The sequence below is a fragment of the Hyperolius riggenbachi genome, chromosome 11 (assembly GCF_040937935.1).
Source record: "Hyperolius riggenbachi isolate aHypRig1 chromosome 11, aHypRig1.pri, whole genome shotgun sequence".
NCBI lineage: Eukaryota > Metazoa > Chordata > Amphibia > Anura > Hyperoliidae > Hyperolius > Hyperolius riggenbachi.
The window spans coordinates 191909017-192053195 of record NC_090656.1 but is presented as its reverse complement, the minus strand read 5'-3'; the positions used below and the strand labels follow the sequence as shown (position 1 = coordinate 192053195).

The window sequence follows — 144179 nt, the reverse complement described above, 5'->3', positions numbered from 1 at the left end:
TGGACTGTATTGCATCTGTCCCCCCAGAAGAGGCCATCTAAAGTGCATTGATGTTACATCTATTGCTTTAAGGACTTTGAAAGCTAAAGTATGGTGAAAGAAGACTGAATTGTTCAGCTAGCTGTCCCCAGGAAAAAGTGCACTATATAATTTGCATGTGGAGGCCTCATGGTGTGCGCCGGGTGGAGGGCCCACAATTGTCCGACGTGATTGTGTAACCCATCGATTTGCATAGGCTGCGGCTGGGTGATCGATGTGGCAGACAATATCACAGTGACAGTGGGAATTAAGTAAGAAGCAGCACTAATGCCAGTTATTGGTTTTAGGATGTTTTAATGTTTGTGAGCCACTGTTGTTGTAATGATTTTGCAGGTAACTAAATAAAAGTACATTTAAGCACGCGATGATTCCTGGGTTTGATAAAAGATGCAATATTCAGTTAGGGTACCCTGGAGTCTCCTCAATTGAGTAGTGTTATACTTCAAGTTGTGGCCGCCTAGATTATGTGGTGTGATAGATACTGTATAGTACACTGACTTACCTGTCCCCTACTCTCACACTAACCTTTTGTTGTCTAACACCACCATCCTCCTAGTGCCTAACACTAACCCCCCTCCTAATGCCTAGTATGAACCCACCTCTTAGTGCCTATTACTAACCCTCCTCCTAGTGCCTAAGACTAACCTACTGCTTCTAGTGCCTAACACTAACCCTTCCTCCTAATCCCTAACATTAACCCTTCCTCCTAATGCCTAACAATAAGCCCCCTCCTAGTGCCTAACACTAACCTACCATTTCTAGTGCCTAACACTAACCCTTCCTACTAATGCCTAGCAATAACCCCCCTCCTAGTGCCTCACATTAACCCTTCCTCCTAATGCCTAACAATAACCCCCCTCCTAGTGCCTAACACTAACTTACCATTTCTAGTACCTAACACTAACCCTTCCTACTAATGCCTAACAATAACCCCCCTCCTAGTGCCTAACATTAACCCTTCCTACTAATGCCTAGCAATAATCCTCTCCTAATGCCTAACACTAGCCTACCATTTCTAGTGCCTAACACTAACCCTTCCTACTAATGCCTAACAATAACCCCCCTCCTAGTGCCTAACAATAACCCCCCTCCTAGTGCCTAACACTAACCTACCATTTCTAGTGCCTAACACTAACCCTTCCTACTAATGCCTAACAATAATCCCCCTCCTAGTGCCTAACAATAACCCCCCTCCTAGTGCCTAACACTAACCTACCATTTCTAGTGCCTAACACTATTCCTTCCTACTAATGCCTAGCAATAACCCCCCTCCTAGTGACTAACATTAACCCTTCCTACTAATGCCTAGCAATAATCCTCTCCTTATGCCTAACAATAATCCCCTCCTAGTGCCTAACACTAACCTACCACTTCTAGTGCCTAAAACTAACCCTTCCTACTAATGCCTAACAATAATCCCCTCCTAATGTATAACAATATAAACCCCTCCTAATGCCTAACAGTCAATAACCCCCTCCTAGTGCCTAAAACTAATCCTTCCTCCTAATGCCTAACAATAATCCCCCTCCTAATGCCTAACAATAACCCCCCTTTTAATGCCTAACACTAACCTACCCACTTCTAGTGCCTAACACTCTAGTGCCTAACACTAACCCTCCCTACTAATGCCTAACAATAACCCCCTCCTAGTGCCTAACATTAGCCCTTCCTCCTAATGCCTAACAATAACCCCTCTCCTAGTGCCTAACACTAACCTACCATTTCTAGTGCCTAACACTAACCCTTCCTACTAATGCCTAGCAATAACCCCCCTCCTAGTGCCTCACATTAACCCTTCCTCCTAATGCCTAACAATAACCCCCCTCCTAGTGCCTAACACTAACTTACCATTTCTAGTACCTAACACTAACCCTTCCTACTAATGCCTAACAATAACCCCCCTCCTAGTGCCTAACATTAACCCTTCCTACTAATGCCTAGCAATAATCCTCTCCTAATGCCTAACACTAGCCTACCATTTCTAGTGCCTAACACTAACCCTTCCTACTAATGCCTAACAATAATCCCCCTCCTAGTGCCTAACAATAACCCCCCTCCTAGTGCCTAACACTAACCCTTCCTACTAATGCCTAACACTAACCCTTCCTACTAATGCCTAACAATAACCCCCCTCCTAGTGCCTAACAATAACCCCCCTCCTAGTGCCTAACACTAACCTACCATTTCTAGTGCCTAACACTAACCCTTCCTACTAATGCCTAACAATAATCCCCCTCCTAGTGCCTAACAATAACCCCCCTCCTAGTGCCTAACACTAACCTACCATTTCTAGTGCCTAACACTATTCCTTCCTACTAATGCCTAACAATAACCCCCCTCCTAGTGACTAACATTAACCCTTCCTACTAATGCCTAGCAATAATCCTCTCCTTATGCCTAACAATAATCCCCTCCTAGTGCCTAACACTAACCTACCACTTCTAGTGCCTAAAACTAACCCTTCCTACTAATGCCTAACAATAATCCCCTCCTAATGTATAACAATATAAACCCCTCCTAATGCCTAACAGTCAATAACCCCCTCCTAGTGCCTAAAACTAATCCTTCCTCCTAATGCCTAACAATAATCCCCCTCCTAATGCCTTACAATAACCCCCCTTTTAATGCCTAACACTAACCTACCCACTTCTAGTGCCTAACACTCTAGTGCCTAACACTAACCCTCCCTACTAATGCCTAACAATAACCCCCTCCTAGTGCCTAACATTAGCCCTTCCTCCTAATGCCTAACAATAACCCCTCTCCTAGTGCCTAACACTAACCTACCACTTCTAGTGCCTAACACTAACCCTTCCTACTAATGCCTAACAATAACCCCCATCTTAGTACCTAACAATAACGCCTCTCCTAATGCCTAACACTAACCCTCCCTACTAATGCCTAACAATAACCCCCTCCTAGTGCCTAACATTAGCCCTTCCTCCTAATGCCTAACAATAACCCCTCTCCTAGTGCCTAACACTAACCTACCACTTCTAGTGCCTAACACTAACCCTTCCTACTAATGCCTAACAATAACCCCCCTCCTAGTACCTAACAATAGCCCCCTCCTAATGCCTAACATTATCCTAACCTCTTTTACCTATGCCCGCAGGCTGGTTCAACCCGTATGCTAGCACGTTGGGGCACCAGTTCTAACACACAGTGGATGATTAAAGCCCTTCAATACAATAACAGTTCTTTTGGTGATACATGGAGAGCCTTTCCATAATGGAGAAAATGGTCATAAATATACAGAACAGTGCAATACCCCCTTTCGGGTGACGCAGCATCCTTCATCAAGAAATGTGCGCCCAACTGACTGAAAAGCTCTTGACGTATTAATACAATTAGTTTTGGACTTGGTGCAGGCTAATTATTTTCCATCCAAAAGAGACCAATGAGCTGTGACCATCAGACATATTTATATAATGATGATTATTATTATTATTATTATTTATTTACAAAGCACCAACATATTCCGTGGCGCTGTACAATGTAAGAAAACAAACATGGGGTACATAATGATACAGACAATGATATACATCAAATATAAACACTGATACAAGATACAGCACTGCTGATTACAATTTGATTTAACATGATGACTAAAATGTATAAATGTCTAACAGTGTGCAAGCAATTAAATTAATAACAGTCCATGACACAAAAGGGTGAGAGCCCTGCCCTTGTGAGCTTACAATCTAAAGGAATGGGGTGGAAACAAGAGGTGGGGATGTATACAGTATATGTACAGGCAGTGCGTAATTAGGTTATTTAGTGGGTGCATGGCCTAAGCTAGAGAATATGCTTGTCGGAAAAGGTGGGTTTTGAGGGAGCGTTTAAAGATTTCAAAGGTGGGAGAGTGGCGAATGTGTTGTGGAAGGGCATTCCAGAGGAGGGGTGAGTAATGATGAATTATTTCAAGGACTACTATCGCCAAAAAATTCAATAACATGTGTAGACGAAGTACATTTCTCTCAGATTAAAATGCACTATAAATTTCATTTCACTTATGTTACTGTCACTTATAGTATGCAGTAAAAATCTGACAGGTCTGACAGGTTTTGGATTAATCCATCTCCTAATGTGGGATTTTCAGGGTTTCCTTTATTTTCAAAAGCACTTATTGAACAACAGTTGCTCAGTCCACCTGCCAAAATAGTGTGCAAATGAGTAGGGAGGCTGGCCAACATCTCTGTATATAGATCCTTTCTGGGGATTGCTTTTGTAAAGAAAAACAAAAGTTTGCTTTCCTAAAACAGAAAGAATTTGCGATAATTCAGGTTGGAGTGAGCTCGAGATGTCTCCCAGGGCAACACTGCTGAATATATGCAAATTAACCATTGTACCCTTAGAAGCTAAACACACCTCCGGAACCGCTGGAATGCAATGATGTGTCAGCTTGTTAATTTGTACAGAGCCATAATAATCCAACATGCATACAGACTGTTTCGGATTGTTTGATCCTCATCAGTGCATGACATGGATTAATTTGGCACTATGGAGTAGGGCTTGTAAATCCGAGAGGCACAGACTAACCAGCAAGCTCATGGTGACCCAGGACAATAAAGGCAATACTGAAAATGCCCCACAAGGAAATGGTCTAAACCAAAACCTGGCAGATCTGTCAGACTTCTGCTGCTAACTGTGAGCGACAGCATCATAGGAGAAAAGCAATTTATGGTGCATTTTACTCTATTAGGAACGTGTCCTATCCTATTAATAACATGCAGTCAGGTCCATAAATATTGGGACATCGACACAATTCTAACATTTTTAGCTCTGTTTAAAACCACAATGGATTTGAAATGAAATGAACATGATCTGCTTTAACTGCAGACTGTCAGCTTTAAAGAGACACTGAAGCGAAAAAAAATTATGATATAATGATTTGTATGGGTAGTACAGCGAAGAAATAAAAACATTAGGAGCAGAGACATAAGTCTAATATTGTTTCCAGTACAGGAAGCGTTAAGAAACTCCAGTTGTTATCTATGCAAAAGAGCCATTAAGCTCCATGACTTTCAAAGTCGCAGAAAGCTCTGTCTTCTGAAGCTTTTTATCTCAACTGTCAGTCACTGTATTTTCTTTTTCTCTGTCTGAGGACAGTTCAAAAGTTCATGCCTGCTCTGTAAAATCATTTAGAATGCTGAGTAGTGTGTAAACTGCAAATATTAGAGAATGATGTAATGTTACAAAAAACACTATACAAATGAAAATATAAATATGAGAATATTTTCTTTGCTACTAATGTTCTAGTAATTACTGTATATACTCGCATATAAGCCTACGTTTTCAGCATAAAAATGTGCTGAAAAGTTACCCCCTCGGCTTATATGAGAGTCAGTGCAGCAAAACAGATAGTGGAGCAGGTTTTGTTAATGGCAGAGGAGCATAAGGATTGTGCACTAGTGATCCTGCTCTTACCAGCTTGCGCCCTGCTGTGTCCGTGCCCCGCGTTCCCTGCAACATGGTGTGCAGAGTGTGCTGCTCAGGACTACCTTGTGGAGTGGAGCATGCAAGCAGTTTGTCAGTGGTGCAATGATCGGGGATTCTTCCTGTGTGGCATTGGCTGTGTTTCATATATCTAGTGGCTTCTTGAGACACAGCTGTATGATCCCGGGACACATCTGGCTATGGGGGGGGGGGGGGGGCTGACTTGTACTGGGGGCACATCTGGCTACTGTGGAGTGGAGGGGGCTATATTGGGGAGAGGGCTTAAATGCGAGACAATCACTTTTTCCTGGTTTCTGAGGGAAAAGTGGGCTTATACATGGCATGGATTATATGCGAGTGTATATGTATCCATACTACACAACCAATTCATTATATCATAAAACATTTTTTGCTTCAGTGTCTCTTTAATTTGAGGATATTTACATCCAAATCAGTTGAATGGCGTAGGAATTACATCAGTTTGCATATGTGCCTCCCACTTGTTGAGGGAGCAAAAGTAATGGGACTGAATAATAATCGTAAATCATACTTTCACTTTTTAATACTTGGTTGCAAATCCTTTGTAGTCAATTACAGCCTGAAGTCTGGAACGCATAGAGGTCACCATCGCTGGGTTTCATCCCTGGTGATGCTCTGCCAGGCCTCTACTGCAACTGTCTTCAGTTTCAGCTTGTTCTTGGGGCATTTTCCCTACAGTTTTGTCTTCAGCAAGTGAAATGCATGTTCAAAATTCCGCATAGGGGCCCCGAGGTCGGTAGCAATGTCACTGAGTTCAACCCAGACCGCTAGTATGGGCAGTATGCACCATGCAAAGAAGAAAGGAGCTCTGCACCAGCAGTGCAACTGAGCCACGTGAGACTATGGATCAGGTATGTATCTATGCGGTCTTGCTTGTGGTCTGTCTCTAGGGCAGAGCAGACAGTTGGGGTCTGGGCAGCATGACAGAGATTTGGGCACAATTGCCGGGGGGGTTTGTGCTGCACCCTCATGTCTCTGCACCGAGCTCACGCCTCTTGACCCTCTGCCTCGGACTGGCCCTATTTTGACCCCTTTTATTATATAGATATGTATACCTTGTTTAATGCTTAAGCATTGCTAAAGCAGGTAGAGGAAAAAACCCAAAGAAAAAGAAGTATTATTCCTCAGAGTACTGGAAACTCTGATCTTGGGTGTTATTTTCCACCTTGTGTGGTTATAGTAATACAGGGCATTGGATTATGTGCATCTGTATAGCTGATAGAAAGCCATGTGGAGACACAACCTGTAAACTTTCACCTCTGTAAAATGTTCCAGGATTGCAGCATCAATCAGGCCACTAATGACTTGTACACCACAGACTTGGGCAATAAATATTACATTCTTAAGATTTACTATATTTGCATCCAATAAATTTACAGCTACGCTAGCCAAAAAGCTTGCTGCTTTCTTTTATTATGTTTACATAATAATGAAATAACAATCAATGCCTAAGACAATCGGAATTTTTAGATAAAACAGCTCAAGTAAGTCTGGACATGTACAGTACGTAAAGTACTCCCCCTGCTGGCTGAGAGTTCTTGTTCAGCCGACAAAACAACTCGGAAGAAAAGATGTGGGCCTATTTATAAAGTCACTGTAACTTTACACTGCATCACTGCACAATGCACTGTAAAAAGGCACTGGCTCATAGGCAATTCACTTCTTCACCTGAGTTTTCTCCTTGGTGATAATTTTTCATCTTCTCTTTAAAGAGAATCTGTATTGTTAAAATCGCTCAAAAGTAAACATACCAGTGCGTTAGGGGACATCTCCTATTACCCTCTGTCACAATTTCGCCGCTCCTCGCCGCATTAAAAGTGGTTAAAAACAGTTTTAAAAAGTTTGTTTGTAAACAAACAAAATGGCCACCAAAACAGGAAGTAGGTTGATGTACAGTATGTCCACACATAGAAAAATACATCCATACACAAGCAGGCTGTATACAGCATTTCTTTTGAATCTCAGGAGATCATTTGTGTGTTTCTTTCCCCCATGCACTGAAGTTTCAGGCTGCTCTTTTCTTCTTGCAAACAGCTTTGCCCTTGTTTGTAATTCCTCAGTATGTGAAAGCCCAGCCAGCTCAGAGGACGATTTATCCAGCTTGTAAAAGATAAGAGAGAAGAGAGAAGCTGCTCTAATCTAAATAACACACAGGCAGTGTGCAGAGAGGGGCCTGGAAGGGTGAGTTCATAGCAGAACCACAACACTGAAGAACTTGGCAGCCTTCCAGACACAGGCCGACAAGTCTGACAGGGGAAAGATACATTGATTTATTACAGAGACAGTGATAGTACAAAGTGCTGCAGTTAGCCAGAACACATTAGAATAGCTTTTGGAATTTGTAGGATGATAAAAAACAGGATGCAATTTTTGTTACGGAGTCTCTTTAAAGAGAATAAAAAAATGGGCCACTGGGAAGTACTTACCTCGTCGGGAGGGGCAAGCCTCTGGATCTGATTGAGGTTTCCCACGTCCTCCCCCGTCCTACGGTGGTCTTGCTGGGTTGCACTCCTAGATGATTTCTTGAAGATCTTCACCAAAAAGATTTTTTGGGGTGGCCAATGGCCACCCTCAATAAATCAACTTCTAAATTCAGAGTTCTGGCTCACATACTATGTGAAATGGTTTGCCAGACTGGAAGAAATGCAGTGGGTCCATTAGCAGTAAATTTGAGTGGAAGAAAAAGCAGTTTTAACTAATTTATTTAAAAACTTCCATTATAATTTTTATAATGCAGAATTAGGAACAGATAGGCATTCCATTTAACTTCCTAGATGTCTGCTACTTAATCTAAAGACAACTGAAGTGAGAGGGATATGGAGGCTGCTATATTTATTTCCTTTTAAACCATGCAGATTGCCTGGCTGTCCTGCTGATCATCTGCCTCTAATACTTTTGGATCAAGGAACTCTACAATTGACTACCAAGCCCTGCATTCTCTAGCAATGTGTCCAGAAGCGGGATGTCTTTGAAATGGGTGTAGGGTTTTCTGTTATGGATTGGGCTGTCTGCTCTGTACTGTCTGCAATGTACTATCGATGCTGTGCAGAAAGGCTAGCTTCGTGTATTGGGAAACAGGACAGACCCCTTGTGACAGACAGTGTAAAAAGGAAGGGGAGTGTCCACTCCACCCAGTGGTGGCCATTGTGGAAATCTGTTTTGGATCTGAGTGGGTGCCCACGTGACATTACATCTACAGGGATCAATTCTTATCTTTGAACTGGATGAGCCTCAGCTACTATACTTGATTGCAAATTGCTTTGCTTCAGCTCTGTTGATACATGAGTTAGTATTTGGTAGCTACGTGTGGATGTGTGTATATGCCAGTATTCGCTTTTTAAAAGGGACTCCGAGGAGTAATTAAAAACAAAATTGGAACGTACCTGGGGCTTTCTTCAGCCACCGTAGGTCGGGAGGTCTCCCGGCGTCCTCCTGACTCCGCTCCCGGTCCCTTCGCAGAAATCATGACCGCTGACACCTTCGGGCTGAAACTTCCTCAATGGCCACACTCATCATCATCATGCCAGCCACTACGCGGCATGACAGTACTGCGCATGCGCGATTTTCTGACTCTAAACCACGCATGCACAGTATTGTCATGCCGGCCGCCGGGATAACACGTAGCGGCCGGCGTGATGTCGACGAGCGCGGCCATTCAGGAAGTGTCAGCCCGACACACGGCCCCGGTGTCGCCGGTCGTGATTTCTGCGGAGGGACCAGGAGAGGAGCCAGGATAACGCCGGGGGACCTCCCGACCTACGGTGGGCTGGAGAAAGCCCCAGGTAAGTTCCAATTTTGTTTTTAATTACTTTTCGGAGTCCCTTTAACTACTTACAGACCACGGTAATTGAAATCTACTCCCTGCTTTGATGCTGATCTGGTTGCTAGGCATAGCCCTGCCTCACACGGAAGCGCTCCCCATAGTGTGCCCCGGGGAGATTGGGGGTATTTAGATAGTTTACAGCCGCGGGGATGCGGCGGTTTAGTTAGGGCTAAGCTATTGAACAGATTACTGAGATAAAAAAACTTTTTTTTAGAAACTTCGGAGTCTCTTTAAGGCCCCATCTCAGATACACTTTAAAAGGAAATAAATATGGAAGCCTCCATATCCCTCTCACTTCTAGGTATTAAAGGAAGAGAAAATGTTCTAGGTTTTAGAAGAGAATTCCATTGCATGGGGACAAAGTCTAGTAGCCATATGTGGGAGAAAGTTATTAGTGAGGAGGACACCAGAGGTCTTCTGGGTGTGATATGAATGTCGTTGTGTATGAGGTCAGAGATATGTCTGCAGGAAATGAGTCATGGAGGTGGTTTGATGATACAACATAGTAGTTTCAATGTTATTTTCAGGTGAATTGGAAACCAGTGATGAGATTGTTAGAGCAGAGCAACGAAAGTTCTGGGAACAGGAAAAGGTGGGGGGAGAAGGGATTAAGCCTACAGCCTGGAACACACATGCATTTTTGATTGGCCAACCATCTGCCAATTTTATCACCTCCATGTGGAATGAGGGCCAACAGATTTTGAATACTAAGAAAAGATTGTTGTAGGTAAGCTCTTATACTATATGAATGTGGTAAAATTGGCAAATCAATGGCAAGTCAAATTAATCAATGTGAGCCAATCTCATTGGCTCACACTGATCACAGGGTCAGGAGCCAATGAAATTAGCTCCTGACCGGTTCACAGAGCTCTACTGTCATAAAGACGGCAGAGTGGGTGGGTTGAGAGGTGACGGGTGTGTGGCATGAATAGTGGTAACAGCAATTTAGTGCAACTGCAATTTGTTGGTATGCGCCGGTTTCTGGTACCAGTGGTCTCTGGTCCTCAAGGGCCCAGAGTCCGCTGGTACTGAAGACTTAAATCATCAGTTAGGAAAGTGCTACAAAGTAATGTATAAAAGCCAGAGACTCAAAAGAAACCACTGTGAGAGAGTCAATATCTTCAGTGGTAAATATGACCAGACGTGGCCATCCCAACAAACTTACTATTAAAGTGCATGGAAACCTAATTTGGGAAGTCACAGATGAACCCAGATGAACATTAAAAGACCTGCATACTGCTTACTGTCCAGTTAATTCCATCATCCATAATTCCACCATTAGACTGCCACTCCGCTCAAAATTTGCATCCATATAAAATTGCAAAACCTCAGCTACACATGGGGAACATAAAAGCTTGTCTTGCATACCCCCCCCCCCCCCCCCCTAAAAAAAAAAACCCAAAAAACAACAACAACAACAAAAACACCTTGAGTATCCCCAAGACTTTTTGGGATAATGTTCTCTGGTCTTACCAGTCAAAAGTGGATGCCATCTCATCTGGGTGTCCCTATGCAAGCAGTGTATGCTAACACATCCTACACAACACAACCAATGTGCAGTCAGAAACACACATATCTAGATGGACAAACTTTAGGTAGGTTAATTCTCTAGCTTCTGGTCCATCCTGATATTTTCCCATCCCATATGTGATCATTGTTTCTATAGTATGTGTACACACCCGCTTCTAGTGTAGAGACCCTAGAATGAGATTGGCCTTGCCCCGGCTCAGAGACGTAAACATGTGGTGCCAATGTTCTCTGTTCTTTTAGAGCTGTTATAAATATACAATGGCTTTGTGTGAGCTTAGTTGGGATTTTTTTTTAATTTGTGTGTGTGGTGCCTCCAGAAATGGATGATATAGGTGAGTGGTAGTGAATCTATACCAGAGGGGACACTTGGAGCCCTCTCTGTGGGCACGCATGCCATTTCCTAGCAGAGAGGAGTTGTGCCGGACCATTTTAAAAAGTGGGTGGATGAAAATGGCAACATTTTAGAGAAGTGAGAAACAGGCACCTGCACAGTGCGCAGCGGTGAAGTAACTCACATCTACACAATTCACTAGGGACATATGCAACCCATCTTAGTTCTCCCAGGTGGACATCTGGCTGTCTATAACAGGAGGTTATCAGGCTACCTATACTGGGGGTCATATGGCAGTCTATACTGGGGGGGATCATCTGGCTATCTATACTAGCGGGGTTTCTGACTGCCGGTGCTGGGTGGGGGGCATCAGACTATCTGTAATAGGTATAATATGCAGGTGAACTTGCCTTGTCGGTACTTTGTAATAAATAACTGGGTTTTGGGTTGCAGTTTAAGCACTTGGTCAATGAAAGAAAGGTTTGTCATCACTGATATAGGTTGTTATACAGACTGTTGTGCTAAGGAGGAATAAGCCTTTCATTTTATAAATAAGTAGAAATACAGTAATAAGGAAGGCGGCAAAAGCTATTTCAAAGCACTATACTTTGATATCATGGGATCTCTGATTCCAAAAGTCCCATAGCAGCATTTCTGGTTCAGATGCTTGCCAAGTCTGCCAGAACTGATGAGTCAACTCATGGAGTTCTTACGGACTCAGCAAACTTTCACTGCTAGAAAACCCAGCTGTCATTGACTCAGAATTACAGCACCAGCACATGTGCTGAGGTTTCCAGAATCACAAATCCAACGCACAAAGCAGAAGGAGTTGTTCATTATAGTCTTATTATACATTCACCCTCCACCGGACTATCAATCACAGCATACCCGAGTTTCTTGTCAAAGACCAATGTCACACTATTCTTTAAAGAAAACCTAAAGTGAATTAAAACATTAAAACAAATAATTTGTGGGATAAAGAAATTCGTACTAAACCTTTTACTGCTGCTCGTTGCCTTCAGCGTCCCTCACTATTTTAGTATTCGTATATGCCATTTGTATATCAGCCCCGTGTGCAGCTTATAAAATGGCATCCTTAGGTAGAGAGTCTCAGCAGCCACATATATGTGACACAAGCCAGGCAATGCAGAAGCAATTGCCATTTCTGAGCGTCATCTTTCTGCACTAATCTCATTCTACTTGACCTTTTCTCTTCCTTTGACACTGTTGACAATTTTCTGCTTCTCCAGATTCTCTTTTCGCTAGCAACCTTAGGTCTTGTACATTCTTGAATTTTGTCTAATCTGTCTGAATGTTTTTTTTTTTTAACTCCTTTTCCAATAGTAACTCCTTCCTATGCTTGCTCTTTGTTGCTGTACCACAAGGTTATGTTCTTGAAACCCTTCTCTTCTCCATCTCTACTCAGGGCCTTAGACAATTATTACACTTATTAGACCTCCACGCTCAAATCTCTCTCTGAACTCCTAATGTCTCCACATTTTTATCTCAAGTCCATGACTATCTATCTGCTGTGTCAAGCCTTTTTCTCAAACTTAAAGCGGACCCAAACCAAACATTTTTTTAATTCAAAATATTTAGTTGCACCACTCTGACACATACAAAGATAAATAAACACTCCTTCAAGCCTATGAGCATTTCAGTGCATGTTTCTCACCCTTTTCTTTCCATAACTAGGGTTATAGCGGGATGTACAGGAATATTTACTGGAACACACACTGACTCCCTAACTTTATTCTCACTGTACCCAGAATTCTGTGTGGCAGTCAAACCAGCGTGTAACTCCAAAACTGCAGAAAAACAGGTGAGTATAGTGGCAATACCTAGACGAGCCTCTAGGGACACTGCAGGGGATTCTAAGCAAGGCCACATTGACTCATCCAGAGTACAGGGTGCAGAATCAGCACTTCCCTCAGAGCAAGAAAGGGGCTCACAAACGTCAGTGTGAAAGGAAAACATGTTTTCATACATGGTACAGGGCAGGTTCAGAGAAAGCGTCTCTGAACAAGGCAAAGAAGGTTCAGCATCAGATTCACAAAACCGAAGCGCTGTCTCACACTTAAATTCGGCTAACAATGTCGAATCCGAGGAATCAGAACGCAAAACCTGTGAATCAAGAATCACTTTAGGCTGTGAAACTGACGCTTCCATAGCGCAAACCTCCGCGATCTGCGGAGCAGACTGCAAGGCATCTAGGACCGAAACACTGGAGCAACTGTCATCAGGCAACGGGCCCCTACAGATGTGAACAGGGTGAGACAGAGACTCATTTGCAGAAGAAATAGCGACATCAACAGGATAAACTTTATTAAGCATATTAATTTTACTTTTGATGCTGCATAGTCGAGAAATTTTCTTCATAGCAGGGTCACAGATGGAAGATCTCAAAGATCTATTTCTAAATGAAAAAGTATCCCACACATCCTTGAGGAAACCGGCAGACTCATGCCGATCACAATCTGCAGGAACATCCGAGAAACAGGCATCACATCGCACAGATTCAAACTGCACACTGTCAGGAGAGAATCCTTCAGGATTCGCACAAGAATCAACCACAGCGGCACACTCGTTCATTTCAGATTGCACAAAGTCAAGACTCTCATGCTTTACCCCAGAAAGGCAGGAACAATCATCGGACAACGATGTCTCTTTATTGGAATCAATTCGTTGGTGTGTGTGCAACTCATCCAAAATCGTCTGCCACACATAAATCACCAGATCCACATCACCCTCGTCACATTCATCGGAATCAATCAAAAGGTACATAGAATCGAGACAATCATTCAAGACATCCTCGCTTTTTGCGATGTAAAAATCGCAAAAGGCTTTCCAATCAAAATCGAATTCCTCCAGCAAGGCCCCAACATCCCAGGAAGCAAATGGGGGTTCAAACAGGCCAGTATCCAAATAATCTCCATATGGGTGGAGTTCAGGAACAAGAACAGATTTTTTAACTGCTTTAATATAGTGTGCGATCCTACCTATAGTAGGATCCACATAAGCTTTGGATTGGGGCAAAAAACCTGGAAACTGATCAGCAGATACATACTCAACAAAATCGTACAAATCGGAAATTCCGTCTACACTGGGGTTTTGGGCTTGGCTGGTCATACTCTAACGATTGTGGAACTTCCTCCGTGATCAGCGCACAACGCGTGCGCTGATACGGCGGAAATCCTCCACAAGCGTATAATTGCAGGAACCCAGCAAAAGGTGCTACGCACCCGTAGAGGGAAATTCCTGTCGGCAGATGGCGTTGGGGAGTGCAGAGGAACCAATCCTCTGTACCTCCACAAATGCCAGACAGGAATTGTACGAAGCGCAGAACGCAATCGCAAGAGAAGCGATTGCGAATGAGAACAAGCAAAGGGACAGGTTTTATGTGTGTGCACCAAACTAGTCGCCAACCCGCCACGGTGCACACACCACAGCAGATATGAAGTAGGAACGCGATCGCGAGAGGTGCGATCGCCAGACGTGACACAAGGTTACAGCAAGGCAGAGCACGAGAGTAGCAAAGGCACAGTAAATCATACAATGAGGAGATACGGAAAATAACAAACGCTAGCTAAACGCGAACACCGCACTCATTCGCAACAGTGCACGCGTTTATGCGCGGTCTCCACGTGATAAGCACAATAGAGACAAACACGCCTAACTAACCACCGACAGACAAACATGAAACAGAGGACGCGAGCGCTTGCTTAACGGTTACCTCACCGAGCCTCCAGCAAGCGTTCGTAGCAGACAAGACAGACACGCGAAAACAGGGACAAGCGAGAGACAGGATCCACAGCACTAGCGAAAAGAGGCCAGTGCAATCCAGGGAGACAGAACAGAAGGATCCACAGCACTAGCGCAGGATGCTAGTGCGATCCAGGTACAGAGTAGCAGAACAGAAAGATCCACAGCACTAGCGCAGGATGCTAGTGCGATCCAGGGAGGCGGAACAGAAGGATCCACAGCACTAGCGAAAAGAGGCTAGCGCGATCCAAGGGGACATAACAGAAGGATCCACAGCGCTAGCGCAAGATGCTAGTGCGATCCAAGTGAGACAGATCAGAAGAGATAGCTGGTAGCAACCGCTGCACCAGCTATACTCCAAGAACAGAGATCAGAACGATTTCCTGTCGACCGCTGGGACAGGACAATCGCAACAGAACAAACAAAACAGATAAGCAATCCTAACTGCACTAGGGAAACCTGCCTAGCGCAGTTTCAGAAATTACTCTAAGCTGATCTTCAAACAAAGAGTAAGGCTGACACTCCTCCAGGAGTGTTTCACAGGAAGGAATGCTTATGACCAGCACAGCATTGTGGGAAACACATAGTACTTATAGTACACGCCTCCAATGAATGTGGCCAGGCAATTTGCATGACAACGTATGCAAATTCCTCAGCAAGCACAAGCTGCAAAACTGACAGAAGCTCTCCTTTCCAGAGTCCTGCAGCATGCAAACCTAAACAATGGTCAAAAAGCTGCCTGCCTGCACAGGCAGCTGAGCAGATCATTACATACACATTTTTTTTGCTTAGCTGCTCCCAAGGTTTTAAATGTAGGTTAGGTCACTTGCCCGGAGGTCTGCCTCACAGTGGCGCAAGTGTCTAGTATAATATACTTTGCATGCAAACCATATTGGAAGCTAAAGTTCCTCCTAGTTCAATAAATGTTAGCACTTGTCTTGGATGCAGGGCATGCTTTTTTCAGTCTGGCAGAGGCGGTGTATGCCTGTGCGATTAACCATTCAATTGCAGCATGTGTTTAGGGATGTGCAGACTTTCCCCCCACCTTTCCTTAACTTTGTAACTATGTAACTGTCAGGTTAGCTGCTCCCAGCCCCTCCTTCTGAGTTTCCTGTTTGCATGATAAGTAGTAGCAGATTTGCATATGATTTGCATCTGAATTGAATGCGAAGTGTGCAGAAAATCTATTTAGGTGCTACACACTGAGCTGGTGGTCATTTCAGATGCAGCCTTAGTGGTATGCGCTGGCGTTCTCCTCGCTGTAAAATATTTTATATTTGTCATCATGCAGCTGAAAAAGGCTGCTCTTTATTATTATAATTTAAAAAATAGATTTTATTTCTGAAATCTTGTATTTTTAATTTGGGTCTACTTTAAGAAGTGGAACCGAACTTGTGATCTCTTCACCATCTTTGTACACTCCCCCATCAGAAACAGATCTTTCAATGCTCTCTCGGCCCCACCATGATAGCTACGTCACTATCGTGTATCATTTAGAAGGACTAGAGAGCGCATGCTACGCTGCCAGGCTAATTTTATCCCCCTCTGCTTGTGCACTGATGTTATCCCCTGCTGCTTGAGCGTGGTAGGTTTACCATACTTTGATGAATCTATCCTTTTGTAACTTACATATGGAGTGGGCTTAAAGCAAACCAGAGCTGTTAGAATACAAAAAATCGATAACTACCCGGGGCTTCCTCCAGCCCCATAAGCACGATTGATTCCCTCGTTGTGGGACTCAGTGTTGCGATTCAGATGAAAAGCTGTTCACCCTGTCACCAGTGGTTGGCGTGAGCTCTTCTGAGGTGTGTAGTCTAAGTGGCTACAGGTCTTCACCAGAGCACCCTGCAAGGGATGCTGGGCCGCTACCCATAGTGGGCAACGGACTGCTTTGCTGCCTGGTAGTCCCCAGGTCATGACCCCCAGGATTGCCCCACCGGTGATGAGAGAGAACAGCTGATACTGTGATGGGGAGTTTGTAGTCAGGATGAAGTAGCAAAATGATAATCAGAAGTGTAGTCAGACAGTCCGAGATCGGGGCAGGCAGAGTTCAATCGTAAACGTTAGACAGGCGAGAGGTCGAAGTGGAGGTCAATCGTGAATGATAAACAAGCCAAGGGAAAGACGGGCAGAGATCAAACGTAATCCAGGAAACTAGCCGAGGTCAATAAACAGGAGACCAACCAGGTACAGGCTGGAAGAGAATCAGGTACAACTGCTGACAAGCTGCAAGAACAGACAGCAATGACACTCAGGGCAGGTGGGTTTATGTAGCCAGCTTGGCGCCAATGAATGAATGCGGAGCATACGCACAAATGGACGCATCAACACACTGTGCATGCAAATATGCATGCACACAACCGTCCGCAAGCAAACGGCTGCAGGCGTCCGCCCATTGCATGAGGAAAATCACGATGATGTCACGCGCGAGCACGAACAGAACCCTGAGGCAGATGACCATGAGGAGGGAGCCGGTGAGTATGACGCTCAGATGTGCTTATGAGGTTGGAAGAAGCCCCAGATAAGTATCGATTCTTGTATTCTAACAGCTCTGATACATTTTAATTTTTATTTATTCTAGTAATTATATAGCATGGATGGACATCTTCCGCAGAGCTTTACACAATGTGAAATCTTGTCACAAAGGATCCCTCAGGGCTCGTTCACACTAGGGGCGTTTTTGACATTTTTTAAGCGCTGGTGATTTTTAAAATTGCCCTGAAAGCGCTTGTGTAATGATTCCCTATGAGAAAGTTCACATCTAAGCGGTTCGTGATGCCGCCTTAATGGAAGGTAAAGAAAAACGCAAAACGTATTTATTCTATTCTGGATCAAAGAGTTCAGACTGACGCCAGGAAGTGAAAAAACGCAAAAGTGCTTAACAAAAACATCCAATGCACAGAGATCGATAAAAAATCGTGTCAAAAAATGCCCAACGCGGACGGGCACGCGAGCGGAACGCAATGTGACCAAAGCCTCAGAGAGAAGACTTTCCAAAACAGACAAAGTTCAAACTGCAGCCTTGACAATGGTACGTACTTCCTTGGGGGTTGGTTCACTAAATGTATTACGCTGCAGCACTGCAAGTTAAATGAACTTACGTGCTCTAATGTTAGCAGCGCGACGCACAGAGCGGCCACATTGAATGCGCTACAGGCAGCATAGTGTGCACAGCGTTCCTTAGCAACAGCCGCTCCTTTGTAACTTCACACTTCCAGCCACCTGTGGAAGCTTCGAGCAATTGTCTGAAATCGGTATCACGGATTAAGTAACAGGTATCAAGGGATACTGGTGCTCCCGGCTAGAACAGTTCCCTCCCTTATGACAGGATGGGCGGATTACGTCACTAAACACCAGCACTATAGAGAGAATCCAGGACGTTCACTATAACAGACTACAGCTAGTGTGCGCTGGACGTCACCCAGTTTAAACTGCTTCTACGAGACATCTGTGAACTAATACGTCTCATGACGTAGCCTCAGCTGTCATAGGCACGTGATACGACCCATCCATGCTCCACCTACTGCTATTGCTCGTCCCCGATTAATACACTGCACTTCTTGCAGAACCTGTCCTGTGAGCGCGCACAGTGGCAGAGTGAGGAGAGTAATGTGTGCTGAGACAGCTATTATCCTCCTGAAATGACAGTGCATTTTTGCAGGCTGTGGCTATGTACTGTAAAGGTAGCCATACATCTAGCAATAATAATAATAATAATCTGAACATTTGTATAGCGCTTTTCTCCTGTCAGACTCAAAGCGCTCAAGAGCTGCAGCCACTGGGACGCGCTCAAGAGGCCACCCTGCAGTGTTAGGGAGTCTTGCCTTGAACTTCCTACTGAATAGATACTTGACCTAGCCAGGATTTGAACCGTGGTCACCCATGTCAAAGGCAGAGCCCTTAACCAGTACACTATCCAGCCACTACCAGCAATGATGGGCAGATTCAACCAAGAGACAAATCTCTCTAATTGAATCTGATAAGAGAGAGATCAATCTGCTGCCAATACACCACAGGCCGAATCCCAATCAATTTCATGCTGAAATTAATATGGAATCGGCCTTGTGCGCCGCATCAATCCGCCTCACTGCCCTGACGCTGTCCCCTAATGAAAAATGTCCCCCGGTGCCCAGTGTTAAGTGTACATTATCTGTCCGTGGCCTGCGCTTTTCCCCCGCTGGCTTCCGGGATTCCTCTCTGCATACACACACGCCCCACGTGGTTTCCTAGTAAGGGACGCGTGTGTGATGTCATAAGCGTGCCCTTACTAGGAAACCACATGGGATGCGCATGTATGGACAACGGAGTGTGCCCGGAGCAGCGTAGGGACAAGTGGAGGCCGCGGACAGGTAATGTACACTTTACACTGGGCACCGGGGGACATTTTTCATTAGGGAGGATGGCGCCGGGGGTTTCGTCTCATTCGTCGATTGTTGCGAAATTGCACACCGCTCCCGCTGTGCACCCAATCAAGCAAGCCGGCCCAACATCTTGCAGCATGCACAAACGACAATGTAACTGTTATGATCATGTCTGCAGCATGTATTGTTGGCTGCAGTTTGATTGAAGACAAGCAGTTTTTGATGTCATTACATGCATTTGCTTGCATAGTTTGGTTTGCACTCAAACTAGTTGCTGACTCTATCTGCAGTCGCTCTGAAGTTAATGACAGTTTAATATGCTTTTGTGTAAACAAACATTGTCTGCTGCAATGGGGTGGCAATCCCTTTCATGCAGGCTGCATATCATTGTCTGCCTTTTCCTGCTGTCAGCCTGTGATTAATTACCATTCACTTGTGTGGGAATCTGCAGGTCTGCTCCCATTGGATGACCTCAGTATAAAGAACTGCTTCCTGCAATGCTTCATGGGCTACCATAGTCTCAGATTCTGTCTGTTACTCTGCTCGTGCCCCACCTCGTTCCTAGTCCGTGTGGACTGCGCTGACTCCTGTGAAGGGGTCAGCGAGTCCTCCTAGTTCTGCTCTTGTTTCTAGAAGTTGTTACTTTGCTTGTCTTGTGTCATATATTGGTTCATCGCCAATATATACGCATACTTGCACGTTTTGTTATTTTCCTTGTATTCGTGTTACGTTGATACATCAGTGTCGCTGATATATACGTACACGAACTGTTATATCCTGTGTTCAGTTAGTCAGTTTTCCAGCACGTTTTGGTAGTTTGCGCGTATCGTGATCACCCGTGCTGAGTTAGTATCCTGCTCCTGGTTCTGTTTGTGGATTGCGTTCATCTCTGCGAAAAGATAGCGAATCCTTCTGAGTCCTGTTCCCTGTATTGCTCCAGTTCTAGTCAGTGTTCCTGCTTATGACATATATCGGTTCATTGCCGATATATACATATGTTAGTCAGACGTTACAAATAGTTTCATTGATAGCTGTAATTGTAATACGCTAGGAAAACATACTTATTGTATATTTGTCTGTGTTACATTCATCTATCTTGATCTCCCTATTTCCTGACTACCCTGTCCTGTCTTTGTGAGGCACGTCTTCGCTGCAACGCATTGGCTGCCTCATTCCAGTCTGTCTTGTTGTGGACGCTTGCTGTCACTAAGTAGTGGCTAGTTAAGCAAGCGTTCATTCTGTCAACCTGTCCTGATCTCCTCAGTCCTGGTTTATGCGCTCAGCGCTACTTTGCGCTGAGACGTTATCACAAAAGTATTGTTTGTGGCTGTTCGGATCTGCACCGGCTCTGTGCACCACAATCTCCTATTGGAGTCAGTCCTCTCCTCCACTAAACTGGGGATATCCTGATTCCTTGTGTTGGTGTGTGTACCTCCTTCACGTCAGCTTATGTGTTGCATGCTGACTGTGGAGAATACACCTCCAAGCTTAACAGTAACCCATTTTTGTTCCAAAATTGGTCACATTGTCGGTCGGGCATGTTCTTGGCGGCAAAGATTTTCATCCAATTTGATTCTAATAATCGAATCGGATTGTCAACCAGCCGCCAAGTCGCCTGATGTATGGCCATCTTAACTGTCCACATTAAGAAAACTATGCCTTCATTTTTTGTTTAGTTAACATCCTATACAATTAAATCCCTGTGTCCCTGCGTCCTCCTCCTGTGTGTCCCTGTGTCCGTGCTTTTATCATTTCAGAGCTCAGACAAGCAGCTAAGGCAACAAGTGGTGTAACATTCCAGCAATCAAATCACGTTTGAGAGGAGCCTCTGCAAACAGGCACCTGCTCTGATGATGTATTTCCTGTTTGGCGGCCATCTTCATTGTTTACAAACACGATGAATAAGCCAGTGATTTTATCACCAAGAAAGCAGCGGGGAGCAGTGAAAATGTCAGAGAGGGGGCTAGGAGAAGACAACAAACAGGCTGGTACGTTTATTTATGTAAGATTTTAACAGTACAGATTCTCTTTAAGTCTACTAGATTTGAATATTAAGTGTGGTTATGGGCAGGTTCAGACGGTTGTCTGGACAGCGGCAGTGTGTCATTTGGACACTGTCAGATGCTTTTCTGCTAGTAAGCAGAAGAGCACTTGGCAAACTTTGGCAGCACTTCCCAGCGAACGGTGCGTTGCGTTTTGACCCCCACATGCGGTTATGGAAACGCCGGGCATCATCCTGGACAAAATGAGATGAAAGGATTGAGCGCAGCGTTTGCGAGAATGATGGGAAACAACTATACCTACGTTAAACAGCGCATGACCGATGAACTCTGCAACTGTCATTTAAAGTGTACCTGAAACAGGGGGGATTATACATACCTGGTGCCTTCTCCAGCTTCCTCCAGCCCCCTCCAGGCTTATCGCTCCCTCGCCATCCTCCACCCCCTCCTGGATCTTCTGCAATTGGCCCTGAAAAGTCCTCCAGTCAGGGCCGGTCAGTTGCCTACATTGCCTAGCACAGGGAGAGCCGTCTTTCTGCCTTTCCCTGCACCTAAATCACCACCGATGGGACCATAAGTGTGCCAATATATAGATATAGGAAGTGTTTCTGATGCTGAAAACAGGATAATTACTATAAAAGTGGGCATCCTCAGAGATGGATTAAGATTAAATGGAGCCCTAGGCAAGGTAGTACCTTTGCTTCCCCCTTATGGTCCTTTTGGTAATCTGAGATGGGAGAGAGGTCAGAGAAAGTGTTACTTGGGCCCCCTGAAACCCATTAGGCCCCAGGCACCTGCCTAGGTTGCCATGTGGATGATCCTGCTATGGGCATCCTGAATAACTATATGTCACTGCAAAGCCTCTCCAAGGTATCCATTAATGGTACAATATTTTCCTCAGATGCCATCATTACAGCAGTTTTTTATGATCGAATTGTACAGAAAACTACGCAAGAAGAAAAAAAAAGCGATAAGAAACAATTCTATGCCTAATTGGAATAAAGAATGTTGTCGAGTGGAATGTTGGTTTTTTACAATCGAATCTAAAGAAAGAAAGTGCCCTAATCGACCCCTTTATGGTAACAATCAATAATCACCTTCCGATTATTTATGATGCCACAAATCTGATTGAATGGTTGCAGCTGAGAAAAATATTGTACCATATATGGGCACCTTTATACACGGCCTCACCATATACAACCATCAGATAGATCCTTGTGAGATTACATCTGCCACGGATCTATCTGATCTGTGCCACACACTAGGAACAGATTTTTAATAGATTTCATCTTTCAAACCGCAGTGTTGCAATATTTGATCCAGTGCAATGCTATAGGCCGTCAATCTGCCGCTGCTTTTGACCTGCCGTCGAGCGATAGATTCCATCTGGGGCAATCAAGTAATTTTGACCGAAGATTGATAAAAACGATCTACCAGGCTGTGCACTACATCAGTTTCTAGCAGATTCATCAGCCACAATAGGATCATACAATGCACCTATGTATGTGGATGCCGCATGTACGTACCTTTGTAATTAGCTTTGCCTTGAGTCAGGTATACTTTAAAGATCACTGGGCCAGATTTGTCAAAAGGGAGACAAAATATTGGTAGGTTTTTAGAAATCCGTGCAGAACTGTCTCAGGCAGCTTAAGAAATCATTACATAGTGCAGATTCCTTCTAAAACTGTTGTATAATAGGAGGAGCTAGGAAGGTCTCTCAGACAGTGCAGTGTGGGAGGGGAATTGCTGTTGCTGAGGTAACCAACACACCTGCTGTATTGATAGCAGCAGGCTCTGAGGAGGAATTCAGCAGGGGGGGGGGGGGGGGGGGGGGGGAACATCACAAATCATGTCTAGCCTGCACTCTGCAATCATGTCTAGCCTGCTGTTCTACTTCTGTAGAACTGCTTTCAAGCACTTCTTAAAAAGAAACTCCGACCAAGAATTGAACTTTATCCCAATCAGTAGCTGATACCCCCTTTTACATGAGAAATCTATTCCTTTTCACAAACAGACCATCAGGGGCAGGGTCGGACTGGGACACTGGGGGCCCACCAAAGAAGTTTCAACCTGGGGCCCACACATCTCATGATTGCGGTGAAAAAAGGCCGTGACCATGCACCTGAAGGTGGGCGTGGTAATGATGTATTATGGACAGGGCCAAATGTACATGATCTTAGCAGCATTGTAATTCAGAGACACTGCTGCCCAGCAAAATTTTGCATAGACTCCCCTCCTTCAATATAAAGTAATGTCCTAGTTACCATACATATGACATTGATTAGACTGTGAGCTACTCTGGGGACAGTCAGTGACTATGTACTCTGTACAGTGCTGCAGAAGATGTCAGTGCTATATAAATACATAATAATAATAATATGGTAGGATAGCTATGCCACTGCTCTCAGCATGAGTGATTACAGCACTGAGAAGAGAATTTTTGTGCTGCAGGCAGCAATTGGAGCTCTGTCAGACAAGGAGGGGGGCCCACCAGAGACCTGGAGGTGGCGCCCACCGAGGGAAAAAACTGTACTACTGTGGCCCAGTCCGACCCTGATCAGGGGGCGCTGTATGACTGATATTGTGGTGAAACCCCTCCCACAAAAAGCTCTGAGTACCGAGGTACTTCTGGCAGTTTCCTGTCTGTGAACCTTGTTGCCTTGTGGGAAAGAGCTGTTTACAGCTGTTTCCAACTGCCAAAACAGCAAGCAGCAGCTACATCACTTGCCAGCAATAAAAATGTCACCATGTAATAAATGTCAGAATATAAATCAGGGATTTAAAATATTTTACACTGTGCAAACACTGACTAAATTATCTATACATAATTATTGTAAAAATGAAGCACTTTTTTTTATTACATTATTTTCACTGGAGTTCCTCTTTAATCTGCACCAGTTTAGGGATGGATTTGCACTTCTCTTAAAGAGACACTGAAGCGAAAAAAAAATTATGATATTATGATTTGTATGTGTAGTACAGCTAAGAAATAAAACATTAAGATCAGATACATCAGTCTAATTGTTTCCAGTACAGGAAGAGTTGAGAAACTCCAGTTGTTATCTTTATGCAAACAAGCCATTAAGCTCTCCGACTAAGTTAGTCATGGAGAGGGCTGTTATCTGACTTTTATTATCTCAACTGTAAGTGAACTGTTTACTTTTTATCTGCTAGAGGAGAGGTCATTACTTCACAGACTGCTCTGAAAGACTCATTTTGAATGCTGAGTGTTGTGTAATCTGCACATATTATAGGATAATGCAATGTTAGAAAAAAAACACTATATACCTGAAAATAAAAGTATGAGAATATTTTCTTTGCTGCTAATCTTCTAGTAATTATTCATAGTACACAACCAATTAATTATATCATATTTTTTTTTCCGCTTCAGTGTCCCTTTAACTGTAGTGCAGCTCTAGAAATCCACGCTAAACTGCCACTATTCCTAGGATTTAAGAACGTTCTTATTATCATGTAGAACTGTTCTCCCTGCTGGTTAGAGCAGATTAAGAAGATAAAACTGTCGGTAAGGCCCGGTTCACATTAGCGTTCGCTATCCGGATTTTCCGGATCTGATCCGGACCGCATACTGTACAAACGGAACGTACGTTCCGCATAGCAATGTAAAGTCTATGCGGACGTTCACACGCTTCCGTTCCGTACGTACCGGAGCCGGATCGGATCCGGACTCTGGACTCTTTTCCAACATGCGCTATTTTTTGGGTCCGGATCTCCGGCCCTCGCACCCGGACCGGAGCCGGACCTGAGCCTGACAACACCATTCGAAACACAGAAACCAATGGGAAACGGAAGGCACAGAACACACTGCCTACAGAAACCTGACGTTCTACCCCACTTCCTATGCGTATCCAAGCGGCCATTTCGGATGGGGACACATGGGCCAAGCATGTCTTGAGTGGAGCAGCAGTGACAGACGTGCTGGAGCTGTTTGGCAGAATGTCGGAGGTGGAGGTGAGGCCTACAGCGGAGAAACCTGATTCTACAGGTGCACCAGGTGCACCTTCTGCTGACCCCAACATTTTTTTCTTAAATTTCGCTATTTTTTGCCCACGGATCCGGATGGCAGCCTGATGCATGCCTGATGCAAACGGACCGGATCCGGATCAGATCCGGATCGGAACCGTACGGTTCTGATCAGGATCAGGTCAGGATACGATCAGGATCCGGTCCGTTTACTTGCCAAAACGCAAGTGTGAATGGGGCCTAATGCGTTGATAAATCTCCCCCCACTATATTTGCAGCTCTGTACCAAACACTACCCCAGATATCTCCAACCATGTGCAAATACTCAAGGCTGGATTTATACATTTTGTTCCTCTAGGCCAAGTATGTTGTGACTCCCCTTTCTTCTGCAGCATCGCTCCTCCCATTCCATGTGCAGCCCCCTCTTCCATGTGCGATATCCATGTACAGCAGGCCCTCTCTTTCATGAACAGCTCCCTTGCGCATTAGTTTCCCTTTTTCACGTCTTTCTCCCCATTTTTAGCCTCCTCTTTCATATGTAGCAACCCCTCTTTCATGCCCAGGTTCCACCTTAGGCTGAAGCCGCCCCAAGGCTCAGGCCTCTGTGGCCTTTCCAGAAATCCGGCCCTGCAAATACTTCTCAGTTAATAGGTTCAATTGCCTTTCAGCATATTTGTGTGAATTATGCTTGAGCAGGGTCAGACAATTACAAAGGTCTGTTTGAGGCCCACTTCAGTAGGTACATAGTGTTCTGCTCCGGAACCTCCCACGCACATCTTTCAAATTGACTGCCATAGTCACAGTTCTCTGAATGAGTTGATTAAAAGCCTGGTGAAATCTTGTGCAATACAAACTGACAATATTACGAAAAATTACAAAATTGCATGTCCTTATCTAGGTAAGCACTTCAATAATCTGTTACCGTAAATGATCTTTAAAGATCAGGCAGCAGTTTTGCAACGGTTTTCGTATAGACACGCTGTTTGGCTCTTCGGCAACCAGTGGAGGACGACTGCACACACTTCAGATTTCTGGCCGAAACAATCACGACCAATTTTTAGCCTGGAAAAATCTATAAGAATCCGAGATTGGAGCAAAAGAAAGCAGAAATGACATTAAAATGAGCCAGTTCTGCCCCATGGAGAGAGGAGGGGGGAAATGGGTGATCAATCAAGACAACTGGAAGAATCATGCACTCTTGCATTCTTGTTTCGTTTAGAGATCCATCATGACAGCTCACTAAATAATAATTATACCAGTCACTGCTTATCTTTCACTGCATCTGTGTGACTGCACGCTGTTTTATACCAGTCACTGCATACCTTTCACTGCATCTGTGTGACTGCATGCTGTATTATACCAGTCACTGCATACCTTTCATTGCATCTGTGTGACTGCACGCTGTTTTATACCAGTCACTGCATACCTTTCACAGCATCTGTGTGACTGCACACTGTATTATACCAGTCACTGCATACCTTTCACTGCATCTGTGTGACTGCACACTGTATTATACCAGTCACTGCATACCTTTCACGGCATCTGTGTGACTGCACACTGTATTATACCAGCCACTGCATACCTTTCATGGCATCTGTGTGACTGCACATTGTATTATACCAGTCACTGCTTACCTTTCACGGCATCTGTGTGACAGCACACTGTATTATACCAGTCACTGCATACCTTTCACTGCATCTGTGTGGCTGAACACTGTATTATACTAGTCACTGCATACCTTTCACTGCATCTGTGTGAGTCAATGCACATTGTATTAGAGCAGTGAATACCTTTCACTGCATCTGTGCGACTCACTGCACACTGTATTAGTCCAGTGCATATCTTTCACTGTATCTGCTGCTGTGTATTTGATACTGATTGTGTGCCTCTTTGTGATTACACACACTGTCTACCACTATTGAATACTGTTAGTAGTACTGCATACCCCCCCCCCCCCCCCCCCAATATGGACAAAATAACAGGCAGAGGCAGGCCACCCGGCAGGTCTTGTCGAGGTCGTGATGGCGTGATTTCGTGCGGCCCTTGACCAAAGTACAGTGTTCAGAAGGCACGTACCCTCAACCCCCAAGATTCTGAGGATGTGGTTGACTAGCTTAAACAGAGCACCATATCTCCTACAGCTTCTGTACAGAACCTCCTTGATGCACCATCCTCCTCCTGCTCTGCTTCTGGTTTCACACAAAAACGTAACACTACTAACCCTAGCAACCCAGCTGCTCCACTTGAGCGTCAGAGGAGTTATTCACACATGATGCAGCTAGTGATACACTTGGGGTCATCCAGCCAACAAGGCCTGCTGTTGCCACCACCCGAATGTTGACATTCCAAAGCTCACCAGTGTGGCATTTTTTTGTTTGTGTGCCTCTGATACCAGCAATGCCATCTAGCAAGATCTAGCAAGATCTTTTCAAGCACTTTATGCCTCCAATTTAGGAATGCAATGTGATTTTTGCCCTTCAGGGATTATAACCCTGCTTTGCGTCAAATCCGTAATTTTCCCCGAGACTTTTGGCGTGTATCCCACTCCGCCATGCCCACCTTCAGGTGTTAGACTCCTTGAAACATATTTTCCAGCACATTGTGGCCAGAAACAGTGTTCGTAGTTTTTCAAGTTCGCCTGCCCATTGAAGTCTATTGCGGTTTGCCGAGTTCGCCGGTTTGCGAACTTTTGCAGATCTGACGTTCGAGCCATCTCTATTTTAGAGCAGGTGCAGAAACGAGCAACAAAATTGATACGATGGATGGAAGGTCTCACTTACCAAGAGAGGTTAGATAAACTGGGTTTATTTCGTCTGGAGAAAAGATGCCTTAGAGGGGATCTAATTAACATGTATAAATACATCAGAGGGCAATATACAAGCTTGGCGGATGAGCTTTTTGTCCCTAGGCCTTCTCAAAGGACTAGAGGACATGATCTGCGCATGGAGGGAAAATGTTTTAGCCATTTATTTAGGAAAGGGTTCTTTACAGTAAAAGTGATTAAAATGTGGAATGCATTGCTACAGGAAGTAGTTACTAGTTATGGCAAATTCCATACCTGCATTCAAAGGGGGCTTAGATGCTTTCATTGCATTGAAAGACATCCATGGCTACAATTACTAGGTAATGTCCAGAGATGTTGATCCAGCGATTTTATTTGCCATCTGGAGTCGGGAATTCCCTTTTGGAGCTAATTGGGCCATGCCTTGTAAGGGTTTTTCGCCTTCTTCTGGATCAACAGGGATATGTGGGGGACGGGCTGGTGTTGTACTTTGTTCTCTGGTTGAACTCGATGGACGTGTGTCTTTTTTCAACCCAAATAACTATGTAACTATGTGACCACCAAACAACCTGGCGGAAGACTGTAAGCTGAGTGTGTGAGGCTGTATGGATGTGAGGAGTGCTCCATGTTCTCAAGCCGGCAGAGGTTTTAATAGGGAGGGAGTTGTGATGGGGAAGCTGATTTTATGTATATTTTTATATAAATAAAATTGTTATGCGTTGTGAGAGCTTGGAATGTTGAATTATTGTGCTAAAGTGGTTATACAATTTACAAGCACTCCCCTAACTTTGGGGTAAATGCATGAAGTAATTAACCTGTTCACCAGTGACATAATAAGAAGTAAATCATAATGACCTTTACAGAAGAAAAAGGTCTGACAGAACTCCTGCAATAAATCTGCAGTGTGTCTACTTCCTGCATTCATGGAAGCAGACAAAGGGTTAACATCCTGTGTTTACATATGAGCTGAGGCTCCCAATGACTGACAAATTTCTATGCAGACACAGTTGAGAGATCAAATTACACTTGTGATGAAAATGAGCTGGAAATAGACAGGCTCTTCTCTCTAAAAACACACAGGGTGTACTTCTCTCTGTTTCCCTAGTGTCCTGTGCAGGCGTTCAGGTTCATTTTTAAGACTCGTGTTTAGAAAAAATACCTGCCTCTTCAGGTCAAAGCATGTGACTGTGGAACAGGTACCCTGCTTACTATTGTTAAAGCTAGGATATAACGAACATAATATCAAACCATCAGACATATTATAGTCATAATTATTATATAAGTGTTATATCTATTTCTGTATCTATAAACCCAAATATAAGAGACATAAAAACTCACAGAGTTAACATATGAGAATGCACACATATGCATATAAAAGTAAGAACATTGTATCATAGTAGCCATGCTACCCATCTTATTCATAAAAATATATGTACTGTATCATATAAAACACTTATTTCTTTGAAAAAAAGCATAAGATGACATCAAGCAGTAAGATTCAGGTACAGTATTTGGAGTTTTCAGTGATCTTGTGTTTGTGCGCCCTCTGGTGGGCATTAAGCAATAAGATTCAGGTACAGTATTTGGAGTTTGCTGTGATCTTGTGTTTATGCGCCCTCTGGTGGGCATCAAGCAATACGATTTACGTACAGTATTTGGAGCTTGCTGTGATCTTGTGTTTATGCGCCCTCTGGTGGGCATCAAGCAGTAAGATTCAGGTACAGTATTTGGAGTTTGCTGTGATCTTGTGTTTGTGCGCCCTCTGGTGGGCATTAAGCAATAAGATTCAGGTACAGTATTTGGAGTTTGCTGTGATCTTGTGTTTATGCGCCCTCTGGTGGGCATCAAGCAATACGATTCAGGTACAGTATTTGGCGTTTGCTGTGATTTGCTAATTGTGATTTGCTGTGTTTGAGTGCCCTCTGGTGGGCTAAGGTTATATCGATATTGAAAACCTTATCCAAGTCATACAGTTCAATTTATAAATAGGAATCCTGGGGAAATTTGGCTATAATGAGATGTGTGAGTCTCTGGGATAGTAGCTAAGATGAAAAGCTAAATACACAGATACAGGCCCTTGGATAGCTCTCCTAGTTCTGTGCACTGCAGTCACAGTCACTGTATTGACTTGAATGGAGAGAGATATAAGATTTTTACTCTTGCGAAACGCATTGTCTGTCTACATTATTGAAAAAAGCCAATACTTGTCTCTTTTGGGAGCAATCATCGTATATCAGAATCAGAATCATTTTATTTCGCCAAGCATGACTGGATCATGCCCGGAATTGTTTATGGCACAAAAACATATGGCTCAGAAGGAAGGCATAGATAAAATATGGTCCTGAAAGTAATCTGGTGTCACAACATAAACGATGAAAAAGTGTAGCTAATTCTCCAGTTCTTTCATACATCAGCTTTGAATTGCTGCTAGGAATTATTGCTCTATACTAGTATGGGGTCCTGAAACATAGTCACACTTGATAGTAATCCGGTGTCAATTTATGCAATGAAAGGGTGGGAATAATTCTCCATTTTGTTCATAAATTAGAAATGAATTGCTGCTATGAATTATTGCTCTTAACAACTTTGTCAGACTGACAGTAGAGTAGGGCTACCCACATAGATGAGATTTGGATTAGATTAGGGCTACCCTTGTACAACCACCCAACTACAGGGCATATTGATGAACAGTACCACATCAATTAGAGCAGGAGATGTAGTAATAATGCTATTAGGGTGTCTAGCACCAGAGTAGGCCAGCATAGTGTAGGGGAGGATCAAGCCTAAAAGAGTCTACCGTGAAATGGAGGCTGGGCTTACGATCTTATTAGCCAAATGGTTTTACTTTTTGCCAGCTGGGTTAACAAAAGGACTCTTAATACTTGGATCACCAATCCCCTATAGTGCCAATTCACAGCCCCATTTACTTGAATAGAAGCTGGGAAGCACATTAGGCCATCAGGAGTGATCTGTAGCCATGCAGCCAGGGCCAGAAAAATGGTCACACTTGATTTATACGATAAAAGGGTGGGGATAATTCTCCAGTACTTTCTTAAATCAGCAATGAATTGCTGCTATGAATTATTGAAAAGCAATAATCGTATATGGTCCTGAAAAATGGTCACACCTGACAGTTCCCACAGATCATCAGCTGTTTGCCTGCAGGCAAACACATAGCGCGTTCAATCCGTCCCCCATACATCATCATGGATCCATAAATTGGCCCCTCAACCCAAAGTCAGCAGACCGAGGGCAGCCAATCAGCAATCCCTCCCTCTTGGAACCCCCTGCCCCATAAATACGCCAGTATGGCAGCCATTTTACAGTTTGCCTGCGTGGTGTGCTGTGTGAAGCAGTGTAGGGAGAGAGCTGTGCTGTGCTGACAGGGATAGTTAGTCTGTGTGTACTGTGTGAAGTGCAGTTTCTTGCTGCTACCACTGTCCTGATCTCCCAATAGCCCTTGTAAGGCATACCTATGAAATAGCTGTTGGGAGATTTGGGCGCAGGATAGAGCCAATATATGGCTTACCCTGCTCTTGCACAAGGCCCGGTGGCGCTAATTACTGTTCCCCCTCCAGGTCGCCATGGATGGTGGGGAATGACGTAATTAGGCTTCCAGCTATTGCTGGGGCCGAATTACAGTGTTTTACAAGTAATTTGAACTCCGTCTTTTGATGGCGCCCAAATTACTCACTGTGCGGTGCTATAGCGGTAATTCCTATTACGGCCTATGGTGGTGCCCGCCGCAGAAAAATCTCCTGCACTGTTTGAACAGCGCTCGCTTGTAAGGGCTGTTTTTTTGTTTTTCTTGCTACTGTTTATTGCTGTTCTGGGTGTCCACAGCACTTGAGCTGTTGTAGGAGACAGGTGTACAGCGCTGCTAGAGCGACATTACCTCCAGTGATGAGCAAATCCGATCCGGATGCTACTCGGATAGTAGCTATCCGGATTTCTCCCAGTAATGCATTGCGGCCTGGGCGGGGGGTTTAATCCTTACCCATCATGACGTCTTTTTCGTCCGTCCTTCGGCGCCTCCCACGATGCGTTCCACTCCGGCGTCACGTGACTACACACTTTCTCCTTCAACCCGGAAGGAGGAAGTGTTTTTTAGTCACGTGACGCCGGAGTGGAGCGCATCGTGGGAGGCGCCGAGGGACGGACGAAGAAGACGTCATGATGGGTAAGGATTAAATCCCCCGCCCAGGCCGCAATGCATAACTGGGAGAAATCCGGATAGCTACTATCCGAGTAGCATCCGGATCGGATTTGCTCATCACTGATTACCTCATCCAATAGCCTAACCCTTACACTATCTGATGGATGTGTACACACCACGGATGTATTAAAGCACTGTACTCCACAAATTTAGGTATGTAATGTGATTTCTGCCCTTTAGAGCTTGAAACAGGACTCTGCCTAAACTACGTAATTTTTCATCGAAATTTTGCCATGGATCCCCCTCTGGCATGCCCCCAGCCAGGAGTTAGGCCCCTTGAAAAGCCAGAAACAGTCCCTATAGATCTTAGAGTTTGCCCAGCCATTGAAGTCTATAGCGGTTCACCCATTCGCAAATGTTTATGGAACCAAAAATTTGATGTTTGCTACATCACTATTGTCCATTCCTTTCATACTTCAGCCACGAATTGCTGCTATAAATTCTTGCGCTATACTAGTATATGGGGAGTGGGACCAAGGGATGTCTATGGGTTCAAAGGCTTCCCTCTACTGATGTAAGCACCCATTTAGAGCATATGTTTAAATTGTTTGCATGCCTGGATCCAGTGGAGTTAAAAAGTTATTGAGATGTTTGAATCCAGGTGTTTTTATACACTAAACACTCTAAAGGCAACTCTGCAGTAACTTTTAGAACAACCGATAACACAAGAGGAGAGCTGAAGCTCATACAATGTGCGCTGGGTTAGCTACACCACAGAGCAGGGGAGTTTTAAGTATTTTGGTAAAACAGGGGAGTTTAAAACAGGGGGAGTTTTAGGTATTTTGGTGAGGTCGGTCCACACTTCCCGTTCCAGATTTGATCCGTGTCAAACGGATTAGTTTTTCTGAAAAATTGATCCGTTTGACACGGATCTGATCTAGATGGTAGGGCATGTTCCGGTCCGCGTGCGCGTCGATGGCGTCAGTATTTACACGTCGCTGCTCACCTCTCGCCGCCACCGCTGGTCCCGCCGCTCGGTCACTTCCACGCCAGCAGAAGCGTGGCTCTTCATAGGCTGCAACAGGCCAATTCTGCCTATCAACAGAGAGAATTTTCATTGGTTCAACATGAACCAATGAGAATTCTCTCTGTTGCTGAGGATTCCCATTGGTCTATTGCAGTCCAATGGAAAATCCCCGAGCTTCTGACGTCCTCCGGGCTCTTCAGAACGGACTGAGCGGCGGTGATGGACGGCGGGACACGTGAGTGTGACGTCACGACGGGATGCGGTCGAAACGGGCAACACAGATGCGGCGACTAGCTTAGTGAGAGCGGACAGTGTCCATTCTCATAGGCTTGCATTGGACATGTTTTCGTGTCCAGTTCGGGAAAAAGTGTCAAATCCGGACTCTCCGCGACGTTTTCTTTCTGTGCAACACGGATCCATGTGCGATACGTGTTTCTGCGTGAGTGGGAACCAATCGTATTTTTAACATAGGATCCGCTTCCAGCATTTCTGCAGAGCTTTAAAAACGTATCCCATAGATACGTTTTTAGAGCAAGTGCGATTACCGCCGGCGTTTTGCGAGAGTGATTTTTCTGCGATTTCATGCAGAAAAATCACTGGACACTGCAGCGATTTTCCTGCTATCGCGTTTAGCACTTCTATAGCACTGAAACGCAATTGCCAGGAAATCGTCTGAAAATAGTGCAGGCTACGCGTTTGTGTTTGGCGATTATGAGGTTTTAAATTCCACCAATAAACCGCCTGCGGCCTAAATTCATCCAAGAGAAAAGGTGTGTCGGTGTCATTTATTTATAAATATATTTTGGTTTTATGTGTCTTCCCAAATGTATGCACTTGCCCTCCCATGAATCCTCTCTGTGCAGAAATGAGACTAAAGGCCTGTACACACCAGCACTAATGTTCATGTGAAACACGTTCTTGATTGTTTTGGACGGTCCTTCCCAGTACAAACACAGTGATCAGCAGAGTGTTTTTCCTATGGAAAAGAAGGGGGGAGGATAAGCGGGAGCAAGTTACCAGATACCTAAACAGTACATGAGAACGGTCAGACGTGGTTTTCTAGCATGCCTGATTGCTCATTGGCTGTCATCGGACATCACTGCACACAACAACACTTGAAAAAGGTGCCCAAACAGTCATTTCAGACGACCTAATATGCAAGTGTGTGTTGAGCTTATTATCTTAGGGAGAACTCTAACCTGCAGCTGTGTGTATATGTGTAGCTATAAGTCAAGTGAAACTAGGGCTGCAATTTGCAATAGTGCATGTGTATATTTCATTACACTGTCTTTCAGCCATTTCATCACAGGTGTCTGACAGGTAGGTGTCTGGATAAGGTTGAGCTCATACTGTACCGTATGAAAAACTGTCATCTGTTTAAAAGGATCAGTTTGTTACGTTAAGCATCAGTGTTTCCATTCCACTGCCACGTGCTCGATATACTTGTTGCCATCATTCGCCTTCCTCTGCTGCTGCTGGCATTGCCAATTGGGTCCACCGCATGGGGGAAGCACAGGTATACCAGGCACGAGCTGAGCCCCATCAGAAGCATCAGGCTCCCCATTGGGTTGCAACAGACCAATGGGAATCCTCCCTTTAACCAGGGAGCATTCCCATTAATTTTGCTGCAAGCCAATGGGAGCCTGATGCAGAAGAACTGCGTCTGCACAGAACACTCCCAGCAATGGGAGCACCAACCTGGCCTCTTCGGAGGCTGCTGTGTAAGGGACCCCAGGAGACTGTAACAATGCAGAACTCCAAGGATGCAGCTGCTCAGGTATACTGTGTCCTGGGATTTGCCTGTGCCAAGCCTCAACCAGATTTCTCATGTGGTCCTTCATCAAATGCACCTGATGAAGGACATGCGTGTCCGTAACATGTAGTGCTTCTGTTTCACAATATATGCATCTTTGCAGCCAGTGATGTGCCACCTCTTTTTTCACTTTTGGTTGACCCTAGGAGACTGGCTGAAAGCGGAGCTGCGGCGAGGGACACATGGCTTCTAGGGGCCGATGGAGGAAGCACCAGGTTAAGTAAATCTGATTTTATTTGCCTCATGTATACTTTAAAGTGAACCCGAGCTGAGGCTCGTGTCAAAAAGGAACTACTTAAGACGAGGGAAGCTTGTGAATCCTGTAGAGGTGTCCGGGGTTCTTCTCGCTGCAGCCGTTGCTAGCCAAGAACCCATCAGGGCCACTCTCTTTGTTTTGCACGAGTGCTAGCGTGCTGCACCCGCCCAAGCACACCTACCCAGTAGGTTCTGGCTTACTGTGCAGGCATGGTGTACTTGTGACCTTCTCCTTTCATGGATCCCAGCTCAGATACGAGCTGCTTTGTTGGTTCCCTCCCATCCTCTTATTCAACCAACGGTATCAATTTTAGCTAAAATAATCGAGAAATGGCGGCGTCTGGACGGAATATCTCCACTGATATCAATCACAAATAATCCAGATTTTGGTCCAACTAAAGATAGGGCTTGGTGCAAGGCTAATAATCTTCCCACGGATATGAGACTTATAGACTTAGTGGCTAACAGCGAACTAGCTATTCCTCCCTTACTTGATTCCCATAAAATCAACTATTTTGTTGCTGTAAAACTAAAGAGTTATTGGAAGAATGTGGAGAGAAAGGAGGGTATTGTCAGGAATCGGCCCCGCGGCAAGCCTGCAGATACGGTTCCCGACTGCGGGTTTGACCAGATCGAGAGGGGAAGCAGCCTTAGTCAAGCTAACACAAGGCTGTGACCCCTCAAACACTTCTCACTGCCACCACTAGCTGCCGCTAGACACTTCCACTCTGCTGTCGAGTGATCTGCATGCAATCCGCGTTTTCGTATTCAGGTCAGCTTTGCGCTTTAGGCTGAATACGGGAACGCCACGCGCACACACACACAGTACAATCGTACAGTAGCAAGGCACAATCAGGCACTGACTTTGTAATGCAAGTTACACTGCAGTCTCTTCTAGGCTATGAGCGTTAGCTTAGTACTGCAGAAGTCAAACTTATTAAATAATGATTTAATATTCCAGAAAAAAGAGGAACAATGCAGAAAATAATATATACAAAAGATTTACAAAAACAAAGTAAAAATTACAAAATAAAAGTAACAAATGTACACAAGACAAGTTGCATAAAATAAAAGGGAAATAAACGTACCAGCATATAGATCTGAGCGTCGTTTCGAGGGGGACGTGGTTCTGGTCAGACCAGGTTAGTTCTAGCATTTTGCTACCCCCAGAGAACTACAAGTTGTGACTGTCCTAGGCCACTTATATAGTCCGTTGTGTGGCCTGGGGCCACTCCAATGTCCAGATCCAGGAATAATCCAATTTCCTACATAATGCGCGTCATATCCTTTCTGTGATATGCAACTTCAAAGCTTTCCTGTCTCAGCTTTTGAAGTTTGCAGAGATTTCAAAAATACTTACAGCAGGTTGTCATATGTAAACTTCAAACGTTCCTGTGTCACCTTCCAACTGTATAGTCTGGATTGTATTTTGGGCTTGTTTACATGTACACAAAGTTCGAAGCAATGCAACCCCCCTGCAGGATGCAGGACAAAAGGCGGAAGCTCATTATCTAATTACCTTTTCCTTGCTGGGAGCACAGGTTACCGGTGACAAAGCAAAGTATACATATGAGACAGTATTCAGACCAAAGGGTAGCTATTCAGACCAAAGGGTAGCCGATCACCTGTATATGCTTCAAAGCAACTGTCTGATAAAGTGTTTCCTAACTAGAAGCAGACAATGGTAGCTTCTCCTGCTGGACAATGAATGCAGAGTTAATTTACATTTACATACAGGAACTCACTTGAAGCCCGCTGGCAGACTGGCATACATACACATCTGACAGAATACACAGCGAACATAAAAATGGGAAAATATGGCTTCGGTATTATCCCAACATCATAACTAGCTGCGATATCATGACAGGTATCATTAGAAATAATGTGAATAATTTTGAAAGATGGTTCCTACTAAAACAAAGGCCACCGGGGACTCTCTCAAATATCTATAAAGTGTTGGATGACACCCTCCACAGAGACCTTCCACGATTCTGTGATAGCTGGAAAAAAAACTGAAGGAATTAAAATGAATGGAGAATTATGAGCTAGAGTCTTAAAAAAAAACTGGAGTATACCGGACACTAATATATTTAGCTTGCCCAATATAAATTAATAGCCAGATCTATCACCAGTTCATATGTCCAGATATGGTTTAACTGTTAATGACACCTAGCAAGGAAATGAGCAGCGCTACTTAAAAACAGACTAGTGCCTACCTGCAAAAGAGTGCAAGCCCCACTTGTGGGGTCGAATACACACCGAGCATACACTTGACCTGTCTACCACTAGAGGAGGTTGTTGGTTTCCATTAACAGCTTGCATGCAACCTATTAAGTACTCGTCCCTCCCACTACGAAGAAGTCAATCCTTCATGGGAGGGGCCTAACACTAACTAAATCCTAACCTATGTATATGCATAGCCTGGGTGCGGCTAATCAAATAAAATTGAAAATTGCGCACAAGGTGGATCAGCGCAACACCAGGCCGCCTCCGAATGGCCTCCATCAGAGATGCGCTGAGCCCCACCAGGAACTACAAACGCACCTTGAACCCAAACAGAAGCTCTGCATATACACCAAAAGCATGGCTGTTAAGTGGGAGCAGCTGACCAAAAACGAATTACATTAGAACATAGCAAGTAAATGAGCAGCGCTACTTAAAAACAGACTAGTGCCTACCTGCAAAAGAGTGCAAGCCCCACTTGTGGGGTCGAATACACACCGAGCATACACTTGACCTGTCTACCACTAGAGGAGGATGTTGGTTTCCATTAACAGCTTGCATGCAACCTATTAAGTACTCGTCCCTCCCACTACGAAGAAGTCAATCCTCCATGGGAGGGGCCTAACGCTAACTAAATCCTAACCTATGTATATGCATAGCCTGGGTGCGGCTAATCAAATAAAATCGAAAATTGAAAATTGCGCACAAGGTGGATCAGCGCAACACCAGGCCGCCTCCGAATGGCCTCTATCAGAGATGCGCTGAGCCCCCCCAGGAACTACAAACGCACCTTGAACCCAAACAGAAGCTCTGCATATACACCAAAAGCATGGCTGTTAAGTGGGAGCAGCTGACCAAAAACGAATTACATTAGTACATAGCAAGGAAATGAGCAGCGCTACTTAAAAACAGACTAGTGCCTACCTGCAAAAGAGTGCAAGCCCCACTTGTGGGGTCGAATACACACCGAGCATACACTTGACCTGTCTACCACTAGAGGAGGATGTTGGTTTCCATTAACAGCTTGCATGCAACCTATTAAGTACTCGTCCCTCCCACTACGAAGAAGTCAATCCTCCATGGGAGGGGCCTAACACTAACTAAATCCTAACCTATGTATATGCATAGCCTGGGTGCGGCTAATCAAATAAAATCGAAAATTGAAAATTGCGCACAAGGTGGATCAGCGCAACGCCAGGCCACCTCCGAATGGCCTCCATCAGAGATGCGCTGAGCCCCCCCAGGAACTACAAACGCACCTTGAACCCAAACAGAAGCTCTGCATATACACCAAAAGCATGGCTGTTAAGTGGGAGCAGCTGACCAAAAACAAATTACATTAGTACATAGCAAGGAAATGAGCAGAGCTACTTAAAAACAGACTAGTGCCTACCTGCAAAAGAGTGCAAGCCCCACTTGTGGGGTCGAATACACACCGAGCATACACTTGACCTGTCTACCACTAGAGGAGGATGTTGGTTTCCATTAACAGCTTGCATGCAACCTATTAAGTACTCGTCCCTCCCACTACGAAGAAGTCAATCCTCCATGGGAGGGGCCTAACGCTAACTAAATCCTAACCTATGTATATGCATAGCCTGGGTGCGGCTAATCAAATAAAATCGAAAATTGAAAATTGCGCACAAGGTGGATCAGCGTAACACCAGGCCGCCTCCGAATGGCCTCCATCAGAGATGCGCTGAGCCCCCCCAGGAACTACAAACGCACCTTGAACCCAAACAGAAGCTCTGCATATACACCAAAAGCATGGCTGTTAAGTGGGAGCAGCTGACCAAAAACGAATTACATTAGTACATAGCAAGGAAATGAGCAGCGCTACTTAAAAACAGACTAGTGCCTACCTGCAAAAGAGTGCAAGCCCCACTTGTGGGGTCGAATACACACCGAGCATACACTTGACCTGTCTACCACTAGAGGAGGATGTTGGTTTCCATTAACAGCTTGCATGCAATCTATTAAGTACTCGTCCCTCCCACTACGAAGAAGTCAATCCTCCATGGGAGGGGCCTAACGCTAACTAAATCCTAACCTATGTATATGCATAGCCTGGGTGCGGCTAATCAAATAAAATCGAAAATTGAAAATTGCGCACAAGGTGGATCAGCGCAACGCCAGGCCGCCTCCGAATGGCCTCCATCAGAGATGCGCTGAGCCCCCCCAGGAACTACAAACGCACCTTGAACCCAAACAGAATCTCTGCATATACACCAAAAGCATGGCTGTTAAGTGGGAGCAGCTGACCAAAAACGAATTACATTAGTACATAGCAAGGAAATGAGCAGCGCTACTTAAAAACAGACTAGTGCCTACCTGCAAAAGAGTGCAAGCCCCACTTGTGGGGTCGAATACACACCGAGCATACACTTGACCTGTCTACCACTAGAGGAGGATGTTGGTTTCCATTAACAGCTTGCATGCAACCTATTAAGTACTCGTCCCTCCCACTACGAAGAACGTAGAGATAGGCCGAACCTCCGATTTTAGGTTCGCGAACCGGGTTCGCGAACTTTCGCGTAACGTTCGGTTCGCGTTAAAGTTCGCGAACCGCAATAGACTTCAATGGGGATGCGAACTTTAAAAAAAAAAAAAAATTATGCTGGCCACAAAACTGATGGAAAAGATGTTTCAAGGGGTCTAACACCTGGAGCGGAGTGGGATACATGCCAAAAGTCCCGGGGAAAAATCTGGATTTGACGCAAAGCAGCGTTTTAAGGGCAGAAATCACATTGTATGCTAAATGACAGGCCTAAAGTGCTTTAAAACATCTTGCATGTGTATACATCAATCAGGTAGTGTAATTAAGGTACTGCTTCACACTGACACACCAAACTCACCGTGTAACGCACCGCAAACAGCTGTTTGTGTAGTGATGGCCGTGCTGGACTGGTGCGCACCATGGCGAGAGTGCAGGTTTTGGTGGCTTTACAGCCCATATGGTCGCCTGGCTGATGTAGCTGAATGACAGAACAGTGACTGTCCAGCTGATCAAATTTGGTCTGACCACAATGAAGCAACAACCTTATTATCTTTTGTGTGCCCCCCGAGACACTCATCTAGGCGCCGGTCATTGCTTCATTGTGATACGCATGCCCCTTCACCACAGCAAGGTAATGATCACGAAGGGGAATGGGCGCATGTACATGCCTTTTCTTTTGTTGTTGCAGCTGCCCGCAGTGCAGCCAGAAAAATTAGGCAGTCATGTACACGCACCAGAAAAATTATTACAGCGGCCGCTGCTAGCAGCGGCCTAAAAAATTCAGCAATCCGCCTGGAGTCCCGGACCCTGTTGGTGGTGGCGGAGAAGGTAGTCAAGCGGCCTGCAGGCAGACATGCTGTGTGGAGGGACTGGGAGCAACTTAGTCTTCTTGGGGCAGCCCAGGCAGCCAGTCACACGGCGTGCAGGCAGAGATGCTGTGTGGGCGGGGACTGACTTAGTCTTGGGGCGGGCAGCAGCCCTCCGGGATCGATGCCTCATTCATTTTGATAAAGGTAAGGTACTTAACACTTTTGTGATTTAGGCGACTTCTCTTCTCTGTGACAATGCCTCCAGCTGCGCTGAAGGTCCTTTCTGACAGGACGCTTGCGGCAGGGCAGGAGAGAAGTTGGATGGCAAATTGGGACAGATCTGGCCACAGGTCAAGCCTGCGCACCCAGTAGTTCAAGGGTTCCTCATCGCTGTTCACAGCAGTGTCTACATCCACACTTAAGGCCAGGTAGTCGGCTACCTGCCGTTCCAGGCGTTGGTGGAGGGTGGATCCGGAAGGGCTACGGCGAGGCGTTGGACTAAAGAACATCCGCATGTCCGACATCACCATGAGATCACTGGAGCGTCCTGTCTTTGACTGACTGGGACACGGGAGGAGGATTGGTGGCAGTGGTACCTTGCTGGTGTTGTGCTGTCACATCACCCTTAAAGGCATTGTAAAGCATAGTTGACAGCTGGTTCTGCATGTGCTGCATCCTTTCCACCTTCCGGTGAGTTGGTAACAGGTCCGCCACTTTGTGCCTGTACCGAGGGTCTAGTAGTGTGGCCACCCAGTACAGCTCATTCCCCTTGAGGTTTTTTATACGGGGGTCCCTCAACAGGCAGGACAGCATAAAAGACGACATCTGCACAAAGTCGGATCCAGTACCCTCCATCTCCTCTTGCTCTTCCTCAGTGACGTCACGTAAGTCAACCTCCTCCCCCCAGCCGCGAACAATACCACGGGAAGGTTGAGCAGCACAAGCCCCCTGCGACGCCTGCTGCGGGTGTTCTCCTGCCGCCGTCCCCTCCTCCTCCTCCTCCTCCTCCCCAAAGAAACACCTTGCTCATCATCCTCTGAGTCTGACTCGTCTTCTGCACACGACTTCTCTTCTTCCTCCTCCTCCCCCCTCTGTGCTGCCGCAGGTGTTGAGGAAACAGCTGGGTCTGATGAAAATTGGTCCCATGCCTGTTCCTGCCGTAACGGTTCCTGGTCACGCTCATTCGCAGCTTCATCCGCCACTCTACGCACAGCACGCTCCAAGAAGTAAGCGTAGGGAATTAAGTTGCTGATGGTGCCCTCACTGCGGCTCACCAGGTTGGTCACCTCCTCAAACGGCCGCATGAGCCTGCATGCATTTTTCATCAGTGTCCAGTTGTCGGGCCAGAACATCCCCATCTTCCCAGACTGTTTAATTCTACTGTAGTTGTAGAGGTAGTGGGTGACGGCTTTCTTCTGTTCTAGCAGGCGGGAGAACATGAGCAGGGTCGAATTCCAGCGAGTCGGGCTATCGCAAATGAGGCGTCTCACCGGCATGTTGTTTTTCCGCTGAATTTCTGCAAATCGTGCCATGGCTTTGTAAGACCGCCTCAAATGCCCACAGAACTTCCTGGCCTGCTTCAGGACATCCGCTAAGCCAGGGTACTTTGCCACAAATCTTTGAACAACTAGATTCATGACATGTGCCATGCAGGGTATGTGTGTCAGCTTCCCCATATGCAAAGCGGCAAGCAGATTGCTGCCGTTGTCGCACACCACGTTGCCTATCTCCAGGTGGTGAGGGGTCAGCCACTCATCCACCTGTTTCTTAAGAGCAGCCAGGAGAGCTGCTCCAGTGTGACTCTCCGCTTTGAGACAAGACATGTCTAAGATGGCGTGACAGCGTCGTACCTGGCATGCAGCATAGGCCCTGCGGAGCTGGGGCTGTGTAGCTGGAGAGGAGAACTGCCACTCAGCCAAGGAGGAGGAGGACAGCGAAGAGCATGTAGCAGGAGGAGAGGAGGTGGCAGGAGGCCTGCCTGCAAGCCGTGGAGGTGTCACAATTTGGTCCGCTGCGCCCTGCTTGCCATCGTTCACCACCAGGTTCACCCAATGGGCTGTGTACGTAATGTAGCGGCCCTGCCCGTGCTTGGCAGACCAGGCATCTGTGGTCAGGTGTACCCTTGACCCAACGCTCTTCGCAAGAGATGACACCACTTGCCTCTCAACTTCACGGTGCAGTTGGGGTATGGCCTTTCTCGAAAAATAAGTGCGGCCTGGCATCTTCCACTGCGGTGTTCCGATGGCCACAAATTTACGGAAGGCCTCAGAGTCCACCAGCTGGTATGGTAACAGCTGCCGAGCTAACAGTTCCGCCACGCCAGCTGTCAGACGCCGGGCAAGGGGGTGACTGGCCGAAATTGGGTTCTTCCGCTCAAACATTTCCTTCACGGACACCTGACTGCTGCTGTGGGCAGAGGAGCAGGAACCGCTCAAGGGCAGAGGCGGAGTGGAGGAGGGTGCCTGTGAAGGTGCAAGGGAGAAAGCAGCAGAAGCAGATGATGCACCTGAAGGAGGAAGAGGAGAAGGAGGGTGACTTTTCTTTTGTGTGCTGCTGCTGCTTTTGCTCAGGTGGCCATCCCATTGCTGTTTGTGCCTTTTCTCCAGGTGCCTTCGTAAGGCACTTGTCCCTACGTGAGTGTTGGCCTTTCCACGGCTCAATTTTTGTTGGCAGAGCGAACAGATGGCTTTGGTCCGATCTGAGGCACACACATTAAAAAATTTCCACACAGCTGAGCCACCCTGGGATGTGGGCACTATGGGGACCTCAGCAGCTGATGCTGAAGGGCAAGTTGGCTGGCTGTACATAGGTGGCGATACATGGTGCCGGACTCTGCCACCAGCTGTTTCTGACGAAGAGCTGCCCCAGCTTCTTTCAGCAACTTCTCTCCTCCTACTACTCTCTGACTCCCCCTCTGAACTGTCCCCCTCTTCATCTCCTCTATTGGGAACATACAGAGGATCCCTATCATCGACAGCATCGTAATCATCCTGCCCAGCTTCGCTTGCCTCAGAAAAATCCAAACATGCACCATCAGTAGGTCCTTCATCCTCCTTACACGTTACATCCATAGTGTTGCCGCGTAACGCAGACATATGAGCTGGTGAAAAATCATCTGGCTGTAACAACAATGGATGTGCATCAGTGATTTCACCACTAAATAATTCTTGCGAAGTGTCAAATGCAGCGGAAGTGGTTCTAGTAGTAGCGCTGGTGGCTGAGCAAGATGAGGTGTTCTGTGTCGCTAAATACTCAACCACGTCCTGACAATCTTGGGAGGTGATGGGACGTGCCTTCTTCCGAGCACTGTACTGTGTGCAGGTCCACACGAAATTACATTTACACGACCTCGCGCAGACCTGCCGGGTGGCCTTCCTCTGGCTCTGGCACTACCTCTTCCTCTACCTGTTTTGTCCATATCGGGTATGCACGGAGTGGTATATCACACTGCGTGCACTCACGTAGGTAGGTGGGTTCACTTAACTGCACAGGTATGCGCACTGATGCGGTGGGTTCACTGAACACAACAGGTATGCAGTGGCGGGTTCACTGAACACAACAGGTATGCAGTGGCGGGTTCACTGAACACAACAGGTATGCAGTGGCGGGTTCACTGAACACAACAGGTATGCAGTGGCGGGTTCACTGAACAGGTATGCAGTGGCGGGTTCACTGAACAGTACAGGTATACAGTGGCGGGTTCACTGAACACAACAGGTATGCAGTGGCGGGTTCACTGAACACAACAGGTATGCAGTGGTGGGTTCACTGCACAGGTATACAGTGGCGGGTCCACTGAACAGAACAGGTATGCAGTAGCGGGTTCACTGAACACAACAGGTATGCAGTGGCGGGTTCACTGAACACAACAGGTATGCAGTGGCGGGTTCACTGAACAGTACAGGTATACAGTGGCGGGTTCACTGAACACAACAGGTATGCAGTGGCGGGTTCACTGAACAGGTATACAGTGGCGGGTTCACTGAACAGAACAGGTATACAGTGGCGGGTTCACAGAACAGGTATGCAGTGGCAGGTTCACTGAACACAACAGGTATGCAGTGGTGGGTTCACTGAACAGGTATAAAGTGGCGGGTCCACTGAACAGAACAGGTATGCAGTGGCGGGTTCACTGAACACAACAGGTATGCAGTGGTGGGTTCACTGAACAGGTATGCAGTGGTGGGTTCACTGAACACAACAGGTATGCAGTGGCGGGTTCACTGAACAGTACAGGTATACAGTGGCAGGTTCACTGAACAGAACAGGTATGCAGTGGCGGGTTCACTGAACAGTACAGGTATACAGTGGCAGGTTCACTGAACACAACAGGTATGCAGTGGCGGGTTCACTGAACACAACAGGTATGCAGTGGCGGGTTCACTGAACACAACAGGTATGCAGTGGCGGGTTCACTGAACAGGTATGCAGTGGCGGGTTCACTGAACAGTACAGGTATACAGTGGCAGGTTCACTGAACACAACAGGTATGCAGTGGTGGGTTCACTGAACACAACAGGTATGCAGTGGCGGGTTCACTGAACACAACAGGTATGCAGTGGCGGGTTCACTGAACAGGTATGCAGTGGCGGGTTCACTGAACAGTACAGGTATACAGTGGCGGGTTCACTGAACACAACAGGTATGCAGTGGCGGGTTCACTGAACAGGTATACAGTGGCGGGTTCACTGAACAGAACAGGTATACAGTGGCGGGTTCACAGAACAGGTATGCAGTGGCAGGTTCACTGAACACAACAGGTATGCAGTGGCGGGTTCACTAAACAGGTATACAGTGGCGGGTCCACTGAACAGAACAGGTATGCAGTGGCGGGTTCACTGAACACAACAGGTATGCAGTGGTGGGTTCACTGAACAGGTATGCAGTGGTGGGTTCACAGAACAGGTATGCAGTGGTGGGTTCACAGAACAGGTATGCAGTGGTGGGTTCACAGCACAGGTATGCAGTGGTGGGTTCACAGAACAGGTATGCAGTGGTGGGTTCACAGCACAGGTATGCAGTGGCAGGTTCACTGAACAGGTATGCAGTGATGGGTTCACAGAACAGGTATGCAGTGGCAGGTTCACTGAACAGGTATGCAGTGGTGGGTTCACAGTACAGGTATGCAGTGGTGGGTTCACAGAACAGTTATGCAGCCAGCCAGGAACAAGTTAAGCCTAACTAATCTTTCCCTGAGAGACAGTCTGCAGCAGCTCGCCCTACTCTCACTAACGCAGGCAGCACACGAGTGACCTTAATGGCCGCCGCTGCCTGCCTTATATAAGGGGGGGTGGGGCTCCAGGGGCTAGTGTAGCCTAATTGGCTACACTGGGCCTGCTGACTGTGATGTAGAGGGTCAAAGTTGACCCTCAAGGTGCATTATGGGGCGAACCGAACTTCTGCAAAGGTACGCCAGCGGGACGCGAACGTGAACCACGGAAGTTCGCGTGGAACCGTTCGCCGGCGAACCGTTCGGCCCATCTCTACGAAGAAGTCAATCCTCTATGGGAGGGGCCTAACACTAACTAAATCCTAACCTATGTATATGCATAGCCTGGGTGCGGCTAATCAAATAAAATCGAAAATTTTATTTGATTAGCCGCACCCAGGCTATGCATATACATAGGTTAGGATTTAGTTAGTGTTAGGCCCCTCCCATGGAGGATTGACTTCTTCGTAGTGGGAGGGACGAGTACTTAATAGGTTGCATGCAAGCTGTTAATGGAAACCAACATCCTCCTCTAGTGGTAGACAGGTCAAGTGTATGCTCGGTGTGTATTCGACCCCACAAGTGCGGCTTGCACTCTTCTGCAGGTAGGCACTAGTCTGTTTTTAAGTAGCGCTGCTCATTTCCTTGCTATGTACTAATGTAATTAGTTTTTGGTCAGCTGCTCCCACTTAACAGCCATGCTTTTGGTGTATATGCAGAGCTTCTGTTTGGGTTCAAGGTGCGTTTGTAGTTCCTGGGGGGGCTCAGCGCATCTCTGATGGAGGCCATTCGGAGGCGGCCTGGTATTGCGCTGATCCACCTTGTGCGCAATTTTAAATTTTCGATTTTATTTGATTAGCCGCACCCAGGCTATGCATATACATAGGTTAGGATTTAGTTAGTGTTAGGCCCCTCCCATGGAGGATTGACTTCTTCGTAGTGGGAGGGACGAGTACTTAATAGGTTGCATGCAAGCTGTTAATGGAAACCAACATCCTCCTCTAGTGGTAGACAGGTCATGTGTATGCTCGGTGTGTATTCGACCCCACAAGTGGGGCTTGCACTCTTTTGCAGGTAGGCACTAGTCTGTTTTTAAGTAGCGCTGCTCATTTCCTTGCTATGTACTAATGTAATTCGTTTTTGGTCAGCTGCTCCCACTTAACAGCCATGCTTTTGGTGTATATGCAGAGCTTCTGTTTGGGTTCAAGGTGCGTTTGTAGTTCCTGGGGGGGCTCAGCGCATCTCTGATGGAGGCCATTCGGAGGCGGCCTGGTGTTGCGCTGATCCACCTTGTGCGCAATTTTCAATTTTCGATTTTATTTGATTAGCCGCTCCCAGGCTATGCATATACATAGGTTAGGATTTAGTTAGTGTTAGGCCCCTCCCATGGAGGATTGACTTCTTCGTAGTGGGAGGGACGAGTACTTAATAGGTTGCATGCAAGCTGTTAATGGAAACCAACATCCTCCTCTAGTGGTAGACAGGTCAAGTGTATGCTCGGTGTGTATTCGACCCCACAAGTGGGGCTTGCACTCTTCTGCAGGTAGGCACTAGTCTGTTTTTAAGTAGCGCTGCTCATTTCCTTGCTATGTACTAATGTAATTCGTTTTTGGTCAGCTGCTCCCACTTAACAGCCATGCTTTTGGTGTATATGCAGAGCTTCTGTTTGGATTCAAGGTGCGTTTGTAGTTCCTGGGGGGGCTCAGCACATCTCTGATGGAGGCCATTCGGAGGCGGCCTGGTGTTGCGCTGATCCACCTTGTGCGCAATTTTCAATTTTCGATTTTATTTGATTAGCCGCACCCAGGTTATGCATATACATAGGTTAGGATTTAGTTAGTGTTAGGCCCCTCCCATGGAGGATTGACTTCTTCGTAGTGGGAGGGACGAGTACTTAAAGGAAAGGTTCAGGGAGGGTGGGTAAAAAATAAAAATCAATTTCCACTTACCTGGGGCTTCCTCCAGCCCGTGGCAGGCAGGAGGTGCCCTCGCCGCTGCTCCGCAGGCTCCCGGTGGTCTCCGGTGGCCGACCCGACCTGGCCAGGCCGGCTGCCAGGTCGGGCTCTTCTGCGCTCCAAGGCCCGGAACTTCTGCGTCCCACGCCGGCGCTCTGACGTCATCGGACGTCCTCCGGGCTCAGGCGCAGTAGAGCCCGGAGGACGTCCGATGACGTCAGAGCGCCGGCGTGGGACGCAGAAGTTCCGGGCCTTGGAGCGCAGAAGAGCCCGACCTGGCAGCCGGCCTGGCCAGGTCGGGTCGGCCACCGGAGACCACCGGGAGCCTGCGGAGCGGCGGCGAGGGCACCTCCTGCCTGCCACGGGCTGGAGGAAGCCCCAGGTAAGTGGAAATTGATTTTTATTTTTTACCCACCCTCCCTGAACCTTTCCTTTAATAGGTTGCATGCAAGCTGTTAATGGAAACCAACATCCTCCTCTAGTGGTAGACAGGTCAAGTGTATGCTCGGTGTGTATTCGACCCCACAAGTGGGGCTTGCACTCTTTTGCAGGTAGGCACTAGTCTGTTTTTAAGTAGCGCTGCTCATTTCCTTGCTATGTACTAATGTAATTCGTTTTTGGTCAGCTGCTCCCACTTAACAGCCATGCTTTTGGTGTATATGCAGAGCTTCTGTTTGGGTTCAAGGTGCGTTTGTAGTTCCTGGGGGGGCTCAGCGCATCTCTGATGGAGGCCATTCGGAGGCGGCCTGGTGTTACGCTGATCCACCTTGTGCGCAATTTTCAATTTTCGATTTTATTTGATTAGCCGCACCCAGGCTATGCATATACATAGGTTAGGATTTAGTTAGTGTTAGGCCCCTCCCATGGAGGATTGACTTCTTCGTAGTGGGAGGGACGAGTACTTAATAGGTTGCATGCAAGCTGTTAATGGAAACCAATATCCTACTCTAGTGGTAGACAGGTCAAGTGTATGCTCGGTGTGTATTCGACCCCACAAGTGGGGCTTGCACTCTTTTGCAGGTAGGCACTAGTCCGTTTTTAAGTAGCGCTGCTCATTTCCTTGCTATGTACTAATGTAATTCATTTTTGGTCAGCTGCTCCCACTTAACAGCCATGCTTTTGGTGTATATGCAGAGCTTCTGTTTGGGTTCAAGGTGCGTTTGTAGTTCCTGGGGGGGCTCAGCGCATCTCTGATGGAGGTAATTCGGAGGCGGCCTGGTGTTGCGCTGATCCACCTTGTGCGCAATTGTTAATGACACCTGCTGGAAGTGCAGACGGGATTCAGGTACCTTCTTGCATATGATGTGGAGTTGCCCTGTAGTGGAGGGTTTCTGGAAAGGGGTGGAGGAATTTTGCTCCGGTTACTTAATCCCTGGGGTGGCATTAGATGTAAGCTGGGCAATGTTTGGGATTCAAGATACAAAAGGAATAGAAGGTGGCCCTGAGCAAATATTATTGGTAGATTTTGGGGTTAGCCTAGCTAGGAAACTTATTATTAAAAAATGGAAAATTCTGGAACCACTTTCCCTCGGAGAATGGAAAAAGGATATTACAGCTCTTCTGTGAGAAAACGCGGAAAAGCCGTCGCATGTACTGATAGCAAGGCGGCTGGCTCCGCGTCCAGCGCGGCGGTTGTACGCAGCAGCATGCGTCTGATAATATGATAGATCGCGGAAAAACTGCCGCATGTACTGGCAGCAAGGCGGCTGTTTCCGCGTCCAACGCGGCGTTTTGCACGCAGCAGCGTGCGTCTGGTGTGGCTGGGTCTGTTAGTGCACCTGGATGGAGAACTATGCGCGCGAGCCAGAAGTCAGGACCTTTATGCCAGCAGGAGATGGATCAGCTGATCAGGACGATCTGCTGATTCCTGCTGGACTCCTGATTGGCTGAGTGGCTCGGGCGGGGCGGCAGAGTCCTGCAACTATATATATAGCTTGCTTGCCAGTTGCTGGTTGTCTGCCATTGCGAACACTTACGTGGAAGCATTCAGACCATAGTCAGATCCTACAGTGTGTTTGAACCAGGAGGACCTGGGAATTCACACTGAGCCAGATTACTTTTGTTCATCATTGTATTGTTATTCCGACTAGTTCCAGGGTGTAGAGACCAAGGACCTCACACCCAGACTAGGGAATTTGTATGATCATTTGTGTTATGCTCCAGACTAGTTCCAGGGTGCTGAGACCACGGACCTCGCACCCAAGACTAGGGAACTGTATTATCTTTGTGTTATACTCCAGACTAGTTCCAGGGTGCTGAGACCACGGACCTCGCACCCAAGACTAGGGAACTGTATTGTCTTTGTGTTATACTCCAGACTAGTTCCAGGGTGCTGAGACCACGGACCTCACACCCAAGACTAGGGAACTGTATTATCATTTGTGTTATTCTCCAGACCTGCTTGTGACGCCCATCTTCCAGGGGTCACTAGCCACTGGGTCTTCTTGCTTTTCAGCCTGGGACTCCGCCCCCTTGGATGTCTCAGGCTGCTGCAAGATCTCTGCACTTCCAAAGGGAAGTATTTCTCATACTGCCAAGGACCACCTGCTCCTCGGGTGGTCCTCACTCAAAGTTATTACTGTTGCACCAAACACTCACACTATATAGGTGTCCAGAGGTTAGCAATATATCTGTATTATCGGTGATTCTGCAGATCATCAATAATCAGGTATATATCTGTATTCTTGGTGATACTGCAGATCACCAATAATCAGATTCTCTCTGCGTGCTGACACCGATCGTTACATCTTCTAAATAATAGAGTTTGGGTAGGAGAAGATGATGCGACTGAAAGGTCTGATGCTACTTGTTGGATTGTTATGAAGCGTATTTGGGAGGAGACTACTGATTGATTTTTGTACACCTCCTTTTTTCTGTAAGGGGAAGGAGTGGACCTAAAAGTGCCAGAGTTATTAGGGGGAAGTATATGGAGGATGTATGTAGGTATGTATGGTGTATGGTAGGTGGGACGTTTGAGTGAAAAGTAATCTGTTATTATTTTGGTTTATTATATTTCCAACATTTTTTAATTTTAATAAGATTATTAAATAAAAGATATGGCAAACCATGATGCAATTATTTACCCAACAAGGGGAAGGTGCTGATGAAGCCAATTTCTGGTTGGGATATGGCATATCATCGCTGCTGAGGGTTTGCGGAAAAAAAAAAGGCATGGTGTACTTGTGTAGGAGCAGTGCAGTAACTTTCATGCTTGAAGAGGATCGAGGCCACGATCAGAGTCCCTGTCAGAAATCCTTGAGGGTCAGCGAGTGGCAAGGGGGGACAGGACTACAGGATCTAGAGGCTTTCCTAGGTATTTATTTTTTTACCTAATCTTTACAGTTCAGGTACATTGAGGACCACGGTGTTAAAGAGACTCTGAAGCCTAGAAATAAACAGGTTTTTACTTTAAAAACCTGTTTAACATAATTGCCCTGCCTGATTTATGGAGTTTTCAGCTGTGGGGATGTGGGTTTTAGGTTGGGCATTATGTTAAACAGGTTTTTAAAGTAAAAACCTGTTTTTTTCTAGGCGTCAGAATCTCTTTAAAGAGGAACTCCAGTGAAAATAATGTAATAAAAAAAGTGCTTCATTTTTACAATAATTATGTATAAATGATTTAGTCAGTGCTTGCTCATTGTAAAATCTTTCCTCTCCCAGATTCACGTTCTGACATGTATTACATGGTGACATTGTTACTGTGGGCAGGTTATGTAGCTGTTTCTAGCTGTTCTGGCTGTTACAGACAGCTGTAAACAGCCATTTCCTGTCTGTGAACATTGTTACATTGTGGCAGTTTGCCCAGAGGACCGTGGTACTCAGAGCTTCTTCTGGGAGGGTTTTCACCACAATATCAGTCATACAGCGCCCCCTGATGGTCTGTTTGTGAAATGCAATAGATTTGTCATGTAAAAGGGGGTATCAGCTACCGATTGGGATTTCTCTTTAAACCCCCCTAGTGACCAGGCCATTTTTTACTAATTGGGCCACTGCAGCTTTAAGTCCTAAAAGCAGAGCCGCACAACTCAGCAAACAAATGATTCCCCCACCCCCCTTTTCTCCCCACCAACAGAGCTCTCTGTTGGTGGAGTCTGATCGCTGCCCAGTTGTTGTTTTTTTTATAAATATTTATTTTATTAATTTTTGAATAAATTTGACCTTTTTTTTTTAATTTATTTTATATCCCCCCCCCCCCCCCAGCCAATCAGCGTGATTGGCTGTCGTAGGTTTCAGCCTATGACAGACGATCACTTTTGTGCCTGCCAGGGGACAGTGTCGACAGTACAGCGCTGCTGTAGATCGCAGCGCTGTACAATGTTTATATACATAGAAAAAAGATGTCCGCACACAGACTTGTTGGAACGTAGCTTGAAATGTATTGTTCCACCACACACACATGCAATCTGTGATCTGACTTTAATGGCCGACGATTGTGTCGGGGCCTACAAGGGGTCCCCTTTGTCAAGGCATCGGCAGAAGAAAAACATGTATGTATTCTAAGCAGCCTTGGAGCCCAGCACCAACATACAATCACACCCTGGAGTGCGGTTATCTTGTTTATGTACAGTGTTTATACAAGGCGGTTTCGCCGTCTAATAGCCTCCGATCGGCGATTGCCTTCCAAGCGGAGATGCACGCGCATAGGCGCGCGCGATCTTTCCTGCTAGCCCCATTGAAAGCCATTCACGACAATCGGAGTGTAGTGGTCATGGGGCTGCCGCCGCCGCGTGGAGTGGTCGGCAAGTAGTTAAGTAAAATCCCCATATGTTTAGCCCCTGGTTTATGATTCACAATTATTATTATTTTTTTTGCTTTCAAAAATTAAAATAATCAATAGAAGAAAAAACAACTATTAATTTATTTCAGTTGAGAACTATTGGAGTTCAAGTTGTGAATGTGGAAAAATCAAGGGAGATGATCTAGTAATAGATCTATTTATTTCCATGGTGAGCTGGAATTTCCGTTATTTGCTAGCTTGGATTACATCCAGCCTGGCAGGACGTTAGGGGAGGATACAGGAGAATGCCACAATTACAACGGGCAGCCAGCACTCTCTGCAGCACCACAACGCGGAAGTCCGCGTGACACGCAGAACCGGCCAATAGCAGAGCATGGGGAAGCGTCTGGAACGCAGATGTTACACGACATCGGAAGTGCAGTCTGAACCTCTGTCTCCCGGCAACAGCTCTGTTCAGAACCATGATGCGACTCGTGCTGCTTCTCCTCACCCCCTGCATCCTCCTGCCCGGCAGCGGGGCCATCTCCTTCTACCTGCCGGCTGAGGGCAAGAAGTGCCTGAAGGAGGAGGTCCACAAGAACGTGCTGGTGACCGGGGACTACGAGGTGGCCGAGCAGCCGGGAGTCATCACACACCTCAAGGTACGACAGGCGGATCGATGGGGTGACGTGTGCCTTCTTGCTCTGAAGTGTACACATAGCCACAGTGCAACTCCTCACTCTGCACTGACTTACACACCTGGCTATAGGTCTGCACCCACTGCTCCAAAGAAATACTTATTTTCAGTAATATAATTTGACAGAAGCTATTAAAGTGAAGGGGCAGAGTAAAAAATGTATACGTACCTGGGACCTCCTCCAGCCTCCTCTGGCCTGATCGCTCCCTCACCATCGTCCTCCGCTGCCTTGGCAAATTGCCCAGGAAAGTCCAACGCTACGGGGCATACTGCGCACGCCCGGCTGTGCGCTCCCATAGCCGGGAGCATTCTGCACCTGCACAGTAGTACTGCGCAGGTGCAGAGCGTGACGGGGGAGCACGCACAGCTGGGCTGCGCCTGTGCGACAGGACAACTTACCGGGGCCAGTTGCAGAGGCTGCAGGTAGCGGAGGACAGTGGCGAGGGAATGATCAGGGTGATGGGGGCCGGAGGAAGCCCCAGGTATGTATACATTTTTTTTATATCCCGCCATCTCTGGAACACTTTAACCATTTCAGCCCGCAGGGTTTTTTTCACCTTATGCATCAGAGCAATTTTCACCTCCCATTCATTCGCTAATAACTTTATCACTACTTAACACAATTTATTGATATATATTTTATTATTATTATTATTCATTTATAAAGCGCCAACATATTCCCTGGCGCTGTACAATGTAAGAAAACAAACAAGGGATACATAATGATACAGACAATGATATACATCAAATATAAACACTGATACAAGATACAGCACTGCTAATTACAATTTGATTTAACATGATGACTAAAATGTATAAATGTCTAACAGTGTGCAAGCAATTAAATTAATAACAGTCCATGACACAAAAGGGTGAGAGCCCTGCCCTTGCGAGCTTACAATCTAAAGGAATGGGGTGGAAACAAGAGGTGGGGATGTATACAGTATATGTACAGGCAGTGCGTAATTAGGTTATTTAGTGGGTGCATGGCCTAAGATAGAGAATATGCTTGTGGGTTTTGAGGGAGCGTTTAAAGATTTCAAAGGTGGGAGAGTGGCGGATGAGTTGTGGAAGGGCATTCCAGAGGAGGGGTGAGGCACGTGAGAAGTCTTGTACATGTGAATGTGAGGAGGTAATTGTAGAAGAGGATAGAAGAAGCTCATGTGCAGATCTGAGATTGCGGTTGGGTTGGTATCTGGAGACTAGTGAGGAGATGTACAGGGGAGAGAGATTGTGGAGAGCTTTGTAGGTTAGGGTTAAGAGTTTGAACTGAATCCTTTCATTAATTGGTAGCCAGTGAAGAGCTTGACAGAGAGGGTCAGCAGAGGAAGAGCGAGAGGAGAGATGAATGAGTCGAGCAGCAGAGTTCAGTACAGAATTGAGCGGTGTTAGTCGGTTAGTTGGAAGTCCACCAAGCAATATATTGCAATAGTCCAATCGAGATATAATAAGAGCATGTACTAACATTTTGGTTGTGTCATGGGAGAGAAAAGGTCGGATACGTGCTATGTTTTTCAGTTGGAAATGGCAGGAGCTGGTTAGGGAGTTAATGTGAGGAGTAAATGAGAGAGAAGAATCAAATATTACCCCCAAGCACCGTGCTTTGGGAACTGATGTTATAGACGTGTTGTTAACATTTATTGTAATATCAGGCAAAGGGGTGGACAGGGATGGTGGAAAGACTATTAGTTCAGTTTTATTCATATTAAGTTTTTTAAGAAGCAAGAGGACATGAAAGAGGAAATAGCGGACAGGCAGTCGGGAACCCGTGTGAGGAGGAGTTAAGGTGTGGGGCCGAGAGGTACAGTTGTGTATCGTCTGCATATAGGTGGTATTGGAAACCAAATGAGCTGATTAAGTTACTAAGACCGTGCATGTAGATGGAGAAGAGGAGGGGACCGAGGACAGAGCCTTGAGGTACCCCTACAGACAGAGGATGTGAAGAGGAGGCCTGATCTGAATAAGAAACAGTGAAAGACCTTCCAGAGAGGTAGGAAGATATCCAGGAGAGAGAGGGGTCCTTTATTCCTATAGATGAAAGGATCTGTAGGAGTAGAGTGTGGTCGACAGTGTCGAATGCTGATGGCAGATCTAGAAGGATGAGTATGGAATAATAGCTTTATTATTATATATCTTATAATAATAATAATATATCTTATTTTTTCCGCCACTAATTAGACTTTGTTTGGGTGGTACATTTTGCTAAGAATTATTTTTTTATAAATGCATTTTAACAGGATTAATAAGAAAAAAATAGAAACAATTAATTATTTCTCAGCTTTCATCCATTATAGCTTTAAGGCTGCTTACACACTAAGACGTTACAGGCGCACGTTAGTGCAGCCTGTAACGCTCCCCCAACGCACAGCAATGTAACACAAGTGGGCTGTTCACACTGCCCACGTTGCGTTACACGTTCTTCCGAAAGTGCAGCATACTATAGCGTTACAGCAGCTTAAGCCGCGTTAGACTGTTTACACATGCTCAGTCATGTTGGGGAGGAGCGGAGAGTGGCCAGGCACATGGCTAATTAATATTCACTGTTGTGACGTGCAGTGTTTACTTCCTGGTGCGGCCGCTCTGTGCGGCGATTGGCCGGCGGGACCACGTGATGCCGCATGCGTACAAGAGTACGCATCACGGACGCCAGAGTGAGATGCACAACGCGGCTCACTCTGACGTCCACATCGAAGAGCACCAGGCCTTGCGTTAGGTGCACGTTATGCGACCTTAACGTAGCACCTAACGCAACGTCTTGGTGTGCAAGTAGCCTTAAAATAATACACGCTACCATAATGAAAAGCTATGTATTTTATTTGCCTGTTTGTCTCAGTTATGACACCATTTAAATTTTGTCCCTATCAACAATGTATGACGCCAATATTTTATTTGGAAATAAAGGTGCATTTTTTTCCGTTTTGCGTCCATTACTATTTACAAGCTTATAATTTAAAAAAATGTTCGTAGTATACCCACTGTGTGTGCCAAAATTCCTCCAGAGCGCTGTAAAAGACTCGTTGCAAGTTATCGCAAATGCTTGATTGCAGTTATTGCTGCTAAGGGTGGCCCAACCAGTTATTAGGTTCAGGGGCAATTTCTTTTTCACACAGGGCCATGTAGGTTTTGATTTTTTTTCTCACTAAATAATAAAAACCATCATTTAAAACTGCATTTTGTGTTCAATTATGTTATCTTTGACTAATAGTTAACGGTTTTTGATGAGCAGAAACATTTAAGTGTGACAAACATGCAAAAGAACAAGAAATCAGGAAGGGGGCAAATAGTTTTTCACACCACTGTATATAGTCCGCTGGGTGACCTGGGGCATTTAATGTTCCGTCCCCAAAACTGACGCAATTTCCCAGATTGTGACATCACGGTCTGCCGAACCCCTTGTCACATCTGGGCTAGCTGTGACATGCGAATTTCAAGGCGAATTTCAAGGCTTTTCCTGTCACACTGCAAAGCCTTGAAATTCGCATGTCACAGCTAGCCCAGATGTGACAAGGGGCTCGGCAGACCGTGATGTCACAATCTGCGAAATTGCGTCAGTTTTGGGGACCATAGACTTCAAAGCAATTCAAACATTTTATCTTTCCAGACTGAGTCTGATTGTAGATTTGGTCATATCCTTTCTGTGATATGCAGCTTCAAAGGTTTTTCCTGTCCCAATATTCAGATCATCAAAAAGGACTTCCCCACTCCAGGTGACAATTGATTAAGGCTTCCTCAACATTCCAGCAGGCTGTCATATGTAAATTCCAGAGTTTTTTGTTAGCCTTTGAAGTTCCCTGACTCTGGCCTGATTTGTATATTGGGACAATGGGGCTTCTAATTAGCTCCCTGCTCCCAGAGGAACTGAGGGTAAATGTATTCCACACTGTCATACAGACAAGTACAGCTTCCCCCAAAGCCAGATGACCACACATACATACACATCTGAAGTACACAGCAGACAGGAAAATGAAAATATACTACTGTATTATCCCAACATCATAACTAGCTGCTATATTCCTGACACCTCCTCCTTTAACTTGGTGCAAGGCAGATGATCTTCCCAGATCATCCTGCCAGCGCCTACACCGCTGGTCTGGCCCGGTGGGGTAACTCCTTAGCATTCTCATGAGGATTCCCCACTTGGCAGTTAGCTCCAAGCTACATGGCTGGAATTCTAGGCACGGTGGCTGCAATGCGTCTTTGCCCCTGGCAACATGATGTAACCAACTATGGGGATGATGGTCCGTAACGACCGTGAATTCGCGACCATAGAGACGGTGCTGCAGCTGGGGAAGGGTTCCGACCGTCACTGCACGCACTTTCTCTATAGTGGCAGGAGCTATCTCTTGGTCCCTTTGGGGGACGATTATCTGCCGGTCTTCCTTCTCCATTTCGGACAGCTCTGAGGGAATAACTTCCCAGAACCCTCTCAGCCTGCCCCCTCCAGTCGGTGACCCGCTGGCCAGACCCCTGAGCTCTTACAGGCTGCTGTTAAATCGAACAGCCCCAAAGCGCTCAGTGCTGCCTGTCACACACGCCAGTAAGGCTGCAGACGGAGAGGCTTCTGGGCCCTCAGGGCCAGGTTCCAAAGTGGATGTTGCTGACCCAGCAACATTTGCGACTTCAGTGCACAGTCCCTCTGTAGACCCGCGCATACGGTTCCCGACTGCGGGTTTGACCAGATCAAGCGGGGAGCAGCCTTATTCAAGCTAAAACCAAGGCTGTGACCCCTCAAACACTTCTCACTGCCACCACTAGCTGCCGCTAGACACTTCCACTCTGCTGTCGAGTGCTCAGCACGCAACCCGCGTTTTCGTATTCGGGTCAGCTTTGCGCTTTAGGCCGAATACGGGAATGCCACGCACACACACACAGTACAATCGTACAGTAGCACGGCACAATCAGGCACTGACTTGTAATGCAAGTTACACTGCAGTCTCTTCTAGGCTATGAGTGTTAGTTTAGTACAGCAGAAGTCAAACTTATTAAATAACGATTTAATATTCCATGAAAAAAGTGGAACAATGCCCAAAATAATGTATACAAAAGATTTTCAAAAACAAAGTAAAAAGTTACAAAATAAAAGTTACAAGGATACACAACAAGACAAGTTGCAAAAATAAAAGGGAAATAAAAAAACGTTACCAGCATATAGATCTGGGCGTTGGTTGGCGGGAGAACGCCATTTTCGATTCGCTCGGGATCATCCCTAGCTATGCGCTACTTCCAAGAGAAGATGATATGTGACTGTCCCAGGCTGAGTTATATAGTCCGCTGGGTGGCCTGGGGCATTTAATGTTCCGTCCCCAAAACTAACGCAATTTCCCAGATTGTGACATCACGGACTGCCGAGCCCCTTGTCACATCTGGGCTAGCTGTGACATGCAAATTTCAAGGCTTTTCCTGTCACACTTTGCAGACTTCAAAGCAATTCAAACACTTCATCTTTCCAGACTGAGTCTGATTGTAGATTTGGTTATATCCTTTCTGTGATATGCAGCTTCAAAGGTTTTTCCTGTCCCAATATTCAGATCATCAAAAAGGACTTCCCCACTCCAGGTGACAATTGATTAAGGCTTCCTCAACAATCCAGCAGGCTGTCATATGTAAATTCCAGAGTTTTTTTTGTTAGCCTTTGAAGTTCCCTGACTCTGTCCTGATTTGTATATTGGGACAATTGGGCTTCTAATTCGCTCACTGCTCCCAGAGGAACTGAGGGTAAATGTATTCCACACTGTCATACAGACAAGTACAGCTTCCCCCAAAGCCAGATGACCACACATACAGTGGCTTGCAAAAGTATTCAGCCCCCTTGAAGTTTTCCACATTTTGTCACATTACTGCCACAAACATGAATCAATTTTATTGGAATTCCACGTGAAAGACCAATACAAAGTGGTGTACACGTGAGAAGTGAAACGAAAATCATACATGATTCCAAACATTTTTTTACAAATAAATAACTGCAAAGTGGGATGTGCGTAATTATTCAGCCCCCTTTGGTCTGAGTGCAGTAAGTTGCCCATAGACATTGCATGATAAGTGCTAATGACTAAATAGAGTGCAACTGTGTGTAATCTAATGTCAGTACAAATACAGCTGCTCTGTGACGGCCTCAGAGGTTGTCTAAGAGAATCTTGGGAGCAACAACACCATGAAGTCCAAAGAACATACCAGACAGGTCAGGGATAAAGTTATTGAGAAATTTAAAGCAGGCTTATGTTACAAAAAGATTTCCAAAGCCTTGAACATCCCACGGAGCACTGTTCAAGCGATCATTCAGAAATGGAAGGAGTATGGCACAACTGTAAACCTACCAAGACAAGGTTGTCCACCTAAACTCACAGGCCGAACAAGAAAAGCGCTGATCAGAAATGCAGTCAAGAGGCCCATGGTGACTCCTGACGAACTGCAGACGTCTACAGCTCAGGTGGGGGAACCTGTCCATAGGACAACTATTAGTCATGCACTGTACAAAGTTGGCTTTTATGGAAGCGTGGCAAGAAGAATGCCATTGTTAACAGAAAAGCTTAAGAAGTCCCGTTTGCAGTTTGCCACAAGCCATGTGGGGACACAGCAAACATGTAGAAGAAGGTGCTCTCGTCAGATGAGACCAAAATGGAACTTTTTGGCCAAAATGCAAAACGCTATGTGCTGCGGAAAACTAACACTGCACATCACTCTGAACACACCGTCCCCACTGTCAAATATGGTGGTGGCAGTATAATATTCTGTGGGTGCTTCTCTTGGGCAGGGACAGGGAAGCTGGTCAAAGTTGATGGGAAGATGGGTGGAGCCAAATACAGGGCAATCTTGGAAGAAAACCTCTTGGAGTCTGCAAAAGACTTGAGACTGGGGTGGAGGTTCACCTTCCAGCAGGACAACGACCCTAAACATAAAGCCAGGGCAACAATGGAATGGTTTAAAACAAAACATATCCATGTGTTAGAATGGCCCAGTCAAAGTCCAGATCTAAATCCAATCGAGAATCTGTGTCAAGATCTGAAAATTGCTGTTCACAAACGCTATCCATCTAATCTTACTGAGCTGGAGCTGTTTTGCAAAGAAAAATGGGCAAGGATTTCAGTCTCTAGATGTGCAAAGCTGGTAGAGACATGCCCTAAAAGACTGGCAACTGTAATTGCAGCAAAAGGTGGTTCTACTAAGTATTGACTTGGGGCTGAATAATTACGCACCCCTCGCTTTGCAGTTATTTATTTCTAAAAAATGTTTGGAATCATGTATGATTTTCGTTCCACTTCTCATGTGTACACCACTTTGCATTGGTCTTTCATGTGGAATTCCAATAAAATTGATTCATGTTTGTGGCAGTAATGTGACAAAATGTGGAAAACTTCAGGGGGGCCGAATACTTTTGCAAGCCACTGTACATACACATCTGAAGTACACAGCAGACAGGAAAATGAAAATATACTACTGTATTATCCCAACATCATAACTAGCTGCTATATTCCTGATCGGTGGGATGGCACAGGAGTGATGTCACGCAGCAGGTGGGGTAAGTGGGAAGAATATTGCTCTGCTGAAGTTATAAGCCAGGCTGGATCGCTGGCTAAGCAAGGATCTGTGGCTGCCGTACACACGCTGGATTCTTGGCAGAGGGGGTTGTCAGGAACCGGCCCGCGGCACGCCTGCGTATACGGTTCCCGACTGCGGGTTTGACCAGATTAAGCGGGGAACAGCCTTATTTAAGCTACAACCAAGGCTGGAACCCCTCAAACACTTCCCACTGCCACCACTAGCGTTGCTAGACACGTTCACTCAGCTATCGAGTGCTCAATACGCAATCTGCGTTTTCGTATTTGGGTCAGCTTTGCGCTTAGGCCAAATACGGGAACGCCACGCACCCACACACACACACAGTTGCAATCTTACACTGTCGTGAAGCAAAGACCCACTAACAGTCGTTCCGAACGATACTGTTAGCCACTCTGCTGTTGCTACTCGCACTGGCGTTGTTCGTACGTTGGGTCAGCTGCGCGCTTAGGCCAACGTATGACAAACGCCCCCACACACAATGCAATTACAATTTCATACGGTAGTGTTGCTCAAGCGTACAATTAGGCATGAACTTATACACGGTTACACTTCAGTCTCTTCTAGGCTATGAGTGTTAGTTTAGTACGGCAGAAGTCAAACTTATTAAATAATAATTTAATATTCTAGAAAAACATAGAACAGTGCAGAACTTAATATATACAAAAAGATTACAAAAAACAAAGTAAAAATGTTACAAGATAAAAGTTACAAAAATAACACACACGGATATTTGCGTAAAATAAAAATGGGGATTAAAAAAAACGTTACCAGCTTAGGTTAGAACGTTGTTTGACGGGAGGACGCCGTTTCGACCAGGAGTCGCGATCCTCCCTAGCTATTCGCTACCTCCGAGAGAAGACAGTCACTAGGCATCCGCCTCTGCTTTTTATACTCTGAGCTACACCTGTAGGCTGCAACTTCCTTGGGGAGGGGAGGAACTAGGTTTTAATTAAATCTCAGACATATTCCATTTCCAGATAAAAGTCCATACATCAAAGATTGTGAAGTGAGCCTTTCAACTCCAGGTGAAAACTTGATTACGGCTTTTTCCTGTCTCAGTTCTCAGACATAAATGGGATTTCCAGAGATCCACATACATGAAAAGGGTACTATAGCACCTCCACTAATGATTTAATTTCCACAGGTAAAAAATGGTATCAACAGGACTTCACCCATTTCTAATAGCCTGTCATGTACATTTCAAACGTTCCTGTGTTAGTCTCCAGACTCTGGTCCTCTGGCTTTGTGTATTGAGACAATGGGCCGTCTCCTGAGTTCAAAAGCCAGGCAGATAATCCCATTAGCACTCTCAGAGGAACTGCATACAGACTCAAAGCCTCTCATATGGTCAAGACAATCACCCATTTCCTTGCCCCAAGCAACTCAAGGTAACCTGCTCCCTTCTGGCAGAAAAAAATGAAAGAATATGTTCCTGTTATCCTTAATATCATCAGCACCTCAATATATCTCCACACCTCCGCCGTTAACTTGGTGCAAGGCAGATGATCTTCCCAGATTATCCTGCCAGCACCTACATTGTTGGTTCTGCTTGACGGGACAGTCCATCAGCATTCCCATGATTGCTCCCCTTCCGGATAGCGCTGGCAGGTGATTCTAAAGAATCATCCTGCCAAAGCCTACATTGACGGCCTGGCCGGGTGGGGTAACCCTTTAGCATCCTCAGGAGGGTTCCCCACCTGTCAGTTAGCTCCAAGCTACACGACTGGAAAGCTAGGTCAGGTTGCTGCAATGTGTCGTTGCCCTTGGCAACCTGACGTAACCAACCAGGGGAATGCGGGTCAGTGACGACCGTGAATTCGTGACCATAAAGACAGTGCTGCAGCTGGGGAAGGGTCCCCACAGTCGCTACACGCACTCTCTCTATAGTGGCAGGACCTATCTCTCGGTCCCTTTGGGGAACGATTCTCTGCCGGGCTGCCTCCTCCACTTCGGACAGCTCCGAGGGAATAACTTCCCAGAACCCTCTCAGCCCGCCCCTCCCAGCTGGTGACCTGCTGGCTAGCCCCCTGAGCTCTTCCAGGGTGCTGTCAAATCGAACAGCCCCAGAGAGCTCAGTGCTGCCTGTCACACATTCCAGGAAGGCTGCAGACGGAGAGGCTCCTGGGCCCTCAGGGCCAGGTTCCGAAGTGGATGTGGCTGACCCAGCAACATTTGTCACTTCAGTGGACAGTCCCTCTGCTGTAGACTCGCTAGCGCTGCGGGTTACCACGGCAGCCGAGGGAGCGCCCACCTTACACATATCATAAACCACATCACCTTTGGTCTTGAAACCATCTGAAGGGGAAGGATCTGGCCTGGTGCCATCTGCCCCTTCAGTGGACAGTCCACCTGCTGCAGCCCAGCGAGCGCCGCTGGTTCCTCCTGCAGCTGACGGAGTGTCCACATGACACACATCATTACGTAGCACAACACATATGACATCAGCATTATCAGCCCTACATATATTGTCATTTGGGACATCACATAAAACATGAACATTATCTGTATCTTTACACACATTGCTACTCAGCACTTCACAAGTAGCATCAACAGTTCTGGCATCGATCGCCTCGATAGTCCGTGCATCATAAATGACATTATCAATTTCTGCATTCTTTGTATCAACATGTCCCACTCCAGGCCTAGGCACTGGAGACTCACTAGGGCTGGCTCCTAGCACACAGTCCATAGCCCCTGGGGCCTCACCAGCACTCCTCATTTGCACAGCATTATCAGACAGTACCTTGCAAGAGTCCTGAACTCCTGCTGGGGATGCAGGCTCCACGGGGTTTGGAGTAGGCTCATACCGGGCCACTAACCGTCCCAGGTCAGTACCCAGCAAAACGTTGGTGGGGATTTTGTCGGTTACCCCAACTTCTTTCAATCCGCTGCCAGCCCCCCAATCCAGGTGGACCAAGGCGGTGGGTATTGCTGGGGTGACACCCCCAATTCCTCTGACAGCAATCATTTTCCCAGGTATGTACTGCTCCGGGTTCACAAGCTGGGGATGTATGAGAGTCACTTCTGCTCCAGTGTCTCTTAGCCCAGTGGCAACTGTATCCCCAACCGTGACAAGCTGCAGATTCTCTGCATAGCCAGTGGCATTCCTGGTAGCACACAAAGCCGTTGGGACTTCACTGGCGTTTGAGGCCTCACTGGATTTTTGGGCCTCCCTCTTCCTCTCTGGGCAAGTCGTGCTGATATGACCCACCCTGTCACATACAAAGCATTTCCGAGTGTCAGGTTGCTTGAATCCAGGAGACAGCGGTGCTTGCCTCCTCTGGGTGCTGGGTGACACAGGTTTAGCACTCGGTTCTCCCCACCAGCTGGGAGTAGTAGTCCTCCGGGACTCGGGTGCTCTATGGGCGGTGTAGGAATCGGCCATTTCCGCAGCCTCATCCACTGTCTTTGGTTCTCGATCCAGCACAAACAGCCGGACCTCAACAGGACAGGTGTGTAGGAACTGGTCTTTTATCATCAGCTCCTTCAGGGCATCCAAGGTTTCAACTGACAGTCCTTTTAGCCACTGCTGGAAGGCAGTGCGCAGGTTGCACGCATGATCCAGGTAACTGTCATTAGGACCTCGCTGCACTGTCCTGAAACGTTTTCGATACACCTCTGGCGTGAGGTGGTATCGCGCAATAATGGCTTTCTTAATTGCCTCAAAGTCTGTTTCTTCCTCCTGGGGGAGACTCACAAACGCCTCCAGGGCCTTGCCTCTCAGCCCTGGTGTGAGGTATCTTGCCCACTGCTCACGGGGCACCCCATACTGCCGACAAGTCCTTTCAAACCCCTGTAGGAAAGTGTCTATGTCAGAGTCCTTGTCCATAGCGGGGAACTTATCCAGGGGGATTCTGTGGACTCGCTCACCTTCGCGTTCTGCGGGTCCAGCAGACCGGTTCTGCTGCTGAAGTTTAGCCAGCTCCAGCTGGTGTTGCCGTTCAGCTCTTCCCTCCTCTGCCCGGAGTCTGTCCCTCTCGGCCTGGCGTCGCCGTTCAGCTCTGGCCTCCTCTGCCTGTCGGTGCAGTAGAATAATCTTTAGGCGCAGTTCAGGATCAGCCGAGTTCAGTAGCTGTAGATCAGCTTCCAGAGATGGCATCTCCCTGCTTGGTGGATCGTCCAGGACATCGTCTCCACTCGCATTCTGTGGCGGGAGCGATTCCTCCTCTGGCGTGTCGTGAGCTGCATCCGCTGACGTTGAAGCACGGGCTCGCTCTGCCTCATCATACTCCTCGAGCGCACGAACTAACTGCTCCTTAGTCTGGCCGCTCACCGTCTCGATGCCTTTGTGCTCACACAGGTTGAGTAGTATCTCTTTGTTTTGCCTTGCATAGCTGGATGCTTTCTGAGCCATCGTGTTGCAAAAAATAAAAAGAAAAAAAAGGGGGGAAGGGAAAGCAAATACCAAGTGTGTATCTTTGAACAAAAAAAAAACGTATATAGATTCTGCACTGAGTAGACTTCTGTAGGCTAGTTGCTTCTAGCAAGCTTCCAGCCTTTAGTACTCAGAATAGCGAGCTAAACTGCGTACTAATGTACTAAACGATCCCACCACTGCCAGCCAATTATGTCAGGAACCGGCCCGCGGCACGCCTGCGTATACGGTTCCCGACTGCGGGTTTGACCAGATTAAGCGGGGAACAGCCTTATTTAAGCTACAACCAAGGCTGGAACCCCTCAAACACTTCCCACTGCCACCACTAGCGTTGCTAGACACGTTCACTCAGCTATCGAGTGCTCAATACGCAATCTGCGTTTTCGTATTTGGGTCAGCTTTGCGCTTAGGCCAAATACGGGAACGCCACGCACCCACACACACACACAGTTGCAATCTTACACTGTCGTGAAGCAAAGACCCACTAACAGTCGTTCCGAACGATACTGTTAGCCACTCTGCTGTTGCTACTCGCACTGGCGTTGTTCGTACGTTGGGTCAGCTGCGCGCTTAGGCCAACGTATGACAAACGCCCCCACACACAATGCAATTACAATTTCATACGGTAGTGTTGCTCAAGCGTACAATTAGGCATGAACTTATACACGGTTACACTTCAGTCTCTTCTAGGCTATGAGTGTTAGTTTAGTACGGCAGAAGTCAAACTTATTAAATAATAATTTAATATTCTAGAAAAACATAGAACAGTGCAGAACTTAATATATACAAAAAGATTACAAAAAACAAAGTAAAAATGTTACAAGATAAAAGTTACAAAAATAACACACACGGATATTTGCGTAAAATAAAAATGGGGATTAAAAAAAACGTTACCAGCTTAGGTTAGAACGTTGTTTGACGGGAGGACGCCGTTTCGACCAGGAGTCGCGATCCTCCCTAGCTATTCGCTACCTCCGAGAGAAGACAGTCACTAGGCATCCGCCTCTGCTTTTTATACTCTGAGCTACACCTGTAGGCTGCAACTTCCTTGGGGAGGGGAGGAACTAGGTTTTAATTAAATCTCAGACATATTCCATTTCCAGATAAAAGTCCATACATCAAAGATTGTGAAGTGAGCCTTTCAACTCCAGGTGAAAACTTGATTACGGCTTTTTCCTGTCTCAGTTCTCAGACATAAATGGGATTTCCAGAGATCCACATACATGAAAAGGGTACTATAGCACCTCCACTAATGATTTAATTTCCACAGGTAAAAAATGGTATCAACAGGACTTCACCCATTTCTAATAGCCTGTCATGTACATTTCAAACGTTCCTGTGTTAGTCTCCAGACTCTGGTCCTCTGGCTTTGTGTATTGAGACAATGGGCCGTCTCCTGAGTTCAAAAGCCAGGCAGATAATCCCATTAGCACTCTCAGAGGAACTGCATACAGACTCAAAGCCTCTCATATGGTCAAGACAATCACCCATTTCCTTGCCCCAAGCAACTCAAGGTAACCTGCTCCCTTCTGGCAGAAAAAAATGAAAGAATATGTTCCTGTTATCCTTAATATCATCAGCACCTCAATATATCTCCACAGGGGTCGTTTCATCTGGCGTGTGTATGGAGCATAAGCCAGAACCAATCAATGCTTGATCAACAATTCAGTGTAATATTGATCAATGAGTGCCCTAATTTTTAAATCATTTTCAGCACTGTGGGGTAGAGTTGTTAGGATAACTCTATGGCCAATGAGGAGATAAGTAGCTGATTTTTTATTGTAGGCTATGCCAGACTTTAGTTCTGCTTTTAGACAATATTAACCTCCTTGGCGGTAACCTAAGTCAGGCTCGGGGTGGAAAAAAGAAGTCAGGAGTGGTAATCCCGAACCTGCCTCAGGGTGGCCGCCGGGAAGTATGGGTTGACAATGCAGCGAGTTGGTGTTTCTACCTCACCTTTTAGGGTCTGAAAGCTTGTGAAAAAATTGCACCGCGTTTAGACCCTAAAATCTGGAAATAATACTGCCAGGGAGGTTAAGGTGGACTTATGTTTTAATATTTGTGCAGTCATAACTTATTGGAAATGTGTAGATGAGATTATATTTGGTAGATCCTGGAGGAAAGGTGACTGGCTATAATGCCATATATGGCTGCGGACAATTGGAGTTTATATTTTCTCTCTTGTCTTCAGGTTACAGACTCTGTTGCACACATTCTATATTCCAAAGAGGAAGCGAAGAAAGGGAAGTTTGCCTTCACCACAGATGATTATGAAGTTTACGAAGTGTGCTTTGAAAGCCAACTTTCCTCTGGTCAGTATTTGTGGAATGATGTGTGTGTGTGTTAGCTCTGTCTTCAGCCTTACTGCATTAGAAATGTAGAGTCTCCTTTCCTAATCTTTATGGCCCTGCCACTGGATCTGCAGGGAAGAGACACAGGCAGCAATAACACCTTACAGATGTTCTAACACAAAACACCAAAAGCAAATGCACACTCCCAGCTAGCACATTCCTACCTTTATCTGTCAGCCAATCAGGTGCAATGGTATACACCACAGTTCCCCAACCCTGTCCTCAAGGCCCACCAACAGTGCATGTTTTGCAGGAAGCCGCACACAATCACAGGTGAGGTAATTAGTGTCTCAGCAGAGCTGATTACCTATCTCTGTGGATTTCTACAAAACACACACTGATGGTGGGCCTTGAGGACAGGGTTGGGGACCCCCACCTGGTCCCCTCCCTAACCACTCACCTATCAACTGCATCCTGGAAGCTGCAAAAAAGAAATTTAAAACCACTAACACTGGTTCACACGACAGTTAGGGGTGCCGGAAGGGTGTATACCTTTGCACCTGATTGGCTGACAGGCTGCCTGCTGATCAGAGAAAGGTAGGAATGTGCTTGCTGGGAGTGTGCATTTGTGTTTTGTGTTACATCGGTTTTCCGAAATTGTCACAGAAAAATTGATCCTGTCGTCGAGGAGCAGTTTGTCAGATTACCTGTCGATTGGATGGGAAATTGCATCTTGTGCCCAAACAGTGAACAGACAGTGTGTTTAATAAAGTATATGTTGCGGATGCTACTGCTTGTGTCCTTGTATTTGTCTTTTTACCTAGTCATAGGAGTATTATTGGCATGAGACTGTCCAGGAACAGGGCAGGAGCCTTTTTTTTTTTTTTTTATAGCAATGGCTGGATAGTGTGCTGGTTAAGTGCTCTGCCTCTGACCAGCGTATTAATCTTGGCTCTTCCTATTCAGTAAGCCAGCACATATTCAGTAAGGACAAGACTGCCTAACACTGCTACTGCCTGCTGAGCCACCCACGTGGCTGCAGCTCCAACGCTTTGAGTCCAACAGGAGTTACTGGTGCAATGCGTAAAAATGTACGCGTTGCATACCCTTCACATACTCTTCCAGTTCCCTAAGATTATACATTTCTGGTTTAGGCCCCATCACATCCCTTTACTAGACCTATACGCTCTGGACTCTCGAACGCTGTGCCCGACCACCCCCCACTGATCCTCAACCCTTGCCTCCAGTTAATTAATATTTGTTACTTCTTGTTGTTTATCCTATGTTTTCCTCAAAAGTGATACAATAGCTCATTGTTCTACAGTTACTATATTAGGCAGTTTTGAACTGGACGCTTTTTTTTCTGATCACTCTGGCAGAGACATTCGCACCGTGCTGAATATATAATTTACCTTCTACCATTCATAAGATCTAGCCTCTCCTCAAAATGCGGTTCTCTGCATAGGATATATGTCAGAGTCTGATGACTCAGGCTGAAGATATTGTACTCCTTGCACTCTTGTTTAGCATGTTTTCCTAACGTAATAGAATGTATCGTACTCCCTTATACAACCTGCCTTTTTATGATGTTTTTCATAAACTGTCAATAAAAATAGTGTACGTGTTGCACCAGTAACGCGTAAAAATGTACATGTTAACCCCCTTGGCGGTATGAAAAATCCCGCCAGGGGGCAGCGCAGCAATGTTTTTTTTTTTTTTTTTTTTAAATCATGTAGCGAGCCCAGGGCTCGCTACATGATAGCCGCTGCTGAGCGGCATCCCCCCGCCCGCTTCGATCGCCTTCGGCGATCTCCGATCAGGAAATCCCGTTCATAGAACGGGATTTCCTGGAGGGCTTCCCCCGTCGCCATGGCGACGGGGCGGGATGACGTCACTGACGTCGGGACGTCATTGGGAGTCCCGGGCCACCCCTCGGCGCTGCCTGGCACTGATTGGCCAGGCAGCGCTGGGGTCTGGGGGGGGGGGGCGCGCGCCGCAGCAGATAGCGGCGATCGGGCGGGGGCCGGCGGCGATCAGAGTGCTGGCGCAGCTAGCAAAGTGCTAGCTGCGTCCAGCAAAAAAAAAATTATGAAAATCGGCCCAGCAGGGCCTGAGCGGCACCCTCCGGCGGCTTACCCCGTGTCCAGCACGGGGTTACCGCTAAGGAGGTTAATGTCCGCGATAGCTTCCTGCACCAGCGGGAATGCGTGCAAAGGTATGCATGAGTCGGCAAAAAAATGAAACTAGCTGGCGACGGGGGACCGGAGGAGCCTTTAGTGACTGCGAGGGCACAGGATGGCTGCAGGGGGCTGGTAGATGCCCCAGGTAAGTAAGAGTTATTTTTTAGAGTAAGGGCCCGTTTCAACTAGAGCGAATCCGCATGCGTTGTCTGCATGCGGATTCGCATAACCAATACAAGTGGATGGCCCTGTTTCCACTTGTCAGTTTTTTGGTGCGTTTTTCTGTGCAGGATTTTTCTGCACGGTAGAGCCTGCAGAATTCGCCTGCGTGTGGAATGCAGGCGATTCGCAGGCAATGTATTTAATAGGGGAAATCGCACATGCGGTTTTTGCCGCGATTTCGCGTGCAAATTCGCACCAAAAGTAATCTAAATTGAAACAGGCAGTGACATGGTTAAATTCGCATATACCCTGCCTATGCGAAATCGCGGCAAAAAACGCAAGCGGAATCGCATCCGCATGCGATTTCGTCAGCGGTGGAATCCCGGCGATTCGCACCGCACTAGTGGAAACGAGCCCTTAAGGTTCCCTTTAATATTGAGGGTGCACCGGGCTACCTAATACTAAGTAGCTAGAGGTGCCCCCAAGTATTAGGTAGGTGAATAACCTCACATTTACACTCTCATCTAAACTCTATATAGGGAAGGAGGGAAAGAGGAGTAAGGCACCTTTCCATGATCAGGCACCTGTAGGCACGTTCCTACAATGCCTCAGGGTAAATCCGGCCCTGATTCCTACCCTTCCAGTTATTCTAACTGCTGTGTCATTATAATTATAATTTTTTTTAATTTTTCATGTAGCCAAATGTAACGGTTCTGAAATCTGTCTCAAAAGTCTCATTCTGGTTTTCAGCTTATAATCAGCCATTTCTATTACTATTACTATTCTTATTATTTTTATTACTCTGATTTGAATAGGCTATTACATCTGTTGGTGGAATGGACTAGGGTCTCCATAGTTGCTTCAGTTGTGCTCTGCTGCACCTTTGCCCATGAGAAGTATCAACACAGTAGAGCATAGCACAGTTTCATAGGGTTGTCTGTATCCATCACATCTCTATAACTGAATTGGTCTTCACAGCTGTTTTTTTTCTATCCCTCCTAGGTGCTTTGAGGTCCCCAGATCAATTGATTGTACTCAATGTCAAACATGGTGTGGAAGCTGTGAATTATGAACAGGTAGGTTTTATTATATAAATCAACACATTCAAAGTGGAGCTGTGTCTAAAGAGAACCAAAAACGGAGAATAATTAGATTTATACATACCTGGGGCTTCCTCCAGCTCCATAAGCCTGGATCGCTCCCGCGCCGCCTTTCTCCACTGCCTCTATCCGCCGATACCGGGTCCTGTCATTTCGGCCAGTCGACGCAAGCGCAGTGCGCTCTCTCCGTACTGTGCATGTAAATGAGACGGAGGGAGTCCCTGTGGATCTGGCAAACTGGCCGCGTCCGGTGGAAGTGAGGGGACCCAGGTACTGGCGGATAGAGGCAGCGGAGAAAGGCGGCGTGGGAGCGATCCAGGCTTATGAGGCTGGAGGAAGCCCCAGGTATGTATAAATCTTTTTACATTTAATATTAATGTTCCCCTCGTCTCTGGTTCCCTTTAAATCCTGTGATTTATTGCAGATCTATAGCAGGAAGACAGTGGTAGGCAGCACCCAACCATCCAAATGCGACGTGCTCTGGTCGTTGCCCCTCTTCTCTTTGGAATCCTACTTTCTGTTCCTGGAGGCAGAGACTTGGCACTGTCAACAAAAATAGCGTGAATACATTTTTTTAATCAAGGCATCAAAACAGTAAGAAGGGCAAGTCAATGCGACGTTTCAAGAGGAGCCGCCTCTCTTTATCAAGCCGACAAGCCCTCTAGGGCTTGATAAAGAGTGGGGGCTTCTTACTGTTTTGATGCCTTGATAATAAAAAGAGCTTGAGTACATTTGAAGACAGTGCTGGGTCTCTTCTCTTTGGAATCCTTATTGCAGATCTATGAAATAATTATAGGTTACTATCTTAGGATTGCTCCATGTAGGACTTGCTCGTTATTTGGTATTTTCTCTGAAACTGCCTTGAATCCTTGGAGGGGTCCTGTCAAAGTTATGCTAGGAGAGTTCTATGGTGCATGAAATCCAACGTTTAAAGTGAATGGGAACCGCATTTTAAAAAAAATGAAGCAAATACTTACCTAAGGAGAGGGAAGGCTCTCCTCTCTCGGTGCCCTCTATCCTGTACTGGTCCCCCCCCCCCCCCCCCCGTTTCAATCCCCCGCCAAAAGGGTATTTGGAAGTCTTCGGGAGCCGTGTCCACCCAAAGACGTGCGGCTCCATACTGCACAGGCGTGAGTGTGCAAGAGAGCATGCTTGCGCAGGCGCAGTACAGGGCCGCCCTTCTTCAGGAGCACTTGGGCTCCCTGAAGACTTCTGAAGCCTCCTTCGGCCGGGTAAAGCAGTATTTGACTAATTTAGCCAGCACCGGAACGACGGGACCAGGAGAGGAGCCGGAAGGCTCTGCAGTGGTCCCCAACCTGGGGGCCGCGGCCCCCTTGGTGGTCCCTGGGCAGTTTTTCTGAGGGGCAGAGTGTATATACTACACTCACAATCAGGGAAAAAAAGGGTGGGGGTGGCTGCCGCCGCCACTAACTACAACCCCCCAACCCCCGCCCCCCTCCCCCGGGCCCCAGAGAAAAGTTTGGTCGGGATGGGGGGCCCCGGGCTCAAAAAGGTTGGAGACCCCTGCTCTATAGGACCCAGAGCCTTCCCTCTCCTTGGGTAAGTATCTGTCTCGTTTTTTTAAATGCGGTTCCCATTCACTTTAATAAATTAAAAAAGTAATGCACTTACAGCAAAGAAGTAAAAACTCGCATGTAGAAAATATCCTGGGGGTGGGCTCTGGTTCCCAGCGATGCGGTACTCCCTTTTGGAAAACGCTGTGGCCAGCAGCAGCAGCGTCCTGATGTCCCTGGCTGTCCTGCTAATCCTATGCCTCTATGGCTCCGTTCCCACTTTTTGCATAAACGTACTGGCTGGGAACATTTTTGGAAGCTCCGCTTAGTGCAGGAAACTGATCCTGATCATGGCAGATGGAATGCAGAATCCAAACTTGCTGCATTTTTTTCAGAAAGGACAGGTGCACAGACACAATTAAAGCTTATGAGGACTGATGGTGGCTGTTCTCATTTGACTGTTTGCCACGTCTGCCGCCACTACGCAAATAGTCACATGTTCCCCGATTCTGCTGCTGCTGACACCTCAACTTGGTCCCGGGAAACAGATCAGTGGCGAGCAGAAGCATGGGGATCCCCATTGGATTGCAAAAGACCAATGGGAATCCTCAGCTACAGGCGGGATGCTCATTGGTTCATGGTGAACCAATGAAAATTCTCCTTGTTGCTAGGGAGAATTGGTCTTTTGTAATCTTATTGGGAGCCCCATGCTCCCTGGCCCCCAGGGGTCTGTGAGCTTTGGGACCGAGCAGTGGAGTCAGCAGCAGCGTAACCTGGGGACACGTGAGTTTTGGCAACCGGAGCGGATGCAAAACTGACGTTTGATGGAGCGAAGCTTACCGCCCTGTCTTGCACAAGCTGCAAGTAGGAACTGAGCCTAATACTTTTAGCCATGAGCAAACATGCAGATCAGATGTTTGACTTTAGTTTGGCTGAGTTTTCTGCATGCTTGTTTCAGATGTGTGATTCTGATGCAAGAAAGATCAGCAGGATGCCGGGCAACTGGTATTGTTTAATAGGAAATAAATACGGTAGCCCTTATACAGTATCTGTCTCACTTCAGGTGTTGTTTAACGTGAAACTAGCAAATTGGTGGCCATTGGGCACTGCACCATTGCATTAAGGAAAAAAAATTGGAAAGGGCAATTTAATACTTTGGGAGGGGTTGGGGGAGTTAAATAGTTAATATGGGCATGCCACTTGTAATTTTGGGACCCCTGAGATGGACATGAAGGGCACAGCGATTTTGTAATGATCTAATGTAGCACGCTAACTTTTCCACTGCAAAGATCCCACACTCTCCCCACACACCACTTGCTTATCTTCCACCACTCGGTGTCTTATTCCGACCTACGCTGTGCCCAGCAAGCACCAGTTTGCTAATATAAATGTGACGTACCCACAACGTGATTTTTGCAGCGTTTTTTTTTTTTTCCCTGTGATGAATGACCGGGTTTTTCTTTTTTAGATATTGTGTAACATCATTTAACTAAAGACAGTTAAATGATGTTTAGCAATTTGCGGCGATCGCAACCGCCATAACGGATCTCATAGCAGACTATTGTTCTGCTTCCCATAGACCCCCAACGCTAATTACCGCGATTGTTTGAAGCCTCGTTCGCGTCTGTCGCTTGTTCTGGTGATATGTGATTGCGGAAGGTGGTTTGGGGATCCGCTCGTACATCGGCATCGCCGCGGATCACCGATCCATCTTTAGGTCAGTACTTGCCTTAAAGGAAACCAGAGACGGCAGGAAAAAAGATTTGATACTTACCTGGGGCCTCCTCTAGCCCAGGGGTCTCAAACTCCATTTACCTGGGGGCCGCAGGAGGGATTTCACAATCAGCAGCATCCGCACCCCCCTCCCTTGCATTGATTTTCATGTCAAAATCAAATTCACACTGGAGCTAACTATTTTGCCTTATAGTTCGCTTCAGTGCTCCCATTACAAGTAATCCGCCGTGTCCCCGCGGCAAAACGAGGGCTGCAGAGCCCCCAAATCACCCAAGGGGCAATCCGCCGGGATTTCCTGGAAGGGGCAGAGCTTTCAGCTTCAGCTCTGCCCCTCCTGACGTCAATCACAACGCATCGCCGCCTCTGCCCGCCCCTCTCACTCTTCCTTCACAGAGAAGGGCGGGGAGAAGCGGCGATTGACGTCAGGAGGGGCAGAGCTGAAGCTGAAAGCTCTGCCCCTTCCAGGAAATGCCGGCGGATTGCCCCCCGGGCGATTTGGGGGCTCTGCAGCCCTCGTTTAGCGGCGGGGATGCGGCGGATTACTTGGGAGCACTGAAGCGAACTATAAGGAAGCTTTTGCCGGCGCGGGCCATAAAATATTGTATCGAGGGCCACAAATGGCCCGCGGGCCGCGAGTTTGAGACCCCTGCTCTAGCCCCATAAGCTCGTGTGAGTCCCTGGCTCAGTCACGTCAGTCGGGGACTTCTGCACATATGCGGACTTCCTGTGCATGCGCCATCTCTGGTATACTTTAAGACTGGTTGTGAATAACTCCATTTGTCTTTTAAAACTAAAAATTATGGACTGCAGGAAACTCCTGATCATCACGACTTTCCTCTGTGTGTTATATTTAACATGTAGATTCTGTATAGCTACATGATTACACAATGCCAAAGGAAGAAGAAGCAGCACCCAAATGATTTCTGCAGTACGCAGCCAAATCCCTACAGCCATGCATGTCATGGCTTAGCAATTCGGGCTGCAGCAGAACAGGAGCCACAGCCGAAACAGAAGTGGCTGCTGCTTCTAGTGGAAACTGGTCTTTCTCTCATCATACTCCAGGACAGCTCCCCTGAGATTACCATTGAGTCCCTCCCCTATCGAAACAAATGCAAATTAATTCAATTAATCGATCCGCCCTTGGTCTCGCCCTATATAGCCAGTCCCCTCCTTCCCATCATCAGTTCTTCATTTGTTTCCACTCACCCATGGACTAGTGCAGTAGTTTATTATTTTATACACTGTAGGGGAGTGTGCTATAGCACCTATGGTGGAGATAGGGCTTTTTTTCCCCATGAGGGAGCAGTCTATGCTTGTGTGGGCAGGACGGATGGAGGTGTTGGAACGCCTGGGGAGGCAGAAAAACACTACCTGTCGGCGCTGAAAGCTCTGGAGGAGAGCCGGAGGTGTCCTCTCTCATGGCCGCCTGTTCAAAAGCTAGGTGCGGCGTCTTCCTGGCCGAGGCTGGAGGTCACGTGGGCGCGTTCCGGAATCCGGAAGGGAAAGCGGAATGACACGCGCGGAAGCTCCGCCCACCGCAGTACGAGTGGTGGTTCAGCCGGAAGGGTTTCTTTGACCTCGGGAGGCGGGGCTGAGAGCGGAGATCAGCTTTTAAGCTGCGGAGTACACGTGGACGCTGACACGCTGTCTGTGCGGACATGGAACAAGCGGAGGCCACCGCAGACAGCAGAGTACCAGCTGCGGATGAGACAACTCAGCAGACTCAGGTACAAGACAGCTCTGATCCCTGCACAGGTTACAAGAAATGGTTTGGCAGGGTGGAACTGACAGAGATTGTTTGTGTTTTTTCTCTTACAGAAGCATGCAAAGTCAGCTCAGAAAACAAACAAGTGCTCTAAATGTGGAGATGTTTTACCACCTACTTGTTCTAGATCCTCATGTGACAAGTGTAGGCATAAGGGGGATTCTAGCACAGATACTAATGTGGTAATGATAAATTTAATGAGGTCAATGAAGAGAGAATTGACAACCACATTTGCAGCCTTCAGAGCTGCTTTCCCCACGCAGCCACAGCCCCAGCCTCAGGTGCAGGTACAGCCCCAGGCCCTCCCCCCACCCCAGGCAGTAGTGGTCAGCACTGATTCAGTACCAATACAGGGTCGGACACAGGCTGAGGAGCAACCACTGGTACAGGGTCCGCAGCAGCCGTCACAGGTGTTGCCTACGGTTTTTGGACTTGTTGAGCCTGACTCTCCCAATGAATCTTTGGAGGAGGGTTCGGGGGAATCGTTTGAGGATGGGGAGGCTAGAGATTCAGAGGGCCAGACAGCCTCCACATCTAAAATGGCCAGGTATCTGTTTAGTGTAGAGGATACAGCAGAGCTTTTAAAGGCTGTATACGAGTCCGAGAATATCCAGGACTCTACTCCAGCCACATCGGTTCAGGATGATATTTACAGGGGACTGGAGGAAACTGGTACCAGAACGTTTCCGGTGCACAAATCTATTAAAAGTGTGATATCAGCTCAGTGGAAGCAGCCTGAAAAAAGATTATTCATACCAAAGTCGTTTAAGAGTGGTACCTCCCTGGAGCCTATCACTGGTTCTTGATTTCCTGATGTCAGATGTTTTTCAACCAGCAGATACAATACCTATTAAGCTGCTAACATTAAAGGTAGCCTTCTTAGTCGCCATTACAACAGCAAGGAGAGTGGGAGACATACAGTCCTTATCAATAAAAGATCCTTATATGATAATCCACCCAGACAGAATAGTCTTCCGGCCAGACCCAACATACCTACCAAAGGTAGTCACAGGGTTCCATAGAACTCAGGAAATTATTTTACCATCTTTTTCCACAGATCCTAAGAATGATAAGGAAAGGAGGTTGGCAAATCTAGACGTAAGACAGGCGATTATTACCTACTTACAGAGAACACGGCAGTGGAGAAGGTCCAGCCATCTGTTGGTTTTATTTTCAGGTAGCCGTAAGGGGTTACAGGCTTCAAGAAGTTCCATAGCCAGATGGATCAGGGAAGTTATAGCTTTAGCTTATAAGGAGTCAGGTAGTGATATACCCACAAACATAAGAGCACACTCTACGAGGTCCTTGGCAGCCTCCTGGGCAGAAAGATCAGGAGCAACATTAGACCAGATATGCAAGGCAGCTACATGGTCGGGACATTCGACATTTGTGAAACACTATCGTGTGGAGTTGCTATCCAGCCAGGATCAGGCATTTGGACGCAAGGTGCTTCAGGCAGTCATCCCACCCTAAGGTAAAGAGTTCTCGCTGGTCTCAGGGGAGCTGTCCTGGAGTATGATGAGAGAAAGGCCGTCCTACTTACCGGTAGTAGTGTTTCGGCGAATACTCCAGGACAGCTGCCTTAGTACCCAGCCCTAATTTTGCGTATGTCAGAGAAATAAATAATTAAAGACAGAATGGGTTGAGCTAGATACTCTTCTATTGAACTGATGATGGGAAGGAGGGGACTGGCTATATAGGGCGAGACCAAGGGCGGATCGATTAATTGAATTAATTTGCATTTGTTTCCATAGGGGAGGGACTCAATGGTAATCTCAGGGGAGCTGTCCTGGAGTATTCGCCGAAACACTACTACCGGTAAGTAGGACGGCCTTTATTGCTTCATAGATCTGATCGAGGCCATGGCCGCTGCTCATTTAGATGTTTATGTCCTGAGGGGAGGAGTGTACTTTGTTGATTGAATACACCAATGAGCTAAGCAGGGTGGTGCTTGTGTGCTACGTTTTTACAGCAGGTCCCCATCAGGTTTGTGCATTTACATAATGCTTGCTGATTGGTCAGAGCTGTAACGTATAGTATTTAAGTGTGTTATGTTGGGCTGTGTGACGTGAACAAGGCCAGAGTCCCGAAACGGAGGGCCTTATGTTGTGCTACTAATGTTTTAATTTCATTATCGATAAAGTGAATTTTATTGAGCTGTGCTGGATCGCTGTTGGATTTCTGTAGCTACATGATTATACATATGGTAATTCACTTCTCTTTCTCTTGCATATTTCAGATGGGTAAAGCAGAGAAGTTAAAACCTCTGGAGGTAGAATTAAGGCGTCTGGAGGACCTGTCTGAGTCTATTATTAAAGATTTTGCATACATGAAGAAACGGGAGGAAGAAATGAGTGACACGAATGGTGAGTGAATAGGGGCTATGAGAAGCCAGCAGACACAACAGACAGTAACAATGATGGATTGAGATGAAATAAATGGAGCCCTAGGCAAAGTAGGAGCTTTGACTTATCTTGATGGTCCGTTTGGCAATCTGAGGTGGGAGACAGGACTGAGAAAATGGGAGTTGGGCCACCTTGAAGCCACTAGGCCCGAGGCACCTGCCCAGGTTGCCTTCTGGATGATCCTGCGCTGGAATGATAACACACTCTAAACGATGCAAATTTCCTGGCTGTCCTGCTGATCCTCTGCCTCTAATGCTTTTAGCCATAGACCCTGAACAAGCATGCAGCAGATGCATGTTTCTGACTGAAGTGTGACTAGATTATCCACATGCTTGCTTCAGGTCTGTGAGTCAGTCACTACTGCAGCCATCAAAATCAGCTGGACGCCAGGGTACTGGTAGTGTTTCTTTTCAAGCAACAGTTACAACACCTGTCCTAATGGAGGCACTTTGATGCAAATAACTGATCACTACATATTAGCCAATAGTGCTTGTGGGTTAGCTATACAAATATTTAACCCTGATGTAACTCGAGGGGGACTGTAAACGCATAATGGTTACGTGCAATAGACTTTTCTGAGTGTCATTTTATTTTATTTTTTTTTAGGATTTTTAATAAAGGAATTTTACACTTGCATTTTATTATATTTTATTTAAAATGGACCTGAACTTTTGCACAGGACAGAAGGAAACCATAGAGAAATGCACCCTGAATGTATTTAGAGAGTTTAGCCTGTTTTAATTCCCCCTAATTTGTGTCTAATCACAAGTTGTAATTTGATCTTTCAGCTGTGTCACTGACTGCCTACGGCAGATAAGCAGATAAGTCCATTTGAAAGCACAGGCTGTAAACATTATGTCTGCTTCCATGAATCAGGAAGTAGAAACTGTGCAAATGTGGCTCATTCTGTATGCAAGGTGACGTGAATGTGTGAACGAGCAGGAATCTATAAAAAATAGTATATACATTAGTACAGGGGTTCCCAACCCCCGGGCTGCAGCCCACTACTATGCTGTTTTTCATAACAGTGCAGAGAGATGTGTCACTGAAGTTTGCAGGAAGCTATATAGAAGAGCCATCTGCAGCTATTGGTACTGTTGCCCCCTAGTGTCTGTTATTTGTAATGCAGCATGCTTTTTGTCTGTACGGACACCAGGTTGCAGCAGTGAGGATGACTGGGATGCTCTGGTCTCTTGCCAGCCACAGAGTTCACTCTGCCCTGAGGTGATCAGCTGATGCTGTAAGATAGTGTGGGAAGAAGAATGGAAGGGTAAAAGTGAGTGTGGGGAGAAGTGAAGTGAGAGTTGGTAGGGGGAAGTGTGAAGTGAGTGTAGGAAGTAGGGTAAAGGAGCCGTGGGGAGGAGGGAAGGGTAAAAGTGAGGGGAGGCAGATGAGGGTACGAAATGACTGTGCCAGTAGATAAGGAATCCCAGGCAGTACCCCCCCCCCCCCCCCTTCACACCACCTGTCGCACCAAATGAACCTTGTGCTGGTGGCTTATGCAGCAGCCCCAGTGCAGCGCAAAGACATATTTTCTAAAGTGCTGAGAGTGATGAAGATAGTGGTTAGGTAGGGCTGGTGTTGCCATGACTTCTTTATGTAATGACACTGCCTGTAGAACTGTAGAACAAACACGCGACCGATTACCACCCCCCCCCCCCCCCCCCCCGGCCCCCACTTGCACCAGCCGGTCCTTGGAAAATTTGCCTGATTGTAGATGACGACATAATCCTTTAAAGCTGCATCCACTTATAGAGTGATTTTTTTTTTTATTATTATTATTTAATAAAGCATTTGCATTTTTACTACATATTCAGCTCTCACCATTAGTCTTTTTTTCCATTTTTAACTTGTAGTGCTTAAAATGAAATAAATTTGACAGCCTCCATAGCCCTCTCACTTCATGTGTTCTTTTAAGGGGGTGTAACATTCAGAAATAAAAAATAAATACCTACAAATAGTTAGTGCCCCAAATATATATGTAAACCCCCTTTTTCTAGAATAGGTCCCTATATGTCCCTTATTATTATTATTATTATTATTATTTTTTTTTTTTTTAACCTGGTCTGTGTGCCTTTGCTGAACTGTACTGTACTGTGCAGTGCCAACAGGATTGTGGGAAGTTACAACCGTGTGAGTCGATCGGGCAGTTGGATCGGGCAAACCGACTCTTTATCAGTCGCTCGTCCAGTCGTTTGCCACGCATACACACGTCCAACTGTTGCCTAACAGACCAAGTTTGGACAATAGTTGGGCAGAATAGTTGCACGTGTGTACGAGCCTTAACAGAAACTTCCCATTTCAGATAAGATAAGCAAACTACAACCAGAAGGCAATTGAACCCCCCCCTACATTTGAAGAGTTTACACAGCGATGTAAGCCTGATATCTAGTTCATGTTTGCTGTGGGATGGACAGTAATCTGTAAAATTAGCAGTAAATGAACACTGAGCTGGGTAAAAAGGGTGAAAAGGGCAGAAGAGATGTCACTTTTGGCATCACAGAGAAACAGCCTGGTGGCTTAGTGGTCCCTCTCCATCCTCCTCTGCTCCCGGGATCGTCTTGTAAAAGCTCCAGTATCTCCGCAAGCCGGGGCCAGTCGGCGCAGTGTGGCCACACACGCTCTCCGTCGCACTCCTGTAGCCAGGAACATTCCGCGCAGTAGTACTGTGCAGAACATTCCTGGTGAGGGGAGCACGGTTATCGGTGAAGGTCACACTGTAGTCACTTCCTGTCTGAGTCAGGACTGAGTCAGCCACGTACATACAAGCCCTACTGCATAGAGCCAAATTAATCCATGCCATGCACTGATGAGGATCAAACAATCCGAAACAGTCTGTATGCATGTTGGATTATTATGGCTCTGTACAAATTAACAAGCTGACACATCATTGCATTCCAGCGGTTCTGGAGGTGTGTTTAGCTTCTAAGGGTACAATGGTTAATTTGCATATATTCAGCAGTGTAGCTCTGGGAGACATCTCAAGCTCACTCCAACCTGAATTATCGCAAATTCTTTCTGTTTTAAGAAAGCAAACTTTTGTTTTTCTTAAAAACTTAATAAGGGGGCTTTTAGGACCATTGTAGTCCCTCACACACTCCAATGAGTTCTGGGTCACCATGAACTTGCTGGTTAGTCTGTCCACTTACATACCTGATATTTAACTCTTTCAGACAGAGAAAGGAAAAAAGGAACCCAGCATAGTTATTTGTGTGCTAGGCACTGTACATACCCATGTCTATCTCATCATCTCACTTTGGGTATCCTTTCAAGTTCAGCTTTCCTTATCTTGTGCACAAGCTCCCCCTTGTGGCTCTATTACAGAATTACACTGCAAAAAACATTAACGCTCTATTGAAGTATTGTTTAATGCAAGTGAAGATGATGAGCTGGTCCTTTGTTCTTTTCCTTTGCAGGATAGTTTTATTAAGATTAAAGAAGGCCTGTAACTTTTTAAACTACTCAACGACTACGTTACGCCGAGGGGCATGACTGCGGCGGCAGCCCCAGTACCACCTAACGCCGATTGGCGTCAAATCCTGGAGCTGCAGTTTACCAGGGAACGAGCGCGCGCAATTGTTCCTTGCCGGTTCATGGAGCAGATCAGACTGTTCTCCTCCAAAAGGGGACAGAAATTCCCTTAGTTTACCTTTGTACAGCGCTGCGATCTCCTGCAGCACTGTACGGGGGACACTCGGCTGTTCCTCAGTGCGGCTCCTAATCCGTGCCTTTTCATAGGTGGATGCATATGAGAGGCGGGGATGAGTGCTGATCGCCGTCCTATGGCGATTTATAACAGCACAGGAGGGAGGGAGAGGAAGGAGGGATGGAAAACTCTCCCTTCTTTTGATTAAAAAAAAAAAATAAAGATCGCAGTAGCGATCGGAGACCTCCTACAGAGTGTCCTATTAAGGACAAGAAAAGGAGGTCAAATTCATTTGTGTGCTTGGTTGTAGGGCTGTGCAGCACGCTGACAAAGCTGCACAGCCCTGTATTGTGAAAAATGGCCTGGTCACTAGGGGGGTTGTAAGCCTGAGGCCCTGAAGTGGTTAAATGATACCTCAGGAGGGGAAGCCTCTGGATTTGGATTCTAATGAGCCTCCCCCCTTCATTCTGGGCCAGCCTGATCTCGTGCTGGCAGCCCCGAAAATACAATAACAAAGCAGTCGGAGCTTGCGCAGTAGAGCTGTTTCCACCGGAGCCCGATGGAAAGCTGCTACTGTGCATGTGCAGGAGCTGGGACAAGCGGATCTTCTGAGGTTTCCCCCCATCCTCTGCTGGGGAGGATGGGGGAAGCCTCTTTAGGGTCCAGAGGCTTCTTGAGGTAAGTACCCCCCTAGGGGCACTTGGCTTCCCTTCGGGTACACTTCAGAGACATACTTGTAAAGTTCCTGTTAATGAGTGGAATGGAATATTCTGGTCAAGACAGGAGAGGAATCAAAGTGGAGTATGTGACACACACAGTTCCGGTGCCCCAGATTTATGTCTTTTATTGTGTTTTAACTTCTTCAAATTTTGCACGTTGCCTTTGAATTTCTGTTGGGAAATCAGGAAGTAGAGATATCTTTAGGCCACTGAAAGAGAAATTGCCATCAAATCTCTTTTTGTGGTATAGACTCTCTGCCTTTATAATGTAATATTCTACCCAGCATTGGTGGTGGTTATGGATGGTCAACGAGATGAAAATAATTTGGACTTGACGCAGGATTGTGCAAATTCTGTATGCACATACTGTATATGTGGCTTGATAATAGACCAATCAGATCTGGTGCTCTGTGGACACAGTATACCGGCTTTGTATAACAGGTTTGTTGTGGATAATAATTGTGTAAGCAGGCATTGTTGGTCAAAACGACAGACAAAAATCAGTAAAGCATTGCACTTTTGTGTCTTGAAGAAACCTATTTTACCTTAGGTAAACATATTTCAGTATGTCAACACTATACTGATATTTTCTTTTTTCTCCCTCTCTCTAGAGTCTACCAGCCAACGAGTCCTGTACTTCAGCATGTTTTCAATGTTTTGCCTCGTTTCACTTGCCACCTGGCAACTCCTCTATCTCCGGAGATTCTTCAAGTCCAAGAAACTCCTAGAGTGATCCGACTCCTAATGGAAGATGGGACTGCCCAGTACAAGAGAGATCCGAGCTGTTGTTTGTTCTTACGTTTTTATATTGTTCATGTTTGCACATATGTGGCAATCATAGGCTGGCAATCAAATTGGGGGATATTTTAGGAGAGGATGCGTAGAACTAGCTGTTAGAAGAAAAGACAAAAAAAAAATCAAAATTTCAGAGGTCAGTTTTGCTACAACTTGAAACATAAACGTAATGTTTTAGTTTCTATGAATTACAGCTGTGTGCACAGTAAGGAGTCCTTGGGCAAGACTCCCTGCCCCCTAGTGGGTACAGCACTTTGTGTTTGGCAGTATAAAAGCACTATACAAATGTTAGCATTCCTATTTTTTTCCCCACAAAAGACCTCATAAATGGTAAGCTGCTTCCACCCAGCTTGGAGTAGTTAGAGTGGCAGCCATGGTCCACCCACTTTCAGGGGTTCCCACTATGACCAGGGATGGTCAGCGTGGCTAGTGCTTTCTTGTTCCTGCAAAAACACATTATTCATGGAAATGGCAATTTAACGAGCTTCTGACTTCTCCCCTCCCCGGGTCCATTTGGCAACATCCACAGGGGACCTACAGACTCGATAATCGCAGTAGCATATCAGTTCTAGTTGGTCTACCTGATTGTAAAGTGAAAAGTACTTTTCAGAGTTTACATGAATGATTTTATGATTTTAATTTTTTTTTTCTTGTTAGATATTTGTAGTTGTGTTAGTACACTTACAGCATTACAAGGAAGGTGAGTATGAGATATTGCCTTTATTTGCACCAAAAGTAGATCCTTCTAGGGTTAACTTTTATTAGTAATTCAGTCTATGAGAGCTTCATACAGACTCAAGTTCTGAACATGAACACAATATAAGACGATATACTAATTGCAGAGGGGTTCAGGTACCAGCTGGCTATGTAAAAATGTTGAAGGAGGGGAGATAGGGGTCTTTTGCCTTTTGTGGCAGTGAAAGTGGCCATAAAAGTGTCTGATAGTGATGCAAAAGGCCTTTATTGTCTCCATTTTACCTTCTACATAGCAAGCTTATCATGCTTCATGCTAAAAGCTGACGGTGGATCTCTGCAGGATTGAAAAACTATTCACGTTCGATACAAGGATTGGTGGGCTCAATAATGACCTTAGCTTTTTAAATCCGTAGCCAACACTTTTATAACTACCACCATTGCTGGTCAATCCTCACACCTTACATTTCAGTCTCTTATCTGTGTCACTTCTTTATTTCTCATGCATTACGTAAGCATGGTACACCTGCTACAGGGATCTTGGCTGAGGCCGCCAATAATGACCGCTTTTGCCAAGAATCTAACGGGTATACAATGGCCCCTGGTATTCCCTGAGGCCTCTGCTAGCGATTAGCCTGGTGGCTCAAAACGGCAGCAGAGAGCATTACCCCACCTGCTGCATGAAGTCCACTCCTGCTGCTTCATCAGCCCTCCGCCGACGCATAGCGACAGAACACGTTGCTAACTTACAGGCTAGTAATGCGTCTGTACAGCCTTGGTCCTGCAATGTCACCCGAGGAATTCGGTTCTGATCCCCGTTGGGCAGCATGCCTCTTATGTGTGTGTTTGTGAGCTTTTACCCCCTGCCAGTCAGACTGTTCTTATATTAAGGAACCCTTTGGAAAAAGTCTGTTTGCTCAGGGCAAAGGTTATCTCTGCTAAAAGCCAGTCCTTCAATGAATCTGAGGCAATAATATAAAAAAACAAAAAAACAGAAACTTGCCTAAAGAGAGGGAAGGTTCTGGCGAGCGCTGTTAAAAGGCCGTAATGGGAATTACAGCTCTAGCTGCGCTCAGCGAGTAATTTGGGCGCCTTCAAAAGACTGAGCTCAAATTACTTTTAAAACACTGTAATTTGGCCACCAGCAAATAGCTCCTGAAGACGGGTGGCTCTGTACTGTGCATGCTTGAGAGGGTGCTCGCTTGCACAGAGAAGGTGCTCGTACGTGCGCAGTACACAGCCCAAGTGCTCCCAAAGACGTCCGAAGTCCACCCGCAGCGGAAGAGAGCAGACTATGACTCATCGGTCGAGGACTGCTAACGCGGGAGCCAACGCAGGAACTACGGAACAAGGAGAGGAACGAGAAGGCTCTATAGGACCTAGAGCCATCCCTCTCCTTAGGTGAATATCTATTTCTTTTTTTTTTAAATAGGGCTTCAGACTCCCTTTTAAAGAAACTATTGCGCAAATTGAAAAAAAAATAGTATTTTATACCAAGCTCAACCTTTTTTTTTTTTTTTTTTTTTTTTTTTTTTTTTTAATCTTCATACCAACCTATGAATCCAAAGTGAGCCCCCTAGAGGTCTGGAATATATTAGTTCAGCAAAGTCTGCAGTAGAGTTGTTTTTCTCCTTATGTGAGTATTTATACTGCCTTTAAGAAATATATTTTTGATACTAAAAATTGTCCTGTGTTGACAAATACAGACTTTCGTAAAGCTATGCAAATTGCAGCTTTTGTTTGCCACGTGCAAGAATTCGGGTTCATGAATCAGATTTCAGTGTAATGGTCGCTATGGGTTACTGTACTTTGCAATTTTTTCTTTTATAAATTAGCACAATCATCTGTTACTTTTTCTTCATTACTGTCTCCTTTTTTGTAGAGTCGGACTATTAAATGATGTACAACGTTACTCTGAAAGTCAAAGAGTAGATTAGTGGCAATGCTTTAATGTGCAAGTTTGCATTGAACCATAAGAGGTAGATGGCAGTTTTAGCACTCTGGCTCCTTCAATGCAATGGCCTTAGGAGCCTGAGGTGAGAGACATATGGAGGCTGCCATATTCGTTTTCTTTTAAACAATACGAGTTGCCTGGCAACCCTGCTGATCTTTCTGGTCAGTAGTGTCTGAATCATACACCTGAAGCAAGCAAACTGCTAATCTTGTCAGATTTTTGTCAAACACATCTGATTTGCATGCTTGTCCAGGGGGACTACATCTACAAGTATTAGAGGCAGAGGATCATCAGGAAACCTAGGCACTGCATTGAAATAAATATGTCAGCCTCTATATGTCTCTATTCCCTTTAATATATAGATGTCTCCCAATGTGCCAAAACAATTGATTCTTCTCTGATTGGAATCGATTCAGACAGTAATCTATTCTTAATACACACAGCACATTGACTTTCAGTTGATTTAAGCTATTGAAAATGGATCAGACCGCAGCGTTGCCTGTTGATTGAAGTGCATTGCTATGGTCTATCGATATACCATTGCTCCTGCCCAATCGGCCTAGATTTTCCATCCTTTCCGGTTGATACTGTTGATTGATATTGGTCAAAATCAAAAGGAATTAGATTGTTTGGACATTTTGAAGGTATCGATTGCAATCAGGGAGATCGAATCTGCTGAGAATCGAATGGAAAAATTGATGTGTGTATGGGTGCCTTTACTGCTTTACTTGATGATCATAACTACAGTTATTTGGTGAGATGCAAATAATCATGACTTGTTTTCAAACTGTGGAACTGGGCCAATTTATATTTACCAAGAAGTGCATTTGATTGGCCTGACAAAAAAGTTTCAAGCCAGAATTATTTGCATCTCATTGGCCAGTTTTTGGTGTGATCATTTCCTGCACTGTCAGGTAAGATAACTGTACCAACAATCATTAACCCTCTGCACTCAAGACGTTCACAGCAAGCCGTAACACTAGAAGCCTTAAAAACGACTGTCGCAAAAGTATGCAATTGCAGAAATGGGACATGCACATAAATCCGTCTAAGATCTCCTCAACTTACACCATCATAGAAATGTACTGTACTGGCATAGGTTACAGAGGAGCTACAATCTTCAGCCTGATTTATGTCCATGTATGTTTCCTAGAGTGGTTGAACCTGACAGTGCCTTAGCGTGGATCCCACGTTATGAGCATGAAATGTTTGCTGGCTTGCTGACTTGTATAGGTAGACAAAAACATTTGATATACCCTATTAGAAAAGTGCTTCAGGAAACCCACATTGTGTCATAATACCATATGGTCAGCAAATTGGATTCTTTTTAATGTAACTTGAATAAAAGTTAAGTTTTATTACTTTTCTAATAGGGTATATCAAATGTTTTTGTAGTTCTAATCAGGTGTGTTTCTGTTTTGTATAGGTAGAGTAGGAACCCTTTTCATAAGGAGAAACCTCATTACTGGTGAAAGTGTCTAGTACACAATGCTTTTGAATGCAATCCATTTTGGAAGCTTATGTCTCTTTCTACAGCTACATCATTTTGCAACCTAGTTGTTTTTATCCCTTTTGTTCCAGCTTGCTGAAAGTGTCTTGAGTGCAGAGAGTTAGTGATTGTATGTAAATTGACTACTCCCCTCAGCACCTGCTTTTTCTTTTAAAATCGTGGTCCCTAATGCTGGATACACACCATGCGTTTCCGCGTTTGATGCGTCCGTTGATACGCGTCGATTCGATTATTTCCGACATGTCCGATTCAAGCTTCGATGTATCGTTAGGTCGATTTGCCATACTTTACATGGCAATCGACCTAAAAATCATCGAAATTCGTTCGGAAATGCTCGGAAATAATCGAATCGACGCGTATCAACGGACGCATTTGACGCGGAAATGCATGGTGTGTATCCAGCACAAGCAGGATGAGCATAGCTACTCTTTTGTAGGTAAGAGAACCAGCCTGTGGCATAAGAATTACTTCCTTCTCCTAATATTGGTAACTGGTGGCAGATTATGCTAGGTACACACCATACAGTTTTCTGGCAGATTTATCTGCCAGATCGATTTCCAATCTGAATTTCAACAGATTTTTCCGAATTTCTTTTTTATCGTCTTTTCGATCGATTGTTATAGAACTGAACGAAAATCGATTGGAAAAACGATTAATAAAAAGATCAGAAAATGGAAAAATCAAAATTCAGATCGGACGTGTTGGAAATCTGGAGATCTTGCATGTAAATCTGCCAGAAAATTGTATGGTGCGTACCTAGCATTAGATTTACTCATCAACCTGACAGCTGTATGAATTTGGCTTATTCAATATTGGCTTTAAAATCCAAACAGTGTATACAAACGAAGTGGCAAACAGAATATCTTTGATGGCCAACCGTGAGTTGCTCCATAGCTTATCTTCTGTAATCTCTGGATTCAGCCAGTAGGTGGATCAATCAGGTGTGACCTTGTGACACTCAAAGTAAGAAGAACAATAGATGCCAGGCTACATTTCTCAGCATCTACGCATTACAGTGGAAAATGTGCGTTAGGAGTCGGTCGTGTAGCTTGCAGGAAATTGGTGGTGAACAATTGTAAGCTAACGGAACTTAAGTCAGTATGGATAGGTGCACAGCTACAGGCAAACACAGCTACACAGTGGGATTTTGTCTTTTAAGAAGTTCAGTACCAAAAGTATAACTTAAAATTTACACGTAACAAGTATTTTTTACTTTGAGAGCTTGGCTTACATACTGTAATTGTCAGATTAAACCGTTTATACTGTATATAATGAATGCTGTGGAAGAGGTAAATGTGAGTGATTAACATGGTGTATAGCTGATTTTGTATTTTTATCCAAAGATGGTAAATTGTGACATTCTGACAGCCTAAAATAAATTCTCACTGGGATTTTTTGTAAAAGTGATGTTTTTGTTTCTTTTCCTAATAAAAAAACTTAAAATTTTACACATTCAATTTTATTATTTCAGCAAAAACTGAAGAATCCCTCAACCGACCTTCCCATGAAACAGTTATGACAGATATCAATGCTACAGCAGCCGTGTTATAATTTATTGCTATTAAAAATGATCTTTAGTCTGCAGCTAGATATAAATGTCCTGATGTGGAAAATTATTAAAAGTCCAGCCTCTTTACTTTACCTCATTTTCTCATCTCTTATTTAACCTTCTTGCCGGTTATCCCTGCGCAGGAGGGTTTATCCGGCCCCGCTAGGCCGATTTTCACACATTTTTTTTTTTTACTGCACACAGCTAGCACTTTGCTAGCTGCGTGCATATCCCGATCGCCGCCGATTCGTCGCTACCCGCCGCGCCCCCCCCCCAGACCCCTTGAGCAGCCTGGCCAATCAGTGCCAGGCAGCGCTGAGGGGTGGATCGGGATTCTCTATGACGTCGGTGACGTCATCCCGCCCCTTCGCCATGGCGACGGGGGAAGCCCAGCAGGAAATCCCATTCTGAACGGGATTTCCTGCTTGCAAAGATCGCCGGCGGCGATCGAAGTAGGTAGGGGGATGCCGCTTGTCAGTGGCTATCATGTAGCTCGCTAAATGATTTTTAAAAAAAATATTTAAAAAGTGCTGCGCCGCCCCCTTGCCGTCAGAATTGGAACGGCAAGGGGGATAAAAGACAACTGTAGCAAGAGGGATATGGAGGTTGCCAGGGGCGTAACAATAGGGGATGCAACCCCTGCCCCCGTGTGGGGGCCCTATAGGGCCAGCTCACGGCCGTTTTTGGGGGGCCGGAGGGGACACAACATGAGGGGAGAGCATTGGACATCCGTGGGGAGGGAGGACAGCCCCCCCTCACCTCGGCCTCTCCCATCTGCGCTCCCCTCCAGCATATATCGCGGGCAGGAACACATACCTTCCCGCGTTCCTCTAAGTGTCTGATTTCTAGTTACGCCCTTGGAGTAGTGTTGGGCGAACAGTGTTCGCCACTGTTCGGGTTCTGCAGAACATCACCCTGTTCGGGTGATGTTCGAGTTCGGCCGAACACCTGACTGTGCTCGGCCAAACCGTTCGGCCACATGGCCGAACTAAGAGCGCATGGCCGAACGTTCCCCGAACGTTCGGCTAGCGCTGTGATTGGCCGAACGGGTCACGTGGTTCGGACCCGAACGCGCTCTGATTGGCCGAACTGTCACGTGGTTCGGGTAAATAAATACCCGAACCACGTCATATCTCCGCCATTTGTCTGTGGGTTTAGCTTTGGGTAGGCAGGCAGGGTAGTTCGCGCTCCAGCCACGCTAGCCAGGGTCCCCCCTGTCATTGTGTCGCTGCTGGGAACAGTAGTACACCGCTCGCTCAGCCACACTATATAGCATTCTGTTTACTGCCACTCTGTGTACCTCGCTCAGCAACATTATATAGCATTCTGTTCACTGTTCTGTGTCTGCTGGGAATAGTGGTACACCGCTCGCTCAGCCACACTATATAGCATTCTGTTTACTGTTCTGTGTCTGCTGGGAATAGTGGTACACCGCTCGCTCAGCCACACTATATAGCATTCTGTTTACTGTTCTGTGTCTGCTGGGAATAGTGGTACACCGCTCGCTCAGCCACACTATATAGCATTCTGTTTACTGTTCTGTGTCTGCTGTGAATAGTGGTACACTGCTCGCTCAGCCACACTATATAGCATTCTGTTCACTGTTCTGTGTCTGCTGGGAATAGTGGTACACCGCTCGCTCAGCCACACTATATAGCATTCTGTTTACTGTTCTGTGTCTGCTGGGAATAGTGGTACACCGCTCGCTCAGCCACACTATATAGCATTCTGTTTACTGTTCTGTGTCTGCTGGGAATAGTAGTACACCGCTCGCTCAGCCACACTATATAGCATTCTGTTTACTGCCACTCTGTGTACCTCGCTCAGCCACATTATATAGCATTCTGTTCACTGTTCCGTGTCTGCTGGGAATAGTGGTACACCGCTCGCTCAGCCACACTATATAGCATTCTGTTTACTGTTCTGTGTCTGCTGGGAATAGTGGTACACCACTCGCTCAGCCACACTATATAGCATTCTGTTTACTGCCACTCTCTGTGTACCTCGCTCAGCCACATTATATAGCATTCTGTTCACTGTTCTGTGTCTGCTGGGAATAGTGGTACACCGCTCGCTCAGCCACACTATATAGCATTCTGTTTACTGTTCTGTGTCTGCTGGGAATAGTGGTACACCGCTCGCTCAGCCACACTATATAGCATTCTGTTTACTGTTATGTGTCTGCTGGGAATAGTGGTACACCGCTCGCTCAGCCACACTATATAGCATTCTGTTTACTGTTCTGTGTCTGCTGGGAATAGTAGTACACCGCTCGCTCAGCCACACTATATAGCATTCTGTTTACTGTTCTGTGTCTGCTGGGAATAGTAGTACACCGCTCGCTCAGCCACACTATATAGCATTCTGTTTACTGCCACTCTGTGTACCTCGCTCAGCCACATTATATAGCATTCTGTTCACTGTTCTGTGTCTGCTGGGAATAGTGGTACACCGCTCGCTCAGCCACACTATATAGCATTCTGTTTACTGTTCTGTGTCTGCTGGGAATAGTGGTACACCACTCGCTCAGCCACACTATATAGCATTCTGTTTACTGCCACTCTGTGTACCTCGCTCAGCCACATTATATAGCATTCTGTTCACTGTTCTGTGTCTGCTGGGAATAGTGGTACACCGCTCGCTCAGCCACACTATATAGCATTCTGTTTACTGTTCTGTGTCTGCTGGGAATAGTGGTACACCGCTCGCTCAGCCACACTATATAGCATTCTGTTTACTGTTCTGTGTCTGCTGGGAATAGTGGTACACCGCTCGCTCAGCCACACTATATAGCATTCTGTTTACTGTTCTGTGTCTGCTGGGAATAGTAGTACACCGCTCACCCGCCACTGTATAGCATTGTGCTCTGTGTCGCTGCTGGGAATAGTGGTACACCGCTCACCCGTCACTGTATAGCATTGTGCTCTGTGTCGCTGCTGGGAATAGTGGTACTGTATAGCATTTCTGTACTGCCACTGTACTGCTGCCAGTCAGCGTGTACTGTAAGGATAAGTGAAATGAGGAAGAAATCCGGTGAAAGAGGGAGGGGCAAGGGAAGAGGTGTTTCCCCTGACGGTTCACGTACAGGCCACAGGGGAGCACCCAAGAAAACCCACTCAATACCGCCCATGTTGTCCAGGACAACAACCCTCACAAATCCAAAAGAACAGGACCAGATAATTACTTGGATGACCTCTCAAGCGTCCAGCAGTGGGTTAAGCAGCACCAGCACATCACGCACGAGGTCCGAGTCCTCAGCCAGTTACAAGGAGCCAGTGGGCACAAAGCTGACACAACCGGCAGCGACACCACGCACACAACTGCCAGATAACCAGTCCGATGAATTACCTCAGGACACAATGGGGTATTCGCAGGAGCTATTCCCAGCCCAACAAACTTCCACCTTTCAAAGGTCAATGGAGGAACAGCCAGAAATGTTGTGCCTGGATTCACAACCGTTAACTGTGGGAAATGCACCGCGCACTGAAATACAAGGCGAGTCCGAGGAGGACTCGGAAACCCAAATCCCAGAGCAATTTGGGCAGGAGGGGTTGCAATTGCAGGAGGTCGGCCGACAAGATCTGGAAGACGACGTTGGAGTGTGCTGCGCAGAGGTTGTTGTGGGGAGCTCTACTCCACGGCGGCGGCCCACAATGACATATGACGAGTTTGAGGAGATGGAAGAGGAGGGTATGGACAATGTGGACAGAGACCCAGATTTTGTTTGTGAACGAGAACATCGCCGTCGTAGCAGCAGCACAGATGAGTCTGTTGAAGAACCCACTGCTGCACGAGTTCGCCTTGTGCCACAAGGTAGGCGGCGCGCAATTTCAGGCACCACAAGCGTGGAAGTTCAAGTGAGAGGCAAAAGAGGAGCAAACAGAAATCGCCAGCAAGGAGGCAGGTGCTCCAAAGTCTGGGCTTTCTTTGAAGACTGCACTGAGGATGTTACCATGGCGATTTGCAAGGTGTGCAAGACCCGCCTGAGCAGGGGGAAAAGTATTAACAACCTCTCCACCACCAGCATGAGCCGTCACATGCTATCCAAACATCCCACTCTGTGGGCAAACGCGTCAGGACAGGGTACCAGCAACAACACTGCCTCCCTTGGGTTCACCAGACTCACCACCAGACCCGCCTCAGCAGCAGCAGTAGCCCAGCCATTGCGTGGTTCACAACATTCACAAACATCAGACGACGCTGACACTGTCACTTTCCGGAGTAGTGCTCTTGAGGTCTCCCAGTGTTCATCAAACACAACAACCAACAGCCCTTCCGTGTGCAGCGCTACGGTTCAGTTGTCTGTGTCGGAGATGTTTGAGCGCAAGAGGAAATTGCCAGCAAATGACCCCCGGGCCGTGGTAGTAACAGCCAGCATAGCCAAGCTTCTGGCCTGTGAAATGCTGCCATATCGAGTGGTGGAGACAAACAGCTTCAAGGGCATGATGTCAGTGGCCATCCCACGTTACGTGGTTCCCAGCCGCTACCACTTTGCGCACTCTGCAGTGCCTGAGTTGCATGAGCACGTGGTCAGCAAAATAACCCGAAGCTTGAAGAATGCCGTTGCCTGCAAGGTTCACCTCACCACTGACACCTGGACGAGTGCGTTCGGCCAGGGTCGATACATCTCCCTTACCGCGCACTGGGTGAACCTTGTGGAGCCTGGCAGCGATTCCTCACCTGCTACGGCACGGGTGTTGCCCACGCCACAAACAGCTGCACCGCCGTCCCTCCCACTGGATAACAACAGCAGCACCTACCTCTCTGACTCCTTCTTCTCCTCCAACGCATCTCAAAGCTGTACCTCATCCGGAAACGCTAACCCAGCAGCAGTAGGATCGTGGAAGCAGTGCAGCACAGCTGTTGGCATGCGTCAGCAAGCGTTGCTGAAGCTAATCTGCCTTGGGGATAAGCAGCACACAGGGGAGGAAATTTGGAGGGGAATAAAGGAACAGACGGATTTGTGGCTGGCACCGCTGGACCTGAAACCGGGCATGGTTGTGTGTGATAATGGGAGTAATCTCATTCGCGCTTTAAGGTTGGCTAAGCTGACACACATCCCTTGCCTGGCGCACGTGATGAACCTAGTAGTTCAGCGGTTCCTGAGGACATACCCAGGCGTGGCCGATCTTCTGTTGAAGGTGCGTCGAGTGGCCAAACATTGTAGAAATTCCAGTACTGCTTCGGGGGCACTCGCCAAGATGCAGGAGCGCTTCAATCTCCCCCACCATCGCTTGCTGTGTGATGTCCCTACGCGCTGGAATTCTACGCTGCACATGCTAGCCCGCTTTTGCGAGCAGAAGAGTGCAGTGGTCCAGTACATGACGGCGCAGTACCGAGGCGCATCCGGCCAGCTGCCAAGCTTCTGTGGATCCGATTGGGCCAACATGTTGGACCTCTGCCAAGTCCTCCAAAATTTTGAGCAATCCACGTTGCTTGTGAGCAGTGACAACTCTTCAGTCAGCATTACCATACCACTGCTGTGTTTACTGAAGAGGTCGATGTTAAAAATCAAGGAAACAGCTGTCATGATGCAACTGGGGGAATCTGAAGGAGAAAACGATCAGCGTGATGGTACCAACATCAGGCCATCTGCCTCAGGGAACGCTGGCCCCAGCAGCTATGACGAAGAAGAGGAGGAGGAACAGCTGGAGTTGGAGCAGGAATTTCATGCCACCACTGACGAGGGCCAGAGCGGTGCACGTTGGACTTCCACAATTCAACGCGAATGGTCAGCAGAAGCAGACCAGGAGGAAGGTGACGACTATGATGCATCACAACAACTATCACAACGCTCACAAGAGGATGATGAGGATTCTGGTAGGACTCTGGCACACATGGCTCAATTCATGCTAGACTGCATTGAACGTGACCCACGCATTGAGCGCATTCTGGACAACACCAATTACTGGGTTTATACCCTTCTGGATCCACGGTACAAACACAATGTTCCAAAACTGCTTGAAGAAAGAGTCAGACAGGTCAAAATGGAAGAATACCAGCAGGCCCTTGTGGAGACTTTAGAGAGGAGATTGACATCCTCCCCCTCCTCTAGCCAGTTGTACGCAGACAGACTGACTTCCGCAAACCCAGGACGACCAGGAGGGCAGCAAACAACGCAAGCCGCAGCTAGTACCCAAAATGGAACGGTATCGGCAGTGTCCTTGGAGTGGGAAAATTTTCTGACACCCATGCAGCAGCAGCCCACTGAACAGCAAGCGTGCAGATCCACCTCCAACACCGATCGCCTGGAGAAGATGGTCAAGGACTACATGTCAGATGACGTAGCTGTGTCGAACAATCCATCTGCACCCTTCAACTATTGGGTATCGAAGCTAGACACCTGGCACGAACTGGCAATGTACGCAATAGAGGTGCTGGCTTGCCCGGCAGCCAGCGTTATGTCGGAACGCTGTTTCAGTGCTGCCGGAGGCATCGTCACAGATCGGCGTATCCGCCTCTCTACAGAAAATGCAGACCGTCTGACTCAAATTAAAATGAATCAATCCTGGATTGGAAATGACTACGCAACACTCCAGGACCCCAACCAAGTAACATGACCAATGAACATCTGGGATGGTGTAGCGTTTCCGGTCCCTGTTTATTGAACCTCTCATCTGTATTACATTTATGACTGCATGGCGGCAAAAAGCATTGCTGCTATATCCGCACGCTTTTTGTCCTCATGCAAGGCCTGGGTTGTTGTGTCTCAAAAACCGTGGCCTTCTCCTCCTGCGCCTGCTCCTGTTCCATCACGTCTGCTGCTGCTGGGTTAGCGTTGCCGCGTGGTCCCTGTTTATTGAACCACTTATCTTTATTACATTTATGACTGCATGGCGGTACAAAGCATGCTATCCGCACGCTTCTTGCCCTCATGCAAGGCCTGGGTTGTTGTGTCTCACAAAGCGTGGCCTTCTCCTCCTGCGCCTCCTCCTGTTCCATCACGTCTGCTGCTGCTGGGTTAGCGTTGCCGCGTGGTCCCTGTTTATTGAACCACTTATCTTTATTACATTTATGACTGCATGGCGGTACAAAGCATGCTATCCGCACGCTTCTTGCCCTCATGCAAGGCCTGGGTTGTTGTGTCTCACAAAGCGTGGCCTTCTCCTCCTGCGCCTCCTCCTGTTCCATCACGTCTGCTGCTGCTGGGTTAGCGTTGCCGCGTGGTCCCTGTTTATTGAACCACTTATCTTTATTACATTTATGACTGCATGGCGGTACAAAGCATGCTATCCGCACGCTTCTTGCCCTCATGCAAGGCCTGGGTTGTTGTGTCTCACAAAGCGTGGCCTTCTCCTCCTGCGCCTCCTCCTGTTCCATCACGTCTGCTGCTGCTGGGTTAGCGTTGCCGCGTGGTCCCTGTTTATTGAACCACTTATCTTTATTACATTTATGACTGCATGGCGGTACAAAGCATGCTATCCGCACGCTTCTTGCCCTCATGCAAGGCCTGGGTTGTTGTGTCTCACAAAGCGTGGCCTTCTCCTCCTGCGCCTCCTCCTGTTCCATCACGTCTGCTGCTGCTGGGTTAGCGTTGCCGCGTGGTCCCTGTTTATTGAACCACTTATCTTTATTACATTTATGACTGCATGGCGGTACAAAGCATGCTATCCGCACGCTTCTTGCCCTCATGCAAGGCCTGGGTTGTTGTGTCTCACAAAGCGTGGCCTTCTCCTCCTGTGCCTCCTCCTGTTCCATCACGTCTGCTGCTGCTGGGTTAGCGTTGCCGCGTGGTCCCTGTTTATTGAACCACTTATCTTTATTACATTTATGACTGCATGGCGGTACAAAGCCTGCTATCCGCACGCTTCTTGCCCTCATGCAAGGCCTGGGTTGTTGTGTCTCACAAAGCGTGGCCTTCTCCTGCGCCTCCTCCTGTTCCATCACGTCTGCTGCTGCTGGGTTAGCGTTGCCGCGTGGTCCCTGTTTATTGAACCACTTATCTTTATTACATTTATGACTGCATGGCGGTAAAAAGCATGCTATCCGCACGCTTTTTGTCCTCATGCAAGGCCTGGGTTGTTGTGTCTCACAAAGCGTGGCCTTCTCCTCCTGCGCCTCCTCCTGTTCCATCACGTGTGCTGCTGCTGCTGCTGCTGGGTTAGCGTTGCCGGTCCCTGTTTATGGAACCTCTTATCTTTATTACATTTATGACTGCATGGCGGTACAAAGCATGCTATCCGCACGCTTCTTGCCCTCATGCAAGGCCGGGGTTGTTGTGTCTCACAAAGCGTGGCCTTCTCCTCCTGCGCCTCCTCCTGTTCCATCACGTGTGCTGCTGCTGGGTTAGCGTTACCGGTCCCTTTTCCTGGAACCTCTTATATGTATTACATTTATGACTGCATGCCGACAAAAAACATGTTACCTGTGCAAAGAAAACAGACATTTCCCGCATTTAAAAGACAGTTTTCCCTTTGAAACTTTAAAATCGATTTTCTCAAAAACTATAAGCTCTTTTTGCTAATTTTTTTTTTCCTCTTGTACCCACTCCCAAGGTGCACATACCCTGTAAATTTGGGGTATGTAGCATGTAAGGAGGCTTTACAAACCACAAAAGTTCGGGTCCCCATTGACTTCCATTATGTTCGGAGTTCGGGTCGAACACCCGAACATCGCGGCCATGTTCGGCCTGTTCGGCCCGAACCCGAACATCTAGATGTTCGCCCAACACTACCTTGGAGGCTGCCATATTATTTCGTTTTACGCCCTTGGAGGCTGCCATATTATTTTCAGTTTAATACACATTGCCTGTCTGTCCTGCTGATCCTCTGCCTGTAATATTTTCAGCCATAGACCCTGAACAAGCATGCAGCAAATCAGGTATTTCTGGCATTGTCAGATCTGACAAGATTAGCTGCATGCTGGTTTCTGGTGTTATTCAGACATGACTGCAGCCAAATAGATCAGCAGGGCTGCCAGTCAACTAGTGGTCGGTGGTGTCATGAATGATACGGACGTCGAGACGATTAGCGATTCTGTATCGTTCCGCAGATCAGAATGTCACTTTCTGTTTAAACGTACAACAGATGTCTTCCTTCTCTTCTGAGTGAAAGTAAACCCATCACCCACACTGAATTAGAGTCCCTTTCCTGGCCAGTGACACAGAGGTGTAATACATTATTATTTATTATTATTATTATTTTTTATTTATATAGCGCCAACATCTTCCGTAGCGCTGTACATAGTACAAACAAATAATGGGGAACAAATATACATAAGAAATACAAGACACTGTACAGTCATGACATTGAATAGAATTAAAAATACAAATACATAGTTGATGTGTAGTTGGTACATGTACATATGTTAAAATTACAGCAGTATGAGAAACACTAGGAGGAGGTCCCTGCCCTTGCGAGCTTACAATCTAGAGGGTAGTGGGGAGGACACAAAAGGGAAGAAAACACAAGGATTAGTGGGTGAGCCAGTGTGCCTTCAGTGCTGCCCATAGCAAATTATAGGCTTGTCTGAACAGGTGTGTTTTCAGAGTACGTTTGAAGGTTTCCAGACTTGTGGCATGACGAACCGGCTGAGGGAGAGAGTTCCAAAGGTTGTTCTAGCTGGTCACACTCCGATGATAAATAACACCCCAAAAGGTCTTTTCATCCAGGGGAACCCAAAGGAAGCTAGCTCCCCAGGGGTCCACTGCCAACATCAGACACATTGGCACCGCTGGGGAACAGATTTGAATGCATGTGGTTTATAATTTCAGTCAGTTAAATGAAAACAGTGTATAGCACAGCTATGAAATTAATATAGTCTTGTTCGTTAAAATCTGCCCAATGTGCTGATATAAAATTAATAACAATAACCCGTCCGGTTATTGGTGTACGACAGTTCTCTGGGGCAGGACAGCCTAACACACTCATGCAAGATGTCATATTAATCGGTATTTTCTGACAAGTATGAATCTGCTATCCACCTACATATGACATGTATAGTTTATGAGTTACAGGGTTTTACAATTTACGCTCAAAGTCCTCCTAGGAGAGGGTGGACTGTCATTGGTGGGTAATTCAGAGGGGGCAGGCATTGCCACACCCCAAACCAGCTTCATCAAAAGCACATTGCCAGCAGGCGGACTTTAGTCCTCCAAATCCCATCTTCACGAGAGCCTGCTGCTGCTAACCAGAGGACCATGTGGTTAGCAACCATCTTGGAACTGTAACATCTGCTTGGATTACAAAATATAAAGGCCTATGACTCTGAAACCAAGGACTCCCAGAAGGAAATATCCCCACACAGACTGCATTTCGGCTAAGTAACCCTTTCATAATTATTTCCTTTTATTTTAAGCTTTGCGTGTATATGTTAATTAGTGTATGTGAATGTGTGTAATGCATTTTTGCTACTAAAACGTTTAAAAATCGTTTTACGGTTAGGACCTGTTCCTGAACATACACAATCGTACTTACTCCTCCGAAAACGTTACCTTGTGTTCTAGAGGATCTTGTATTTACAACCCGTATGCTTTAATCGGGCACAGATAGACAGATCTGGCGCCGATCCCTGCATACAGCTAAGGGTTAACTTACAGTGTTCGCAGTGTGCTAATATATTTACAGTCATGTGCTGACAAGCATTTCAATTGTGCGTGTGTGGTGAATCTTTTGGAGTCAGGACGCTCCTCTCGGCTAGTCGGTTCATAGATTGCGAATCCACATATGGGCATCTACACGAAAAGGGACAGCGAGACCGAGTTTCTGAATCTGAGCGATTGACCTGATCAAGGACCAGCCCATGCGGTCTATGATGGTTGGCAGCTTATTGGGATTTGTGTATGTTCAACATATCAAAATCTGTGGTCGATAACCGGTGCATTACCATTTCCATAGATTAAACGTATAGCACAGAGTTACCCCCCCAAATCTCTTTTTTTCTATCCTATCTTTTATTTTGCAACAATGGCTGATGCAGCGGGATCCAAGCGAATGCAATTGCCTGATCTGGCAAACTTGTGTGTAGAAAGAGGCATTGAGCCTTATACTAAAACGAAAACACAATTAATTGAGGATTATTGCAACTGGGTACCCAGCCGGATCAGATGCTGGAAGAGCACCCTGATGGTCCAGAAGATACTGCTGGGACAACGGAAAGTAAGCTGTTGAATCGAGTTGACACACTTTCAGCCCCAGGAGAAAACAGAACGGAGTCTGAACGGATCACACTAAATGAGGAGGAGCATGGTAACCGGAAGGAGCCCGTCCATGCAATCCTTTCCTGTGTTCCTGATGCTGGAATTCAGCACGCTTTACAAAGTCTGTCGGATACAAATCCTGAGCTGTACCTGCAGATTGTCAGAGAAAACGCTGACCGTGCAGAACGCCAGCGCCAGGCTGACAGAGAGGAACGCCAGGCGGAAAGGGAAGCTTCAGAACACCGGTGGCTTGCTGAGAAAGAGGCAGCAGAGAGAGAATCCGCACGCCGACACGACCTTGAAATGGCCAAATTGCGAGCGCAAGGCCAAAATCCCTCGCCAAGTGCTCCGGAGTCCAGGCCCACGCTGCAATTATCGCTAACTACCAGCTGACCCCATAGGTATATCGCAAAAAGTTTAGGGCCCTGCAGAAAGGCCCCACAGACACTTATGGCAACCTGGCGGGTCACCTGCTCACTGTGTTCAGGCAGTGGTCACGAGGCCTCAACAAAGACTCTCACCAAGGTCTGGAGGACCTCATCGTACAGGACCAGTTACTGCACTGTTGTCCACCAGAGGTCCGGGAGTTTGTCTTGGAGCAGAAGCCTGGATTCACCAAAGCTGCCGCAGACCTCGCAGACACTTTTGTGGCCACCCGTGTACCGGACCCCCCTTTCCAGAGCTGGAAAGGGGGGGGGGACCTTTGCAAAATAGCTCTCCTCCCCCTGTGAACCGTGGGAATCGGGTCCCACAGCCACAGAGGCCGGAAGCTGCACCTGCTGCTCATTCGCCTGATGCAACCTATGTTCCCAAGTGTTACTAGTGTGGCCAGCGAGGACATCTCCAGTCTGCCTGCCCCGAGGTTAGGACGCCGTCTCCAGAGCCTAGCCCCGAATCGGCTAGCCCATCCTCTACTGCACACGCCTACCTCGTCATTGGAGCAGCAAATCCTCGACTTTCCGGAAATCATCAAGTCGTGGAGGTAAACGACCAGATCGCTGTCGGTTTCCGCGACACAGGCGCAGAACTTACATTGGTTCGCTCTCATCTTGTTGCCAGGGAGAATTTCCTTCCTAATGAGCATGTTACACTTGTGGGAGTTGGTGGCACACACGCACGCATCGGCAAAGCTCGTGTTGTTCTCGATTGGGGAAGGGGGCGCCGGACAAAAGTTGTGGGGGTGACTGATGACATCCCAGTGCCTGTGCTGTTGGGCACCGATCTTGGCTCCCTACGATCCTTTTATGAACCTATGATCAACACCCCGGATTGCCAGTCTGGACCTACTCAGGTACTGTACAAGTTTGGTGAGGGACAGAGGAAGGCAGCTGGGGTAATGGTACCTAGCTCTACTAGGGAAGGAGGCAAGGAAGAGGTACCTGTTTCTAACGGACAGCTGTCTAATCACTGTTTGTCTGATTCTGAACCTGTCACTGTTGTTCCCGATACATGTGTACATTATGTGAAAAATGAACATAACTGTGATATTGATGTTGTACCAAATATTGCTAATCGTTTTCATGCTGAACCTCATGTTGCTAAAAAATGATTTATGTTTAAATGTGATAGCCTCTAACCTAAGAGTTCACAGTCTTTTTTTTGCCTGGGTCATATCCTTGCAGGGCAGCGGAAGGAGGCCAGGTGTCAGAGCAGGCATCTGGGGGCCTAGACCTCCCCTCCTGCTATGACAGCCAGAGTGCTCCACCATTGCCTGTTACCAAACAGCTGGTGGAGACAGGCAGTTCCTTCCCTGTCTCACCCTTGTATGTCTCACCCTCGCAGAAGCCACCCAGTGCAAAACTGCCCAGATGTCCACCTTCTATCCCTCCTGGAGGAGGGGCAAGCCTCGCCACCCAGGTGAAGGCTAATTCGTTTTCTAAAATGTGTTCTAATGTCCACCTAGGTTGTGCTGACTAAAATGTTTTGCCAAGGTGTAGTCAGTTAGAGCAGGGGTATGCCACGCTGCTTCCAGATTCGTGGGCTGGCACCCGAGAGTCAGAAAGTGACCTGTATGTCAGCCAACGACTCTCTCCCTTACAGGAAGTGCTAGGCAAACCCAGCCAGGCATTTAGAGGTAAGCCTGTTGGTGTGCATCTCGCCGTCCGCAAAGCAGACACTGGGACACACCGGACCATGCAGCCTTATGCCTCTGGTGAGTTGTCTAAACTTTAGACTCTAAAGTACAATCAGATAAGAAAGTCGAGAGCCCGTCCAGTAACCAAGTAGACGCACCGATCAGAGTGAAAGTAAACCCATCACCCACACTGAATTAGAGTCCCTTTGCTGGCCAGCGACACAGAGGTGTAATACATCAAATGTTGTTCTAGTTTGTAATAGATAGAAGATGATAGTAGAACTGCAAGACCCAGCAATGACTGTGGCCTGGCCTGTATGCAATGTTTGTGACGCACGCACGCACGCACGCACGCACGCACACACACACACACACACACACGAATATGAGCCCTCAAAACGTTTTTTTTTTTTTTTTGTGGCAGTTTCAGCAATAAAGGACAGCCTAGCTAACTGTTCCTGTCTCTCTGTGGGCTGTATGCGGTGTCACCCACAAAGGGAGCTATTCTAGTAAAGTAGAATGAACTTCCGGGAGGTCCGGAGGAGCGATCAGAGTTGTGCTGTGTATAGTTAGTGCAGCTCTCAATTTCCGTGCAGGACGGCTCTCAATTTTGTGGAGGGATCCAGAAAAGGGAAGATACTCATACAATTGGCACCCACCATGGCCACTGAGCACCTGCATAGTGCAGAACTCTGGTGACTGCAAGGCGAATGGTGCTATCCACAGCTGCAAGAGGAGAAGAACGAAGGTATTCCCGCTACCACGAGCCTGGTCCCTGGCTCAAAGGGACAAAGCCTGCGAGTTGGTACACCATACGGGCTAACCAGCACTTCATTAAGGTGAGATCATTCTACGATCGGCTGGCCACTTTTCATAATCCACACACTGAGTGTGCTTTCTTCAACTTTGTCTCCATATACAAAGGGAGCTATGGTATAGTATGTTCAAACACAGATACAGTGAAACGATATACAATGGTATGGTTAATAACCTGCAGTGTGCTGCTAGTGTGGGACCACAAATCCCAGCTGGCCTGGCTGGCAACTGTCTGTGGGCTCTATCTATGCAGTGTCACCCACAAAGACAGCTATGCTTCTTTAGTAAGTTAAATCACAAATACAGTGAAACGATAGGCAATGGTATGGTAATACAGTGTGCTGCCAGTGTGGGACTACAAATCCCAGCTAGCCTGGCTGGCAACTGTCTGTGGGCTCTATCTATGCAGTGTCACCCACAAAGACAGCTATGCTTTAGTAAGTTAAATCACAAATACAGTGAAAAGATATGCAATGGTAATACAGAGTGTGGACCTGGCAAAGTACAGCAACTAGGCCCAGCTGCGACAGGGCTTTATCTTTGCCTGTCTGTGGTCATGCAGTAAAAAAAACAAACAGATCAGAAGAATATTAGCTCTCAAAAGAGCTTTGGTGGGGTGATTTCAGTAACAACATTGAGCGAGGAGCAAGTTAACAGCCTAACTAACGCTGTCCCTATCTCCAAATGTCTCTCCCTTCCTCTCACTACAGGAAGATCAGCAGACTGAGAACATGGGGAACGCTGCAGCGTGGGGGTCCGTGGATGAGTGCAGCCTAATTGGCTGCCATGTGTCTGCTGACTGTGATGTAGAGGGTCAAAGTTTACCCCAATGACGAGGTATAGGAGGCGGGTCAAATGGGCTATGTGTCCGCTACCGGGCGCAGGTAGCTGATATCCGGGCGGAATACCCGCCGGGAGAACCATTGTGGCCATCTCTAGAGATGAGCAGCAGAGTTCAGTAGAGACTGGAGAGGTTCCAGTCTGTTTTTGGTAGGCCACACAGCAGGGTATTACAGTAATGAAGATGATTGAAATTTTTTATCAATCCTCTAGATTTGATATTTAATCAGATCTCTATAGATATCTGATCAAATATTGACTGGAATGCAGTCACCACTAGTTTCGTACTTCTTCATGCAGTATTAAACTACAGGGCTGTCAGTCACACTCCACTCCCATTCATGCTCGATCATAGAGAGACGGGCCTTTTGATACATTCATTCTGTGTCATTTATGTGTTTATTTTTGCTGTCACTTTAATACATTGTGGTTTTATTATTTTTCCATCACCATCATTTACACATCTGTTTGTGGTTTTGTCGATAACACCCCTGACTTTCACGTTTACTTACAAACCCTCTTCACTTTATCTTCTGTGTAGAATCATTCTCTCCAACATTTTCATATTTTTTTGGCAGTGACAAGATGCTTCTCCTCCGTGTAATCTGTGTTTTTGTGCTCTTTTTCCCAACTAGAACCTCCACAAGTTCTGCAATGGTGAGGTGACTCGTATTAAATGTTGCACATTTTTCACTTGCTCTTGTTTCTGTAATATTTTGGTTCCTTATTTAATGTGATTCTTTCTTTTTAGGTCCAGTTTAAAGATTTCATGCAGCAATTTAACAGAAGCTATGGCAGCAAGAAAGGTAAAAACTTTTATCCATTACTTTAAAAATCACCTTAAAGTGAACCTGAAGTGAGAAAATTCACTTTAAGTCATTGGGAACCGTATAAAAAAAAAAAACAGATACTGTATTTTTTGGACTATAAGACTCACTTTTTCTCCCCCAAAAGTGGGGGTAAAAAGTCACTGCATCTTATAGTCCAAATGCAGGGAGTTCATGACTTGTGAACGCCTGCCAATATGATATCCAGAGCTTTCCCTCTACATAGGTACAGTATGTTTCAAACCTGGAGTGAATTTCCTCACTTTAGGTTCCCTTTAAAGAAGAGCTGTCAGCCATACTATCTCAGATAAAAAACACCACATATATAAGTAGATAAATACTTGCAATACTTACATACCATATGTATTGCACTGTCCATGTTTTGATTTTAGTGATTTTTCTACAGTAAAAAAAGAGAAAATCCTTCTTAGCATTTCTCATTTTAAGTGTGGCTATTTTTAAGCCAATTCTGATGTAATTTCCTCCCTTACTCTCCTCTGCCTGATTTGCCCGCCCTCCACTATAGAAAGTGCATTGTCTCAGCATGAGAAATATTGGCCAATCAGAGAGGAACAGAGCTGTGGGAGGAGAAAACAGGAGGGAAAGAAGCTTCAACCAATCAGGCTGCAATAGTTAAGTCTGAAGGGAAGTACAGAAGCAAAAAAGGACAACCCAGCATGCCCTGCAACTTCCTTTTTGTGTACAAAATTTTGTGTGTACCGAATAAGAGTCAGGTAAACTGGGATATGATCATTTATCAACAAGAAAAGTAATAGTGATTTTAACTTTTGGATTGCCTGGTTAGCATCCTTAATCCTTGTTTACCAGATAAAAATAAAGAATTGATTTTTTATTTTATGCCGAACAGTTAAGGCAGCCATACACTGGTCGATGTGCCACCAGATCGACCAGCTGACAGATCCCTATCTGATCGAATCTGATCAGAGAGGGATCGTATGGCTGCCTTACTGCAAACAGATTGTGAATCGATTTCAGCCTGAAACCGATCACAATCTGTTCAGCTGCTCCTGCCGCCTGTCCCCCCCCCCGCGCATACATTACCTGATGCGGGCTCCGGGGCGCCTTCTCCTCTTCTTCTCAGCGCTGCACCCGCTCCATCCCGGCGCTTCCTGTGTCACTCCGTGACCAGGAAGTTCAAATAGAGCGCCCTCTATTTGAACTTCCTGGGTCACTGCAGTGACCCAGGAAGCGCCGGGATGGAGCGGGTGCAGCGCTGAGAAGATGCGGAGAAGACGCCTGGGAGCCCGCATCAGGTAATGTATTTTTCGTCGGATCGGCCGCCGCTAGCGACGCGCACTTTACCCGCGGGCGATCGAGGGTAATTTCCCGCACGGCGCGATCGATGGACCGATCCGATTTCGGGAGGAAATCGGATCGGCGGCGGCGTTTACCGCGTACGATTGGCAGCAGATTCGATCCCAGGATCGAATCTGCTGTCGAAACGGGCGAGAATCGGGCCAGTGTATGGCCACCTTTACTCTTTAAGGTGATTTGTATTGACCATCGATCTCGTTGCCCATCTCTGTTATCTAATTACTTGTGAAATACATGGATAGAAAAAAAACCAAAGGTATTTTGTAGAAATGTTAAATGTTTTAAAGGAAATAAAAAAAAATAAAAGAAGTTAAAATGTGTGCAAAATGTAAGAGATTTGGGGCAGAGGGGTGTCTATAGGGTCAGCATCATCTGCAGCCACAGGAGTCCTAAGGATGTTGGGGCTGTCAACTTCTTTACCCACCTCCCTCTGAAACCGTAGCTGCCTGTCTAGGCCAGGTGTTGTTATGGGGGTGCTGGGTAGGCAACATGTTGGCCACACTTTTGCATCAGATAAAAGGGGAAAACCTAGAGCCCACTATGGTGTAGTATTTCAAGACTGAACAGGTTTTTAATAAATGTGTACAGAGATATACTCACAAGTGTGGGTTACTGATAGGCAACCAATTTTCAGGAGAGGGGGAGAACTTAAGAACTTAAACCCACTCCTCAAGGGGTTTAGATGTCGCTCTCTGTAGAAATGGAAAAAAACGGGGATAGACCCCTCCACCAGCGGTGGACTTGATACAATGTATATTTTAATCTTTTTGGTGCCTATGTTCCATCTGTATACATCGTTTTGTATGCTTTCTGGCAGATGGGAATCCTGACATAGGTGTTACAGTACTACAGAGAAAGTAAGTGGAAACGTTGGTGGGCAGGGCACCCTTCTTAAGCTTTCTCTGAGGGACCTCATGATTTAATTATACTCCTGATGTGGGCCTTGATACATGAAATCTCTCTTCTCATCTGTAAAATGACTTTTTAGCACATCACAATGAACCACTTAAAGACCGTAGGCTTACACCCCCCTAGTGACCAGGCTATTTTTTACACATTAGGCCACTGCAGCTCGCTGCAGGGCCGTACAACTCAGCACACAAGTGATCCCCCCCCTTCTCTGCCCACCAACAGAGCTTTCTGTTGGTGGGGTCTGATCCCTGCTAGCATGTTTATTTATTTGTAATTTTTTTTATTCTAACCCCAACCTCCCTCCCCCCGCTAGCCAATGACAGCGATCGGATGACAGCGGATTGATCCTGTGTGTCTCATGGGGACAGTCGTGTCACACGGCTGACCCTGTACATCGCTGCCGTAGATCACATCGCTGTACCATGTAAATAGATAACAGTCTCTTAGTGGCAATCGCTGCTGGGAGGCTGATGACGGAGCGGAGCGCGTGCGCATCGGCCACGTTCCCCAGCAATCTAAGCCCCTGGGACTTCACACCAATTGGTGTGGAGCGGTTGTTAAAAGGTTAAAAACACACAAAATATGTTCATGTTTTATGTGTATTTTTAATATTTCTCATCCTATTTTGAGTTATTTTGTTTCCTTGCTGATATCTAAAATAACCTTTCATAGACAAGGTGAAAAAAAGACAATGGGCCAAATCCTGATAACTTTTCTCCCGAGTTTTCTCCAAGTAGATATTTTCAAACCTATCAATAAAATACTTTTAAAGCTCCCACAAAGCACTACATTTGATTACCTACTTTTTAGTACTTTTTGAATTGCTAAGTACTGAAAACGTGTTGACACTGAAGCGAAAAAAACGTATGAGATAATGAATAGTATGTGTAGTATGGATAATTAATAGAACATAAGTAGCAAAGAAAAGAGTCTCATATTTTTATTTTCGGTTCACACTGGCAATTAGTGGCAAACGGATCTGTGAAAATGGATCTGATTACCGGTCGATCGGATCAGTTTTCACTCCATTTGCCTTTCAGCTGCTTATGTTCGGTTTCCCCATATCCCACCCAGACGCCCATCAGCAAAGTGAATTGTAATGGCTAGAACAGTCCGTTTCTTTATTAGTGTGAAGAAACGTTCCGTTTTCTCGTTGCCCCCAATGCAGTGCTTCAGGTTACGTTTCCGTTCCGCTATGGCTCAGCGGTCCGGAAAAATTGCTGCAGAACCATATTTGTGGTCTGTTCAGCACATTGTGTGGAACAGATCCGTTCTCACAGACAAATGTGAACGGTTCCATAGGTTAACATTGGATTCATTCACATCCGTTAGGACCCGCGAACGGACCGTTTTTTAACACGAATGTGAACCGGGCCTTATGTAGCTTTTTTTTTTTTTTTTTATAGCATTGCATCATTCTCTAATATTTGCAGTTTACACACTACACTCTGCATTTTAAAGAGGAACTTCAGCCTAAACAAACATACTGTCATTAAGTTACATTAGTTATGTTAATTAAAATAGATAGGTAATATAATCTCTTACCCACCCTGTTTTAAAAGAACAGGCAACTGTTTGATTTCATGAGGGCATCCATCTTTTTGGATGAAAGGAGGTGACAAGGAGCATGAGACACAGTTCCAACTGTCCTGTGTGCTGATCACCCCTCCCAGTTGCTAGGCAACATAAATAACAACATAGGAAATCCCATCATGCTTTGCACAGCATCAGGGAGAAAAAGCCCGGGCAGTTTTCTTTGATGGGTGGAGCTTAGCTAAAAATACAGCTAAAAATTATGCTTTGGTAAGAAAAACAAAGTTCTGATGCTGTGAAACTGTTAAAGAAACACAAAGCTTTTTCAGTTCTGCTGAGTAGATTTTTAGTCCGGAGGTTCACTTTAAGCTATGAAACAGAGAAGAGATAACGACCCATTGAACTCCCCTACAGTAAAATCTTATCTGAAGTTGTCTTTCACTGTTTCTTTGATGTATAAGTGCTTCAGAAAATAGCAGACGTCAGGAGGAACGTCTGGAGGAAGCCCCAGGTAAGTGGATATTGATTTTTATTTTTTTACAGCCCTCCCTGAACCTTCCCTTCAATAGAAAAAGTAGATGAAAAAGGTAATCCACACTCATTATCAGCAATTTCTTGCTTGGTGGATGCTTCAAAGGTATTTCATTGATAAGGTTTTGGCCAAGGCAAGATAATCAGGAGTCTCACTCCACATGCCATATATGACCATTCTTGCCGCATGCATGTGAAAATGGTGCCGGAAATTTGGGTGCAGGGTGAAGCCGAAAAACGGCAAAAGTCCCGGTGTGTTAATTACTATTCCACCTCCAGGCTGCCATGGACACCGGAGAAAGAGGTAATCCAGCTGCCTACTTACAAACATGTTCCGTTCAAGAATTTGTTTGTAAGTTGAGTCCTGTGTTATTTATAGTGAATAAATAATTTACTTTTAGAGAACTCTGGATTTGCTCCTACTGTACAGTGGTGTGAAAAACTATTTGCCCCCTCCTTGATTTCTTATTCTTTTGCATGTTTGTCACACTTAAATGTTTCTGCTCATCAAAAATCGTTAACTATTAGTTAAAGATAACATAATTGAACACAAAATGCAGTTTTAAATGATGATTTTTATTATTTAGTGAGAAAAATAACTCAAAACCTACATGGCCCTGTGTGAAAAAGAAATTGCCCCCTGAACCTAATAACTGGTTGGGCCACCCTTAGCAGCAATAACTGCAATCAAGCGTTTGCGATAACTTGCAACGAGTCTTTTACAGCGCTCTGGAGGAATTTTGGCCCACTCATCTTTGCAGAATTGTTGTAATTCAGCTTTATTTGAGGGTTTTCTAGCATGAACCACCTTTTTAAGGTCATGCCACAACATCTCAGTAGGATTCAGGTCAGGACTTTGACTAGGCCACTCCAAAGTCTTCATTTTGTTTTTCTTCAGCCATTCAGAGGTGGATTTGCAGGTGTGTTTTGGGTCATTGTCCTGCTGCAGCACCCAAGATCGCTTCAGCTTGAGTTGATGAACAGATGGCCAGACATTCTCCTTCAGGATTTTTTGGTAGACAGTAGAATTCATGGTTCCATCTATCACAGCAAGCCTTCCAGGTCCTGAAGCAGCAAAACAACCCCAGACCATCACACTACCACCACCATATTTTACTGTTGGTATGATGTTCTTTTGCTGAAATGCTGTGTTATTTCTACGCCAGATGTAACGGGACACGCACCTTCCAAAAAGTTCAACTTTTGTCTCATTGGTCCACAAGGTATTTTCCCAAAAGTCTTGGCAATCATTGAGATGTTTTTTTAGCAAAATTGAGACGAGCCTTAATGTTCTTTTTGCTTAAAAGTGGTTTGTGCCTTGGATATCTGCCATGCAGGCTGTTTTTACCCAGTCTCTTTCTTATGGTGGAGTCGTGAACAATGACCTTAATTGAGGCAAGTGAGGCCTGAAGTTCTTTAGATGTTGTCCTGGGGTCTTTTGTGGCCCCTCGGATGAGTTTTCTCTGCGCTCTTGGGGTAATTTTGGTCGGCCAGCCACTCCTGGGGAGGTTCATCACTGTTCCATGTTTTTACCATTTGTGGATAATGGCTTTCACTGTGGTTCGCTGGAGTCCCAAAGCTTTAGAAATGGCTTTATAACCTTTACCAGACTGATAGATCTCAATTACAGTACTTTTGTTCTCATTTGTTCCTGAATTTCTTTGGATCTTGGCATGATGTCTAGCTTTTGAGGTGCTTTTGGTCTACTTCTCTGTGTCAGATAGCTCCTATTTAAATGATTTCTTGATTGAAACAGGTGTGGCAGTAATCAGGCCTGGGGGTGACTTCAGAAATTGAACTCAGGTGTGATAAACCACAGTTAAGTTATTTTTTAACAAGGTGGGCAATCACTTTTTCACACAGGGCCATGTAGATTTGGAGGTTTTTTTTCTCACTAAATAATAATTTAAAACTGCATTTTGTGTTCAATTATGTTATCTTTGACTAATAGTTAACGGTTTTTGATTAGGCAGAAACATTTAAGTGTGACAAACATGCAAAAGAATAAGAAATCAGGAAGGGGGCAAATAGTTTTTCACACCACTGTATATAGCATATATACAGTAAGTTTTTGGGTTTTCAATGAGCTTTTTAATATGTTTTAAACTACTTACAGTTTATATAAATATATAAATAAACAGTGTATTATATATGCATATATTGTATAAACAGTTTATACAGTACTGTAAAGCTCGTTGTCTGGCGGTAACTCTGGACTCTGAGCTTTCCTTTATACCACATATCAACACATTAACTACCTCCTGCTACCTCCATCTCAAATACATTTCCAGAATCCGTCCCTTCCTCTCACAAGAAGCAACTAAAATGCTTGTGCATGCCCTAATCATCTCCCGTCTTGACTACTGTAACACCCTACTCTGTGATCTACCAAAAAGCAGACTGACACCTCTCCAATCCCTACTAAACTCCGCTGCCTGTCTCATCCACCTCTCTTCTAGATCCTATGAGGCAGCCCCTTTCTGCCAATCCCTCCATTGGTTACCAGTTGCCCAAAGGATCCAGTTTAAACTTCTCACGCTTGCATACAAAGCTCTACACAAGCTATCGCCTCCATACATTTCCTCTTTAATCTCCAGATACCTCCCAGCCCGGACCCTCTGTTCCTCACAGGAGACCCTTTTGTTCTCTAGCCTAGTCACCTCCTCTCACTCTCGCATCCAAGACTTCTCACGGGCTGTCCCTTTCCTTCGGAACTCTCTCCCTCAGCCAGTTTGTCATGCCCTGAGTCTGGAAACCTTCAAACCCCTGTGTTTCCTTCCCTGTTGTTTCTTCCCCACTACCCTCTAGATTGTAAGCTCACAAGAGCAGGGACCTCCTCCTTTCTCATACTGCTTTAATTTTAACATATGCACATGTACCAACTACATATCAACTATGTATGGATTTGTATTTCTACTATTCCATGTCATGACTGTACAGTGTCTTGTATTTCTTATGTATATTTGTTTCCGATTATTTGTTTGTACTATGTACAGCGCTACAGAAGATGTTGGTGCTATATAATTAAAAAAATAATAATAACAATAGTATTAATACTGTAACAGCGCGGGCAGCACAATGATGTAGTGGTTAGCGCTCTTGCCTTGCAGCGCTGGGTCCCCGGTTCAAATCCCATCCAGCAGGTGAACATCTGCATGGCGCTTGTATGTTCTCCCTGTGCCTGTGTGGGTTTCCTCTGGGCACTCTGGTTTCCTCCCACATCCCAAAAACATACAGATAAGTTGCCGTAATTAGCATTCCCCTAAAAATTGGCCCTAGACTACGATACATACAGAAATATGACTATGGTAGGGACTAGGTTGTGAGCTCCTACGAGGGACAGTTAGTGACAAGACAATAGACTCTGTACAGTGCTGGAGAAGATGTTGGCGCTATATAAATACTAAATAATAATAATAATACTAATAACATATAGCAAAAATATGTAATAACAAAAACAGTACTTTATATTTTGTACATGGAGATAACTTTGTATGTTTTAAAGGCTGTAACTTGAGTCATTTGTAAGTAGGTGACTGTCTGTAAGCTTAATAATGTGAAGTAACATTAAATTACAAAGACTTGTGCAGCAAAATCCATGTTTGCACCAATTAAAGACAACAGTGTAATTACCGTTTAAACTCATCTGTTGTTTCTTTATTATAGAATTTCTACATCGTCTATCTGTATTTTCCGAAAACATGGAGGAAGCTGCACGGCTGCAGAGAGATGAGACTGGAACAGCTGAGTATGGTGTGACCAAGTTTAGTGACCTCACAGGTGGGCATCACTGCTAGGAATTACCAGTGCTTTGTGCCATATCGGTTTTCCATCCTCTTTGTATGAAAGATAGATTTAAAGGCTTTCCAGAGCTGCTGAAAAAAGTAAATACATACATAAATGCAAATTGAATAAACACCACTAGAATCTTAAAGCGACATGTAACATGAGATAAACACATACACATACTGTATACAGTATAATCTCTTTATAGTAAACTTCAAGGGACCAGGAAAAATGGTTTACTATATCAGAAGTTTACAATATCAGAAATTGTCCTAGAAGTAGCCCAGCATGCCCTGGTACATTCTCAGCTGCAAAGGAGCGACTCTGTCCTCTCATTGGAGGTACAGTACCAGAGCTCCTTAAAAATTGCAGCTGTCACTGAATAGAGGCAGCCAATCGCTTCCTGTAATTGGCTCCGATACCTCAGTGGGTGGGACTTGCAGCATGTGTCCTGCAAAGATTTCTGCTCATTCTTGAGCCAACCCTGAAGCCTCTCTTCAAAATGCAGCCAATCATAATAAGCTACATCGGTAATGCAAGTAACTCTGATACCTCCGCGGACTTAGCACTCTACTCTCCTCTCTCCTTAGTTTGCAGCGAGTAGGCCCGCTCTAATCTGCACTACAAGTTAAAGTAGCATGTACTCAGGAGCATTATCGCTAACATGGGAAGAGATACGCGGGGGTGCGTAGAATCCGTTGGGAGGACTGTGATGATATTTTATTGGTGATTGCAATGTGGAAGTGGTAACACTGCATTCTCTTTAGATTATGTTCACATTATTCCTCATTTTCCCCGGGCTGATTATTTGTACAGTACTGTATATCCAGTGCCGCTGCCATTCTTCTTGTCTTGCAAATATCATGAGGCATCAACTCACCTGCAACCAGCCTGGAGAGAGCAGCAGACCATGGGTTTCACACCTATGACGAATGCTCCGCCCACTTTTACTATATCCTGAGTCAGCGTCACATAGGGGCCAAAAACATGTTTAATATAATAACATTTCTGTTATAGTAGAGTTTACTATACCAGGTGTTGCTCCCATAGACTTATAATGAAGATTGGCCGGGACCTGGAGAGGTAGTTTACTATACCTGAATGTTTACTAAATCAGAGGTTATTATAACGAGATTATACTGTAGTATTATCCCTACTAAGAAATTATGTGAAGTTCCTTTCTGTTTTCCAGTACATCAAGAGTTAAAAACCTGAGTTATCTATGCAAATGAGCTTGTTGAACAGCTTGTCAAATTCAGTCCAATTTCCTGAAAAAAAAATGGAAGCTCAAACAGCTGAGAAACAGTGAGAGACAGCTTGAAATAAGGTTTTAGTACTGGAAAGTTCAAAGGATCATTACTTCTCTTTTTAGCTTAAAGGGCAGAGTGGATTTTAAACGGCAGTTGTGATAGTCTGATGCAATCTTAAAAAGCTGTAAAACAGAAAATATAAATGTGAGACTCTTTCTATGTTACTTATGTTCTTTTTATCATCCGTACTACATAGACATTCATTATCTCGTACGGTTTTCACTTCATGTTCACTTGAAACCTGGAAACCTGCAAAAAAATTAATACATTATAAAATACTTACAAATATAACAAACACTTTGATCTCCCTTTAGTAATTTGGTATTTATATTTATCCTAATTTTAATATAGCTATATATCATATATGCCTGCAGCTCATTCATATGCATTTTATATTATATATTATATTATTATTTCTGCATCTCTTATGATGTTGCACTGTGTTTTTGGAGAATAGATATATATTTTCTAGCATCTCATTGTCCTACCTGATCTTGATAAAAGTTCTGTGGTTTCTGGCTTACTATTATGCTTTCCTGTTATGTCTATATTTATACAATGTGTTAAAATCTTGTTCATTGCTGCATAGTAGGTTTGTGGAGAAGTAAACCCCCTGGTAGATGTTATCACCTCTAGCTACCATATTTTTTCTGTTTAAAGTGAACCAAGCAGCATTTTTAGCCCTTAGGACATCACAATACCACATTAAAATACATGCTAACAATGTGGCTAATTACTAAAATGATCCATTCTACCTCTTCTTTTATGTTTAAATGTTTATTAGAGGCTTTTATTACCCTACTTCAATGGCCTGCGATCAGCAGAAAGAGCAGGCAGATAAGGACTGCTGTGATTAGCAGTAGCAATGAGCAAACACAAGCCTTCATCAGGGGTGGGGAAATAGGACACTATTCTTCAAACTGTTTAGTCCGATTACCTTCACACTTTCTTGGAAAAATAAGGGCAGAGGAAGGGGAGGGGGGAAATGGCGGCTCTTCTGTAGAGCATTATCATGCTCTGGCTCTGCCTTAGTGCCCCCACCCCGCCTTTCTCCAGCACTGTACATTTCGTTCACCTCTGCTAAGAGTTTGGATTTGCCACTGCATTCACTCACTGCTAATTCCTGGCATCACTTTAGGGGGTGGTTAGAAAACATAGCACCCAGGCACTGTAGCATGGCTTCATGTAGAGAAGCTCACGTTCCATAACATAAGGACATAAGTCATATATTTTAACATGCTAACATGTTACACTCACTAGGGGCATACCATTTTATATTAGAGCAAACCTGTGAGGTTTGCAGCAGGCATATTGGAATACTAACCTTGGAAGGGGAACGCATCTGGATCCTCAAGAGGCTTCCCTCGTCCTCCTCAGCTGGGCTGATCCAGTGATGGGACCTCTGAAGTGGGTAGTGTGCAGCAGTACAGACACATTTGGGCTCTGCTGTTTTCCGCTGGACCCCAAGCGAGTCCATGCTAGTGCATATGCGCGAGCCGTTAACAAGCATCAACAAGCGACTTTTCAGGGGTTGCAGCGCTGGAACAGGCCAGTGGAGGAGACAACAGGCTTACAGCACTGAGTTAACACTTCGGGGGGGGGGGGGGGGGTGGGGTGGATTTAATTACCTCCTGGTCTTTCTGTCCTTATCTTACCTGAAATAGGAAGCTTTCTGTTGTTTGCACTCTGAGATAATCTTGTTACTATAGATAAAAAAAATGTCCCACAAGTTGCAAAGGCACCCAGACTAGGTAAAAAATGGAGAACATATAGGGACCTATTTAAGAAAAAAAAGGGCTTACATATATTTTTGAGGTACTAACTATTTTTATGTCAATTTTCCCACTTTAGTTTTATTTATGGATGTTTCAGGGAGGAGGTGGACAATGTAAAATAAAATGATTAAAAAACAGATTAATAGTGAGACTAAAGTTGGCTTACCTCTCAGAAATACACAATTAATATTCCAGATGTATACCTTTATTAATTTAGCACACAACAAATAATGCATTTGGAGCTTTATCATAACCTGCTTTTTCAGGTCAGCCACAAAAGTGACAATCTGGTATGAGCAGCTTAATTGATCATATTTGGCCACTTCACCTCTGTTTTCAAACTGCATATATCTGCATGTAGAATTTGCATAATCCTGCATCAACTTGGATTTCTTTGCATCTTCTTTGCGTATAAGTGCTTCAGAAAATAACATGGATTTCTGACTAAATTAGTCAGAGTCTCGGAGACCTCAGAGAACCTCTTTTGCATAAATAACAAGTGAAGCTTCTTAAAGGATACCCGAAGTGACATGTGACACGATGAGATAGACATGTGTATGTACAGTGCCTAGCACACAAGTAACTATGCTGTGTTTTTTTTTCTCTGCCTGAAAGAGTTAAATATCAGGTATGTAAGTGGCTGACTCAGTCCTGACTCAGACAGGAAGTGACTACAGTGTGATCCTCACTGATAAGAAATTTCAACTATAAAACACTTTCCTAGCAGAAAATGGCTTCTGAGAGCAAGACAGAGGTAAAAAGGGGAATTTCTTATCAGTGAGGGTCACATTGTAGTCACTTCCTGTCTGAGTCAGGACTGAGTCAGCCACTTACAAACCTGATATTTAACTCTTTCAGGCAGAGAAAGAAAAAAAGGAACGCAGCATAGTTATTTGTGTGCTAGGCACTGTACATACACATGTCTATCTCATCATGTCACATGTCACCTCAGGTATCCTTTAACTCTTCCTGTACTAGTGGAAACAATATCAGAATCATCTCTTTGCTAGTAATGTTCTTTCCCTATGCCTCCGTGGCAGCACTACGGTTATTGGCCCGCCCCAATACCTCACAGGACAATTAATCTATAACAATTAGCTACGCCCCCCCCCCCCCCACACACACACACACAGGTCTATTTTCTCCTTGTCCTCACCTCACAAGGACAGGGCAGGTATTTTCACCTGTATATTTTTCATTTTTACCCCTTACCGGCCGCATCAGGTGGCCACCGCACAGGTCACCTCCCCCTCTGCGAAGAAACAACACGTAACTTTAATTAAGTTGGAGTGTGTATGGGACCCCATTCTGCTGATCTTGGGAGTCCAATTTATTGCTCAGCGCAGGTCAGTGTTTTGCACTAAATGTGTCAATAAGGCTGTACCTGATCCGCTTCTCTTCCTTCATACCACTCTAAATGAGTGGACTAGGCAGGCATCCATTCCTCCATTTTTTCTTTTTTTCTCCTTATCTGGCTGTGAGGCGGCGATAGGATAGCTGTTCTACACATACAATTCATTATCTCATACGTTTATTTTCAATTCAGATTCCCTTTAAATACTATGAACAGATTGTGTAGGGAAGCTGCCATATTACGTGGAAGTAGTAAAATTGGCCAATCAAAATTCGATGTGTCTACTATGCTTTAGCATAGTCCTTTTTCAGCTAATTTGACTAAAGTTGTCCTGAGTAGAGAACATTTGGCAGAGCATTAATTTTGCACGTTTGGACTTGAATTGCCAACCTGGTTGCACATGATGGCAAATGCACAAATTCTAATTGGCTACTACGGTATTGCAGCAATCCTTGCTCTGCTTTAAATTGACCCATGAGAAAGGATTGCTGAAATCCCATAGTAGTCAATTAGCATTTGTGCTTATGCCATCATGTGCAACCATCTGCCCTCACTGTGATTTTCTGTGCTTTCCAGGCAGGTGTTTTTGTTACCTGGTGAACACACTGTTGGCTTATAATGTCCTGTAGACAGCTGACTGTACTATTATTTGTACCATCTCCATAGCTGAAGAGTTTAGGAATTACCATGGACTGAATTCTAATATTGACCTGGAATTGCCCAGTCTGACGCAAACAACAACCTTGCCTCGATTTCCAGACAGTCATGACTGGAGGAAGCTGGGAGTCATTTCAGAAGTAAAATATCAGGTAAGAAATGTCAATACAAGCTTAAAGGAGAGGTGACATGTGACAGATGAGATGTTAAGCATCAGAAATGCAAGTGACAGTTTCTGTCATGTTGGGACTTGGTCAGACTATAGCGTAACCCTTACTGATATGAAAATACAGCCACGAAACACTTTCCTTGTAGAAAATGGTTTCTGAGAGCAGGAAAATGATCAATAGTTGATAGATTTTAGCTCTGGCATACTTCAATGAATGTGTCATTGAGCAGAGACAATGAAATAGTGAAAACTTGAAAGGCAGATTTGAATATAAAATAAAATTGGATATCTAAAAAAAAGTCATTTTTATAAAAAGGAGGATAGATACAATTTTAAATCTCATAATTTTATTTTCATCTCAGTATTCCTTTATCAGATCTAATTACAAATGAGCTGGCCACACAGCTCATAATTTGATGTACAGTGGGATTTGTAAAATATTGCCACCAACTGCTTAATGTGAGAGTCAGCAGGCCAAATATAATTTGAAAATGTTAAAATAATTTGCACATAAATGATTGCATGTGTCAAATTTACTGCAAAAAATGTGCACATGTGGTGACAGCAACTGATGTAGAGCACCTTTTCTGCTGTCAGCGTTGTGACTTGCAAAAAGGACTTAAAGAGACACTGAAGCGAAAAAATATATGATATAATGAATTGTTTGTGTAGTACGGATAATGACTAGAACAGAACATTAGTAGCAAAGAAAATATTCTCATATTTTTATTTTTAGTTACATAGGGCTCGATTCACAAAGCGGTGCTAACTCAGTTAGGCCCGGTTCACATTAGCGGTGGCTATCCGGAATAGCCGTGCCGGAGCCGCACCGCATGCTGGCCGGACGAAACGGACGCACGGCATAGCAATGTAAATCTATGCCAGGGTTCACATGTGTCCGTTTCGTCCGGACCGGAGCCGGACCGGATCCGGACTCCGGTGTCCGTTCCAACATGCGCTATTTTTTGGTCCGGCTCCTCCGGCAGCCGTATCCGGGGCGGAGCCGGACTGCACCATCCGGCCAATGGAAACCAATGAGAACCGGAGAGCGCACAACACACTGGCAAAAAATCCGGATGTTCTACCCCACTTCCTATGCGGATTTTTGCGGCGATATTGGCTGGGGACACATGGGCAAGCATTTTGGAGTGGAGCAGCACAGCTGGATCCGGATCCGGAGATGTTGGCAGCATGTCGGAGGTGGAGGTGAGTGCTAAACAGCAGAGGGCCTGATTCCACAGGTCCCCCTTCTGCTGACCTCCCAGACCCCAACATTTTTTTACAGGTTGTTACTCTTTAAGAATCCGGATCCGGACCGCAACCGTGTTCATACCGCACGGAAACCGTATGCAACCGGACCGGATCCGGACAGGAACCGTACGGTTCAGGTCCGATCCGGCTCCGGTGCGGTCCGGACATCCGGTGCGGTTTTTGCAAAACCGCAAGTGTGAACCGGCCCTTAGAGACTTTAGGCGTGATAACCATTGCACCACGCTGGTGAAAAGCCAGTTTAGGCGTAATAAGTTTAGGCGTGATAAGTTTAGGCATGATAAGTTTAGATCGCACACAAAGTCCCGCACGCAAAGCAGCGCGCCATTAAACTCTATGCGAAGTGCACCAGACTTTGGTAGCGTAAAACTTTTGATCAGCTGTGCACTGCGGTGCTAACCCAGTTGGTGCCTAAACTTATCACGCCTAAACTTATCACGCCTAAACTTATCACGCCTAAACTTATCATGCCTAAACTTATCACACCTAAACTTATCATGCCTAAACTTATCACACCTAAACTTATCATGCCTAAACTTATCACACCTAAACTTATCATGCCTAAACTTATCACACCTAAACTTATCATGCCTAAACTGAGTTTAGGCGTCATAAAGGGCTTTTCACCAGCGTGCTAACTGTTAGCACCGCTATGTGAATCAGGCCCATAGTGTTTTTTTTATAACATTGCATCATTCACTAATATTTGCAGTTCACACACTACTCAGCATTCTAAATGATTTTACAGAACAGGCCAGTAAGAGAAAAAGAAAATACCTGCAGAGGCCTGCAGAGAAAAAAACAATACACTGACTCACAGTTGAGATAACAAGCTTCAGAAGACAGAGTTCTCTGCGACTTCGAAAGTCGTGGAGCTCAATGGCTCTTTTGCATAGATAACAACTGGAGTTTCTTAACTCTTCCTGTACTGGAAACAAATATTAGACTCACGTCTCTGCTCCTAATGTTTTATTTCTTAGCTGTACTACACATACAAATCATTATATCATATTTTTTTTCTTCAGTGTTTCTTTAAAGGGACCCTTAATTGAAGGAAAAAAATTAGTTTAACTTACCTTGGGCTTCTACTAGCCCCCTGCAGCTGCCCTGTGCACGCGCCGCCACTAAGCGATCATCCAACGACCCTCCTCTGGCCGGCCGACTCGGTGAGTCAACGGCCACTGTGCAGGTGTGGCCTTGTCCTCGATCACCCCCCCCCCCCCCCCCAGGAGCGTTCTGCACATGTAAAGAGGAGAGTGTCAGTTGGCTTGGGGGCCGTAGGCAATGTCCTCAGTTTGCCTCTATGGAAGCAATCCCTAGATTTAATTTAGTTTATTGATGTTCTTTGGAAATAGATATTTGTATTTATGTATTTGAAAAGAATTATACTTCCAAGCAGGGCCGTATTTACCATAAGGCACTGTAGGCACTTGCCTACAGGCGTCTGATGATGGAAAGGTGGCTTTCTCACCTCCCCAAGTGCCTTTCTCCCTCCTTCTCTAAGGAAAGTCCTGAACAGAGCGTAAATGAGAGGTTACGCACCTGGTTGTCGACATTCCACTGACCAGATCTCCCTTCAGTCGGGGGAACCTCTTGCTACTTAAAGGGACACTGTAGGGGGGTCAGGGGAAAATAAGTTGAAGCTACCCGGGGCTTCTAATGGTCCCCCACAGACATCCTGTGCTCGCTCAGCCACTCCCCAATGCTCCGTCCCCGCCTCTGGTTCACTTCTGGAATTTCAGACTTTAAAGTCTGAAAACCACTGCGCCTGGGTGACCATTAGAAGCCCCAGGTAACTTCAACTCATTTTCCCCCGCCCCCCTACAGTATCCTGAGGGTACCTCTGGCTACCTAATACTAAGGGAAACCTGTAGCTACCTATGATGGGCAAGGAAAGTAAGGGAGAGGTTATAGCTGGGAAAGTCAGCACACTTGCGTTGCGGTTCAGCGGGGGTTTTGTAAGATTCATGGAGGGCAAAGTCTAAGGTGTCAGGACATCTGTGCCTATAGGCTCCTGTGATGTAAATCCAGCCTGCTTCCAAGTAAACCTGACATCACAGAGGTGCCTGGCTCTTCTACTGACCACATATGCTATTGCTCTGTTGTTATTGCCTGATGAAGCGGGATCAAACCTGCGAAATGCGTTGCATATTTGGAGTTCATAAATAAAATATATTGACTGTCTTTACTACAGTTGTGTGTCTACTTGGAGGAGGTAAGTTCACCACTACCTCCTCTATTTACCAAGAATTTGGTTTTTAAGCTCATTTAGCTTCCTTTTATCCTTTTTGGTTCCTCTGTTCTCCTGCACAGAATTGGATAGAAAGCTAGCGAATGACTGCTTGTTGGCTTCTACAGTATGTGGATGGGTGGTGCCAGCACTGCTATTCTATAAGTGGGCCACCGATAATTAAAGGTGCAGTGGGCCACATTTGTAAGTTATACATTTTGTGTTTGGGACCAGTGAAAAAGCCTCTGGGGGCCGCATTCGGCCCACGGGCCATAGTTTGAGGACCACTGGTTTAAACCCTGCTAAGAAGAAAATTAAATTGCCTACACAATAATTCACTTGAGCTTCAGTGTAATGTCTGTTTATTTCATGTAAAAGCTCAACAATTGCCATTGTTTTTAGAATCTTTCTATAAATGCATAGATGTTAGTTTCCTTGTGTCTTGCAGGGACAACAGTGCCGTTCATGCTGGGCATTTGCAGCAGTTGGCAACATTGAAGCACAGTGGGGGATTCAGGGATGTCCAAAGAATCTGTCAGTGCAACGTGAGTGTTTCTTGATTCTCACAAAATTTTAATTCCCTCCTCTACTTTTACACTTCTACATTTATACATAAGAAATAGGTAAAATTTAACCCACCCACATCCCATGCAAGTCCCACCCACAGCACAAGCTCCTCCCATGCAATTCCTCAAGTCCTACAAACAAGAATATCCATCATCTTAAAGAGACACTGAAGCGAAAAAAAAATGATGATATTATGATTTGTATGTGTAGCACAGCTAAGAAATAAAACATTAAGATCAGATACATCAGTCTAATTGTTTCCAGTACAGGAAGAGTTGAGAAACTCCAGTTGTTATCTCTATGCAAACAAGCCATTAATCTCTCCGACTAAGTTAGTCGTGCAGAGGGCTGTTATCTGACTTTTATTATCTCAACTGTTCCTGGACTATTTACTTTTTCTCTGCTAGAGGAGAGGTCATTACTTCACAGACTGCTCTGAAAGACTCATTTTGAATGCTGAGTGTTGTGTAATCTGCACATATTATAGAATAATGCAATGTTAGAAAAAACACTATATCCCTGAAAATAAAAATATGAGAATATTTTCTTTGCTGCTAATCTTCTAGTAATTATTCATAGTACACAACCAATTCATTATATCATATTATTTTTTTTCGCTTCAGTGCCTCTTTAAAGGACATCTGAACTGAAAGGGATATGGAGTTGGCCATATTTATTTCCTTTTTAACAATAACAATTTCCTGGCAGTCCTGCTGATCTGTTTGGCTGCAGTAGTATCTGGATCACACACCTGAAAGAAGCATGCTGCTAATCCAGTCAGACTTCAGTCAAAAACATCTGATATTCATGATTTTTCAGGGTCTATAGCTAAAGGTATTAGAGGCAGATGATCAGCAGGACAGCCAGGCAACTGTTATTGTTTAAACTGAATGACTGCTATTGGTTACTTCTGCTCTTTATGCACTGTAATCATTGGCATAATAAAAAGATTGTGAGTGATACTATGACAGAGAGAAGCCAACTACTGGCATTGCAGAGACAGCTGTTATTATAAAGCAGGGATCAGGAATATTTTTGGCTGAGAGAGCCATAAGCACCACCATGAGAGCCATACAATATGTTTCAAACTGGGACAGTAGGGCTCACATCCCTGCTGCTATGGTGATGTGTATACAGTTGATCTGCCAGGCAGCGGAAGTGTCAGACACGTCTTCAGCTTCTCTTGGGTTTCAGCAACATCAGCAATTTCCCAGAGAGACAGACAGGAGAAATACAGACTAACAGCTTGTTCAATTAACTAGCTGACTTGGGGGTTGATTCACTTTGTAGGATGAGATCCCTACACTTTGGCCCAATAGGCTGCCTCTCAAGTGACAGGCCACCTATTGGGCCAGTCAAAGTGTGGGGCTCTCGTCCTACAAAGTCACTGGACCTGACAGGGCCCAGAGTGGGACAATTGGAGCAGCCATTACTTTTGGGGTAGCACAAGTGAGTTAGTAGTGCATGCTACAGCAGTAGCATGCCTACTTTGAAAATTTTACTTGCGCTTCTACACTAAGCTGCGCCACTTGAGCAGTGTAGCTTAGTGAATCAACCCTTACTGATATTTCTGTGAGCCAGATGTAGCCATCAAAAGAGCCACATCTGGCTCCTGAGCCGTAGGTTCCCAACCCCTGTTATAAAGACTGGAATTACAGATTACTGCTATTATAGAGGAAGGAGTTGCCCTTCAAAATGACAAACCATGTTCGTCATGAAAAGTGTTCATTAATGCGCTCCCTAAATCTGCCCGCCTATACCCGACCTCAGTAGGGTTGCTGCACTTTTTATGTCACATAAAAACATCATCCATCATACAAAGTGCACTTCCTTTTAGACCAACAGTCCAGCCCTATTACACTGTCTGTAATTCAAACAGCCCACTTTGTGAAACAATACTGCCCCAATACGAACGTTCCACTGTTGTGGGACTGTCGTTTGGATGACGGACAGTGTTATAGGGCTGGACTATTGGTCTTTAGAAAACCCCAGTGCACCTTCAAAGATGTGGTTTTTCTGGGTATTGGAAGTGCAGTCGTGTCCCTTTCTCACATCTTGCAGTGAATGTTCAAACCTCTGATCAGAGTCCAGATTAGAACATAGTCCTAAGGAGCTGAGGGAGTACCATACAGTCAGATACAAGTTAGAGTAGGGACCTGTTGGAGTTCCTGGTTTCTAGAACTGATATAGCTACCAGGGCAGGAACTGTGGGTGGTCAGCCTTCCTAACCCCCTGGCATTGTGTCTGTAATTGTATCTGTTCAATAAAGGCACCTCTTTAATTCAGGACATTTGTCAAGTGGTTCCTAAGAAGATTGGAAACTTCAGGATTGGGGTCATTACTGTACAAATATACTGAAACATGACTGCAAGTTTTCCATTCCTTACCTCTTGTGATCCTCTCATATTTTATTTTCAGAAGTCATAGATTGTGGTCCATGCAATGCTGGCTGCAGAGGAGGATATACGTGGGATGCCTACGTCACTGCTCTAGAGAATGGTAAGTAATGTATAGTGAGAGAAAGAAGTATTTGATACCCTGCTGAATTTGCTCATTTGCCCTCTGACCAGGAAGTGGCAAGTGTATATTTGTAATGGTAGGTTTATTGTCAGAGACAGAATAACAAAAGAACCATCAAAAAAATCAGTGCCCCAAAGTCAGAGCTTGATTTACATTGTTATCAGTGAAATAAGTATTTGGTGCCCTATCAACCAGTAAGATTTCATGCTCCCAGGCAGTGTCGTAGCTAAGGAGCTCTGGGCCCCAGTGCAAGTTTTACATGGGGCCCCCACAAGCACTCTATACATAACAATTGATATTCCTCACCAAAACCTGCCAAGGACAACCACAGAGATGCAAAAAGGGGATGAGTAACAGTGTGTTAAGGATTACTACTATTCAAAGCATCTATAGAAGTGATTAATATGAGCGCAGGACCAATAAAGAGCTAATACTATGATAGAGGGTGGACCCTTCGGGGCCCCTCTGGCCCAAGGGCCCCGATGCGGTGGCTACCTCTGCACCCCCTATTGCTACGCCACTGCTCCCAGGTGTCTTCACTGCATGCAAGTAATGAGCTGAGTTTAGGAGCACCCTCTGAAAGGGAATGCTCCTGATACCAACTTGTTACAGGACCTGTATAAAACACACCTGTCCACAGAAGCAATCAATAAGATTCCAAACTAACCACCATGGCCAAGATCAAAGAACCTTCAAAGGTTGTCAGGGACAAGACTGCAGACCTGCAAAAGGCTGGACAGGGCTACAACACTATCGCCAAGCAGCTTGTTAGAAGGTGACAGTAGTTGGTGTGATAATTTGCAAAGTGAAGAAACTGAAAATAATTATCAGTAGCCCTCGGTCTGGGGCTCTAAGCAAGGTTTCGCTTCGTGGAGTTCCAATGATCATGAGAACGGTGATGACGCAGCCTAGAACTACACGGGGGGAGGGGACATAACTTGTCAATGATGTGGAGGTGGACACATTGGCCTATATGCAATTACATTTTTCACCTGAGTTATCTCAATACAATGCAATTGAAAAAGTACCCAAAAGCTTGCTGGTGGCTTAAAAGGCATTTTATGGCAAGTTGTGAAATATATCACCTAGGAGAAAACTAGGGAGAAAAGTGAATTGCATATGGGCCCTTGTGCTTTGGGAGGGGAAGGGGGGGGGGGGGGGGGGGGTGAATAGGGCTCAGAGGGCAATGGATAGAGCTTTGTATTGTCAAATCTTGAGTGAGCACTTCCTTCCCTCAGTCATGGCATTGAAAATGGGTCATTGTCATACTGACACATCCAATCCATGACCCACCATGGCCAGGAAGGCAACAAAGGAGGGGCTCAAGAAGAATCGCATGAAAGTCCTGGAGTGGCTTCATCAGTCTCCAGACCTTAATCCAATAGGAAATCTGTGGAGGGAGCTGAAGGTTCGAGTTACCAAACATCTGCCTTGAAACCTTACTGACTTGGACAGAATTTGCAAAGAGGAGTGGGCCAAAATCCTTCTTGAGATGTGTGCAAACCTGGTGGCCAACTACAAGAAATGTCTGACCTTTGTGATTGCAACAAGGGTTTTGCCACCAAGTACTAAGTCATCTTTTGATAGGAGATCAAATACTTATTTTACTATAACCCATATAATCAAATAACCCATCTATTTTCTGAATGGCATAACACAGTTTTTTAGGTTGCCTGTAATGCCTGGAACACACAATGCAATTTCCCATCAGATAGATGGGTCGATAGATAATTTCTGACAGGTCCAATTGGATTTCCGATCATTTTTCTGATCGATTTTCTGATCACTTCTATGCAAATCGATCAGAAAAATGATCGGAAATCAGTTTGGACCTGGAGAAAATAATCTATTTGGCTCATCTATCTGATGGGAAATTGCATGGTGTGTACCAGGCTTTAGATGTGACTGTCATTATACAAGAGCTTGCCTTGAAAACAATTCCTAGAGATGCCTGTGGTCAATTTGATCAGGTGATTGTTCTGCAAGTCCCTGATTGGCTGCTCATGAGATAACTTCAACATAACGTCTAGCATGACTGACCTTTCAACTAAGGTAATCTGGACTGGAATGCTCAATAGAGTTTAAGTTTGCTCTGGGGAAGGCAAATGCATGTATTGTGCAAGTTGGAAATGTCCATTGTGGTTCTGCAACAGACAAACCCATATCCATTGAAAACAGACTTTGGGAATGGGCCCTTAGGAAAGCATGGACCCTCCCTACATGTCCATTGGTCCCCTTCTAACTGATTCATAAAACGGTTCCAGCAGAGAACCTAGCGTAATTCTAACCCTAATTTGGAATTCCAGGAAGGCTTAAAAAGTAGGAAAGGTCCCAGTTTATTCATAATTCATTGGTTGAGATACATTATGCTGATTGTTCATTTTTTTAATGTTGGTTTTCAACTTGTAGGCTTAGTTACGGAGGAGGAATACCAATACTGTGGTGTGAGGACGACATGCAGAAAATACCTTGCCTCTACAGCATGGATAGATGGATTTCTGATGCTTCCGAAGAACGAGACAGGTGAGGAGGAGGTCAGGTTGATGGCCTAACTTCCTTGAAACTCAATCTAATATAAGTTAAAGAAAAAGAAACAGCAAACAAGACTTGTATTTTCATGCTATACATTCCTACAACTTCACTGGATTTACTGCATTGACACATTTACTCCATAGGGAGTAGGGATTGTACATGTCTAGAGGGTTGCTGGCTCTACATATTAATACTATGCCAATGATATTTGCATGTATATAAATTAAAGCCATGCTGCCACAAACGCCAACATTGCATCATGGATCATTGATCTAGGTACTCACAGGTGTGCAATATTAAAAGTCCCAAGCCTGATGTTTGGATAACACATCACTGATTAGCTAGGCCAGATTTATATTTTTGTGCCTCTAGGCCAAGTATGTTGGGATTCCCCTTCTTGTGAAGCAGTGCCCCTCCCATTCCATGTGCAGCCCCTCCCTCTTCCATGTGTAGTAGAGCCCCTCCCATTCCATGTGCAGCCCTCTCTTCCATGTGTAGTAGAGCCCCTCCCATTCCATGTGCAACCCTCTCTTCCATGTGTAGTAGAGCCCCTCCCATTCCATGTGCAGCCCTCTCTTCCATGTGTAGTAGAGCCCCTCCCATTCCATGTGCAGCCCTCTCTTCCATGTGTAGTAGAGCCCCTCCTATTCCATGTGCAGCCCCCTTTTCCATGTGTAGTAGTAGAGCCCCTCCCATTCCATGTGCAACCCTCTCTTCCATGTGTAGTAGAGCCCCTCCCATTCCATGTGCAGCCCCCTCTTCCATGTGTAGTAGAGCCCCTCCCATTCCATGTGCAGCCCCCTCTTCCATGTGTAGTAGAGCCCCTCCCATTCCATGTGCAGACCCCTCTTCCATGTGTAGTAGAGCCCCTTCCATTCCATGTGCAGCCCTCTCTTCCATGTGTAGTAGAGCCCCTCCCATTCCATGTGCAGCCCTCTCTTCCATGTGTAGTAGAGCCCCTCCCATTCCATGTGCAGCCCCCTCTTCCATGTGTAGTAGAGCCCCTCCCATTCCATGTGCAGCCCTCTCTTCCATGTGTAGTAGAGCCCCTCCCATTCCATGTGCAGCCCTCTCTTCCATGTGTAGTAGAGCCCCTCCCATTCCATGTGCAGCACCCTCTTCCATGTGTAGTAGAGCCCCTCCCATTCCATGTGCAGACCCCTCTTCCATGTGTAGTAGAGCCCCTTCCATTCCATGTGCAGCCCTCTCTTCCATGTGTAGTAGAGCCCCTCCCATTCCATGTGCAGCCCTCTCTTCCATGTGTAGTAGAGCCCCTCCCATTCCATGTGCAGCCCCCTCTTCCATGTGTAGTAGAGCCCCTCCCATTCCATGTGCAGCCCTCTCTTCCATGTGTAGTAGAGCCCCTCCCATTCCATGTGCAGCCCCCTCTTCCATGTGTAGTAGAGCCCCTCCCATTCCATGTACAGCCCCCTCTTACATGTGCAGTAGAGCCCCTCCCATTCCATGAGCAGCCCTCTCTTCCATGTGTAGTAAAGCCCCTCCCATTCCATGTGCAGCCCTCTCTTCCATGTGTAGTAAAGCCCCTTCCATTCCATGTGCAGCCCTCTCTTCCATGTGTAGTAGGGTTCCTCCCATTCCATGTGCAGCCCCCTCTTCCATGTGTAGTAAAGCCCCTTCCATTCCATGTGCAGCCCTCTCTTCCATGTGTAGTAGGGCTCCTCCCATTCCATGTGCAGCCCCCTCTTCCATGTGTAGTAGAACCCCTCCCATTCCATGTGCAGCCCTCTCTTCCATGTGTATATTGTTTCTGGGGAGTGTCTGCAACACCTCAACCAAATAACCATGTGTGCTAGGGCTCAAAACAAGAGCAATTATATGGTAGAAAAAGAAAGCCCTTAAAGAATAGCACCTTTCACAGAAAATTTAGTAAAAATATAACAAAAGTCTTTATTCAACATAAGGTATAATAATAGTCACAATATCGATGATTCAATGAAAAATAGAACCATTTAAAAAACAAGTAAATGTTCCAACATGATCCCTGCTGCATATGAAACAATCACTCTAAATGCAATATATTGTATAATGACACAATGCTGCTGTCAGATATAACACCCCACAGTAGGCTTAATATTGAGCCCAACAGAGGGAGAACCCGGGTTCAGTATACAACCTAGTGTGATGCAAGGCCAATAAAACAACACCTATGCAATAACATTTTAAAGACAAAACACATGAATAAATATCACATATATGAAAATAAAGTGCACAATTGCTATCCAGATATACAGTATTAATAGTGATGAGAGGATGCCTGGTAGAAAATTGAGGCAAAGGAGCAGCCCATAGAAAAAGAGCATAAAGTGGAGTAGTGCAAAAAAATAGGAGATACTTAGCCCAGAATTGATAAAGGTCAATCTAAGCAGCACAAAAGGGAACAAGGAATCCCCTCAGAGGACACAATCCCACTAGTTCTGCAGGTGTCACCCCGCTTTATTAAGGAGATTCCCTCCTTCCGCCCTTTCTTATTAGCTGCGCAGCACATCCGCCCCCTCCTTTACCTTTCTATCATTGGCACAAATAGACAGTGCAGCCGCATCTAGGTTGCTGTAGCAACCGGACGCGGCTTGCGTAATGACGCGGCCGCGTCACATCTGGGTGGGCATACACCTCACTTCCCCTTCCCTCTATTTAAAAGGCGGATTTTCACATGCATTACCTAGCTTCCTCAGAAGCGGGCGGCGTCCCGCTAGGTGCACTAAGGTCCGGTTCTAGGGTGTTGGTCTCCTCTCTTGCCACTGTTACCCAGTAAGTCCAGCATTTCCTACTTACTCTGCACTTTAGCTTTCTTCATTCCCTTATCCATTTCCAGCATTGTTCTTTATTATTGGTTGCGTCCATTACAGCATTGTTTTGCACTAGTTGCACATTATTCTTCCATATTGCGGAAGCACTTTAGATTGTATATTTTTGATATCACTTATTGTAATTTTCATTGAACTAAGACCACTTTTGGTGTTTTTTTCATCTAACTGCTCCACTCGTGCCATTACTCGTGCATTTCTGTCCTTTATATATTTTGGCATTTTCTACACGCTGTGACCACTATTTAATATATATTTATATATATATACATTTATTTATACTTTTTTGGCATTGAGAGTGAACCCCACTTGTTTATTATATTATCCTTATACATTTCGATTATTATGATTATAATATGTACAGTTATCTTGTGGACCCCAGACCCATGTTGTTTTTAAAGTTTTTAATTCTCGATGGTTATAAATAAAGGTGATTTATATTATTAAATTCATTCATCTTGTCTAGAGTGGTGCTTAGGGCAGTCTTTTCTCTTTTTGATTACTAATTAACATGGTTTTGAACTTATCTGTAATTATTTTCTTTGTGAAACATCCAGCTTACCATATTGTCAGCAGGTGTAGTTTTTGCAGCCTTATAATAGGTTCAGACACTTGATAAACTTTATTGTGGGGTGCGCTGCCCAATAACCAAGTTATTGTGGACCTGAACGCTTGCACAGGACAGAAGGAAAACATAGAGAAATGCATCCTGTATGCATTTAGAGAGTTTTTAACCTGTCTGATTCCCCCTCATCTGTGACTAATCACCACCGCAATTTGATCTATCAGCTGTGTCAGCTCAGGAATCTTCTCTGCCACGGCTAAGCAGCTAATTTGTAAACAAAGGATGTTAATAGTATGTCTGCTTCCATGAAAGCAGGAAGTAGACACACCGCAGATTTATTATCTCCCGATGGCTAATTCATATGTAGGGTATAGAATAGGGTATTGATAATATCTTCGCCAATAGTTTCTGTTTATCGGAAGTCGTCACCAAACCATCTGCACAGAATCCACAAGTATTCTTCTAAATTACCCGCACATCTTTACTGTTGCTGTAAAATAGACATGCTTCTGTTTTGCAGACATGGCTTCTTATGTTGGAAACAATGGGACTCTGACGGTCATTCTCAATTCAGTTATGCTCCAGGTAGGTGTGCACTGGGTCATTATTCATTCAGGAATAAACTAGTTAGTAAAATCAAGTTGCTCAGACGTTTTCTTCTATTTGCAGCATTATAAAAAAGGAATTATTCACAATGTCCACCACAACTGCGATCCAGTTTATGTCGATCACGCGGTCTTGATAGTAGGTTATGCTAAGGGTAAGATCTGAAATGAAATCATAGATGATGTTAATCATAAATGAATTATTATGCAGGTTGTCCCCAACTTACAAATCCCCAACTTACGAATAACCCGCCATTACGAACGGCCCAAAAATGTGAAATTTGATTGTGTGGGAACAAGTCAAAAAACATTTTTTTTAAACCTCTATATTTTTTTAAAATTGATTTTCTCAAAAACTACAATAAAAATGTTTTTAAACTGGTTCAATTACATTCTGCTTAAGGGCACAGGGGGACAGAAGTGACACAGTGGGGTTGGGGGAACAGAGGTAATACAGTGGGGGAGGGGGCAGAAGTGTCACAGAGGGGGGCACTGGAGGCATAGGGAGGCATAGAGGAGGTACAGACGACAGAAATGACACATTGTTTTAATTTATGGACAGATTCAGGTTAAGAACAAAGTAGCAGTATATAGGTTCACCATAAATCTGACAATTGTTTCGGGGTCACTTGTTGTTCCACTTTCTCAAGACATACATACATTGTCAAGTTGGCCGCCAGCAGCTTAGACAATTCTTCAGTTACTGGTTTGGTCATCTAGAAAGTAAAATAAATTATAGCATGGTTGTAATAGTGGACTATAATTGATAAAACAGAGGCTCCACCAAGTATCAAATACACTAAAATCAGTCTAAAAAGGGAAGTAGTGGCGGCAAGAAGGCCGCAATAGCAGTATAGGGGGTGCTATTGTGGCTGGGAACATGAAGAATCACTCGCTTTCCCATGCCTGTCGGCTGGTGACGGCGAAACCGGAAGTCGTCGCCGGCGGGTCCAGGAGCATCGGAGCGGGGCTGCGAGAGCACTGATCAGCTGCAGGGGGCTGAGGGAAGCCCCAGGTGAGTTAAACTCATTTTTTCTCCCTGACTTAAGGTTCCCTTTAACACAAGTGGAGTAGGGTTTGTTCTCCCCACTTGTTCACTCAGTTGTTGTCTTTGAGGTTACCCACACTTGTGAGTATTATTCCATTCTTCGCATTTCTAAATAACCTTTGAGCGTTTATTTTCCATACTACACTTTAGTGGGCTCTTGGTTTGTAGCCCGTTTTGGGTGTAATAGTGTTAATTGGTCTTGGGAACTATAGTCCCTTCTCAATAAAGAATGCGCTCAGGGGTGTAGCAATAGGGGTTGCAGAGGTTGCGACCGCATCGGGGCCCTAAAGGGCTTTGCCTCAACTGCAGTATTAGCTCTTTATTGGTCCTGTGCTCATAATAATCACTTCTATAGATACTTTGAATCATTAACAAATTGTTCCTCATCCCCTTCTTGCACCTCTGATACTGTAGTTGCCATTGGCAACTTTTGGTGCGCCGTATCAATTGTTATGTATAGAGTGCTTGGGGGCCCCAATGTAAAACTTGCATCGGGGCCCACAGCTCCTTAGCTACGCCACTGAGTGCGCTGGTAATAAGGGATGGGCTTTCGAGTAGTTTACTACTCGAATTCGGAATTCAAATGAAGTCTAATAACTTCACTTGTGACCACAGGCAACGGGGAGTTAACTTACCCAGTAGTCTTCGGGGACGCCTGCGTTCCATCACGAGTCATAGGCATAATGAAAGCCGCGTTCCAAGACTTACTACCGCGCTTCCTCTTTCAAGCCGGAAGGAGGAAGCGTGGAAGTGATTCTTGGAACTCGGCTTTGATTACGCCTATGACGCGTAATGAAAAGCAGATGTCCCGAAAAATTCTGTGTAAGTTAACTCCCTGTTGCCTGTGCCCACACGTGAAGTCATTAGACTTCATTTGAATTCCGAATTCGAGTAGTAAACTACTCGAAAGCCCATGCCTGCTAGTAATCAAAATCTGAAAAAAGAATACGTACAAAAAAAAAAAAACTGCTGTCAAATTCAGAATTAGCTTGTTTTTGAACAGTCACTTGCCTATTTTTGTTGCTGGGGCACAATTGCCAGTTCATTAATGTTCTTTTTTTGTATTAATGTTTATGCCTTTTTTTGTCTGGTTATTATGGCATAATGCTATTCATATTCCACATGCAGGGAAGTATATGCCTCACTGGATTGTGAAGAACAGCTATGGTACTGATTGGGGAGAAAAGGTAAAATCTGTTGATTTGATACTCTGCTTATCCAAGATTAAAGACCAGCTCACTAAAATAAAAATACTTATTTTAGTTCTGGTGTGAAAAGTGGTTGGAAGCTCTTTTGGACTTAACTGTTGCCTGAGTCCACGATGGGGCTGTTATTTGTTTTATCTGTGGAGAAATGCATGAGCTTGCATTGCTTTGAGGCCCCTTTTACACTGGCGGGCAGGTTGCGACCGCATTGGGGCGCTTGGGCCAGGGGGGCCCCCGAGGGGCCCACTCTCAACTTCAGTATTAGCTCTCTATTGGTCCTGTGCTCATAATAATCACTTCTATAGATACTTTGAATAGTGGTAATCATTAACAAAGTGTTCTCCATCCCCTTCTTGCACCTCTGACACTGTACTTGCCATTGGCAGGATTTGGTGCGCCGTATCAATTGTTATGTATAGAGTGCTTGGGGGGCCCCAATGTAAAACTTGGATCGGAGCCCACCGCTCCTTAGCTACACCACTGCTGGCGGGGTGCGTTGTCCTGTTTTTATCGCAGGCCAACGCTATGCCTGTTAAAGTCTATGGGGCCTTTCACACCAAGGTGATGCGGTGGAAGTGACGTAATCACCGAAACTCCAATGCAAGCGCATACCCATGTAATTGGTCAACTTGCGCGGAAGTCATGTAAGTCTATGTCGACACGTATATTTAAAAAAAGATTGTGCGGTAGCATTGCAGCATGCATGCATGGAAGTGTATTTTGTCAATACACTTCCGCCCAATTTGTTTATTTGGCCACAGGAAGTGAGTGCTAGAGCTGCTTGGCCTGCTCCCTGACAGGGATTATAGTGTATTAACGTGGAAATCCCCAAAGGCTGTTTTTGGTGTTGCTGTGCGATGCCACCCTTAGCATCGCACTGCACCGGAAAAGCTGGTTAGCAGTGAGAAACCAGCCTAATATGAATCCTGGTGCTCCCTGACGGAAAACCGTTATATTTTGGTGGGCTTAATCACTAAAGATTTCAGGACATGAGTCCTAAAAATCCCTCCTGTAGGTTCCAGGACGTGAAACTCACAACCTGCATTAAAAGCCACTGTGCTCACATGTGTGATCCCAATCAGTAGCTGATACCCACTTTCCCATGAGAAATCTTTACCTTTTCTCAAACAGATCATCAGAGGGGTCTGTATGGCTGATATTGTGGTGAAACACACTGTGACATCATGACAGCTTCCTGTCTGTGAACCTGATTGCATTGTGGGAAATAACGATTTTTCCAACTGCCAAGCAACCAGTATCTCTCTCTGTGCATTATCTCTCCACAAAAAACAACCTTTTAGCCTATCACATTGTTAGTGGGTGTGGTTATAAATATTGGCAGTTTGTGGATCATTGTGGATCAAGTAACATGAATGAATTACATGGGGAATATCTATAGTTTCTTGATCTCTCTTATATTTGTTACCCTCTACTATTTTTCAGTAAGATAATCTTTAAAGAGACACTGAAGCGAGAATAAATCTTGCTTCAGAGCTTATATTCAACAGGGGCATGTGTGCCCCTGCTAAAACGCAGCTATCCCGCGGCTGAACGGGGGTCCCTTCACCCCCAAATCCCCCCCTGCAAAATCAACGACCAAATTGGTCGTAGATTTTGCTGCTCTTGAGGCAGGGCTAATGGCTGCAGCCCTGCCTCTCAGCGCCGTCTATCAGCGGCACATCGCCGCCTCTCCCCCGCCCCTCTCAGTGAAGGAAAACTGAGAGGGGCGGAGGAGAGGCGGAGATACTCGCTGACAGACGCGCGTGAGGCAGGGCTGTGGCCATTAGCCCTGCCTGAATGCGGAAGCGCTGCCCGGGACTCCACGAGGGGATTGGGGAGGTAAGGGACCCCCGTTTAGCCGCGGGATAGCGGCGTTTTAGCAGGGGCACGCATACCCCTGCTGAATATAAGCACTGAAGCGAGATTTATTCTCGCTTCAGTGTCTCTTTAAAGGTGAATGATTGCTGCTGTAGCAAATAGCAGCAATCATTCATTAAAGGTTTAAATGAAAAAAAAAAGATTAAAAATATTTAAAAGTAAAAAAAAAAAAGTGTAAAATGGTGTCAAAGTAAAATATAAAAAGTTTTAATGACGTGCACCTTCGTAGTCTAAAAATCTCGTGTATCACCTGCACTTGGCCTATAAGGTGGCCACACACGATACAATAAAATGATCCAATTTTACGGCAATTTGATAAAAAAGATCGGATTTCCTGAAAAATGTAAAGCTTTTTTTTAATTCAAGCAAGAAATACGATCGGATTTCCCATATTTATTTGATAAAAGTCACTCGGGAGTGCTGGATTTTTCTGATCAATTTTGTGAAATTTAATGGTGTGTGGTATATTGTCAACTTCCTTCTATATACTTCCAAGCAATTTTCTTAGAGTTTTCAATCATTTTTTTTCATAATTGGGTAAAAATTTACCCAATAATTGTGTGGTACATTGGTCAGATTTTTTAAATTACAATCAGTCCGAAAAATTGATTGCAATTCTTGAATTTAAAAGATACTTTAAAAATTGTATGGTGTGTGGCCACCTTAAGAAGTGTGCACACGTCTAATGACTACTGCCTGCAGCGATCGTATGTGATATGTGATCGCTAGGGCAACAGTTCGGGGCCCCAGTGCTGTACAGATGTATCGCTCAGGGGCCCCATTGGAGTATATTTTGAGGTGTTTTATACTAGTGACATTTGTTAGGTGAAAATTGAGAAAGATGGAACATGTAAAAAAAATGTATTTTCTGCACTTATGTTTATTTTCACCTGTAAAAAGGCTATTCTGTAAATAGAATAAATTCAGAAAACAATACTATCCAAAGAATGCCTAGATTGCCCTGAAAAATGTTTAATTTGCTACTGTCCTTGTTGGGGAGATTTACTTTCTTCACATCCAGACAGTAAGTGGGGTAAGCTGAACCACATCCGTGTAAAGACAGTAATAAAATACACAAAAAAGGTTGCATCTTCTTTTGACACTATTCAAAAGTATTTTTTGTGAAGCTGTGTATGAAGAGGATAAATGGTGTTTTCCCAGTACATATGGTAATTCTGTCATTTTTTCATTTGCAGGGATATTTTAGAATCTTTCGAGGTGGCAATGTTTGTGGAATCACACTGTACCCATTAGCCGCTACTGTGAACATCAAGAAAACCAGTTCAAAATCCTGCCCACCATAAATACCTCCGTAGGGATGTGAATAAATGTCAATTTTTATTGAACAATTTTAATAAACGCAGACATAATGCTGGACAGCCCGTTCTTCGATAATGTATAAGCATCCTTGGTGTGTCAGTGATCAGAACATCCAAACTTGTATGTAACTCAACAAAACAAAAATAGAAGTAAATACACTAAAAAATATATATATATGGAGCTTCTCCCACAGGATGGTACCAATAGAATTCCTGACACCAAATACAAACCCAACCAGTACTAACTATAGTCTTCTGCCCTTTACTTTTTGGATTTCTTGACGGATACCACAGCTGAAAACCTTAGGAGAAATGGGGGGAGCCGGCATGTATGGGGAGCTATCCTGACGGCCGCCACTCCCTCCGTTCTCCTTCTTTGTATCCTCCTTTCTTACCTAAATCCCCCCTCTTTCAGGTCTCCCTAAGCTTCTTCCAGGTCAAGGGAGTCAGGCCTCAGTGCGCAGGTGCTAGCCCAGCTGTGTGCGTCCTACAGCATGCGACCGCGGCTGGGAGTGCCCTGCGCATGCATAATCGTGACATCATGTGCATGCGCAGAGTGCTCCCTGCCGTGGTCGCGTGGCGACTTGGAACTTTCTGCCAGAAGGGGCTTTAGGTAAGAAAGGAGGGGGACACAAGAGAACGGAAGGGAGCAGTAGCCTTCAGGACAGCTCCCAATACATGCCGGCTCCCCATTTCTCCTTATGTTTTCAGCTCTGGTATCCTGTAAAGGACACCAGAGATTAAGATAAACTAATGAAATAAACAATTGTATCTACCCTCCTCCTAAAAATGACTTTTTAAAGCCGTATAAAACTCTGACATAATATTCAATAAAAAACATGTTTTCCTACTTTTTATATCCCATACAGTTATCATATTTGCTTTTGTGCATAATTATTCATTTAGAAATTTACAAGTTCCCAAAGTACATTGTTTTTGCTCTGAGAGCTGACATTGCATTTTATTCATAACTGGTGTATTCATATTGTAATGTACCCAGAAATGGTTTCTGAGTGAGCCAGAGAATGTTTACATTCCTCACTTGATACAATTACGTAAACACAAGATAATGTTATCTCCAGTTCGGATGCGTCCAGCTTTCCCTGCAGGGAGCTTGCAATTCCTGTGTTTAACTAGTTGAATGCTGTTCTAGTAAAAAAAATGGTGGTAGTATATAATATGCTGTAAATAATCTTTTAGAGCAAATAAGACATGCTGGGTTTCATACCACAGTTTTATTTTATATTTAAATCTAATTTTTAAGTTTTTACTGTTTTATTGTTTTTGCTCAATGACACATTCATTGAAGTATGCCAGAGCTAAAATCTATGAACTATTGTCCCTTTTTATCTCTTTCCTGCTCTCAGAAGCCATTTTCTGCTAGGAAAGTGTTTTATAGTTGTAATTTCTTATCAATGAGGGTCACACTGTCGTCTGACCCAGTCCTGACTCCTGACAGGAACTGCCACTTACATGGCTGATGTTTAACTCTTTCAGGCAGAGAAAAAAAAAGAATACAACATAGTTATTTGTGTGCTAGGCACTGTACATGGACATGTCTACCTCATCATATCACATGTCACCTTGGGTATCCTTTAAGTAATCCTAAAAGTAAAGAGCAGAAGACTATATTTAGTATTGGTTGGGTTTGTATTTAGTGTCAAGTATTCTATTGGTACCATCCTGTGGGAGGATCTCCATATATATTCTTTACTGTATTTGCTATTTCTGTTTTGTTGAGTATATCAGGCCAAATGACAGTACCAGAATCCATTAATAGCCTAGCAATGCCTCTCTGGTTTATATCCTTTGGACAATGGTACTCTATAAATAGGGGATGTTCACCAATATTATGGACCGTGTGGGTTGGTCTTTTAGTCTTGTTCATGGGAAGGAGTCCCACACTCATGTCTTCTGAATTCCCTAAGGAATATCAGCCTTCACTGGGGACAAGGGAAACATTGACAATTTACAATGGAAGGTTCACCATGCAGCAAATATTACGGCATACCCATCAGGGCCGGATTTAGGGAAAGGCCACCTAGGCCATGGCCTAGGGCACCACAGGAGCAAGGGCACCCAAGCAGCAGGCTAAACTGGTGCAGCATTTGCAAGTGTGCAAATACTGCAATGCAGGGAGATCAGGCTAGCACCTGACCGCGGTACACTGCTGCTAGCTGCCTGTACAGCGGCCACCTTGCTCTATGTGCACCTTTGCATTGTGGCCAGCGGCTATGGACTTGGCAGCATTGGAGACAGAAAGGAAGAGGAAGCTTCTGCACTGGAGACTAGTGGAGAAATGAGTGACACTAATGGCTGCTGCAGTGTGAAGTCAAGCTGACCACCTATACTGAAAGAGGGGGGAGGAGGGATTAAGAAAGTCATCTGGCTGCCTATACTGGAGGGAAGGCGGAGGGGTCATCTCGCTACCAATACTGAAGGGGGTGACAGTGGCCTTGGGCGGTAAAAAACACAAATCCGGCCCTGATACCCATACAACTTCTAACAGCCACCAGTTCTACAATATGAATATCTGGAAAGCACTGGAGGCTGCTGTTAGCAGTAACTAGCGTTTTTGACACCTAAGTCATTCTGGAAACACAAATGTCATTTCACAGAAGAGATAACGTATATGTTTTTTTCAAGCAAATGTGTGATTTCCTTTGACAGCCTGGTCTACCTACCAGCAAATATGAAAGAGAATAATCACTTGAAACTGTAGGTTACTGGCATAGCCTCACGTTCAGAGAAGCACAGTTCTGTACTGTGCATTATACACACGTACAACACAGAGCTCAGATTACATTGCTGATTCAACGTGGCCACACAAACAAAACCATAAAATGATCCGATTTTACAGCAATTCAATAAAAACGACTGGATTTCCTGTAACTCAAAAGCTTTTTTTTTTATTCGAACAAGAAATCCCATCGTATTTCCCATTTTTTTAAAATATAAAGTCGATTGGGTGTGGTGCATTTTTCGGATCAATTTTTATGAAAATTGAATGGAGTAGGTTAGCTTGTCCATTTCTTAATAAATAGACCCAAGCAATTTTCTTAGAGTTTTCAATCATTTTTTTCATAATTAGTAAAAAATTGAAACACGTTTGTGTGTATGGTACATTGGTCAAAGTTTTCAAATGTTACAATCAATCAGAAAATGTTATTGTTATCATTAAACTGAAAATACATTTTAAAAGATTGTATGATGTGTGGCCACCTTTAAGATGCCCGTACACAATTATTATTTTTTTATTTTTACACGATTTTGATCTATTAGATTATTCTATCAAACCCGGCATACACTATTACATTTTCAAAGCAATCAACCTGATTTTTCCAATACATCTGATCATTTATTTTTTTTTGTAACACTATTTTTTATTAGCTTAAAAAAAAAAAAAAAGGAAAGGTATTGTAACGATTGTGGAACTTTCTCCGTGATCAGCGCACAACGCGTGCGCTGATACGGCGGAAATCCTCCCCAAGCGTATATTTGCAGGCACCCAGCAAAAGGTGCTACGCACCCGTAGAGGGAAATTCCTGTCGGCAGATGGCGCTGGGGAGTGCAGAGGAACTAATCCTCTGTACCTCCACAAATGCCAGACAGGAATTGTACGAAGCGCAGAACGCAATCGCAAGACAGGCGATTTTGAATGAGAACGAGCAAAGGGACAGGTTGTATGTGTGTGCGCCAATCTAGTCGCAACCCCGCGACAGTGCACACACAACAGCAGATATGAAATAGGAACGCGATCGCGTGAGGTGCGATCGCCAGACGTGACACAAGGCAGATCAGAACAGAATACGAGGTTAGGCACAGCAAATAATACAATGAGAATAACAAGGAAAATAACAAACGCTAACTGAACGCGAACACCGCACTCATTCGCAACAGTGCACGCGTTTGTGCGCGGTCTCCACGTGATAAGCACAATAGAGACAAGCACGCCTAACTAACCAAGACAAGACAAACATGTAACAGAGGACGCGAGCGCTTGCTTAACGGTTACCTCACCGAGCCTCCAGCAAGCGTTCGTAGCAGACAAGACAGACACACGAAAACAGGGACAAGCGAGAGATAGGATCCACAGCACTAGCGAAAGTGGCTAGCGCGATCCAGGTACAGAGTAGCAGAACAGAAGGATCCACAGCACTAGCGGAAAGTGGCTAGCGCGATCCAAGGAGACAGAACAGAAGGATCCACAGTGCTAGCGCAGGATGCTAGTGCGATCCAGGTACAGAGTAGCAGAACAGAAGGATCCACAGCACTAGCGGAAAGTGGCTAGCGCGATCCAAGGAGACAGAACAGAAGGATCCACAGCGCTAGCGCAGGATGATAGTGCGATCCAGGTACAAAGTAGCAGAACAGAAGGATCCACAGCACTAGCGGAAAGTGGCTAGCGCGATCCAAGGAGACAGAACAGAAAAGATAGCTGGTAGCAACCGCTGCACCAGCTATACTCCAAGAACAGAGATCAGAACCATTTCCTGTCGACCACCGTTGGGACAGGACAATAGCAACAGAACAAACAAACAGATAAGCAATCCTAACTGCACTAAGGAAACCTGCCTAGTGCAGTTTTCCAGGAATTACTCTAAGCTGATCTTCAAACAGAGAGTAAGGCTGACACTCCTCCAGAGTTTCACAGGAAGACTCCTTATGACCAGCGAAGCATTGTGGGAAACACATAGTACTTATAGTACACGCCTTCAATGAATGTGGCCAGGCAATTTGCATGACAACGTATGCAAATTCCTCAGCAAGCACAAGCTGCAAAATTGACAGAAGCTCTCCTTTGCAGAGTCCTGCAGCATGCAAACCTAAACAATGGTCAAAAAGCTGCCTGCCTGCACAGGCAGCTGAGCAGATCATTACAGGTATACAGGTACAAGATGGTTTGTCGGTACAGAAATAAGAATTGTTGACAAAGATTACTAGACAATATGCAACTAACTCAGGAGGGGTAGGGATAATATCCATGGTAGAATGTTGACCAACTTTGGAGAAGGAAAAGAAAGAAAAAAAAAAGCAAAATGACCGGAGTTCAGATCAAAAAATCTGTTCAGCAAAAAAGTTGAGAGTTCTTGTGCCTGCTGGTGGAGAGAAAAATATGACAAAACAATGTCCAATTACGTAGAAGATAAAACATCTTAGTAAAGGGTAAAATTGAACCTAATATAGAAAAAATTCACATCTGATCGGATTTTTATCGAAAAAAATAATGAATGATCATTTTTTTTTTTTAATCGGTTGAAAAAGTATTCTTTTCAATTTCCGCTCTAGTAAATCATTTAGTTGAATAAACGTTTTCAGGTTTCTGTGTGCATTTTATCTGCATGCATTTTCTGACAACCAAGTGTCTTTCCATGTGTTTATAGCTATCGCACAGCCCTTCCCTCAAGCGATATTGTTACAAACTACCTCTAGTGAATCAATTTATATGTGATTCTACATTCATGAATTTTTGAACTTTAACTCTAATTTTAATTCTAATCCTATTATGATATGGATCACGTTATCTTTGCGCAAATGCAAATACTGTAGTTTTATTGTATTTTTCAAACTGACTTTTCTTAAATGACATCACAGAGATGTAGGCGGTATTACTGTCACCCCAAAATCCCCCACCCACCCCCTCCCCCTTTTCAATTTTTATCTGTTGATCTATAGACATGAGATTGTATTGCATCTGTTTTATTATAATATAGTTCTAATTGCAACTATGTACAATACTATACTATACAATGCAATGCTGGCTGCATCTACCATTTATATAGACCACTGTATCGAGGAGTTCCCTTTGTTGTTTTAGGCACTGTTATTGGCCTGAGGAAGCGGGCTTGGACCCGCGAAACGCGTTGCCTGTGCTAAATAAAATCTTTTATTAATACAAAAATTTCGTCATTGAGGTAAGCTGCCTCGTTTCCCTTTTTGTTTTTAAACTGCTTTTAAAAGCTTTTATCCACCAGGGCGCCTCTTTTCCCTATTTGTCCATGTGGAAAATGCTCACATTTTTTCAAAGAAGTGACTGTAATTGATAGAGAAAATGCACATGGTGCTGCAGTTCTGTTTATTTTTCTGCATGTGGAAAATGCATTCAAATATAAACAGGCTCCAGTCAGTTTTCTCCTTTGAGCACACTCCGGAGGAGAGAGCATGGGGAGTAGGGACAAGTGATGGCTGTGTACAGAGAAAAAAACTCCCACTCTGCTGGCACTGCTATACTTTGCACCCAGTTTTCTGGGTCTTCTCTGGAATGGCTGCATCAAATAGTAAAGGTGAAAAGGTAGTTAAAGGATACCCAAAGTGACATACTCAGTCCTGACCCAGACAGGAAGTGACTACAGTGTGACCCTCACTGATAAGAAATTCCAACTATAAAACACTTTCCTAGCAGAAAATGGCTTCTGAGAGCAAGAAAGAGATAAAAGGGGGAATTTCTTATCAGTGAGGGTCACACTATAGTCACTTCCTGTCTGAGTCAGGACTGAGTCAGCCACTTACATACCTGATATTTAACTCTTTCAGACAGAGAAAGAAAAAAAGGAACACCGCATAGTCATTTGTGTGCTAGGCACTGTACATACACATGTCTATCTCATCATGTCACATGTCACTTCGGGTATCCTTTAAGCCTTTACACAATTTTAAAGAAACAGTAAAGAAAAGGGAAGAATAAACTAGAGCTGTGAAATCTGACCGCAGTCAGTGTGGCAAATTCACCAGCTATTAATAACCGGTGTTTTGAACAGGAAACAGCAGAGACATTTGAAAAGGAAACAGTATAGACTTTGTTTTATTTAGATTTTCTTTTTCAACTTGAATTTTATTGAAAGCATAACATAAAATATAAAAGACAGTATAAATTATCGAAAATAACTTGCTGAGGGTGGAATAACATCAAAGTACAAATGGCATATACTGCACATAGGAGTATATTAAAATATGAACACAGTACAATCGGTCGGAAACATGTGCTAAGAAGAAGAGCTCATGTGGAAAGGAACCAAGAGCTGCTAGTCCCGTGAGACCTGTAAAGGCTACACAGCTCATTGGATATCCAGAACAAAACTAGGTTGTCCTTGTCCCCTACCCACTCTGTAAGCGTGCACGATGATTCTCAGATCTTCCGCCGGCTTGTTAGACTCCGGAGCGCT

At 45.3% G+C, this 144179-nt stretch overlaps 2 protein-coding genes across 9 annotated transcripts; both read left to right on the top strand.

Moving 5' to 3' along the window:
- The first annotated feature begins 53160 nt into the window (after positions 1-53160).
- On the top strand, positions 53161-89489 carry LOC137538997 (transmembrane emp24 domain-containing protein 10-like). 8 transcript variants are annotated; one of them, XR_011024912.1, is made up of 7 exons: positions 53161-53413; positions 67572-67692; positions 71016-71089; positions 78366-78492; positions 83508-83827; positions 85953-86020; positions 89320-89489. XR_011024912.1 is itself a non-coding variant. In XM_068261456.1 (5 exons), exons 1-5 carry the CDS (start codon positions 53234-53236, stop codon positions 83627-83629), a joined length of 624 nt encoding a protein of 207 aa, XP_068117557.1. In that variant the 5' UTR covers positions 53161-53233; the 3' UTR covers positions 83630-85926. The 8 variants fall into 8 exon arrangements, 1 of the variants encoding a protein (XP_068117557.1); XR_011024908.1 differs by having other exon boundaries at positions 83508-84391; XR_011024911.1 differs by lacking the exon at positions 89320-89489 and adding an exon at positions 84349-84391 and having other exon boundaries at positions 85953-89296.
- Positions 89490-100441: 10952 nt separating this feature from the next.
- Positions 100442-137068, top strand: LOC137537931 (cathepsin W-like). The gene is made up of 14 exons (XM_068259861.1): positions 100442-100902; positions 101022-101193; positions 103335-103447; positions 104900-104921; positions 105016-105070; positions 113069-113182; positions 118294-118436; positions 122383-122497; positions 124938-125018; positions 127449-127562; positions 131482-131546; positions 131631-131721; positions 133743-133801; positions 136894-137068. The coding sequence occupies exons 1-14, from the start codon at positions 100442-100444 to the stop codon at positions 136999-137001; spliced, it is 1713 nt and encodes a 570-aa protein (XP_068115962.1). The 3' UTR covers positions 137002-137068.
- The last annotated feature ends 7111 nt before the right edge of the window (positions 137069-144179 follow it).

Excerpts from the sequence above, each read along its gene's own strand:
- LOC137538997 (XM_068261456.1), top strand. The coding sequence starts at position 53,234 with ATGATGCGACTCGTGCTGCTTCTCCTCACCCCCTGCATCCTCCTGCCC. Across the intron at positions 67,693-71,015 it reads TGAAAGCCAACTTTCCTCTG|GTGCTTTGAGGTCCCCAGAT; the intron begins GTCAGTATTTGT and ends TATCCCTCCTAG. Across the intron at positions 71,090-78,365 it reads AAGCTGTGAATTATGAACAG|ATGGGTAAAGCAGAGAAGTT; the intron begins GTAGGTTTTATT and ends TGCATATTTCAG.
- LOC137537931 (XM_068259861.1), top strand. The coding sequence starts at position 100,442 with ATGCTGGAAGAGCACCCTGATGGTCCAGAAGATACTGCTGGGACAACG. Across the intron at positions 104,922-105,015 it reads CCTCCACAAGTTCTGCAATG|GTCCAGTTTAAAGATTTCAT; the intron begins GTGAGGTGACTC and ends CTTTCTTTTTAG. Across the intron at positions 127,563-131,481 it reads GCTTCCGAAGAACGAGACAG|ACATGGCTTCTTATGTTGGA; the intron begins GTGAGGAGGAGG and ends TCTGTTTTGCAG.